Raw genomic sequence first — 141279 nt, forward strand, 5'->3', positions numbered from 1 at the left:
TGTCTAGTTCAGAAGAATAGTCAGCCTTAAATGACAGTCGGGCAGCAGTTTCAGCTATATATGCAATCACAAATGTGATTAATAGACCTCAGTTTTATGCTAATCGTCTTAAGGTGTGAGGAAGAAAAGCAGATGAAAGCCAGCTTTAAGCAAATGTTTTACTCCAGTAAGACTGAAGGTGACCAGGCCCAGCAGAGAAGTCTAAGCCCTTGTTGTCCTCTAAACACAGACATTAAAAATGATAAGATGCGGGCTGGATAATGACACAGTTTGCCTAGTTTTCTTCCATACCAAGCCACTGTATTCACTATCAATATTATGGGTGAGACCGGAACACATTGCTCTGCTGGATTTGCACTTCGAGAGAATTAGAGTGCACGTGTCCATGTGTGTGTGCATGCATGTATTAGTCCCACCCATTATCGAGAAGCATGCACACACACATCGGCACCGAAGAAGCTTTAAATAGGTGGTGCGTATAAAGTCACAATTTTTTTGCCATTCTGGGGTCAGTCACTTGCCACTGCTGTCAGTTTAAGCAGTGACTGCAGGAGGTAAGTTTCAGCTTTTCTGCTACAGCTATGAATGGTATTTGTCCAAAAATTGAGTTAAGCTGTTACTTTGAAGCATGAAAATATGGAAATGGAACACTTCATTGAAGTTGCACACTTAATGTTGTTGTGATGTGTGTTAGAGTCACTGCTGCAGTGGAATAATCTTTATTGGTTAATTGAAGAAATTTAACAGTCATTGCAATACAGAATGTGGCAATATCAGTCATGTTGTGTAAAACAACAAGTCACTTTTTATTGAATACATGCCCAGATGATTAAGTATGCACAAACAATAAGATAAGAATGCTTTTCTCATCTGCAATTTTAATGATCTTTGAGACACTTGCAAAGATGCAGATTTTATTTTGCAAAACAAATGGTGCAGCAATTTATATAAAAGTGTCAAAATAAATGGAGATACTATATATAAAGCCAAAGTAGAAATATATGATTCCAGAGTTTGAGAGTGTATAATTGGTATGACCATATTTATTCGTCAGCACAGCCTGAACACTCTTAGAGAAGCGTTCTTGTCATTTCTTTGAGTAGTCTCCAGGAATAGTTCTCCAGGTTTATAATGGACATTTAAGGCTCTTCTTTAGATGTCTTTATCAAGATGATCCCACACTGCTTCATCTTTAGCTTCAGACTCTTGGGAGGCCAATCCATGACTGGTAGTGTACCACTATGTGTGTTTTCTATCCAGGTATGCTTTTAATGCATTGGCAGGCAGTGTGTTTGTGTCATTGTCATGCTAAAAACATGAAGCTGCTGCCAATCAAAATGGAACAAAAGTTGACATTTCTGCTTTTATAATTTCATCAATTTTGACAAGAGCTCAACACCACTGGCTGAAATGTAGCAGCAAACCATGACACAGGCTCCACTGTGTTTTGCAGATGCTGTGGACACTCACTGCTTTATCTAGCTCCTGAACTTCTCTGTGCATCCTTAAAATGATTTGAACAAAAGAATATTGTATGTGGATTCATCATTGCATAGATAGGGCATGACTTTTCAATACTGTTCATCTGCTGTAGGTTTTTTTTTGTCTTCCGTGTGTCCAGTTTCTTTAAGGGGACACTGTACACCATGCCAAGATATGGGAATAACCGTTTTGGTCCCAAAATACAATTTTAGTTCTGTCAGATTGCATTATCTTAGGATTTTTTTTATTTTTTTTTATTTATTTTTTTGTAGATTTAGGAAATTGGAGGAAATTTCATGTTTTTGCGACAGGCCACTGGTAACAAAACGCCTAAAGACACAATTTCATATTGGTTCTTTGCTAAGTTTTCCGTTATGTGTAGACACAACACGGGTTCATTCCATGAGTCAGTTGCCTTTTCATATTGGATGATTCATCGGTCAGTGTTAATGGCTTTACAAAGAAAGAAATTGTCAGGTTCAAGGACTTTACTGCAAATAGGTGACAAAGTAGCCAATGTCCAAAGAAAAACTTTAAAAGACCTTCAGAAATCCTGATGAGCTATCGCTCAAGACCAATTTCAAAAATTTATAAGGAAGTCTGGCAACTAGGAAGCAAAACTAAAAAAAAAAAAATGAGGAGTGACTCATGACTTTCACAGAATACTGTATATTTGCAGAAAAATGCACCTGTTATGCACCCTGCGCCTACAGCTACCCATATAACATTTGCTCCTTGTACATATAAAGAATCTGCACATAAACACTTAATGATTCACATATATGCACGCACATACACACAAGGTTGAACAGGTGCCGCTACACTTTGATTCAGCCTCATACTTATCTTAACTACTACCTCTGCCTCTGTAACCCTACTGTTACAACCAGACCTTAAACTTGACTGTCTTCACTGTTAAATGCATTGATTTACATTCTTGTGACTAGCATTTTGTCCTCAAAAGAAAGGAGAGGATGCACAATGTTGCTTATTTAGCACAACACATATTTTGTTTTATAAGTACACACCCATGCACTTTAGACACTGTCTAGTCAGGCTTGGCTGAATTCTGCCCTTTTGCTCAGTTCTGTTTGGTAAATAATGTATTTTCCGTCTGTTCCAGCTGCCTAGAACCGAAACATCGACAGTAACCTCATTACAAAGTGTCAGGTAAGGGTCACCCCCCCCCCCACACACACACACACACACACACACACACACACACGCACACACACACTGTATACCCACTCTAGATGCTCAACATGTATTGACACTCGAAACATGGGTGTCTAGTCGTGTACACACCGGAAACTCATTTTGACTCAGAGGTCTGGAGCCTGGCGGTTGTTGAGGCGAGAAAACCGTGTTTACCTTTTAGACATGAAAGTGTCAGCTGGACATCACCTTCCCACATTTTCATGATCCGTGTCCACTTTGGTGATTATAGAAGTCAGAGCAGCTTCCCTCGCAATATTAAAATAAAAAATAAAAATCGGGCAAAAAGCCGTAAAGCCTTTATGTCTTAACTCAGCTGAGTAACAGTGTGATTTATCAAGACAAAACAAGGTGTTGTTCTATTTAGGATTATCATTCAGTAGAACTTCTGTGTTTGATTAAAGAATACTGCAGTATACTTCAATACCACAGAGCGCAGGTGGTTGCAGGACTTGACTGAAGTTATTACAGTAAATCTCATCAGCCAAAAGACACACAGTCAGAGCTGCACCATCCAAAAGCATGCTGTAGCTTTATTTTATGAGCATATGTGTCCAAAATACATACCACATATTTTTTTATTTTATGCATTTAATACCAATACAAAGTCCAGAGCACAACACAGAAAAACACTGCATCACCAACATCACCAACATCATTGACTCTATTTGATATAATACAAGCCTGTTGATCTTTGCTTTTGTAACCTTAAGGTAAATCAAAATCTGGTTGCTTGGTTATGGTCAACATTCAAAGCTTGAGTACAGATCTGGGCCGTTGGGTCTTTTTCTAGTAAACGTGTAAGAATTCTAGACTATGTTTGCAAGAATAAACTTGCTCTGGGAAAATGTTAGGGTTGTTCTGCTTAAAATAATCTAGTTCTGCATCATTTTAAGACACTGATATGTTTACAGTGGATTGTTTCTTTGTTTAGCCAAGGCGTTGTTTTTTTTAAATAAATATTTCAAACTATTTACAGAACTATCAGGTGTTCTGCATCAAATTTGATGCCACACAAATTATTTGTGCCACTCCAAAAAATAATTTCTGTCCACTATGACATAAAGGAGAACAACAGCCTGATTCCTGCAGGCCTGACAGCAGGAGATGTATCACTCCTGTAACACCTGTAACAGTCAGCAGTCACCTCATTGTTCTGACACACACAACAAAACTATTGACTACACTACACACTAACTACACAAGATTTGCGCTAAACTTTGCAAATCTCTCATATCTCAAAACACTGCTGTCACTCCTAAAACTTCCCCCTTTCCTAAACAACTAAATGCCATGTTGCCATATCATTTTTTTGATTGGTCGACATGGTACTTTTTTTGACCAATAGGAAAGGGTGGGGTTTTTTTGGTTTTGTTTTTGCTCACAGGCGGAGAGTGCGTTCAAGGTTTTCCTTATAAAATGCCGTTTTTACCGTTTCTTCCTGCAGTAAATATAAACAATGATAGTATTCAGGAAGAAAACCAAACATTGCATATATTTTTATCATAACTCTGGTTTTACGTGGCCTATCAACACAATTTAAAAACTGGTATAAAGTCCACACTTTTTCCATCAATTGTTCCGTCTGTCCTGCTCACATCTCCAATGGTTGTACACGTCATTAACATGGCTTCACTCCACAGCAGCCACGCCACTTTGCTAGCTAAAACACCGGTGTCGGCACATAAGGACGCTGTCATAGCCTGTCAACGACGCTGATTGTGAATCGCATCATTGGCTGGACTATGGGATAAGGTGGCATCGTTCTAATCCCATACGGGAGCAGCCAGTCACTTACTGACTAACACTGCAAAACAAAATTGTTAAAGTTTTAATTTTAATTTCAATTCAGGTTAGATTTTTTTTTGTGCGCAACGCAGATTTTCTGTGCGCAGACACCGTGCCAGCAGTGCACAATTGCGCACGCGCGCAGCCTAGAGGGAACATTGCTCCTAAGCCTTCTGAACCTACGCCCATGTATGTGCAATGACCTTAGTTAGACCTTTGCTTGCTGCTATATTGCTCTTTTAACTACACTATTCATTGATGCAGTAACAGTAAGTAAAACATTAACTCAACCAAATTAAAATAAATAATGATGATGATGTTGAAATTAGCCTTCTTACAGTGGCAGTCACTGGAAAACAACACTCATAATGTCTTTAATGTTTTTGTTTTGTGATGAAGCATGACCAGGATTTATCTGATTCTGCCTGAAGAGAGTAAAGCACACTTGGGAATCATATGGCATGAAAAATATTGTTTTCTTAACCTTGAAGTAAAATTTTCAGATAAAGGTTTTTTTATTATTTATTCATTTTGGTTTGTTTAAAATCATTTTTGGAACTGTATGTGAAGTCAAAAAATGAATGAGGTAAGATTTTAAAACCTGGAATTAAAAAAGGCAATTAGTAACAAGTCATAGTAGCTGGAAACAATCACCTCAGATAAACCATCTTTTATTTACTTTTTTTACTATTACTATTTGCTACAAAAAGACATGTCCTAAATTTGTAGACGACTTTAAATGTAAGAGATTACTGAAACCACAGTTGTGCAGTTGTAGGCCTACACCTCATGCTCACATGTTGCACTGCAAGGAGGGGGGTGGGGGTGAGGGAGTGGGGGTGGTGAGCAGCTCTATATCATCCACCTGCCCTGTCTAAAATTCACTTGTTGCCTCACAAACACAAATTATCCTTGCACCTTTGTCCTGTGCTTATGTTCCTCTCTGTCTACAAGAAGCTGAAGGAACAAATGAAGGACCAGGAGCAGCAGGGCTACTGGCAGGAGAAGGGCCGATGGGTGGGTTACGAGGAGAGCTTTGACCCTCAAGCGCAGGTGTGGGTGCCCAGTCTCATCTCTTGCCTCACCTTCAGGAGCCTTATCCAGCTCAGACGCACCATGAGCCCAGGTCAGTGAGCAAAACATGAGCATTTACAGTTTTTTTTTACACTATTTATAATTATTTTCAATTTTCTGAAGTGCTTTACTTGAAGGCACTGATATTTTATGTAAATCCATGCTGTGTCACACTCCTCCCTGTTACAGTGTGTTCAAAGGAAAACTGTGCTGCAGTCTATACTTATATTCCAGTTTACTAAATGCTTTGCTGATTTAGATTGTTGTTGCAAAATATCATTATCAAAAAAGCTATTTTAGATTAGCATCTGTAAAATGTCTTAGCCAACCTGACACATGTCCCTTCTTAAACCACAGCAGCAGTTCTTTCCCTTTTATTGAACATGACCACATATTTTTCTAAATTGTGTTTGCCAAGGTGTGACCATTTTAGACTGTGAGGAGAAGACCCTGGATACCATCACAGAGAAGATGGTCAGTGAGATGGTTAACAAGAAGGAAATCAGGTCAGGAGATCAGGAAGGAGTGCTGAACTCTCTGCTGCAAAACCGCAGGTATCGTCTGAGACACCATCCACAAATACAAACACAAATACAAATGAAATACACTCAGGCATTCAGCCGGTTATTATCCAAGACTCCAAAAGGAAAAGACTGCATTAGCTTGCTCAGAGTGGTTGACGCTATTGTAGCTATTGTGGAATCCAAACTATAATTATGCATCATCGTCCCTGACCATCAAACCCTTTTGTCTGCCTGTTGAATCCTTTATTATACACAGACAATGGACACCGTCATAACTGTTTTGTTCTGTGCAGTCTGAGAGTTAAATCACAAAGATAACAAAATAAGCATAACAAACCCTCTGATTGTGAGAACACCCACTGGGTAACAAGTCAGAAAGCTTGTGGTCCCAACCTCAAAATAGGTCTGGACCATAGCTTTATTCATTTAGAGCTATGGATTGTTGTTTTTATACTTTGATATTTTTTGTGCCGAATAAACAAAATACAATGTGAAAAAAACATTCTTGATATCCATAAGTCAACACAGTTAGGTTATTATGTCAAAATTTCAACTTAAGGACTCATTTATTACATTTCTAACAATTTCTCCTAAACTTTTTAAAATATTGAAGAGGTAATTTTGTGCATTTGAAAACTCCTGTTTTTTCTAAATAAACTTAACAATATTACAAAAAAAAAGTTTCAATCAAATATGACTTTTTTACCACTTTTCAGTCTTGTTTTCTTTTCTTTCTTTTTTTTGTAAACTATTCACTGAACAGAGAACTACCAATGAATAGTTTACTGTTTGTAGTTTGCCGCTGTAGTTTCAGTTATGGGTCACAGAAACAATGACAGTGACGTGCTGCTCTCATTTCAGCCAAACAACTGACCCAGAAAGCCAAATGTTGACTGGGACTGACCTGCAAAAGTTTTCTGTCAAGGAGAGAGTAAGTTGTCCCGCTGGTATTATCATTTATTTAAGCATAACTGACAATAGCAGCATGTTTAAAAGTTGGTTCTGATGCACAAAGTCTTGAATAGAAAAGTCTTTTTTCCTTTCTGCCTTACCTTAGACTGATGAATCTGAGCGTGTTGAGGCCTCCATGGTGCTAGTGGGTAAGCTGCTTTTTTCATGTTCGATTTGGAGTACAGTGTTGGTGTTTACATTCTGATTGCTGCACACGTGTACCTAATGCAAATTACAACAACAGCAACCTGAAGGCGCTTTATACTGTAAGGTAAAGATACAACAATATTAGAGAGAAATCCACAAAAATCAGACAAACACCTATGAGCAAGCACCTGGCAAGAGTGAGAAGGAAGAACTCTCTTTTAAGAGGGAGGAACCTCCGGCACAACCAAGCAGTTAATGCACACATGCATAGACTGTGACCTTTGGTCCGCCCCCATAGTTCAGTATCCCTGGCAGTGACATTGTGGATGGTAAACAAATGGATAAAGAAATGGTATTCTGAATGGCAGGTTCAGCTTTAAAGCTTTTCCAGATGGCTTCCTTGATAGGACCAAGGTTATTTGAGTTGATCTGAACTAAGTTACCACCATAGTACATTGAGTCTCAAGCACACAGCTGATGCAGAGAGCCTTCCTCCCCCACACCAAAGGAAAAGCATGCTGGATAGCTTTCAGCTGAGAATCTAAATTGAAAAAAAAAAAAAAACTTTCAACAGCGAATAAGTACATGAGTGGCTTTAGCTTGCAGGCAGTTAGATTGTGTGGGAGTATATGGTTAAGTACACTTTTGGTGTATTTTATGACCATGCAGCATCTCTGAGGTTCTTCTGAAGAATATTCTGGGCCTTAGTATAAACATAAATGTGAATAAAGAAAATGGATTTGTCCATAAGAATATAAGAAACATGAAAAGTGTCCTGTTAAGGTACATTTAGAACAGATGAAAAAAAACAATCTGTGATTAATATGCAGTTAAACGCAAGTTAACTAATGCAGGGTCCTCTTTTGACCAGGAACCCTGGATTTTCTGGAGAAGCCCACAGCTGTCTTTGTGCGTCTGAAGGAAGCAGTAGCACTGGACTCAGCGTTGGAGGCCCCAGAGCCTGTACGCTTTGTCTTTCTTCTGATTGGCCCCAGCAGCAGTGACATGGACTACTATGAGACTGGGCGTGCTATGGCAGCACTAATGGCTAATAAAGTGAGTTGACTGAGGCTTTTAAAAGACAAAAAATACCACTCATTGCAAAAACAGCATTCAAGTCTTCGCTCTCTGTTCAGGCTCTTTCAGCAAAAGAGAAATTAGCAAGGGTTAAGGTGGCTTAACGGTGACATTACTAAGAAGAAAGCAGAAAGCTTAAGAAATATTTTTCCTCTTTTGTGACTTTTTTTTTACTCACATTTGTGCTCTAAAGCAATTTAATTTCAATCTAGGTTTTTTTGTTGCAACTGTAACAGGCAATTACCAGTGGTATCATTTTTCAGGAAATGTATTACTCTGTCACATCAAAGGACATCGACAATTATCTTTTTTTCTGTAATTATACCGAGGCACACCCAGAGGCAATTGCCTATGGATGGCTTTATCTTGTTTTAGATTGTGTCCACTGCCCCCAAGTGGCAAAAGGAGTTATTGCAGGTGGCAAGTCCAAGTTCAAAATGCAATTTAAATGAGCCGAAACTAAATAAAGTTAATTGAACAAAGGTTTTAATATTTTTTTCTATTTATTGATCATCACATAAAAATAATATTAGATTAACAGTTTCTATTGAAAAATTCATTTTTAAGAAAGAATCTTGCAATCTTCAGATTTCATATCTGTCTCTGCTCAATCTGTGCTAGGTGTTTAATCAGACAGCGCTTCAGGCAAAGAGTGCTCGAGAGCTGATCAATGCTGTGTCCAAGTTTATGGACTGCAGCATCGTGATCCCACCCACCGAGATCAAGAGTGAGGCGATGCTCAGCTCGGTCATCAACTTTCAGAAGAAACTGCTACAGGACAAACTGCAAAGCTATGACCTCGTCAACAACGCCAAAGTTTGCAGTGGTGAGTCATACGCATTTACCATGTTGGCTGACATTTTAAATAATAAGATGAACAGATTATTTGTTTGCCAGCTTTTAGTTTCTTATTTGGATAACTATTTGGGATCTGATAGTGGATTAAGCTCAGATTTCACATTTTCCCCAGATTCGATCGTTTCCAGACTTCCTATTGAAGATCCCCTTTCTCGTACTGGTCGACCGTTTGGGGGGATGATTCGAGACATAAAAAGGCGCTACCAGTACTACAAGAGTGACATCACCGATGCTCTAAACGCACAGGTCCTTGCTGCCATCATTTTCATCTACTTTGCTGCCCTGTCTCCTGCCATCACATTTGGAGGCCTCCTGGGTGTGTATGACTGTGGTACCACTTTTTTTTCTTCCGTCTTTTGTATTTTTGGAGATCCTATAAAGTGTTTTTTATCTTTGCCTGTAGCTTATAAGGTGGACAACATGATGGGTGTGCCAGAGCTCCTCATTTCCACCAGCATTCAGGGAATTATATTCTGCTTTGTTGCCGCGCAGCCCGTCCTGGTTATTGGGTTTTCTGGTCCACTGTTGGTATTTGAGGAGGCCTTCTATGCAGTGAGTTAAAAAGCCTTTTTATTAACCCTAACAAGCATTACAACTCCATTATTGTCTTTTTTTAATTCAATTAATATTTTTCATTCATAAATGCTAAATTCAAATCATCATTCATTTCCATCATTCAGTTCTGCAAGTCCCAGGGCATTGAGTATATTGTTGGGAGAGTTTGGGTGGGAGCGTGGCTGGTCGTCATTGTGGTGATCATTGTGGCCCTTGAGGGCAGCTTCCTGGTTCGCTTCATTTCACGATTCACCCAGGAAATCTTCTCCATCCTCATCTCCCTCATTTTCATCTATGAAACTTTTGCCAAACTCGGGAGGGTAAACAATCTTTATTCATTACACACACACACACACACACACACACACACACACACACACACCAATCAGCCACAATTTTAAAACTTCAAGCCAAATATTGCGCAAGTTACTCTCATTCCACAAAATAACTCTGACTTACCGGGGCAAAGAAACAAGACCTCTGGGGACCCTATGGTGTCTGGCACTGGGTGTTTGGCATCAGGTCCTTTTGGTCTTATTGGTTGTAGGCCTAGAGTATTGGATTTAACACATGACTTTTTACATCATTGGTGTAGTGCTGTTCAACTGATCTTTCAGTGGTTTTATTTATTGTGGCTAATAAGTGTGTGTCACATGTCGTAATAAAATCTGAAACATTTCTCATCTGTGATTTATTTCTTGAACATAAGCCGTCATTTTCACCTATGCTCTTTAACTTTTCTTTAGATCTTCAAGGCGCATCCACTAATTCTAAATTACGAACACGTGAATGCAAGTGCCGAGTATCCCTGGCACCCAAAGGTCGAAGAGATTCTCACATATGACAATGCTACCGGCAACAAAACTCTAATTGTCAACACCATCAAGCCATCTTACCCCAACACAGCCCTGCTCTCTATGTGCCTCATGATGGGCTGTTTCTTTATTGCTTACTTTCTGCGTCAGTTCAAGAACGGGACATTCCTTCCTGGAAAGGTGAGCTCATGCCCAGAAGGTTTCAATTCATTTATGAGGTCACCTTTACTTTAAAATAATAGGATTAAAAGAAACCAAATTAAATGAAATGAAATTCAAATAGTAGATTTGATGTCGGTGATGTGTGTTTAACAGATCAGGCGTTTGATCGGTGACTTCGGTGTTCCTATTGCCATTGTCCTCATGACTCTCGTGGACTACAATGTTCAGGATACGTACACTCAGGTTAGTGTGTGACTCCAAACTACAAAGGCACACTCATAAACATGAAGCAATAATTTAAAGTAAAATGCAACGAAATATATGAAAATCAAAGGTTTATTTGTTCAAATGATTCATCTTTAAGGAAAATAAGCTTGGTATAATCTCAATGTTTACCAATTAACTAAATTTAATTTGACCAGATTCCATTAAATTTAATGTTTACATTGTAACAAAATTACATGGAAAATTTAAAGTGGATTTAGGAAGCAGCTAGAACCATTCACTTTTTTATACATGTTGCAGTGTAACATATTTAATTTTAACTGCATACAAATTGCCATTTCTACACTAAATGCAGCATCCTAAAAAAACATCATCGTGTCTCTCATCACTTCCAAAGAGATCAATGGCCAGTGTAAAAAAGAAGAATTGCATGAAGACATACTTCTTAGAGTTTGGGTATCTGAATGTTGCTTGAAGACACATTTCTATCCCTTAACACTTTGGATTAAAAATATTGTTGTTTTTTTTTCTTTATAGAAACTTATCGTTCCCAGAGGTCTGACGGTGTCCAATCCTGAAAAAAGAGGTTGGCTCATCAATCCTTTCGGAGAGCACAAACCTTTCCCTGTGTGGCTGATGTTTGCTTCCTGCATCCCAGCCGTGCTTGTGTTTATTCTCATCTTTCTGGAGTCTCAGATCACAACGTGAGTCATCATAGCTCTTATTAGCTGACACGAACCATAGAAAAAGTGACAATTCATGACTTTAATGAGCGTCTCCCTTCTTTATGGCTCTAAACAGTCTGATAGTGAGTAAACCTGAGAGGAAGATGGTCAAAGGCTCCGGGTTTCACTTTGACTTGCTGGTTTTAGTTGGCATGGGAGGCCTCAGCGCGATATTCGGTGTGCCGTGGCTCAGCGCTGCCACAGTGCGGTCTGTCACACATGCCAACGCTCTCACTGTCATGAGCAAAGGACCAAAACCGGTGATAGAGAAAGTGATGGAGCAGAGAATAAGCGGCATTGTGGTGGCCTTGCTTGTTGGTAGGTGCTGACTAATCACCCAGTCCTGACTACAAAAGCATTGCTAGACTTATACTTTGCATTCAAACTGATGTGTGTGTACGATCCTTTATCATTTATCTGAATGTATGCTTGTATCAAGGTCTGTCAGTTCTCATGGAGCCCATCCTAAAGATGATTCCCATGGCAGCCTTGTTTGGGATCTTCCTCTACATGGGAATCACGTCATTAAATGGCATTCAGCTGTGGGATCGTGTGCAGCTTCTTCTCATCCCAAAGAAATACCATCCTAATGAACCCTATGCTACCAGAGTAAGCATCTCATCACTGCATGATACATGAGGTCCATGGCGCTAGCATAAGCGGGGCAAACAGAAGGTTTCTCATGGGGAAAATAATGAAGTTGTGGTTTTGCAAGACTAAACACAATGAGATGTTACTGTGTTACCTATTATATTTATTAATTTTTACCCAGCTTGAGACTGTAGTGATAAAATCATGTTCTGTGTAAAACTGCTGGGAGGTATTTGCCAGATGCACATTTATATACCTAAGGCTATTTCCATGATTTCAGTTTTATTATGCTTTTAATTTGTCCTTGAACTAGGCATGTGTTGGCAGGTTTCCAAAGCTACTTAAAATCGTCAGTTACTTGTGTTTGGCTAAAGTCTGTCTGTCTTGGTTACAGGTGAGCACAGGACGAATGCACCTGTACACGGCCATCCAGATTGTGTGTCTAGGAGTTTTGTGGCTTGTGAAGTCCAGTCAGATGTCTCTGGCGCTTCCCTTCGTTCTCATCCTCACCATTCCTCTGCGCATGCTTATGACCGGGCATCTCTTCACCAAACTAGAAATGAAATGCGTAAGCTGAACGCTGTGGAAAGTTCAGACCTTTTTAGATGGTATGTGTGTTGCAATGTGTTTAAAACGGTTCTTTCTGTGATTGTGTTTCAGTTGGATGCTGATGATGCCAAAGTGACATTTGAGGAGGAGCCTGGGAAGGACGTGTACTGTGAATCTCAGATGCCATTGTAGATGTTTTTCATGACAGACTTTTTTAATGAATGGATATTTATTTTATAAGTGGCTTAAGTTTTTTGTCTTAGCGCAAAAATACTTAAAATGTTGGGGGGTTTTCCACATACCTGTAAAACTGTTAAAGCCAACTGCTAAACTGTAAATTTAGCTGTTGTAAACTGCCACTCAGGTAAATCATTTGCATAACTGAACCTGGAAATATTGTCATTTACATGTTTTTACAAAAAAGAGGGAAAAAAAGGATGTGCAAGATGTCAGAGAAGCAATTCTACATGTGCCTTTTGTCCAGAAGCAGAGAGCTCGAAAGCTGAGTGTAAAATTGTAGGTATAAAAGCCATAAAAGTTTTTTTTTCCAAGCAACTGCACACTGAATGTAATAAATGGACGCTTAAGTTATTATCTAAGAGCTAAAATCTGTATAAATATTGTGTAATATATGATGATAAATGATGTGTATACACTGCTGCTGGAATGATGGAAAGAAAAAAGGACAACACAAGTGTGTGGCAATACGAGGAGAGATATAATATTGTGTATAAAGTAATTATATTGTGTGTTCGGCTTTCTTCTTTTCATATCTCTGTAATTAAAAAAAACTATCTTCTGTAAAAAAATAAAATAAAATAAACTCTCCGCTTTCATTTTTACTAAGTGTTATTAGAGAGACAGTTCTCTTTAGATTCTCTGAATTCCGGATAAACACTTTGTCCGAGACACCAGAAAAGGAGGTGTCGCCAATTCTCCAAGTACTGCTGTGTATTAATATTTATTTATATTAGTGTTAGCGGCTCAGGTTTCGGAAATGGGATGTTTGTGTTTTAGCTGTACCGGAAGGAGACACAACCCCAATTCAAGAAAATCTGAAAATTGTGTAAAATGTAACTGAAAAACAGAATGCAGTGATTTGCAAATCTTATTAGTTGTACTAAGAAGAAACAGCTGAAAGAACAATTTGTAGTTTATTTGATTTATAAGCTACAAAATGGTTTAGGATAACTATTTTTTTGTGATCGTATAAAATGACAAAAAAAGGAGTTCCCATTAATTTACCGTCTGATCAACAATCCACCAGTTCAAGGCAGTGTTGCGCCAATTTGTGCAATTATTCGTGAAGACGACGAAGAAGAAGGACGGGGAAACCCGTAGAAGAAGAAGAATGTCACTTTTCATTGGCTAGTTGACACGCGTTTACTTCCTGCCCAACAGAGCAGCGTGTGTTTTACGCGTTGTTTCGTACTGTTGGGTGAGCAGCAGGAGTAAAGTAAAAACTTTTTAACTTAAGCTAGCTCAGTCTGATAGCTTAGCGAACTAGCTAACTTTGGCACGCAGAATAACGTGGTTTAGTTTAAATGTCTGGGTATTTTGTGTGCAGCCGGTAGATCCAAGGACTTGCGTGAATGAAACAAGCTCTGTTTGAAACATGAGCCTCGCTGGAAAGAATGCAGAAGAGTCTGGTGGGTATATGCAGTTTTCTTCCCAACATGAGAGTGCCTTTGCAAGCTCACATCTCGTTAATGGCCGTTGGATCCTTTGTCGTGGTTGACTGTGCTTTCTGTACGTGTGCAGGATGGTGCAAGAAAAACCTCCAGAAACTTCTCGCTGCAATGAAAGCCAACATCCCGGATGAGAAGAAAGAGCTCAGTTATACCCATGGAGAGAGAACTCTAGACTGGGAGAAAGTGGCCTTCCCTCCTTTTTCTCCGGAGGAATGCAAACAAAAGTGGAAAGAGGTTATTCAGAAGGTGGGTCAAATTCTAACTTTAACTTAGTAACTTAGCTTGCATTTACTAGTTCAGTATCCCTAACTATTCTTTAGCAGATGTTCAAATCTTCAGTTTCACTTCAGCATTGCCTGTTTCACTGCTAAGAGCCAGACTTGAGCAAATATATTATTTACACTGTACATATCCTTGTTGTTTCTCAGATGCGGAAGGTTCGCAACCTCACAGAGCTCATTGTGGAAGCTGAAAGTGTCCTTTCTGATCCCCTCAATAACACAAAGGTCGGTATTAGAGATGGCACGATACCACTTTTTTAAGTCCGATACCAATATCATAAATTTGGATATCTGCCGATACCGATATGAATCCAATATAGTGTATTTTTTAATCAATAAAACTGTTTTTTTAATATCTTGCTGCATTTTGTACAAGTTCATACTCAAGTTTAAATAAACAACAGCAGTAATACTATTCTGTTACACCTGTATGTAAAAAAATACACTGCACCCAAAATATTTCATAGTTCAGCAATACTGATCAATCTAATAACCTTAAACCTACTCCATCCTCCCTATTCTGGTATTTTAAAGAGTACTTAGCAGAAATATTAAGCAACCTAACTAATAGGGTTGCAAACTCCCAACCGAAAAAAAAATAGGGAACCACCCTCCACGTCATGATGCTTAATTGACGTAATCAACTTTAATTTGATGCAGTGTGGAAAAAAAATTCACAGAAATAAATAATTTTTCAAGAATAATTAAATAGATTCAACATCTTTCTTCAACAGAACTGCAGACTGCACAGATGGTATCTTCCCAAAGGAAAAAGTACTATAGCTTACTAGGGTATATTAGACTTAACAGTTACTATATACAGTAATGGACTTCTATATATTTTACATCAGATTAAAACTCTGGGTGTAAGATTCAGATAATTATTTATTAAAAGCTAGACATTTTAAATGAGAATAAGAAAGAAAAGTATGTCTTTGTGCCTCCCTTTTCCCTGTTCATGCCCTATCGGCCCCCCTGGCTAAACTTTGCTAGATCCGCCCCTGCACAGTTACCAGCCGTCAGCTACATAGAAAAAGATCCTGGTGTAGAAAGTAATATTAAATAAATTCTAACAACAGCTTATCAAGCTTATACGTGCTGCTGTTGTTCAGCCACTGGTTTCCTCTTTCTGGTGCAAAGTAGGCGATAAACAAAGAAGAGAGACGGACTCGTGACAGAAAAGCCGATCAGCTGATCATTAAGCTGCAGTAGCAGCAGGAGAGGGGAGCGAGAGAGAAGAGGCAGTCGCTCCATATATTGGTTGTTAAGCTTAACGTGGGAATGCTTTACAAACATTCAGAGATGAACTTACACACTTGCTTTACTTCTCTCTGGGATAACTTTCTCGGAGATGAAATGCCTGTTTGGTAGAGGCTACAAATACACACAGCCGCTCTATCAGGTGAGCACACTGCTCCGACGTGCTACGGTTATGAGCCGAGTTACGCTGTGTCGCAAGTTTTGTGAGGTGCTTTTTTGATATTTAATGGATCGGATTACATTTTTTATTTCTCTCCGATATCCGATCCAGTAATTTACGTCAGTATCGGACCGATACGTAATATCGGATCGGTCCATCTCTAGTAGGTACAGAATCATAACAATTTCTATACCTCCAGTTTGTGAATAAAAATGGCCTGTGGAAAGTTACCTTTTAAATGTCATGTGAATCGCTTTATTTACAAAAAAATAAATAAATGCATCAAAAGAGCCTCCTCAGTCTTACGCAGGACCAAAATCCAAAAGTAATGGGTTGCTTTAACGCTCTCAGTGAATTCCAGTGTGGTTCTGTGATAGGATGCCACCCATCCAACAAGTGCAGTTGTGAAATTTTGTCGCTATTATTTTTTTTGCAGAGTCACTCTCTAGACATCTCCAAACCTCTTGTGGCATTCAGATTAGATCAAAAAAAGGGGGTAGAGAGCTTTGAGGAGTGCATTTCCATGGCTTAGCAGCTGCATCCAAGCCTCACACCACCAAGTGCAATCATTTTTCTCTGTGTGACAATCTGATGGATGAGTCTGGGTTAGGCGTTCAGTGTAGGGTTGTTCTCTGGCCCTTAATCTCAGTGACAGAAAAATTTAGTGCTTTAGCATACCAAAGCAATTTGCACAATTTCATGGTCCCAGCTTTTTAAGAACAGTTTGGGGATGTCACCTTCCTGTTCCAAAAAGACTGTTTCAGCCAAATAGACCGTTTGTACCATTTAATTTTTTACCTAGTAAAAGATTATGCTTGAAATGTTTACACAACAAGCCATGTATGTGTACTGCAGAACAACAGCTGACTGTTATAGCATCGGAACATGCCATGGCTCTGGGCAGTGTCTCCTTGGCCACATGGATTACACACTGCTGGTCAGGTGCATAGCGTTAAATGTGTATTCCTTTGTTGCTTGTACTTGCCCTCTACTGAGTATTCACATTTCTGAAAAAATTAGCTCCATCCAGAGTACCCGAAGAGACCCATGCCCGTAAATACCTGGTATTACAAGGAAGTCTTTTCCAAGATTAAGAAGAAGAATCCAGGGATAAGCTGTGCAGGTTTGATGAAAATCGCAAGCAAGGAATTCAGTCTGCTCCCCGACAAAAAGAAGGTAAAGTATATCAGGGGCTGTCACTACAACACTGCCTGTTCCCATCGTCAGAAAAGCTCACATTTTAAGTCATGACTTATTTACTTTTTCAGGCATTTTATCTGGAGAAATACAGGAACGCATATAAAGAATTCACTAATAAGAGGGTGGAGTTGAGGTAAAAGACAACATACGTTCCCAGCTGTGTATGTGTGGGATTGGCCCAGTAGGCTGCCTGTACAAAAAGAAGGGGGAAAAAGCCAAACAAATGTTTTTGTCTTTCAGGGAAAAATATGGCAAATCCTTTCAGAAGAGCAAAAGGAAGAAGGTGGTCCCTGAAAGCACCAGTGAGTCAGATGAGGATTTTGAGGGTCTGCCTGTCAAGCCACCTATGTAAGCCATACATACATACACTTGGCTTGGCAACTGTCATGTTCATTTTATTTATAGCCTATGACACATTTAATCAGTTCTCTCCATTACATAAGCTGTCTTTTATAGGTTAAAAGTTTTGATATGTGTATTTGTTTCTGCAACACTGGCCCTTTATTTACTTGGTATTGATACCAGAAATTGGTGTATTGCATAGCTCTGGTTTTCTATTCAAATTTTATGTTTGTGTTTAGTGCGTATGTTTAGCGTATTAAGAATAAAGATTATACATGGGCACAGTAATGGTGCATTAGTTTAAGACAATATTTTGTTGTTGGTGTTCTAAGTGTTGAGTTTTTTGAACAAACATGCTGGAAAACTGCATTTCTGACTGCCTGTGTGATTGTGCGGCCTGTGTTTAATGCTAACTTTGATTTAATGTAGTTTAAAATCACATCTAGTCTGTGAAGAAGCTACTGAGCATGTTTGTTTGTTTTCTGTGTGTATATCTGTAGAAGTGGCTACAATTTATTCTGCAAAGAGCTGATTGGTAGTATGGGTGTCCCAACAAGAGCCTACATAAAAGAGTGGTCCCAGAGGTGGCGAAATTTAAGTGAAAAGGAGAGAAAAGCCTACAACACACGCTCCAAAGAGGTATAGCAGCATAAATTACTTTTTTTATTTTGTGATGCAAAACAAAGTTTTGAAATCAAGATGATCTTGTTGGGTTATGTTAATAATGTCTTGAAGCAGAGTTGAACATGTAGTTTATTAATTTCAGCTGAAGATGCGGTATGAAAGTGAGATGTATACGTATCTAATGGTAAGTTCTAAGATCATAGTTGCAGCATTGCTAACAAATCTCACAGGCTTTGTGTGAATGCTGACTTTATGTTGTATTCTCATCTTCAGAGTTTAGATGAGGAGAAGCGGAACAAGGTCCTCCGCAAAACAAAGATCAGTTTGCCTACAAAGCGTAAGGTGAGAGGACTGTTCATTGCAAGTAAATGGAAAATTAGTTTAATCTGGAAGGGCGTTTGGACCTCATGCTTTGCTCTTTATTATAAATAATAACAAATGTACAGACATGTGCAAAAGTGTTGGTTCCTTTCCACTGGGAAGAAAAAGCAAAAGACCAAAGTTAACTCTCAAATAAAAATGCCTTTTAAAAAACTATAAAGATAGACAATACGAACCAGAGCGTTACACAAAGGCCTTACCTCTTTTAATTCAGGTGTTTCCAATTCGTGAAATTTCTTGCCTCAGATATTCCAAATCAAGTGTAAGTCTTCTTACTGCAAAGTTGAAGCATTTAGAAACCAGCTATAACTGTAGCCAATCAGTGAATCTTTTCACCCTGGATTACTTCATTTAGTTTTAATCGTTATTTAAGCATCTAAATTCTTTTAGTTTTTGTCAAGTAAATATTAGATGATTATCAGAGACTGAATCTGCAAAAGTTGATTCAGTTGACTGAAATATAAAGTGTAAAAGTTTCATGTTCTTTGCCAGTGAGAGGTCCTCCACATGGTTTAAAAAGCACCATAGTTTACCTGACATCCAATGCGACATGTGTCCATATTTCTACTCTTCTCTTCCTCTCAAATCTTGACAGTTTTCATGAGAAACGTGGGGGCAAGAGAGCTAGCTGAGTATGGCTTGGTCCTGTGTTCAGCACTGATACAAGAATATTCGTGGTTCAAATCCACTACCAGAGTGAAGGAATGACACATTGTCCTGTTAAGGTGCCAACACTTTGCCACTTCTGTACAATTCATTTAACAGAACAAACATTTTTCTTTGATACTTTCGGGGAATTTGTCACCTTTTCAGCTATCTGTTGGCAATTGCCTCTAAGAGCTTTCTGTTTTTTGAGCTCTCTTTTCATTCATGTAAGTATTAACTGCGTGGCATTGAAATCAACACGTTTGTTATAAATCTGCAGATTTTCAAAAGAAAAACCAAGGAGAACATACCCGGCGAGCCCAAGATGCCATCCACGTGAGTATAGTCGTCAAACTCACTCACCTTCAAGGATTAATTTTAACTCGACAAATGAAATCCTGAAAGACAAAGGTTTTTAATTTTATTTATTTTTATAGGTCTGTCAATGTGGCTTTCTGCCAAGATCAGATGAAAGTTCTAAAAGAAAAAATCCCAAATGCAAAAGACCGCTTTGCTGCGGCCAACAAAAAATGGCATGAACTCTCCATAAAGGACAAGTCCCGGTACCAATTAAAAGTAAATGAAAAGCTGAGGAAATACTCCATCGAGCTGCAGGAGTGGTTTAAGGTAGGAAAATATTTATTTATAATTTTCTTTTTTTTTTTTTTAAGTTTTAATTAGTATTTAAATTTTCCCACTTTTTTTAAAGACACTGACTCCAGATGAGCAGAATGAGTATCAGAAACAGAACCCTCGTGTGAGTACCTCAAAATTCAGTCTCCTGTTTTTGTCTTTTGATTTTCTAATATAATAACATTCCTATCCATTATTGCAGAAATTAAAATATCTTGAGGACACCTTACCAAAATATTCTGACAAGGACGAACTATTTTTGAAGCAGCCATCAGTAAGTCTGAATATTTATACAACAAGCGCTAAGTAATGCACCCACATGTTCGAGTTCATGCTCGTGATATGAATGCAGTCAAGTTATTCACAGGGTTTACTTATGACTCACATTTTTACATAATGCTTGAAGAGCTTCAGGTAAATGTCGGAGAAGTCAATGTAATATAGCAATGTATATTCAGGGGGAATGAGAATAAGTGATAATGGGAATAGTATAATTTGTATGATGAAGAAAATGTTCTTTAAGCTGCACTCTTCTAATTTTTTTGTATGTCACGCAGGACTCAGAAGACGAAATCATCGAGAGCAGCAGTGATGATGAAGACGACAACATACTGGACTTTGATGAGGTTTGTGAAATATTATACCTTTTTTTCCTTCATGTTCCTTATTATTAAAAATGATTCAGTCCATCTAAATATGAAATCTCCCCCATTAATCTGCAGGATGACGACGAGGAGGAAGAAGATGATATAATGTTTGACATGTATTAATTGTTGATGAGATGGACAGCTGAAAAACCAAATGCAGAAAATTCAGATGCTGTTCTGAATTTGAAGAGAGGGAGAAGCCCTCGAGTGGGTGACAAAAACCTCACAACCTCACATTCTTCACCATCTAAGGGTTTGTTCTGACTCCCACACTGAAGCAAGATGGTTTATATTCACATGGACGCTGCAGCGATGCTTGAAATTTTAATCTGTCTGTTGTGTTGTGGATCATTTTTTGCAAGTTAATGCATTCAAATGATGAAACACACAAAACACACTGGGGTCTTTTTAGATTCCTTACAGAAGGAAGTTTTGCGAGTTTGCAGCCTTTTTGGCAACGCCTCCTGGCACTTACGTGTCCAATTATTTAACTTTACTCTCAGTGAACACTGGGGAGTAAAAACACCATGCATATCGTCGATCCATAAATTTCATTTGTTTTATATTATTTTTTTTACTGGTTATTCAGTGTTGTGTAGGCGCTGGAGCCTGTCCCAGATGGCATAGGGTAAAAGTTGGAGTAAACTTTGGGAATGTTGCCTGTCTATGATGGGGCTAATACAGATTTATTCACACCGACTGCCAGTTTAAAATCACTAGTTCGCCTACCATGTGTGTCTTTGTACTGGGGCAGAAATCTGGAGGTGATTCTTGCTGACCACGGAGGAGTCGAGCCTAAACATTCTTGTTGTGATGTACTGTGCCAACCACTGGGCCACTGAGCTTCCTTGTGTCTCTAAATGTATAGTCTGATTAAAAACAGCTTAAATCGTTTCATTAGCTTTTTTTTTTTTTTCTTCACCCGTGGAAGTTCTGGTACTACTTCCACCTTTTTTGCAGTTACATACTGATTTTTCCTGCAGGTTTGAATTCAGGATTCACAATTAATTTCTGGTCTGTTTTATAGTCCATTTGAATGCTGTTTATGCTGCACGCACAGGTGGTGCTGAAACAAAGATAAATATACTGACACCACCTATATTTTGCTATTTTTGTAATGTGATGATACGTGTGTGTGTATATGTGTGTGTGTGTGTGTGTGTGTGTGTGTGTGTGTGTGTGTGTGTATGTCATGTGGTTTCATAGAGAAGCCATTGTGAATTAGGGTGGCTAGATCCCTACATAAGAAATGTGGGACCAAAACAGACAATTATATTTGCAAAGTTAATAAAATAAGAATAAATGGAAGCTGAAGTTTATTATTATTATTATTATTAGTAGTAGTAGTAGTAGTAGTAGTATGTTCTTGATAGTCTGTATTTGGCTGTATCCTGTTAATCCAGCAATTATACTGTCTGGTAACAATCTTTGGATTTCAGTCGGGATGGATCCATAGGTTGGCATGAAATGGGGAAAAATAACTAGCAAAAAAAGGACAAAAGGTATTTCTTAGTAAAATGAAAACAGGCTTATCTTCATTTGACTATTAAAGAAAAAAGGGGGGGGACGTCTTCCCTTCAAATGTTTTGGGTTAAAAAAAGGCGCCAGTCTTTAGAAAAGTGGGACAGGAGGACAAGGAATAAAAATAAAAGTCCCAGTTAAGAAGGTTCATCTTGTTATCAAACACGACTGGGAGGTTTATTATCAGTAGACACCTATTTGAGATAAAATGGTGTGATTTACTGGATTTTTGATGGCCTTTTTTATTACGTCCCATGTGTTTTTGCGATAAATGCTGTAAGTCTGCCTAAAGATTTGTTTAATCTTGGTTGTAAAATTCAAATAACCGGGCACAAACTAGGAGGGGTGGTGGGAAAAAAGTGAAATAAAGGCACAGTGTACTGCCCTGGGAGGTAAACACTCGGTTGTGGTGATGTGTCGCGAACGAAATGGCTCTTAGAGCCGAATCTTTGACGTGAACGACGCGAGCCGTGGGTTGTTTTTTTTTCTTTCTCTCACCCTCTGTCTTGCACTTTTTCCCGCTTCAGGTAAACAAACATTTTTTTTTTAATTATTTGAATATATATGAGTGTTTGTGTATAAATACACAAACATTACAAATATGCTTTCAATTGTGTAATTTAAGTGATCTAGGTAGCTCTGTCTTGGAAGTTCATTTAACGCTAGAAATTTGTTTTGGAGTTTATAGGTGCTTTGTCTCTAGAAGCCACCGCATATATTTTTATATAAACATATATAAATAAAACCACTTTTTTACATTAGTAATTCCTTTTGTGCATAATTTTATATTATCGTTAATAATAAATTAATTAAAGCAACAAAACAACCTAAAGAGCCGGTTCGGAGCTGAAAGAGCCGGCTCTTTTTAGTGAGTTTAGCCGAAAGATCCGGTTCTCTAAAAAGAGTCGGAATTCCCATCACTACTCGGTTGGAGTTGGTTTAGAAGAGCAGAGGAAGCAATCGCTGGTGGGAACTCGTGTAGCGATCGATTGCTCCTGCCTGATCTCTGATGTAAAGATGGGTGCCTGCCGAAACAGGTAAATAAACACAATTAATAGGGGATTTGGGTTGAGGCTGCTTCATTATCCGTCGGTGAGCTTTATGTGAGGGATTGGGCGTCGCTTTGTCCCTTCACTCCCACCCTTGCTGGGTGTTTGTACGGGGAGTTGAAAGGCGCACAGCCGCAGTGCAGCAGCGGTGTCGGGGTTCGGGGAAGAGCCTCGTTGTTACTCTGTTTCTCCAGCGTCGAAGAAAAAAACAGCAACATAATAACATAACACAGGAAGTCACAACTAAATGTGTTGCATAGCTTCTAATTAATGTGACAGGATTAGCATGTTTGGCTAGTAGCTGTGCGTGTTGTGTAGTTGTGCTGTTGAGGGGGGTCGTGAGTACGATACCGCCTCTCCTTTAACCTCTTGGCATTTTCAATTCATCTCGCAAGCAGCCCATTCACAGCCAAGCTCTTTGTTTTCTTCTCCAAGGTTAGGGCTAAGCTACTTTCATTACACGGTAATGCTCGGAGCACCACCGTAGCGTCACGTTTTCCTTCTTTCATCTGTTGTTGTTGTTTTTTGGGTTTTTTTTTAGTTGTTGCAGTGCTTGAAAGGGAAAAAACACCCACCAACGCCAAGTTATTGTCATTTTTTTTCCAGGTTTTAAAACGTTGGGAAGTGACTCCCTGGTAGTGGTCAACGTGCAGTTGTAAGTCCACGCATCTCACCCACAGACTGATTTGCATTCATTGTTTGCCACCGTGTTGCTTACTTGTGTATCCCTCCCGCTGCAGCCCTGTTTTGGCCAATGCTTGCTGAGCTACAGCATGACCACAGCAGTGTCTGCTCATCTGGTAGTTCTGGCAAATGAAAATGGAGGAGGTTTCAGTGTCCAGCCTGGACAACAGCAAGCTGGAGGTACAATGGCGTGGAAGCCTTCTGGTAGACTTGGAAATGCACATTGTATCTGCAGACACGTGTGGCTGAATTGCTTCAGAACAAAAACACAATAAAGCAATCAGGCAACACTGTGTGTCTTTCTCTTCCCTGCCAGGCCCTAGCTCAGGACATCCTGTCTGACCTGGTGGAGGATGCGTGCCTGGGACTTTGCTTTGAGGTCCACCGGGCAGTAAAGCAGGGCTATTTTTTCCTGGATGACACGGACCAAGAAAGTATGAGGGACTTTGGTGAGCACAGACTTTTTTCTTTCTTTTCTTCTTCAGCCAAGTAAAACTGAGTTGTTTCTTCAATACCAGCCAGCGTACACCAGAGAATAATTAACGTATAAATCAAATGACTTTATTTCGACTTTCAGAAATTGTGGACCAGCCAGGACTGGATGTGTTTGGCCAAGTGTACAACCAGTGGAAAAACAAGGAGTGTGTATGTCCCAACTGTAGCCGGAGTATTGCTGCCTCACGCTTTGCTCCACACCTGGAGAAATGTCTGGGGATGGGACGTAACAGCAGCCGTATAGCCAACCGCAGGTATGGGCATTAAAAAAGCAGCCAATGATTTGAGACTCTGTTTGAGTAGAGGCTGTAGTAATCTCAAATGTTTTCACCGTGTTGTCTTATGAATCTGAAAACCAAGGTGTTTGACTATGGCTTCCAAGGAGCCACGCGTTCTTGGCATTTTTTTTTAAAGTGGTTTTGAGAGATGGTTCATATATTTGAAACTCCAGGCTTTCTGAAGGTCTTTCAAAGGTTTTCTTTGTACATTGGCTGCTTTAACTAGACCATTTTCAAAGGAATGTTAGTTTTGTTTGCTAAGTTACTTAACACTGACCTGTGAATCATTCAAGCATATAAAAGGTGCCGAACTCAAGGACGGAACCAGTGTTGTGTCTACACATAAAAGACAACTTGGCAATGAACTAATTTTAATTTCTTACTTTTTGCAACCGGCAACCTGTAACAGAAATTTGCAGTTTGTTTCAGCTTTACTTTTTGAATCTACAAAAACACCAAAGAAAACACAGTTTGACAAACCAAAACAATTATTTTTTTTTTGCACAAACACAGTGATTCCCACAGCGCTATTATCCAAAAACTTGGGATATCTTGGCGTGATGTGCATTGTGTCAAAGAAACTGGACAAATGGAGGACAAAAGAAGTAGTGGCAAACCTTAAAAAAAAAAAAAAAAAAAAACTATATACACCAAAGAGATGAAACAGGACCTGTTCATCCAAGCCTCTGCAGAAATGAACTCAGTGGAAGGCTGTCTGTCAAGAAGACATTCTTAATGAAGGGAAACAGAGAGGAAAGGCTGAGACATGCAAAATTACACAAGAACTGGACTTAGAATCCACTGAAACACTTCTGATGGAGTAATATATACATAAGTGAAATTGTGAGTATGCGCTGTGGAGGTCAGGAAAGAGGCACAGCAGTGAGTTTCTACAGCCATCTGTGAAACACATTGGAGGCCCTGTCACCACTGTGAAAAAAACAAACAAAACAGATATTGATTCATCATTCAATAATATCTGGAGAATAATTGGCAACAGCAAGCCAATGATCCCAATCACACTGCTAGTGCAGGTCAAGCATACCCGGATATAAAAGCACACAACGGAACACCATAAGTCATGGATTGGCCTTCCCAGAGCCCGGACCTCAATGTCGAGGCAATGTGCAATCATCTTGAGAGAGAACAGAACAAAAAGGCATATCATAAACTTTGAAACTCATTAGAATTGCCCATACTCTCTATATATACCTTATATACTCTGTTTCCATGTTTCATTAAATCACCGCACCTATCCCTCATCTTCCTAGCAAAATAAACATAAATGGAAAGGGGGGGCTCAAGACTTTTGCACAGTATTCTTTATAAGCTAAATATGCTGCAGGCATTATGCTGCCTGCAGCATAGTGAATGATGATAATCTTATGAACTCCAGAAACAAGAAAACAAAACAAAAAAAATCAGTTTCAGCCTGAAGTTAGTTTGTTTCATAATCAAACTGTTATTTGCAGTGAATAATGCTGACTCACTCCGTGTGTGTGCGCGTGTGTGTGTGTGTGTGTGTGTGTGCGCGCGTGTGTGTGCGCGCGCGTGTGTGTGTGTGTGTGTGTGTGTGCGCGCGTGTGTGTGTGTGTGTGTGTGCGCGTTATACCTTGCTTGTTCCTCTTTTACAGAATAGTCACTGGTAACAACACCAACAACAAGTCAGAGAGTGACCAAGAGGATAATGATGACGTCAATGATAACGACTGGTCTTATGGGGCAGAAAAGAAAGGTGACGCTCTCGTAGTCTTGGGCTGCGCATACGTGAAATTTAAATGTGACTAATATTTGTTAACTCTGAGTTAAATCTCTAAAACAAATCTTTCTTTTACAGCCAAGAAAAGGAAATCTGATAAGGTACTTTTCTTTTAATCAAACCTTATACTTTAACTAAACAAACATGTTGGGCATCGCTGCTTTAATACCCCCGGCATTTGTCTGCATGTAAAAACTGAAAAATAAAATATTTTGTCTTTCCACCTCAGAATCCAAACTCACCAAGAAGATCCAAATCATTCAAGCATAAGAACAGTAAGTGAAAACAAGATTTTAACTTCCTGCTGGAGCTTGTCATAGTTAAATTACCCACAGATCACTTTATAACAGTGGATACCAGAGTGAAGCATAGCAGAGTCAGCATATAGAATCATTTTCACATTACAGTATATGAAACATGTTTTGTTCTGTCGCTATATTGGTCTGGCTGGAGGTATTATGTTTCCAGGTTACGCCTATCTGTCAGTACAGTCCATACTGTAGGGGTTTACACATTCGCCTAACAAATGAAAACTCCTCAGCCCGATCGCAGGAGGAGACACAAATCCCTTTGAGGTTGCATCAAAAAGAAAAAAGAAATCTGCCAAGCCAAGCATGCAGATCTGCCCGCTGTGGCGACCCTTTAAAAATAAGGGAGCAGCCAAAAGTAGCTGCTGCTTCTACCAGTCTATCCTCACGTAAGTGATTTCAAGGGCAAAATTACACAAGAATTCCTTAATAATCTATGTCTAATAGAATGAAGTGAAGTGGTGAATTTTATTGTCCCAAATGTCAACTACGTGGTAACGTCAGCTGATTTTATTAGCCACTATTAATGAGTGTAATTCAACGGGAAACTATGACCATATATTTAGTCACATAATGAAGTGTTAAAGGTGTTTGGCTTCAGACTGTGGTGGCTATAAAGATATCCTGTTTTGCGTTCTCTATATCTGTTACATCCCTGACTTCATAAGATTTCTACCACACCAAAGTATGATGCGGTAGAACGTTTTGTTCTGTAGAATAAAGAAACTTCACCGTGTAGCAACATGAGGTTCTTATATAGCGCTTTTCTACTCTGAGCATTCAAAGCTCTTTAAACAACTTGTACATTCACCCAATCACACCCAAGCACTTTCTAAGCTGTTAATTGCTCCCTATCTAACATTCATACACATTACACTCTGATGGACGTGTGATGCCATGTTTTATTAATGTTGGGTTAGTATCTTGCCCAAGGATATTTGGCATGCAGACTGGGATCTAACCTTCCACTAACCTTCCAGTTAGTAGCTGACCTGCTCTACCACCTGAGCTACAGCTACCCCAAGGCACCTACTGGTATAAACCAAGTGTACAACTAAAAAGAATTTTTTTTTTTTTTTTAAAAAGTAACAATTTCTGCTAGCTAGCATATTATAAAAATAATCCAAAATACACTCACTGGCCACTTTATTAAATACATCTTTCTTGTGCTGGGTTGGAACCCCATTTGTGCACAGACCTGCCCTCATGTTTCATGGCACAGCGTCAACGCAGTGCTGGAAACATTCCTCAGAGATTCTGGTACACATTGATATTGGCCAAAGTGTGCCAAGAAGATATTTCCCCACACTCTTACACTGTCACCAGAAGTCTGAACAGTTGAGACAAGGTAGAATGGATCAATGGTTTCTTGTTTTGTTTTTTTTACGCATGTTGCAGCAAAAACTAAGCCTCACCATACCAGGCAATGTTTTCCAACCTTCTATTGTCCAAATTTGGTCAGGAAGTTGTGTATCAATGTGTCTTAGGTTCCTGTTCTTAGCTGACAGGAAGGGCATCCGCTGTGGTCTTCTGCTTTGAGGCTAAACATGTGCGTTCAGAGATGCTCTTCTGCGTACCTTAACTGTATTGTGGTTATTACCATACTCCAGATGTCTGGCATCAATGAGGGCATCAATCACTTTCACCCATAGGACTGCTGCTCATTGGATATTTTCTGCTTTCTTTAAACCGCACTTAAATCATCTTTTTTCCCTATTCTGAGGCTCAATTTTAATTTCAGCAGGCTGTCTTGAGCATCTCTACATATCTAAATGCACTGAGTTGCTGCCATGTGATTGGCTGGTTAGATACCTGCCTTAATGAGCAGTTGAACAGCTGTGCCTAATAAATTGTCTGGTGCACATATAATTTAGAACCAGTAATAGTGTAGTGATTGAGACACTAAACACCAGTTGAAATCAATGATGTGTCTGGATTGAAGCATGAATAAATAAATGGCACGTGTGTTCCTCTAGGCATGATGGGTCCCAGACGTCGCATGGACAACCAGGAGAGCCCGCGCATGCTGATGAAAGACGAGGCATTCTCTCAATAACACAAACACACATTCTCTCACCATCGTGTGTGCGGAGATGCACACAGAGACACGCTCACGGGACGACCAACAGCACTTCACCTTTGGTTCTTTATGTTGTGAAATGAATGGACGTTGATGGTTAAAGGCAACGTTTGTGGTGTTTGCTGCTCTGCAGAAGCAGTTCAGAACTCCCAACCTTATACTTGACAAATTTATTTTTATTCAGAAAATCATTGTACCAACACTTGTTTTGTTTTTTTAAATAATTTTCTGTAGTTATCATTTTCGACTGATACTTGTCACCAAATATGATTTCACTGCACAGATGTAAACTGCAGTGTAATTCATTCAGAGACGGTGTACGCTTACAGTATTTTCTTTTCATAAAATACAGAAATGATTACACAGTGGATGTCCTTATATTACCTCACATTTTACAATCTTATTCTTTGAAAAAAAAAAACAATAATGTCAAAGACAATCCTTGCTAATGGTTTGTCTTATTTTCACCTTTCACTGTCTGAATTTCTCAAACAGAATTAAAAGACAAGCATCTCTGTCGTTCACCTGTGGAAACTTGTTTCACAATGTTCAGGACACGAACTCCTTAAGTGTAGAAGCAGGTATTTGGTGCAGAAAGCAGGTTTCTTCTTTTTTCTTTTTTTCTTTTTTGGTGGGATAGAGTTGCTTGTTTTCTAGCATTGAAATATGTCTTTGTATCATGTGTTTACATTGTAAAGGGTTACATATGTCCTTGGTGTGATGTGATAGTGTAAATATTCTAATAGTTGAATTGCTGCTATCATGGCTCAGTTTGTTTCATCTGTCTAGCAAAATAAATGATTTGTTATCTGTCCTGTGTTTTCACATTCATTTTAACAAAAGTATGAATGTATAAAACAGCAACCAAGTACATGGAATTAATGTCTAACTGATCAACAGGGGGTGCTGTTGATCAGATGATGTGCACATGCTTCTGTTGCTGGATGTGGGGCTAAATATTATCTTGGTTAGTGTGGTTGTAGGTCATATTCTTAGAAAACTGTCATGTTGTAAACACAGCCATGTTCATACAGTTCAAGCTTCTTATTCAGAGTTCATTGTGCCAAGGGGGAGCTGATAATGTTGTTTTTGTGTAGCCTTCCTAAACTCTGCAGTACAGGCATTATTGTAGCTCATAGGTTAAAAGATTTTGATGAGCAATAGTTCTCAAGGCTTTCTGAAAGTCTTTCAAAGTTTTTCTTTGGATGTGGGCTGCTTTGTCACTCATATTCGTATTCAGTCCTTGTACCTGACCATCTTTGGGAGAATGTTTTTCTTTTTTCTTTAAATTCAAGCATAAAAGGGGGCATTTAACTCAAGGGAGGAACCAGTTTTATGTCTGCATATACCAGATAACTTAGCACAGGACCAGTTTTAAAGTGGCACTTTTTCAGACACAAATAATTCCAAAGATAACACAGTTTGAGTATGTTACAGCAACAAGCTGGTTTCTAAAGAGCTACTAGCTGAAGACTTGGCATAAGTTGGTATTGTGTGCAAGAACTTGGAGAAACTGGACAAATAGAGGAAAAAAAAAACATGCCAAGCCTAAAACAAATATCTACAACAGATGAACAGTAAATGGAAAAAATCCAGAAAAACTGACAGAGGATCTATGTACTGTTTACTGAAGGCTCATCAGAAGTAACCTCAGTGGAAGGTTGGCCATCAACAAGCCATTCTTAAGGAAGGGAAATGGAGAGAAATGGCCGAGGTATGCAAAACTTCACAAGAATTGGACTGTACAGAGGAGGTCAGGGGAGTGGTAGAACAGTGGGTGTCTACAGTCATCTGTATAACATGGTGGAGGCTCTCTCGAGGTTTGGGGCTGTGTTTCAGCAAATGGTGTTGGGGATCTCTTTAAAATTAATGGAAAAGTACCATCATATTTAGATCCACCATGCAATGCAATCTAAGAAGTGTCTGACTGGCAGTGACATCATTTTTTAGCAGGAAGGTAATCCCAAACAAAGAAGAGCTTTGAATGTCCCTCGAGAAGACTGGAGGGAGATATAGCTTAGAGAACTATTCCTGAAGAGCATTTCCCTATATGTTTCAATAAGTTGCCTACCCCCAGTATGAACCTTCCAGATCCCTCAGGTCAACTGGATCCGGCTTTTTATCAGTTCCCAGAGTCAGAACCAGACATGGAGAAGCTGCAATCAGCTTTTATGCTCCATATATCTAGAACAAACTCCCAGAAAGCCTCAGATCAGCTGAAACACTCAGTTTATTTAAATCCAGGTTGAAGACTCACCTGTTCTCAGCTGCATTTGAATAAAGCACCAAATCCGCAATGTTTTACTTTTAAGCGTAAACTTCAAAACATACATTTTAACTACTGATTTTATCTACTGTTCCTTTCTCTTTTTTTTCCATTTTAAATCATGCTTTTTATTTGTTTTTGTTTTTTAATGTCTCTGTAAAGCACTTTGAATCACCTTGCTGTTGAATTGTGCTATATAAATAAACTTGCCTTGCCTTGCCTTACTCTGTCATTTCCCCCAGGAAAATATAAGGATGGGTGGCATAAGACTTCTAGATTCAGCACATTACTGTTTACCAAAAATTAGTGTTCAGGAGGCAGAGTATTACTCCAGGTTATAGTTTGGCACTACTGAGAAAAGTCTCGAGCTTCTGATCAAGAAACAAAATTACACTATTACAAAACCAAGCGCAAGTTTCTGTAAGTCACATTTGAAATCAAGCATTGAAAATAAAACATAATTGAAAATATATACTTTTACAAAATACAAAAGAAATAAAGACTTCGGACTAGCATGTGTTTAAAGGTGTTCGAAAAGAAAAAAACCGAGATTATTGCGCGCTGAAATTTGGAACTTCCTAATTTCCGATGTTTGTGAACGCAGCATTTAGTTGAGAGTACTTGGTTTTGCTTTAGATTGCAGACAAGCTATCTGCTCAAGATACTCAGTTTGTCTTTAGTAAGACGTTATCATGTTTTTCATTCGCCTCACAGTGTAATAGCTGTTAGTTATCGTTTACGTGGCGTCGTTCAGTCGTAAAGGCGCGAGTGGGAGATGACAACAGCTCCCACTTGGCGTGTTCACAAAACGAGCAGTCACTAGGTAGAAGCAAATCCCGGAACTTGAAACGGTAGGAAGTGAGCTAACGTTAGCTAGCTTTTTGTTGACAGTGTGCTTGCTGTCAAACCAGAAACCGACCTAAGCAGAAGTACCCGGAGTTAGTTAGCTACCTACTTGGAGACTTCCGTCTGCCGCACTTTTATTTGGGCCGAATTTGGTTTGAAGTTCCCGTCACTTTTAACCACTTGTGGCTCTAGAAGATGGCATCGAGGGGAAGCTTCACGGGTCCTCCGATGAATCCGAGTATGAGCCCCATGAATGTTGGGCATGCCGCGGGCATGAGGATGCAAGGAATGCCCCAGCCTCCGGGGGGATATCCCAGAAGCATGAGCAGCGTTCCCCAATACCCCCAGGTTGGTTCTGCTTGATTTCTCCGTGTCGAATAAACTGAGTGAAAGGTGAGGGTGACGGTATTTGTCCGATCACCCCCGTGTCTGTTTAAGCTTTTCGTTACTTTAGAGCCTTAAATTCGTGTTTAAATAAAAGTAGCTAATTGAAATAGTCGCCCGAGAGACATGGAAATAAAAATATACAAACATAAAGCTCATTATATATCACCGTGTGGACACTACTTCCGCCTTCGAAATGGGTGTAATTATTTATTAATTACCGCAATAATTAAGTGTAACCTTTTTTTTTTTTTCTTTTATGGCATTTAAAGTGGTTCATAAACGTAGTGGGACGTTTAATTCAAATTGATATCGTTTAGCGTTTTGTGCGCGTGTGAAAAAGAAAATCACGTGGTTGCCCGCTTCGCCTCCTGTCAGTTAGCGTGAAAGCAAAAGTTTATCAGCACCATCTGCCCAGAGGCAAGCCTGCATATATCATGCCAGTATTGTCACCATCTGCAGCTTCTCCTGTAGTTAACAGACACCATCGCAGTTACCCCCGTTTTGACAGTTGGAGCCATTTGGGTTTAGACTTTGTTTTTATGTTTACAAACTGGACAAAGTGTGAGAATTCTCACAATTTGTTGATACATTATTTACAGTACTGATGTGTTACATATAAAGACCTAATTAAAAAGAAAAAAAATCTAGTCAGTAACAGGTCTTAAAATAAGTACACCCTCCGATGTGTAACAAAATACGACATATTACACTGTTGTTATTTATATAACAAAAACTGAGCCGAAATGCAGAAGCAGTGTGTGAACAACTAAGCATGCCTCAAGATTCAGGAGCTTGTTCAACCGCTTTTAGCAGCAACAGTGTGAAGTAATCCTTTTCTGTATGACTTTATCAGCCCTTCACATCAGGAGGAATTTTGGTGCACTCTTCTTTACAACATTGCTTCAGTTCATCGGCATTTGCAGGCATTTGTTTATGCTCAGCTCTCTTAAGATCCTGCCAAAGCATTTTACGCGTTGAGGACTTTGTGTGATTACACTGCGTTGATTCTTGTCTTCTTCAGCTATTTTGTTGTAGATTTGTTTGTGTGCTTGTGATCATTGCACTCAAGCTTTAGCTGTCAAGTATATGGCCTTGCATTTGACTTCATCACCGTGCTTGACAGCTGGTATGAGGTGTTTGTGCTGTTATGCTGTGTTTAGTTTTCACAAAATGTAGTGCTGAGCATTATGGCCAAATACCCCCAGTTTGGTCTCACTTGTCCAAAGAACATTACGCCAGAGGTTTTGTGGTTTGTTCAAATGTGAGAGCCTTTCTTCTGGAAGCCGTTCCAAACAAGCAGTACTTGTTTATTTTTTTCCTAATTGTGCTGCCATGAACTTTAACATTTAGCATGCTAACTGAGGCCTGAGAAGTAGCTCTTGCAAGGCTTGAACGTGGAGTGAATATGCTGGGACGTTCACTCCTGGGAAGATTGGCAACTGTCTTGAATGCTTTCCATTTGTAGATAATAGTTCTCACTGTAGACAGATGGATTCATATTGTTTGGAAATGACCTTATAAGGTTTTCCAGCTTGATGGGCAGCAGTTGCTTCTCAAGGATTATCATTGATTTCTTTGTGTTAACACACCTGAATCCTCCAAACCAGCAAACTGTCAAAACCTCTGCTGTTACAGAAGTGTTCACACTTCCTGAAACTAATAAATTGATGAAATGCATTTGATTAGCAGCATCTGGCTGTTACTTTACTGCTTCTGCATTTCATTATTTTTGTTTAACAATAAATAAAACCACAGTGTAATATGTCATGTGTTGTATTTCATCTGAGGTTATTTAGCAAATTATAAAGCATACTAAGCACCAGAATTCTTTTCATTATATCCTGATATGTGAAACCTTAAAGTTGAAAGAGGTTGTGCTTTGTGTAGATGGAGATAAAAACTGCAGTACCATAACAGTCTTTATATGCACAACTTCATAATTAAACTTCTGAGCTTAAAAACATAAATGCACTGTTTCTGCAGGTGGGGTTATGTTTTTGGCATGTTTTTAACGGGGATATTATGACTCATAATATTCGTGGTACAACCAAAAGCAAACAGTGTAAGTGACAGTACTGTATGTCACTGAGCATTCTTTTTACCCACCCAATCCAAAAAGCTAGAATTTGATATAAGTTGATCATACAATATGAAATTTATTTGCAAACAGCTTCACACATCATTGGTTTTCATTATTATTATTTTAAAATAGGTACTTTTTTGTATTTCTTTAATAAATCAGATCCTTGATTTCCTTTAGTCCTAGATGAAATATTAAATTTTTTGTGTAGATATGGAGAAATTGTTCCGTGAAATCAGTTTCCCTCCTTTTTTCTAGCGCCCTGGGATGCCATCCAGCAGAGTGGGGGGCCCCATGGGGTCAATGGGGGGTCAGCTGCCTGGTCCCTCTTATGGTAGCAGCAGCATTCCCATGCGGGCAGGCATGGGACCCCCAAGCATGGACGCCTCTAGGAAACGGTTTCTTCATCACCAGCACCACCAACAGCAACAAGAGGCGCTGGGAGGCCTGAGACGAGGGTAAGAGAGGAGACGGGACAAAATGTAGGGGATGGTACTGCCAGTGTTTGGACCTCACTGCCATCTAAAATAACTAGATAATTACTCCTTCGTGACTTTTAAACAATTAAATCTATTATTGATTATTCATTAAGTAAATGAAATCCAAAAATGTTTTCTTTTTTTCCTCTTATCATTAACTCTTTACCACTTGAAAGCTGCTAGTAGTGACCTGCTGAAACTCTTTTCAGAACTGCTGCTTATAGATGAAAATCACTGGGTTTGCTACACAAGTGATGGAGTGTTAGTGAGGGTGGTCTCTGCCTATGTAGCGACTCTTAGAAAAACCCAGAAACTGTTCTAATGGTTGTCAAAGCACATCTTTATTGATAAATACTGAGGTTTGTGATTAAGGGTGCTGGGATGTTGCCTTTATAGGGGAAAGATTTAAATCACTTGTTCAGAGAATTAAAACTGTAACCAGGTATTTTTTTCCCCAGTAACTTAGAAATGCTATGAAATAGGTTCAGCTCTAAAGTTTTTGCCAAGCCTAATTTTAATATCAAGCAACTGCAACCATTTTTATTTTTAGCACTTGACTGCTTGTCACATGTCCCCCTTTTTTATTGAGAAACTTTCGTGCTTATTTCCAGCTCCATATTGTTGGTCTTGTACTTTTCTAGAGTAGCTCTGGATGATTTACAGTTTAATCTTACTCATCTTATACTGTGCATACTGGCTCCATGGGTGTAGTGGTTTACACATTCCCCTTACAAGATTCCTGCTTGTAGATGGGGAGGAGATGCACAAATGCACCCTCAGGGGGTCACAAACTTGTGCATTCCTAGTTCCTGGCCCAACACTGGATAGATGTGAGGGCTGTGTCAGGAACGGCATCTGTGCCAAAGCAAACACGCAGATCCATCCACCCCTTAAAGAGCATCCAAAAAGTACCTCATCTTATACTTTGCTTTAGTCCTTCAGCTGGAAACTGAAAGGTCTATATAAACACTAGTCTGTTTCTAACACTTCCCTCAAAGCCAACTTTCTGATAATTGGCTGCCCCTCGTAACAGAAGTGGCTCATAGCCAGAGCTGTGTGGCTGGGATGACTATAATAAAGGTATCTGCTCTTGCTGACATCATAGGGAGGAAAAAAAGGTAAATACAGGTTTTCAAAAGCCAAGTTCAACCGCACTGTCAAGTCCAACATTAACATTCGTTTTAGGATTATTTCGACTTAATGACTCCAGGAAAGAGTTCACTAGAATAAAGTAATTTTTGTGTGAAAATAAGAGTATTGATATGAATCTGAGTGTACAGGAAAACACGGTCACTCTAGGGAGTTTTCCATTAATATTTTCTCTGACAAAATGGGTGGAGTCATCCAGCTATAAAACTGCGGTAAATCTTTTTTACTTTTTCCCCTTTTGTGGTTTATTTACATTGTCTCAACAGAACGTTTCATTCATGATTTGTTCTCCCGTCTGTTTGTAAAGTGGCTGTACTGTTAAAAGTACGGCTCAGATCACACAGACACGAGGATACCAGTGTCTCATGACTGGCCTTTGCTTTCAAAGCAGCAGACACAAGTGGGTATTTTTGACTTCAGACTGCTCCGTGACGCCACACTCATAAATGCGGCCATCCGTAATGCTTCGTCCACAATGATTCTGTTGTGTTTTTAAGGTTAATTTCATTGAAAAAAAGTCAGTATCTTAGCATAATCTCAGTCTAGGAACATTAGTGAGTCATGATGCCACCATCCTAAATTCTCATTTAATCACATGGAAATTAAATTCAGTCATTGCCAAAGTGAAGTGTATAATTAAGGAAACGAAATCAATTTAATGAAGTCGGCAAGTAAAAACCTGAAGCACTCTTTCAGGGGACTTAATTAACATATCGCATTGGCCAAGATTATATTATCGCACTGTGAAGTCTTCCAATTATCGGTAATCGGGTTAAATGAAAGGGATCTTTTATTTGATCCTATATCATGTGTTGGTGTGTGGCCAGTTTCTGTGAAATTGGTTGACTGAAGTCATACTTATGAGGCCGAAAGCAAAATGATGACACACACACTGGAAAACAACAGCTCAGTTTGAGATATTCTTAGAAATCCGCTCCTTCACATCGTAGAGACTGTTAAAGCGGTCATTTAATGTCTTCTTTCCAAACTGAATAATTTTCCTTGTTTTTTCTCTATGATTCAGAGCAAAAAGGCGCAAGATGGCTGACAAGGTTCTGCCACAGAGGGTAGGAAAACCTCGACAGTTTGAATCAAACTGTTGTCAAAGTCTGCTGTATTTCCTCAATCTTCACCTGCTACTGTCTTCTAGATCCGAGATCTGGTCCCGGAGTCCCAGGCCTACATGGACCTCCTGGCCTTTGAGAGGAAGCTGGACCAGACCATCGCTCGAAAGCGTATGGAGATTCAGGAAGCCATCAAAAAGCCCATTATGGTATGTGTCCTTGAGCCATTGTCATGCAGTTAAAAGTATACCTTGAGAAGATTATTTTTAGGCTTTGTCCACTGAAACAAATGAGAAGTCAGTAAAACATGATCTCAGCTGTAATCCGAGTTCCTGCGGAGCACAGTGTAAGCAGTTTCCACAGAACAGCAGGACACAGTAAAGTTGGTTCCCACACTGAAATCTGACCTTTGTGTTTTCTTGCTACAATTTTAACTGTTAGTGTTAACCTTAGTGGCAGAAACACTCAGCCTGCTGAGATGTGTCGAAACAAAAACAACTCTAGCAGCAGGAAAATCTGCATTAGCAGTAAATTAATCCAACTGTGACACGGCCACAGAGAAGAGCAAACGGTGTGACTGGTGTGAAGTTAAAACGGTCACAACTTTTTCCTCTGAATCCCTCGTTAGATAGCAGTGTTTTCCGGTCTTAATAATGTGAACTTATACATAAGGATGAAGTTATTGTAAACACCCTTAATAGCCTGAAATGAAGCATTTGTCTTTGTTGGAGAGTGAATTTGGCAAGTGAGCTTGAGAGGCTCAATTGTTGCCAGAATTCCTGATACATCTGCTTGTCCCTCTGAAATTACACAGCAAAAGCGCAAGCTCAGGATCTACATTTCCAACACGTACACTCCTAGCAAACCCGAGGGTGAGGAGGCGGAGAAGGTGTCCTCCTGGGAGCTGAGAGTCGAGGGCAAACTCCTGGAGGAAGTAAGTTTAAAAAAAACCAAAATGCATTCGAGTGTTCTCGCTATTGTCCCGGTGTGGTCGGACTGCAAGTATTTCAGTCTCTCTCATTGTGTTTCTTCAAACTTGAGTTGGCCAGTGTTCTTGGCTCAGACTACGCAGCCAGATGTGTGTTTACAGCCTTTCTCATTCCACCCCACAACTGCTGACACACACACACACACACACACACACACACTCAGGATCTCATTTGAAATACGGAATTGAAACCACTGGCCGTTGCATACCATGAGCTGACTAGCCTCCCCTCCCGACATCAATTCTAGCTCGACTCATTGTGTCATCTGGGGCCACATGAAGGAGAAGGAGGTCTTTTTTCTTTTTTCTTTGTCTGTTAAAATTTCTCCTCAGTCTCATGGGTTTAGGCATGTGGAGGAGTATTGCATGGAGCAACAGAAAAAGGGATGTGAGGGAAAGGAGTGAAGGGGTCGTGTTGAGCAAACAGGCTCTGACAGGGCTGGGGAGCGGGCAGACGGGGGGTGGGGGTGGGGGTGGGGGGGGTGGGGGGGTGAAGACAGCTTTTTCTAGTCTACAGTTTTGCGCTTCACCACCACCCCCAATGCGGTCAGAGCTAAACAATGCAGCTGCACACTGACACAGCACAATAAGAATACACTGCTTTGTTGCTGCTCCGTCCTTCTGACACTTTTGTTTCGTGCTTTCTGTCTTCCCAGGCTGGCAAGCAGAAGAGGAAGTTTTCATCTTTCTTCAAAAGCCTGGTGATTGAGCTTGATAAGGAGCTCTACGGGCCTGACAACCACTTAGTAGAGGTATGACATAAACCTTGGTTGCAGTTCCATTCAGAACATCGTAGGCACATTAATACCAAAGGTTCAGAGAGTGATAATAGTTCGCCAGCACCAACCTTGTTTAGCTGTGGTCGAGAAGCTGAGATCAGATTAAAACGCTATAAGTTTGGAGCCAATCCTTCTTTCTGTTTTTTTGACTGTAGGCGGGATTATTGTGTGTGAACTCATCCCACATATAAACCAGATTCTCTCTTCTTTTTTTTTTAAACTGAAAAATTGTGGTTAACAGTGGTGAAAGTGAGAATTTCCAGTCTTAGGGATCTGCCGATGGAACAGTTTATTTAACCTGGCACTGAGTAAAGTAGTTTTGTAAATTTCATGTTAACAAAATCTGCTTATCTGCTTTAAAAAAAATCACGTCTTCATCTTCCAGTGGCACAGAATGCCCACCACTCAGGAGACGGATGGTTTCCAGGTCAAAAGGCCAGGAGACGTGAATGTTAAATGCACCCTTCTGCTCATGCTCGACCACCAGGTGCCTCTTACTTTCTCAACCGTCACTAAATTTTTTCCCGATGATATTTCTTTTTTTCCACCAACATTTGCTTTGTCCCGATGCTTTTCTTTGATCAGCCCCCTCAGTACAAACTGGATCCACGGTTGGCTCGCCTTCTGGGTGTACACACACAGACACGAGCCAGCATCATGCAAGCTCTCTGGCTTTACATCAAGAACAACAAGCTGCAGGACAGTCATGAGAAAGAGTACATCAACTGCAACCGCTATTTCAGACAGGTAATGGCAAATTGCTAGAAATGCCTCGTGGCGCTTTGATATTTTGGCACTGAAACATCATTTTGCATGTATTTAATTTCTCAGCTAAATGATTTGCATTCAGGCAATTATGATTTTTGTGAGGTGTTGTTTTGTAGCCCTTTGTAAGACCTCAAATAGGAAAAAAAGTTTTTCCCCTTATGTTGTCTAATTTGCTCTGTTCTTTAACTAAATCCTGTCCAGATCTTCGGCTGTCCACGCATGAGGTTCTCTGAGATTCCCATGAAACTGGCGGGCCTGCTGCAGCACCCCGACCCCATTATTATCAATCACGTCATTAGGTAGGGGAGCCTGGATCATGTTACCTCTTTCTGTCTGAAAAAAGAGCTACATCAGCCTCTCAGTGAATATTAGAAAGCCCTGTGTGTGAGGCTCATACTGAACGATAGTTTCCTTAGCTTTATGTTTTGGCCTGTTATTTCTTAGTGTGCTTATACAAGTGTGCTGTCAGCATCACTCCTTCTCTCCAAACTGTCATTGTGTCTCCCCTGAGCAGCGTGGATCCCACCGATCAGAAGAAGACCGCATGCTATGACATTGACGTGGAAGTGGACGACCCACTTAAGGGTCAAATGAACAGCTTCCTGTCTTCTACAACCAACCAGCAAGAAATCGCTGCCCTCGAGATGAAGGTAAGGCTTCATCTGCACTTCACCAGAGTCGTGGAGGGGGAAAAAAATTGCATACTCCATTTAATTCTGAAAATGTGCTGCTGGTGTTTGTATTCGCTACAGATTCATGAAACCATTGAGTACATTAACCAGCTGAAAACCGAAAGAGATTTCATGCTGAGCTTCAGCAATAATCCACAGGAGTTCATCAAGGATTGGCTGAAGTCTCAGTCCAGGGATCTGAAGGTAGACGCTATGCTCCAGCTTCTAAAATGCTCATACGTGCTTGTCTACACAACAGCAAAACATGTTATAGTTTAGTAACGCGATATTTGTATCATCTTCACTCACGTTGAGCTTTTCTCATATTTGTACAGTTGCCTGCAAAGCTTTCCCTGTATTTAATGAAAAAAAGCTGCAGTTATTTTGTGAGCAGTGGTAGTATGTTTCCAGCTTTCATAGACAATTAACTGCTGGGCACACAAAGGCACCATTGGTTCACAGGACTGTGTCCAAACATAGCATTGGTATTCAGTTGAAAGCAAAACACCAGTTAGCTGTTTGTGCTGCATTCCTCATCTGGAGAGATGTTAGCACCTGGATTAAGATGTAGGCCTTTAGGAACCAGGCTCAGTGAATCATTGATCCATCAGACTCTCAGTACTACTACAGTCACTTGGCAGTGCATGAATCAGTCTTAACAGTACTGTTTTAGCATGTGGGAATAGAAACCCCTTTTCTGTAATCATTCAATTTTGGTTCCCTGTGTTCAGTGATGCATTTCTGTTCTTTCAGTTGATGACAGATGTGACTGGAAACCCAGAAGAGGAGAGGAAGACCGAGTTCTACCATGAGCCCTGGGTGCCAGAGGCAGTGGGCAGATATGTTTACTCCAAAGTAAGTAGACAGTGAATAATACACTTTTTAGTGCTAACTAGTGTTAGCTTATACATGTCAAGATGTGGTAAGTCAAAAAATTAGACCAAAATAAAATTAGAAAGATCACATTTCAAAACCAATGTGTGATGTCACAGCGTCCATTTTTTCTATACAGTTTGTGGTTTTGCCATTGAGTCTAACCTCTTCTTTGCTATAGGTGCAGCAGAGAAGGCAAGAGCTGGAGCAGGTGTTGGGTATCCGACTCACCTAAGTACAATTCTAAAGGAGGCACAGCCACCTTAGGTTTACTCATGAGTTGTTAATGTTCCACTCAGCTGAAACTGGAAAGAATTCTTTCACCTTTAAATGTTCAGAAAGCCATCGTCACTGACGCAATGTTCGGGGACCAAAGTGATGCTTATATGACCTTTAATAATATCTTTGCCTTGTAGTGTCTGATATATTGAGCCTGTTTAAATAACCTTTATCCTTTTTTTTATTTTTGCAATATGTTTTGTCTCTGGTACAAAATGCTGTTTAAGCACTGGTGCTGTTTGGGTGTTTTCACCGTCACTTTGAGTGCTGTTTTGAAAGAGGTATGTGTTTACCCTTACATTGAAAAGCCATAATTTTTAGATAAGAGTAATGCCTGATCTTCCTGGAGGCATGGTAGAATTAAGCATTTCATTCCAGTGTGTATAATACGTTTAATGCTTTTGCAGCATTTTTGAAAGTTGAAATGAAACATTCTGATTTTGTGAATGTTTACATGCCGTTTTTATTTGTTAGTGCGGTGATTCGAGGGGAAGAGGAGCTGAGGCTCTTTAGATTGAACGGATCCATACCTTCAAAGAAAGTTAACTGCTATTAATAATTTGATAGGAATGTAACTGCAGTATGTCAGCTAAAAAAGGAAAGAAAAAAAAAGCGCCAAAATATTGTGTACAGTTTATAGTTTCATGAGTTAAAGCTTTGCTGTTTTGTTGACTTTTTGTACATCAGTCTTAAAGTTCTTGAAACATTCCTTTTTGACAGATATCATTGTGCCAAAATGTCTTTAGTGAAGAAGGCACATAGAATTTAAGATGAGGTAAAAACGTTGTGTACAAATGTTATTTTTGTACAGCTTCTCTTTGTTAAATGTTTGCATGTTGTGTATCAATCAAAAGCCTTTATCTTTTATACATTTGGAGTATTTTTTACAATAAATATACTTACAAATGTTCACGTACTGTGTGTTCTTTAACAACATTCAGCCTGTTACAGAGGGGTAAGAATTTATATAGAATATTGTCCGTTGTATGCTTGTAATAATGTCGTCTACCGCACACCCTCGATTGCATGCTTAGAGAGCTGCAGATATGCCGTGAGGTGCATGTTGGGGCTGGTTGCAAAGCTTAGGTGCCTCTGAGAGCAGCCGTTTCAACAGGTATGTCTGGTCTTACTCAAACAGCTTCTGTTTACCACTCCTCAAATAACAGCCAACCCTAAAACACCCTTCACTAACAGAGCTCTGTCTCTGCTTGTAATGTGACACTGGTTCAAAGAAAAGGCCAGCCTAACGTTTAAAACTGAATTAGATTCTTTGATCATTTTTGCATGTGTTTACTGACTTAATTATGCTTTGAATATGGTCTCTTATTTTCAATTTATTACATTTTATTTATCTAGCACCAAATCACAACAAGGGTCAGCTGAAGGTGCTTTATATCGTAAGGTAGACCCAATATTAACAGACACAATTCCTTAGTATTCCAAGAATTCATATTGGTTACATAGAAATTATTTTTAAAGTTAAAGAGAATATTGGATTTTTTTTTTTTCCCACCCACTACTGCCTGCACCGTCTCTTTCACCTCTCCTATGCACTGTTTGCTTTGGATGTTTGATCCCAGGCATTTAAATGCCTCTACCTTCACTACCTCACATCCTTGCATCTTTACTGTCACACCAGCCCGCCCTTTATTCACAGACGTATTCTTCGCCTCGCTTCTACCATCTTTCATTCCTTTCCTCCCCAGTCTTCTACCTCCTCCCTGCTCTCACTATAGATTACACCGTCATCTGTGAACATGATAGTCCATGGATTCGCCCGCGTGAACTCATCTGTTAATCTTTCCATCACCACTGCAAACATTAAGGGTCTCAGAGCAGATTCCTGATGTAATCCCACCCCCACCTTGAACCCATCCGCCACTCCTACTGCGCACCTCACCACCGTCTCGCTGTCCTCACACGTCCTGGAATTATTTTTTTAAAGGTGTAGTTTTTTAAAATAGACTGTAGGTGGCGGTGTCTGCATTTGTATATATTATACATCAAAGAAATACCACGAAGACGCGCCACTTACCGGAAATAGCGCCTGGTCTGCAGTGGCTTTAACCGGATGTAGAAATTTCAAGATGGAGGTGGACGGAATTGATCATGTAGGTGTATTTTTTTCCCTGCCGCTTTGTTGCTTTTATGACTGCCATGCGAAGGAAACATTTCTGTTTTGCTGTGGGCCTAATAGTTTATTCAAAATCGGTTGTTTGAGGGAAGGATGCGGGACTTCAGTGTAAAAACGGAAACGTCACTTCATTGAAAGCAGCGATTGTGCCGGTTTGCTGTCTCATTGTAGCTAACCCAGCTAGCTTCTCACGATGACTGGCAGTAAGGTGCGGACAGTTTATTCTATTCTTAGCTTTTTTGACCACACAGAGGTGCTTATTTCAGCATATTATGAGAGATATATATCTGAGTTTATTATACGGGAAACACCAAGCGTTACTTTATTAATATACGTGCACGTCTGTACGTAAGCTAACTGATGTTAGTTTGCTAATGAACTGTAATTGTTGGGAGAAAGTAAGCGTCACACGCTTTAACGCTTATTGTTACATAGGTTGTTTAGGGTTTTTTTTGTATTCCTTGCCTAAAAGACATTTCCTGTGTTGGTGCTACTGGTTAGGCCTAATGGCTAATGTAAACAGTGGTCAATTTCAACCAGTTCAGTCCACCAATTTAATCAATGAAAATTGGACAAATGTGCATTTCTATTCTTCTTCTAAAATATTAGATAATGTCAAGCTCGGCATACACTGTTTACTGATAAATGTTGTGTACTTTGCATTGTCCAACATAAGATACTCTCATCGGGCATGTACGTTGGACTTTTCGGGACCACAAAAAGCTAATGTAGATGATTTATATGCTGCTGGGTAATCTAAAATAATGTTCGCGGGAAAAATGTTACAGTTCCTCAGTATTTTTACAGCATAAGTCTGTAGGCTGCTATATAATTGGTATCTTAATCTTCAACTTTAAATGTAGTGGCGTAAATGCTATAGTAGGAAAAAGAGACGTGGTTTGCATCCTTCAGGAGATATCTGCCTAACTAAAACTGTATGCATAGAGGCTGCTTCATATTGAGGGTATACAGAGTACACAGTGACGTCTCTGCTCCAATTTAGCATTGCGTTTTGGCTGGAGCCTATTCCAGCTGTCATAGGGCCAGTGGCAGGGTACATCATGGACAGGTCGCCAGTCTTTTGCAGGGCTAATTCATATATACAACTATTCGTGCTCACATTCACACCGTCACCAATTAATCTTACACCACCTTGGACTGGATTCAAACCCAGAACCTTCCTGCTGTGATACAGCAGTGTTAACCACCATACCACACTTGATGGACAACTTTTAAGTTGCAAATGGGGACTAAAGGAAAGGCACTTGAGAATTCATTTGACCCAGTTTGCTGTCGGTTCTGTCAAAATCATCATCACTCACACAAATTGGCAGGCAGCATAGCAATCAACTGGCCAACATACTTTCTTAGCTTAAAACAAGAATGAAACAAAATTGATGGCTTATAAACGCAGTCATTGATTGATGCATATTTAACCTCCTAAGACCCGAACTCTTCCACGGCATGCATTTTTAATTTCTCTTTGATATTTGGGCTGATTGGGACCCAATGAATGTAAAAATAAAGAATTACCAGATTTTTTTTTTTTAACCTAATTTTTGTTTCTAAGAAAAATGAGAGCCACATATGAAGATATTCCTTTAAAATTTCAATAGAACAGTAGCAGTATAATGTCCTCGTAAGTGGATATCAGGCCCTTGTGGAGCAAAATTGAGTATTTTGGTCTAAATAACCCAAAATGTGATGTCCACATATGTGGATGCCAGGTCCTAGGAGGTTAAATATGCCATATTTAAATGTTCAAGAGCTCGCTGTGAAGAAGTTGCACCATGTTGCAATGTGTTTCTTTAGCAGATGGAGATGGGGGAGAGTAAAGGTGGATCAGGTCTGCGGCAGTACTACTTATCTAAGATAGAAGAGTTGCAGGTGAGGAAATGAAAAATCATTTTTGTTTTTGTTGCTTTTTAACGCACGCTTGCCCGTCAGGCCTGACCTGCTTTTTTTCTTCATAGTTGACTGTGAACGAGAAGAGTCAGAATCTCAGACGTCTGCAGGCACAGAGAAATGAGCTCAATGCCAAAGGTATGGTGCTTTATCTTCCTGCCACATTACTGGGAATTGTGTCATTCTGATGTACACAGTCAGACATTTCCTTTGTTACTTTGGTCTCAGTGCGTCTCCTTCGTGAGGAGCTGCAGCTACTACAGGAACAGGGATCCTACGTGGGAGAGGTGGTGAGGGTCATGGACAAAAAGAAAGTGCTAGTTAAGGTATGCTGTGTACATTCACCATGCAGCATTCTTCTTTTTGAATCAGTCGTGGACAGTTTTAATTTATGTCTGTTCATCATTTTCAGGTGCATCCAGAGGGAAAGTTTGTGGTGGATGTGGACAAAAACATTGACATCAATGATGTGAGTATTATAAAACCTGAGTCCATTTGTAATATTTATTGTAAAGTATGATGGAGCTAAACAAGAAAGAAAATGTATTTTACTCATAAAATAAGTACCAGGAATCAGGAAACCTAAACTGTTCTGTTATTATTTCTGTCAAATTGCCACTAGGTGACTCCAAACTGTCGTGTAGCTCTGCGTAACGACAGCTACACCTTGCACAAGATCCTTCCTAACAAGGTGGACCCTCTGGTGTCCCTCATGATGGTGGAGAAGGTGCCGGACTCCACCTATGAAATGATCGGCGGCCTGGATAAGCAGATCAAGGAGATCAAAGAAGTGATTGAGCTGCCCGTCAAACACCCCGAGCTGTTCGAGGCTTTAGGCATTGCCCAGCCCAAGGTGGGTATTTGACAAGAGAGCCGATGGTACGAATTTCAGAAGTTTCTCTTAGGGTTTTATAATCATATCTTTGACACATTTTCTCGTCTTGTTGCCTGCCCATCATTCACTTCAGTCCTAAAACATGAAAAGCAAAGAGAGGGGGAAAACAGATAATTTCATTAAATCGGTTAACTAAAGCTACACTTGTCGCATCTGTGTAGGTGGTTCAGATTTTCCTTTGTGCTTGCAGGGAGTGCTGCTCTATGGCCCCCCAGGTACAGGGAAGACCCTCCTTGCCAGAGCTGTGGCCCATCACACTGACTGCACCTTCATCAGGGTGTCTGGATCAGAGCTGGTCCAGAAATTCATCGGAGAGGGTGTGTGCCTTTTCTTTCCTGTACACTGGGATCGAATTGATCCCCATGTTTTTAATAACTGGTTTTGGTTAATTTCTCCCTGGCTGTTCGCAGGTGCCCGTATGGTGCGAGAACTCTTTGTCATGGCGAGAGAGCATGCTCCGTCCATCATCTTCATGGATGAGATAGACTCCATCGGCTCATCTCGGCTGGAGGGAGGCTCAGGCGGGGACAGTGAGGTGCAGAGGACGATGCTGGAGCTGCTCAATCAGCTGGATGGCTTCGAAGCAACCAAGAACATCAAGGTACTGCAGAAGATCACTGTGTAGTCTCATATCCTTACTATGAACACTGAGGTGTAGTGTTATGTGCACAGGACAGCCTCTTAAAACATGCGTCACTGATGACATTTCGGCTTGCTGTATAGGTTCTTTATGCATAAATGACATTTTGTGGTACAACTGGTATTTATTTATATGCCAGCATCACCTAAAGTTGCTGATGACTACAGAAGACCTTTATAATATTTCGAAACAACTAATGCTGCATTTGTTAAATGTTCATGAGTGCCAAACATGGGCGTTAAAGTATTAAATAACCCCAATTATTCAAATATACTTAATAGTATGTCGTCCATCTCTGCAGGTCATCATGGCCACTAACCGTATTGACATCTTGGATTCAGCTCTGCTCCGGCCAGGCAGGATTGACAGGAAGATCGAGTTTCCGCCTCCCAACGAAGAGGTAGTGAATCGTTATACCCTTTAGCGTGTTTACTCAAACATGCTGAGTTTTTTGTATCTAAGCACACTTAATTATGCGCCCACAGGCCCGTCTGGATATTCTGAAGATCCACTCCAGGAAGATGAATCTGACTCGCGGCATTAACCTGAGGAAGATTGCAGAGTTGATGCCTGGAGCTTCTGGTGCTGAGGTTAAGGTAAGAATTAACCTGCTAAATGGAAGCTGTGTTAAATGAGGAACTACATCATTAAATTTCCCCTACTGCATTTGTGTATTATAGGGCGTCTGCACAGAGGCAGGGATGTATGCTCTGAGAGAACGGAGAGTGCACGTCACTCAGGAGGACTTTGAGATGGCGGTGGCAAAGGTCAGTATAACCTAAAGCTAATTTTTGAATGCAGTGTTCACGTCTTGCACTATACTAACGCAGTTTAACTTTATCAGGTCATGCAGAAAGACAGTGAGAAGAACATGTCCATCAAGAAGCTTTGGAAGTAAAAGGCCTTGTGTATTCTTGCACACAATGCAACCACATATGTATATTTCCCTTTTGTTTATGGTTTATAATTGTTTCATGAGTGTGATCCGTCAGTAAAATAGTTTCCCCAATAAACAGAGTTGGTCTTGTTTTATTTCTTAAGCAAATGTAGACAAATTCAACCCACTTCACTAAACTCAAACTATTGTCAAAGCAAAATCAGTCATATGGTCTTCAGATTTCTTCTGCTTTACAGTTAACATATTCAATATGGCACTTCACATTATAGCTGCTGTTATAATAGGGGGCTTACATAGCTGACCACACTGAGTGCAGATGTTTTTGACAACAAGTTGCTGTAGGAACTTTGTCCTGCATGCTTGTACTACATACCTTTCTCATATAAAGCCACTGCACTATCAGGATATACGGTATGTACACCAGCACTATCTGACTACTGTGGTCATTCTATGCTGACCACTTTGCAACAGGCCTGTTGAATGTTCTTTTACAGTGACTCACATACTCATTTGTGGAATGGTTACACGGCAGTAAAACACTGGATCAGTCCAAATGCTCAGCACCTTCAGAGGCACGCCATAGTTCTGTCCTCTTCTTCTATTTGGAAGGTCAGCTGGCTAGCGCCTCACCCAGGACGCAGGCACCCACTGTGGCTCCATCTGTACTTTTTCCAATACAACCTGGAGCTCTGCTAAGGCACTAGCTGGCTCTTCCTTTACCAACACGTAGTCGACCCAGTGGCCGTAGCATTCGTCCATTTGCTCTGCCGACTGCTTCATTTCCTGCAAGTCATCGTCCTGGAGAGGAAGAGAGACAAGTGTTTAGCTGCTAATACACTCTGCTCAAGAACAGTTAAACTAATGACCATATGGAATTTCTCTATTCTTACTCAGTACCCTTCAGAGCTGACATGTAAGATATTAAGACATTGTCAAAATGTGACTTTTTGAACGTGGCACGATTTTTGGTCCCAGACAGGCTGGGAAACTGCTGATCTACTGAAACCATCTCTCAGAATTTGGCATAAACAACATGAAAGCATGGATCCATCCCATCTTCAGGCTGTTGTTGGTGTGGGGGGATATTATCTTGGCATCATTTAAATGCCACAGCCCACCTGAGTATTGTTGCTGACCACGTCCATCTGTTAAAGACCACAGTGTCATCATCTTTTGTTGGCTGCTTCCAACAGGATAGCATACCATACTATGACACAGCTCATTCACTTCACTGTATTCAAATGACCTTCACAGACACCAACATATTTGGCTGTGTGTTTGTACAACTAAGTAACTTTAACTTTTTTAAGCAGTTTATATTAAACATAAAATGCTCACACACTGAGTTTAAATGCATGCCATGTGAAGAAAAGCTTTATTTACTGAGCTTCAATCAGCCTTTTGATATGATGCCTTTCTCAACAAAACAAACAACGCAAGATTACCTTAGTCTGAACTAAGCCTTTGTAAGCTTCATTTATATTCCACCATCAATAAGTTTAGAAAGTGTACTGCACGTCTGGCAGGTTTGATGTGGGATCACTCACCGTGACCCCTACGCTGAGTGAGGAAGAGGAGCCAAACTGCTTTCTCTGACCATCACCGATGCGAAGCCTTACAAAGATGACATATGGTTTGAACTCAGCGGTGCGGAGAGTCTTCAATGCCTGAATGTGATAAGACCAATCAGCCATTTACAAACTCCCATATAAAAATCCCACAGAGCTTTTTCTATGCTGAGAAGATATACTGCACAAACAGACGACCATATAAAGTCAAATCAATGTTTAAGTATAAAAGACTGCACAATTATCAGAGAGGATATTCTTTTTGAAGCAAACAGAAACAGCCTGTGAGCCACTAAAAATGTTAAAACAAACATTTTTGATGATTTATTACTGGTTTCATGTTGGCAGACAGTTGCACAAAATAAAGTGAAAAATCAATTTGCCTGATATCATGCATTTCTATCACTTGTCTCCAGGCTCCGGAAAGCTTCACAGGTCTGGACGCAGGCAACAGATCAATCCAATTTCATTTGAAAATACCATAATATGAAATGTATTCCAATATTGCACATACTACACATGTATATGGCACGATGTGGCCAATATGCAACCTGCTGTCTTTACTTCTTTTAAAGAAGAAGGCACTTTTACATTGACACAGAGGAAATTCGATTTAAATGAGAAGTGTATTTGGTTGGCAGTGCCGCCTACCATATTTTTAAAAACACTTACCTCTGGCTGCACATCCACCAGACAGACCTTGTTCTGATCCAAAACTCTGTGAATGGAGTCCAAACTGGTGCCATAGAGATTCTCTTTATACTCGCCGTACTCAATAAACCTGCAGAAACACATCACCACTAACGAGTTAATTAAATTAACTAAAATGCTGAAACGCTTCAATTAACCCTTTTGTGTTCTATAATTTTTTTTGCACTTCATCAGAAAACATTGTTCCCAGCACTCACTTGCCATTCTGGATGTCTGCCTCAAAAGCAGCTTTACTGATGAAGTGGTACTCCACTCCTTCTCTCTCATGACTCTTCCTGGCTCGAGTGGTGTCTTCAGGGCGCAGTTGGTCAGCAGAAAGAGCAAGTTGGAAAATAAGACACAAGATACTGGATGCTTGTATGTTTCTGGATATCTCATTAAGCTCGATACTGATTGCATTAAAAAGCAGTGCGTTTACTGTAAAATCAACTTGCAAAGAGATACTTGTCTCAGTCAGTACCAGTTCTCTTTTTTATGTTTCGCCAATGAGTTATTAAAAGCTGAACATCTTTCCAACTACACCAAAGTCTGCAACTCCCTGTCACAGACATCCACAAGCTCCATGTATGACTCGTTGTTTATTTTGGCGTGTTTTAAAGTCTCTCGTACTGAATCGTCACAGTTGTTAAACTGGGGAAAACAGCAGCTATGATGGTGACGTTAAATGATTCACCGTCTCACAGTCTGCCTGTGCAGAGATTAGATGCACACACCTCCCTTGAATTAGGCAGTGGGTTGCCAGGTTGGTGCGACAGATGGGTTTGGAAGCATTGAAGGAACGGCTGTTGTGAAATGGTGTCATAACTAACAAAACTGAATTGGAATGGTATGTGGTGTGTGGATTGTTTGTTTAATAATCTGGAAACTTGTGTAATATTTTGAGGGTCACGCAAATTATGGGAGTTTCCTGAGAGAAATGTAAAGGTTGAGTGTGTTTGCAGGTATCAAGTGCCAAAGAACAAAGTGCCTTATACTCACTCGAAAGCTCTTTTACTTCACTCTTATGAATCCAGTGCAAACACTTACAGTCAATTAGAAAAGATAAACAACACTTACGAGGCACAGCCAAACCGTACCGCCGCAGATTCTCAGCAATCACCTTCTGTTTGAGCTCAGCGATCCGTGTTCCAAGTGAACCTATGACCATACAAACAGCATAGCTAGTTTATATAAGATGAACTTGGAACATGTGTGTATAGAACTGGGCAAAAGTTCACTCATTGTGGGCATGAATAACATGGTAGTTTGGAGTTTTTAATGATTTCTTTGAACTGTTCCTTTTCCAGGATGAAATGATTGTACAGCATACATCTGTAATCTCTTAAAGAAAATCCCAGGAAGTTTGTGCACAAGTCTGAATCTTTTTGGATTTTCTCACAGGGCCAAAGTTATGCATTAATATACACACTAATATTTGGATTTTTAAATTTGAAAGGCTAAAGTTGATTTAAATTGGCTGGTTTTGAGCGTACTTTCAATGTGGTTAAGGTCGTGTTTTTTTCGAAGGCCGGTTCACAATCATATTAGCCTGCTTTATCCATTCCAAAACATCCAGTTTTGCCCAAGTTTCAGTTGTCTAGCTGTTTATCTGACTCTAATTCGAAGGTAGTCTTCCTCCACGATTCCATACACTTTGTGTAACGTACCAACATTACAAACAAACAGCCCCAGAGCATGATGCTACCTCCACCAGTGTTCTCAGGTTTGAAAACCTCAGCATTACTTGTCCAAACATACCAACGGTCATTACCACCATAAAGCTCAATATTGGTCTCATCTGACCATGAAACTCTTGTCCATAAGGCATTTGCTTTATCCATAAAGTCCATAAAGACTTTGATGAAGTCGATTTTGGAACAGAGACTTCGTCCTTGGTCGGCGCTCTCAGTTCATAGTGATGTAAAACTCACTTCACTGTGACGCTGCTATTCCAGCAGTTTCCACTTCATGACAGGTTTGACTCCTGGTGGTTCCTGAACATCCTAAAGAATTTTGAGGTTGACTTCACCGTGTCAAGTTAAAATACTATTTTAACATTGTAAACACAGATTTGAGTTTATGCACATAAAGAACAGTTAAATTAAAATCCTGAAACTACCATGACATTCATAACCCGTGATGCCTGTATCTGAATTTCTCATCACAACAACTGTAGTTTCTTCGCTGTAAAAATTCACTCCAATTGACGAACCTATGAGTGTTATAAGGCGAGGTCTCTCTCCAGGACGTGGAAAATATTGTGCGACTTCCTCGTAAATCAGGAACTCTGTGTGATTGGCGTCAGGAGTGTGCGCTTCACCAGGAGAACCCTGGCGATCTTTCCTGTGGCGGAAGCTTCTGCGTAGGCTAGCTGTTAAAGACATGAAGGTAGCCTTAGGGTACACATATGCTACTGCACTGATCCACACTTATACAAATCCAATAAATACACCAAAATCCAGCCCATGTATTGCAGATCACTCTGCCACTTTGATATTAAGAAACAGGTTTGAGGTAGCTGAAAATCGCATGTCAAAACAGTATCACACAAGACACACACAGTGGACAACACCATTAGATATCAGTAAGAGTACCTGAGTAAAAATCCCATGAGAAAGCATGGCCACAGAAGGCAGGGGCTGCCTTACTCTTGGGAGAAACTACAACTTATATTAGACCATTGAGTAAAGCATTTTATTTTATTTTATTATTTCTTTTGAAACAGAATAAAAAGCCATGCATGCTGTGTCTAACTTCTTAAAGGACAGAGTAATTACTATCAGCATGACGCATGATGACGGGCCATTTGCAGCACATTGAGATGGCATGAGGCGCCACATGAACACTGAGAAGCTCGATGGCTGTAGCACACAAGGCAAAAAGCCTGCCAGCCTAATCATACCCTAACAGGCTATATTTATATTAAAATTTGTTTGATTTTACAGAGGAAAAAAAAAATCTAAGCTCATATTGGCACTAAAGAAAGTTGGGTTCCTAAAGTTGTTACATCCTATCCTAAGAAGAACATGGGGATGTGCAGTAAACCCGATGGCAATCCATCCGGAAGTTGCTGAGGTGTTTCATTTAAAAACCACAAAAAAATGGTTATATTACTAGGGTGACCAGGTTTCCTCATTCATTTGTTACTGCTCATCAATCATTTTCTTCTCTGGCTCCAATTTCCAAAAGTCAACACTGCCCAAGTGCAGTTTCACATGTCACTGTATTACCATCAATGCCACGCTCAATGAGAAACTCACTTTAGTTATTGCTGCAATATGATGGAAAAGACTACAAAAAACAAAAAACACATAAAAACTGCGTAACTACAACTACAATTACGCTACAGTGATATGAGAGACTGAAACACTGAGCTTTTATGCAGTTTCTGGTTACTGTTCAGTTAGCATAGACAAGAATATGATGTTAAGTACCACAGTACATGTGAGAATCAGTAGAAATGTTTGGCTCAAAAAAAAAAATGCTGATCTATGGATGCATCCCTGCTGATAATCAAAGAAAAGTTTGGTAGTTTTAGTTCATTAGGTGAACTAAAAAGGATCAGTTAGAAAAGTGGAATAAACAACTTTAAGACTCCACTATTGAACCATAAAAACGATATTCTTTATGGTGAAACAAAGTTTTTAATAGGACTCAATGCAATCTGTGAAAAAACTAAATACACCCCATAACTCAGTACACCGACTCTTCTTTTTCAGCCATTCTGCTGTAGTTTTGCTGATGGACTTCATTGTCCTGTTGTGTGACCAAATTTGTGCCAAGCTTTCACTGCTGGACAGACAGCCTCACATTTGACTCTGGAATACACACGGAGGAGTTTATGGTCGACTCAATGACTGCAATGAGTTTGATACATGAAAATTTTACACTACCTCTCAGCATTAGTATCCCATATCATCTCATACAAACATACCATTTGTCCCATGTTTAGCTTGTTGGAAACTGGTCACCCTAGTTGCCACTACAGGAACGTCTAAATGAAATTACACTACATTAAGGCAGCTGTAGAGATATTTCAGCTCTAGGGGACAGATGGGTGTGGACATGGTTTAGGGGAGAAAAAAAAAAAGAAGGTCAAAATGGTGTGAACAAACACCCACTGAAGCAGTCACATCCTGGAAGCCCAGCCAACCTACTGGTGAGAATTTCTTGTGTAGTGGTCACACACGTGGACTGTTTTCTGTTTGACGGTTATCTGGCCTAACCCTCAATAATCAATGAAGCAACACAAAGCAATCCAGTCTCACACAATCTGAGGAATAATATGCACACTCGAAAAGAAAAAGCTTAGCACACAGACTGAGCGAAAGATGTGATGTTGCAGTGATTAACATAAACTCACTGATTGTGCTTGCTCACCTATGTCCTTTCCATTCACAGCACTCTTATTGTCACAGTCTTCTGTTGGATGGCAATCGGGAAGAGAAGACAGGGTAAGAGGAGGGAGGAGGTGTTGGGGGTACTTTAACGTGAGAACACAGCAGGTTAGGAGAGGATTTGTGGCAATTAAAGAAACTGTAAAGGCAAAACATGGCACAGTGTGGATGGGGAGGAGGAAAGTGACCAAAATTTGTGTTTCAGATGGGTCGATGAGAATTTCATACAGAAATTCAGGCAAGAAAAACATGGAGCCAGTCCAAACTGGGGATGAGAGATGGTTGCTAAAATGAAGGGTTTTCTACGTACCTCTATCGGCCCGTTCATCTGAAGTTAGCAAAGCAAGGAATAATACACAGTATCACTGTAGAGTGTGACATAGAGTATTCGGCGACCCCTAGTGTACATTCAGCTCTCTCAAATTCACAATGCTGGTCTCATAACTGTCACTGTATCCATGCTTGGAGATCCTCAACCATCTTCTTTCTCTACTGGAAAGACTTTAATTTTTTTAAAAATTAAGAATAACTGGATAATCAGATTTTTAAAGGAGAGAAACCATTTTACTACTGCATCTTTTTGTAGATGCAAGAAAAGGACTTGCATCATTTCATCTTTTAAATTGGATTTAAGAAATTAAAGTGATGGATTATGCATTTCCCCCCCTCAGAGATTAATCTTTGATCCCCTCCTTCTCTTTATAATCTCTCTTTTAGGACCTCCTTGGATAGATTAGATTTGACCCACAACAGAAGATGTGTGTTGAGATCTAAGAGTCTAAAACATTTGCGCTTGTATATAGTAAGTAATGCTTACATGTGGGAGCTTTTGGGGAAATGGGAGCAGACACGGAACCCATTTTCATCCTGTATCTCAGTCGCCTGGGAAGAAAAACAAAAACATTTTCAAAAATGTATTACTGATAAAAAAAAGGCAGCTTTTTAACATCTGATACACAGACTGTTGATGCAAGCTACCTCTCCTGAAACTGCACCGAAGGGATGAGGGCAGCGCGCAGGTTACAGTCGCCCACCCTCTTGGCCTGCCACCAGGTGGGGTCCTCCTGGCTAACAACCTGAAGAACGTCACCCCGTTTAAAGGGAAGTCCTGCCTCCTGGCACGGGGTTGCTTTGTCCTCAAAAGGTGTGTAATCAAATAAAGCCCGGATGTAGACCTTTAAAAAGAAGGAGGAATATTCTGTTAAAAACTTTATCATCTCTGTATTTATTTAACTCTATTCATTATATACAGAAAAGTGTAAGATACTTTGGTGAATACACATATAGTGCTGTGCAAAAGTCTCGAGCCACTCGTCAGTATGTCTACACATAACAGACGACTAAGCCAATAACAATTTTAAACTGTATCTTTAGACACTTTGTTACTATCAGCCTGACACAGATCCAAGATCCAGCAGAGATCTGACACAGGCTGAAGCAACAACTGGTCGCTGAAGCCTCATCAGGCTTTCATTCCAAGGAAAGAAAGCTGAAAATGGACTGGAGAAAAAAAAAAATCTGTGGCAACAGGTCTTATGGAGTAATGAACCCTAATTAGACATTTTTGATTCCAGTCGTTATCAGTTTGCACAGAAGAGATCAGGAGAGATACAACAGTGAGTGGAGGTTCTGTCATGGTTTGGGGTATTTATTTTATTTTTTAAATGAGGGGTGGATCATGACATTTTTTTCCCCCACAGTTCTGTAATTCAGCAAGTTGCACAATCAAACATTTGCTCATACGCAACACTAAAGGGCAAGGTAAAGAGGATACATGTGAATAAACCTTGATAAAGGGCGGAGTGGTTGTTGCCTTCCATAAGAAAAGCCTGCGTACTCACGCAGCAAGCATTCCTAACCTTGCTTTCTTTCATTTTATCGTCATCTGCAACAGCTGGGATGATTTTCAGTGTGATGGAGCCTTGTGATTGGGACTAAAAAAACAACAACAACAGAGCACCACCATGATCGGCTGCCAGCTACAAGAATCATTGTATCTGAACTAGTCCGATTCCACATTTATTACCAGTATCTGACTAATTTCATCTGGCCTTTTGTGGGTTATCAGGTTTCCGTTGACCTCTCGAAGCTCATCCCCTACATGCACCAGACCTGGAAACACAAGCACAGCACGCAGGGGGAATACAGCTAAAGAAATGCCCAATACACAGATTCTTAGAATATAAACCTGAAATGTGAACAAAAGACGATTTTGTGTTGCCAGTATGTCAATAACATTACTATGGCAACATCCAGACGCAAACCTAGTTTGTATTCTCAAAATATGCAATCTCGTGGCACTAATCTCACGGATTTGATTTCTGTTACAGTTCACAGGGTTATGCAATGTAATCTACTCACATCTCTCTCAGTATATCAGTAGTGCTAAGAAAGTCCCACTGGGTAGCGTTAGCATCCACAGTAATAGAGACTGTTTCTATCGGCAGATTATACTATAGTGCTGTTCCATTACGCATTTGATTTTCCACATAAAAAATATCTGGCATTTAAAGTTCAGTAGAAATGTTTTGCAAACTCAGTCTCACCACTCCGGTCAGCTGCGCCTCCCCTCATGATTCGGGCCACAATTACAGCTCCTGTTGCTTCATCTCTCCGAATAGTCGCTCCCTGTTTATACAAGCACGCACATTAATAAATAAGATGTATTCATAGCAAATCTCATCCCAAAGTCACTAAGCTGGCCTAATCCTCCGACTGGAGGAAGAGGCTCCCAATTTGCAGCTAGTTGTAATTGGAAAGATCAATAACTGACTGAAGCTAAATGTCAAAATGGTACGTGAATGAAGAGTCTGATACCCCATCATCAATATTGCCTACTTCTTTGTGCTTCTACTAAAAGTTCATGCAATTTAATGACATTTAAATGCTGTAATTACAGGTTTAGCTTCAATCACTGTTTGCTACTCTGGGTTACAGCTACATTTTTAGCTTTAAGTAAATCATGTGTTAGTTTGACATTTTAGAAGATGTAATGTACTTATTTCCTTTCCTACTGAGAGCTGGATGAAGAGATAAACACTAATTTCATGTCTGTGTACTCACAGCATGAAGGTGCAGTCAGCAGACAGTTAGCTTAGCTTAACAGTCTTAAATCTGGAAACAGGGGGGAACTGTTAGCTTGGCTATGGACCAAGTGGTCTGTGAGGCTTTGACAAAACTTCTGAATCTTATATTTTGTGTCAACAATGAAACTCAGCCAAAGTCTAATCTACAGCTAGCTGCTTGTTGATATAAAAGTAGGATCGCATTAGCCGTATATATTTTTTCTGTGGATTTTGTAGACACTCATTCATACTTCAGATTTATCCAAGACTGTTCATTGAAGTTCATTAAAGTAAAGTTCTTGAGGACAGGATGAGGATTTCCAGTTGTACAGTGTAACATTCTTGCATTTACGTAGCACTTTGTTCTTCTTACCGACAAATCAAAGTATTAGTAAGTTATACAACTTATATAAGAGACAGCCGTTGGTTTAATACCCGAACAACCAATTCCTTAAAAATAGTCTGCTTTGATGATTTTTTTCTGCTATCCTGCAGAGCGTCATTTGTAGCACATCACCCTCTTTTACCGATGTTTGAAAATCTCTGGATGGGGAAGGAGGCAACTTGTCCCACTTACTGGGACCAGTTTAAGAGTCAATAAATATCTGAAAATGACCCGGCTCTGTAATGTCTTCTACAGCCTCCTGTACACAGGTTCTAACTTGTGAATGAAGCAGTGAGTGCCGGCAGGTTGGGGTTGATCTTTTCCACATATGAGTATGACTGCTCCTCTTTATCGATGCCCTTCATAAAGTTGTTTCAAACTCCAATTTAACAGGTTCAAATAAAGCTGTTGATTTCACCTTCATAGGAAAATCTAATATCAATCATCAGCACATATTTGATACTCAGTAGGAATATTTATTTGCTTTTTTGTGCGCGTTTCTTATAATCTGATTTACTGAATCAGTTTCATTTCTCTTATATTTCATTAGCAGTAGTTTTCAAAAAGCAGGTACTAGTTTAATGAAAAGCCAAACTGCACCCTTAGACACTTACCAGTGGCTCCTTGTTCTTCACCAGCCGAACGATCTTCACAGACTCTTCCTCCAGGTCATCGTCCAGATCGTCTGGGAGCGGTGGCAGCACAGGGTCAAATTTCTTTTGAGCCACTGTGTCATGAGCCGATAGCACTGCCTGAATCACAAGCCAAGATTTAGGAGCTCGATCAACAGAGATAAAAGGATCCAGAAAAGAAGGTTACAGCACGTAGGAAACATACACGATTTCTGGGGAAAAGAAAACTGAGGGAATAAAATGAACGTTCTGATTCCACAGCTATCATCAATTCCCAGAATGCTTCCCAGACAGCCAACAACCTGAGCATAATCACTTGATCAGAGTAATTAGGCAGTCTTGTGTGTGTCTAGGGGATGGGGAAGGGGTACAGACAGCTCTGACGGTGGTGTTATGTAATAAATGTGGAAAAATCAGAGGTGTGCAGGGCAAAAATACTCTGAAGCAGCATTATTAAAGAGATCAAACCTCAGAAGGAAAGAGAGGATGTCTAGATGTAGCAAGGGAGAGGTATGGACTAGCATTTATCAGCTTCTTTATGCAGGCTGAAAAAAGCTGTGTGTGCGTGCATGCGTGCGTGTGTGTGCGCGCGTGCGTGCGTGTACACCTTGAGATGAGGAGTGCTCAAGAGGAGCAGCAGTTCTTGCTCATCATCCTCCAGTGGCCCATTCTGAAGCTCTTCTGCTAGCTGGTGATTGAAATCAGAAAATTACTGCTTTAAGTATTTCAAAGTATTCTTCTAGTCACCAGAGAAAATATATATTCACTTCTAGTTGCACTTACATCCTCTGCCAAACAGGAGGCACTGTGCAGGACTGGAGTGGGGCTGTGTTTCTCATACTGCTTCAGTTTTTCATGGATCTGGATGTAAAGCAAGAAGCAACAAAACCACAAATGCAGATCATTAATTTTTAATGAAAAAACAAACAAACAAACAAACAAACATCATATATGATGTGTACCGTTTTATAACCAGCCACTATGTTAGGTAAAGTTGTTCAACAGTTTGTTAACACAAATATCCAATCACATAGCAGCAGCTCAATGCAGACATGTAGACAAGGTCAAGACAACCTGCTCAGGTCCAAACTGAGCATCACATCGAGAAGGAAATGCAATTTAAGTGACTTTGAACAGGGCATGATTGTTTGTGTCAGACAGGCTGGTCTGAGTATTTCTACTGATCTACCGGGATTTTCCCACACAACCATCTGTAGGGTTTACAGGGAATAGTCAGAAAAAGAGAAAATATCCACTGAGAGGCAGTTCACTGGGTGAAAATGACTTGTTGATGTCAGAGGAGAAGAATCAAACTGCTTCAAGCTGACAGGAAGGAAAAAGTAAGTCACACAACCACTCATTTAATGGTTCGGTTTTTATATAGCTCTCTTTTGACTATACTTGAGCACTCAAAGTGCTTTACACAACATGTCTGATTCACCTATTCACACACCCTCACAGTTTTTTTCTGTGCTTTGTGTCCAACATCCAATTGTAAATGGACGGTTTTGGAACAACTCGTGGTTCAGCAGTGACCCATGAGTAGATGTCATCTACACCGTAGCAATTAAACTTAATGTGCATGTACAGTAATCCAGCATGTGTGAAAAAAACTAAAAAAACTAAATAAAATATCTGAATCACAATTACAGTAGTCACTTCTACTCTGATGTATCCACTATACCTTCATGAGGTATCCAATGCTTTTCTCGCTGAAGACATCTTTGAGGAAGACCAGGTCTTCTTTGTGGTTGGCATCAGGGTGAAGCTGAGACGTGAGCAGAGCCAGGATCTCATGCAGCCCTTGAGTATTTAAAAAAAGAAAAAGAAATCATGCTGTGTATTTATGACTGAGTCAAAGAACAATTTCTATCTAGAAATGCATCGTACATAATAACCACCTTCATCAACAAAGAGACTGTATGGATTCTCTCTTTAGCTCACCGATGTTTATAATAATATGCTTTCCCATATCATCCCCCCTTTCAAATTCCAACAGTTTATCCATATTAATGTAATAATGCTTTATTCCAGCACATAATTTATTCAGAACTACATAAAAAGCTTCAGACCATGAACGAGCCTGAGCATGTGTACCTGTGCTTGCAGATACGATGGGCATGGCTTCAATCATTCAGAGGCGGCAGGAGGCTGCGGAGAGGTTGGAGGGGGAGAGAGGAAACAGTTCTCTCAAATAATTCCCTCTTCTGTTTTGTTTTGTTCCTCACATGAGGCCGAGACAGAATCACAGAGAACAACCTGGGATGAAAACAAAGAACACAACATACGACCATATCAGTGAGGACGCCTCAGAGCGCCATTAAGAGACCCAGGACTCATTGTGAGATTCGTCTCTGTGCATTGCAACTTCATGTACTATTTCTGCATCCAGCACCTGATATTTGGCAGTCATGTGCATGTGACTAAATGCACTGGTTTTGGATCTTTTGCTGTGTTATTATCGGAATGTCATTATTTTTAATTCACTGTAAGATTAAACAAGAGAAAAAAAACAGATATGCTTCTTTTAAAAAAAACATCCCTGGCAAAAAACGTCTGTTTGATTGTGATGCTTACAGAGAGGACAGCGAACTCCATGCAGCACATAATTGGTCATTTAAAACCAATACCCAAATGCGAATACATTTTTCAAAGGGCAGCCCTGCTTTGACAGTGATGAATGGACCCATTACTGCACTCAAGTTCCAGTATAATTAATATTTGCTCTCATTACCGAGGCATAAAGCATTAATTTCATTTCAAACTGTGCGACTGCTCATTTGAAGAGAAGCAAGGTCAGATAATGATACCAGGCACTTTTGTCCAATAGGATTCTTTACCTTGTCACCATGACAACACTATAGTATATGTGACTGATAAGCTTTTTGCAGTTAAACAGAGCCGTTTCACATTGAGTAATGAAAGTCTTTAATAATGTTGCATTCAGGTCTTTTGTATATTAGAATACTTTTACTCACAATCATTCATGTGCAATCATCATACATGGCTTCCCTTCTCACTTCCAGATACATTTTTAACCACACTCCTCATTAACTGCCAATGAACACATGTGGCTGAAGTGGTGCAAGCTTCACCTGCAAAACCAGCTATTTTTGGATAATCCTGATCAAGGTTGCAGACTAAACAGAATACGTGTTTAGATGGAGAGCTTCTACTTTATTTGCAGGGCATTCAGAAAATTGTCCTTGGGCTGAATATCCCGGCTGTCACAGGCCGAGAAACAGAACACACTCTGGAGAGGTTGCCAATCTATCAACCAACTCACATTCACATCTACAGCCAGTGTGGAATAATCTAACATGCATGTCTTTGGAATGTGGGATGAAGCTAAAGCACCTCAAGAGAACTCACTCAAACGCTGGCAGAACATGGATGGATTCGAACCCAGGACCCTCTAGTTGTGAGGTGACGGCACCTGCTGTCCTGGATAAAGTGGAAGAAAATGGATGAAGCCTTATGTTTAAATGTTTAGATTGGTCCTCATTGACTGATTTTGAAGTGTAAGTAAAGAGTTAAGACGAGTTAAGACAAGTTAAGATGTCATTAATGAATCTTGTTTTAGAGAGCCCAGGAGCTTAGATTTGGCCCAATGTTCATCCTCCAACAGGACAGTTACCAACACAGCTGAGAAACTGCAAGCTATGGGCATTCAATTTGAAATAGCATTGCAGATGTGACATTCAAGTGCCAGATCTCAGTTGTAATGCATCCCTCTTTTCTCACATTTATCCAGTTCAGGATTGTGAGGTGCTAGAACCTATCCAGGGTGTCATAGTGTGAGAGGCAGGGTGCACCCTGGACAGACCAATTTATCACAGGACTCTGTAGGAAAGGATGAACTTTTAAGATATAGGCCCAGATTTTTTATTTTTTTTATTCCAAGAAAAAACTCTAACCAAGTCTGATCAAACTGGCTGTTTGTTTCCAACAAAACGCCCAAGTTAAGTTTGACAGTTACTTCACAGGCCAGGTAAATCATAATGTTCACTAGTTAATAAAAACAGATTTTTAAGATCAAAATTAATACGCAGACATATTGGCAGATGTGTTTTTTCCCTCTTTCTGACACACAAAACACAGATTTCTCTAAAATTTGTTGTGTTTCATCATTTACTCTGCCCAAGCCTGCTCAGATCAGCTGGTTGTTGCCAATAAGGAGGTTGCATAGTGCCCTCTGGTGGACAAACTATGCAATGGCACTGATGACATGACTGAAGGGTGTTTCTCTTTGCTTTTAAATTACTGGCTGTTATAAATACTGATAATGAATGACCAGAGAGTGGCCATGCCATCCCCAGTGCAGCTTGCTGTGAGCACATTCTGCTTTTAGCTCGACCGTCATGGGGATGAATCCTGCTGAGTCAGATGAGGTTACAGACTTCACAGGTAATCCTTTTGAGAGACTTAAAAAAAAAAAAGTTCTGCAAAACAACCATTCCTTTTTTGTTTTTCCACTTTATTCATTTTTCAACCCGCATCCTGACCTTTTTGTTTTTGATGTTTTCCAGGAGTTTGCGGCAGAGAGTCCTGGGGAAGTTCAGTCATTAATTCTGAGAATGAAAGCAGTTTTCATTACCACTGTCATGTTCTAGTTTTCCTTAAAAGGAAAAATAAAAAAATCGATTATTTTAGAAAACCAGCCTTTGATACCCAGAAAACTCTCCCTTAATCTAAAAATCAATCTCGCCTGACTCACATCCAATCACGAACCCTCACATTCTTGCACTTAAAAGGACAAAAACCATCGATATAAACCTAATGATGGTCAACCACGACTATGCTGGTAAAACCTTTAATACAAGAAGAAAACTGTATGTCTCTTAATACTGGACTATGCCTTTTCCTCTAGAGCTGTTGGTATCTGTTATTTATTTTAATTAACAGTCCCTATATTAGTGCAGCAGGTGGAGCAGCTATTCCAGACCAGCTGCTACATACCCTCATAACTGCTCCTGGAATTGCTGGCTATGTAGGTGGGAGGCTAAATCTCCCCTCTGAGCTTAGCTCACAGCTGTGGGAGAGCCTCATAAAATACCAGGTGAGCAGAGCGCACAGTGTGTATGCAGTCTTCACAGTCTCATCCTACACACATTCCTTCATTACCGACAGTGCTGAGAGGCCATGCAGCCGATTGTGTTACAAACGTATACGAGTAAACAGCATCTCTATGGAGATAAATAAGGATGTTAGTTAAACAAAGGGCTGTCTTTTTTAAAATCTCTGCACATTTTCTTCACAGCTTGAAAGAATCTCAGCCAGCTCTCCACATGTATAAAAGACATTTCTTTGTTGTAAAATGCATATTTTCCCATCTACACTGGACTAAAATTTATTCCAGTCATCCAAAGCAGTGTTTAGAAAAATGTCAACCAAGCACGTCACAAACTTTCACCTCTCCGCATCACTTTACACCACAGACTGTACAAGAGTCAGAGCCTGTACTTCAAAGTCAACCTTTGGATAAGTCTAAATCTAACTCTGGGTTTTCTGTACTATAAAGGTGGTTTACTTCTTATCACAGTAAATCACCATGGTAACTCATGCACTGAACTCAACCTGCCCTGCAGCAGGTTATGTTTCAGATCAGAGGTGTGAAATCACTGCCTACTGACCAATCAATTCTCCAGAAACAGCGTGACCATCTTGAGAAGATTCCTGAGAGGGCGAGTAGGAGGATAGGATCCTGCTCCTGATGAGCAGGATAGGACAGATTCTTGGATGCAACTTTATTCCTTAAACCCTCACCCTCCTGTCACCAGTCAAACAAACAAACAAACAAAAACTGTATTATTATATAAACATTAATATATGATCCTGCACCTACTTTATCTATAACATTTAATATAACAATAAATGTCTAAATAGATCCAGTTTAGTTTCAGAGCTCTGATGTGCAGCCGTCATGTTAGAAATCAACAGCAGAACTGCTAAAAACAATTTCACAACAGGATTAATACAGGATCTGAAAAACAGTGCACCTGTTTCTACTTGCTGATCTTCAATTAAATTCACATGTAGACCAAGCCTGTATTTAAATTCTGCTTTAAAAAAATACTCATTGCTTGCTCTCAGACTGTTAAACACCAATTAACTTAATAAAATACTCTATTATAAGCCATCAGATTCCCCTTAATGATTCAGCTGTGATTCTGATACGCCTGTTATTTTCACAGTTAGACTCTTATCTGGCTTTGCTTGCAGGCTTCAAATAGACTAAAATTCTGTAATACAGTAGGTCTTTTCCAGTCTTACTGACCAAAGCACTTAAAGATTGAGCATTCATACAGAGATTTGATTCTAAACTAATGTTCAGTACCTTTTCCTTTCACACACACTGTTTGTCTGGAGCATCTGTGTTGCTTTCAATCTGCGTTATGCATTTCTTACTGTGTAAAATCAGCCACTGTGATTGGTTAACTGCTGCCAATGTCTTCCCTTTCACATGAACCTGCTCATAGCTAGAATGAGAAACCCTGCATTAATTTAGCATGTGGATAAGCAGCTTTGTGTGACCGTTTATACTTACGTTGGTAAGTGAATCCAGATAATGGAAAGATACCCTGGCTATGTTGAATGTGCTTTGTGGCATGCGGCCCAGGTCTGAAAAGTAAGCCAATTCAAAGCTCAACTTGCTTTCTTTATGACAGCCAGCAGAAAAAACTGCCTTTTCTGCTAATATAAAGAAGCCTAACGCCACACTTATCTTAATATAAGAAAAAGCAGCATAGTTTCTGTTATTTAATTGCTTTCCTGTTACTTTGATGCAGTATGAATGGAGGAAAAGCTGTTCAACTTAAGAAAATACAGTTAAGTCTATAATTTATGCTGTACTTCACTTCTATTCCACTACTTATTCCAGAAGCTGAAAAACAAGTAGATGACTTTGTGCAACATTAGAAAAACATCATCAGAAGTCTATTGGGCCACATTTAAAACAAAAACAATCATTTTTTTAAAGGTAGAAGAACACTTCTCCGACTTCAATCCCCAACGTATGTGGCAAGGACTCCAGACCATTACAGACTACAGGACCATCAAACCCTTCCCCACATCCTCTGATGTCTCCTTCCTCAACGAACTCAACTTTTATGCTCGTTTTGCGCAAGGGAATCCAACAACTGCAACTAAAGCAGAGGGGACTCTGGACCACCAACCACTGACTCTCTCCCCCACCGATGTAGGAGCGGTGCTGAGCAGGATTGATGTCCACAATGCTGCAGGTCCTGATGGGATCCCCGGGCGTGTTCTCAGAGCGTGTTCTGGGGAGCTTGCAGGAGCGCTGACAGACATATTCAACCTGTCCTTGGTCCACGCTGTAGTACTGGTCTGTTTCAAATCTACCTCCACCTCCGTCCCGATACCCAAAAACTCCAAACCATCAAGCCTCGATGACTACCACCCAGTAGCCCTCACCCCCATCACTACAAAGTGCTTAGAGCAGCTGGTCCTAGCACACTTCAAATCCTGTCTCCCCCCCACCCTGGACCCCCACCAATTCGCATACCGTCAGAACAGGAGCACAGGGGATGCAGTCTCCATCGCACTTCACTCTGTCCTCTCACACCTGGACAACAACAACACATACGCCAGGATACTGTTTATAGACTTCAGTTCAGCGTTCAATACAATCCTCCCCTCACAACTCATCAGGAACCTGACAGACCTGGGCATCAGTGGGAACTGATGTGTAAATGGTTACTGGACTTCCTGACCAGCCAGCCCCAACATGTCCGGCTGGATAACCGCTGCTCATCTACCATCACAATGAACACCTTTGTACCACAAGGCTGTGTGATGAGCCCTTTCCTCTACTCACTCTTCACCCATGACTGCAGACCTGCCGATGGTTCCAACACAATCATTAAGTTTGCAGATGACACCATGGTGATTGGCCTCATGAGGCCGATGAGGCCGCCTACAGGGAGGAAGTGGATTGTCTGGCTGAGTGGTGCGACACCAACAACCTGCTGCTCAACACCGAGAAGAGCTCATCGTGGACTACAGGAGGAATGCTGACCCATATTCACCCATCTACATTAAAGGGACGGCTGTGGAGCGTGTGAGCAGCTTCAAGTTCCTGGGAGTCCACATTTCTGAGGATCTCATCTGGATGACCAGCTCAAAGCTGGTAAAGAAGGCTCACCAGCGCGTCTTCTTCCTGAGGACTCTGAGGAAGAACCACCTGTCCTCAGACATCCTGGTGAACTTCTACCGCTGCACCATCGAGAGCATCCTGACTAACTGTATAAGAGTCTGGTACGGGAACTGCTCTGCCTTGGACCGGAAGGCATTGCAGAGGGTCGTGAAAACCGCCCAGCGCATTGCCAGAGCACCACATCCTGCCATAAATGACATCTACAGGAAGCGGTGCCTGAAAAGGGCTCGGAAAATCATCAAAGACCCCAGTCACCCATCACATGGACTCTTCAACCTCCTGCCCTCTGGGAGGCGCTACAGGAGCCTCCGGACTAAGACCACCAGGTACCAGAACAGCTTCTTCCCCACAGCTGTCAGACTCCTGAACTCTGCCTCCTGACATCTGACCCACATTAAACTCATGGACTGAACATACACACACCCACAACTGAACACACACACACACACACACAGGACAAAAAACAAACAAATGGCCAACTGTACCATCATACAGACAATAATAAGATAGACTGAACCACCACTCACAACCGCTAGCACTTTATATAAGCTATGTAGAAATTAGTCATATATCTCACTGATCTAAACTGCACTACTGTAAATTAGGGCGAGAGGCGGGGTACACCCTGGACAGGTCGCCAGTCTGTCGCAGGGCCAACACACAGGGACAGACAACCATTCGCACTCACATTCACTCGCACATTCACACCTAGTGGCAATTTGGATTATCCAATTAACCTATCCCCACAAGCTGCATGTCTTTGGACGGTGGGAGGAAGCTGGAGTACCCGGAGGGAACCCACGCAAACACGGGGAGAACATGCAAACTCCACACAGAAAGACCCCGGCCTGATGGTGGAATTGAACTCAGGACCTTCTTGCTGTGTGGCAACAGTGCTAACCACCGTGCCACCGTGCTGCCCCACTACAGCCTGTACATACTTATAATTATAGCATATTCATAACATAACTTCATACCGTGTACATTGTAACATACCCATAATAGACCCATATTTTGTACCCCCATACCTATAATAGACCCATTCTTGTAATATGTCTATATTATTGCTAATATACATTTGTAATATATCTATATTATTGCTAAAGCACTTTCTGGATGGATGCAAACTGCATTCCGTTGCCTTGTACTTGTGACATGTGCAATGACACTAAAGTTGAATTCTATTCTATTCTATTTTTCCTTTTAGCAGCAACATTTCCTTCGTGATGGAAATGACAAAGTAATCCTGCAGCAGTTTCTTGTGGTTTTGAAGGCTGGCAAATCAACCCGCCTCACATCGACAAACACACCCCTGACGTTCGACAACAAAAGACAGAACCGCCTGATCAGCACAATGACAGTGAAGCAAGCCATCAAGCTCTCTTCCAATTTCATTACGGTTAAGATGCATAACTGAGATCTATCACGCTCATGAATTTGCCTCGTTACTGCCGATTATAATTACACAAATCACTTACAGCTATTGGGGGATCATTTCTACTTCTGGTAGAGTTTTTAAAAACAATAACCAATTGTTTTTTGTCATCTTGTGTCTCATATTCTGACAAATTAACAATAGTCTTGGGTTCATTATTTGTCACGTTCTGTCAATTCTTTGTCACATTTCCCCCTGATAGGCTGATGAAAACATACTCGCTGCCAAGGAAATGTCTTTTTTGGAAAATGCTGATTGAAGACAGGATGGCGCTACGCCAGAATGGCAATTAGAATGAACCGCCACGGCACAAACAATCCTTCATTTGGCTGGTGACAAGTGCCCATGGCAGCCAGGCTGGGGCTATATTTGAAGTGTTTAAGATGTAAGATTTAATTGGACTGCTGAGTGTTGTTGAAAACAATCTGCTTTGAAAAGCGTTAGTAAATATTGTAAAGTGAGCCTCTTATTTTGCCGTGATCAGCTGAAAATGAACGCCATTACTAATGGTAACCACGGTGCATTTTCTACCACAGTAACACACTCAGTCACATGATGGTCACCTGTGTTTGGGAGCAACTTTAAGTTTAATGTCTCAAAACAAATAAACAAACAAAAAAAGGATATTTTAATCTGCCACATAGGCCACAGCCAGTCGTTATTGCTCATATGAGAGAGGTGGTCTAGCTCTGGCTAAAAATAAACGCACTGGAGACTTTGTTTGTTACACCTGAAACCCCTTCACTTTCAGAAATCCTCATAGGTGCTGGAAACATTCCTCTGAGATTCTGATCCAAATTGACAAGATAACATCACACAGCTGCTGCAAATTTGTTGGACACACGTCTATGACGTGAATCGCCCCTTCTACTACATCTGTTGGTTCAGATTTGGTGACTGTGGAGGCCATTTGAGTGCAGTGAACTCAATTTCATGATCCAGGAGACATCAGAAGACGCGTACACTGTGGTCCCAAATAGATGGCATGGTCAGCAATGTTTAAATGATGTACCGGTGCTTAACTGTTGCTTCAAGGCAGGCTGGATCCATGCTTTCATGTTTATGCCAAATTCTGACCCCGACCATTTCAGTGTTGCAGCAGAAATCATTGTCAGACCAGGCAGTGTTGTCCAATCACCATTGCCTAATTTTGACGAGCCTGAGCAAACTGTAGCCTCAGCTGACTTTGATGACCCTGGTGTGGTCTTCTGCTGCTGTAATTTGTCTGCTTCAAGGTTTGACGTGTTTAGAGATGCTCTTCTGCATACCATGGTTTTAACAAGTGAGTATTTGAATTACTGTTGCCATCAGCTCAAAGCAGTCTGCCCATTCTTCCCCGTCCTCTAGCATCAACGATACATTTTCACCCAGAGAACTGCTGATAACTGGATTTGGGTTTTTTTTTTTTTAAATCCTAGTAACAGTAGAAAGTGATCCAAGTTCTCAAATAGAAAGATATTAAAGTACCAGCCCATTTACAAGAGATGTAATATCGCTCCCTATCTGAGTAAATCTCCAAGTATCTAGAAGAGTGCAAATACACAGCACCTAAGCTGAAGCATTGCTCCAGCCTGACATGCCCCTAGATCGCTCCTATGATTGTCCCTCATTCAGGGTTGAGCCATAGCAGGTTGGCAGCAGACTGGAGCAGTTGGGCAGATACCCTAATCTGCCGTCACCGTTTGTTTTCCCCGTAATGAAACTTGACATGGGAATTTCCAAGTCAATTAGACAGGATTTAGAAAAAAAAGAAAGAAAAACAATGAACAATGAAAACATTATCTGCACAAAATGTAGACCGTGTTTAAGAGGCATTTGAAACTTTCTTCAAAAACAAGAATTGCATTTTAAATGGCTCTCACCGTGCATCAAACTGCACAGACACAACGTCGGATTAGTTTGCCGGACTGAGCAGTGCCACCAGCAGCTTTCTTCCCTCCCAGGTTAACATCCATATGCCTGTACTGTGGTTAAGTACTTTTGTACCACTGTACTCTGACGCAGCTCATGTACAACTGTTCGTTTTGTGGATCAATAAACTGCAGAACACTCACATGCCTGCACAGCCCAACTCTGTCCTATGCTTCTGTCGTTTGATGGTTCAAAACACAGTGTCCTGCTCAATTTGATGACCAACTTAATAATTAACCTTAATACATCACCTCACTTCCTCTGGGATTTCCTGCTTTTCTTCAGGCCTACGCTCCACTGAACTCTCTCTCTCTCTCTTCAGTTATGAAAGGCTGGCGAGAGCTTAAAGCCGACATCTTTCTGTGCCTTTCATTCACTGACTGTCTTCTAAATACGAAGGGTTCCCACTGGCCATATGGTGTTATATTCTAGCCTCTTTGATTGAAGTTGGCAGTGCTGACAGCTGCGTGCATCACAGAGGATTTTGGTGAATACAATGAAGCACTGAAATGGAAAACTCAACAGCAGCAGGGATGTTTCAGGGGAAAAAAACCCCAAAACAAACAGCTATATCTGAGGTGTACTGATAGAAGGTAGAAGTAAAACGTTCATTGTTCCAAATCTACTTCTTAATTATTGTTATTAACCTAAATTAATTAACAGTATTTTGATGGGTTCTAGTTTCTAAAGCTGCTTTACTCTATTTTAGGTCTCTCCATACAGAGCTTTGGCTTCTTTATTCAAAATAGTCCCTTGGAAGCAACATGCTGTGTATTTGCACTTATTTTCTGACACTTCAAACAAAAACCTGCTGAAACAAATTCTGTGATTTAAATTAAATTAGGTTTAAAAGAAAAATGCCTTTGAGCAGGTGACTATATGCCACATGGTTGAAATACAGAGGCTTGGGTTCTCTGGCACGGTTTCTCCTCCTTCCTGTCTAATCTTCACAGCTACAGTGTCCAATAAAAGAAAAATGCCCCAAAAATTATCTTTAAAAAAGTGAAACCCAGAGGAGCCAATTCAAATAGCCTTCAGGCCGAGGAGCAGAGCTGAGGATGGTGCGTTTCTGTTTTTTAGGCCACCCCCTCGCCATAAGCCAATTTTAGCTAAATTTATAATAAAATTTTGAAACTGTCAAGTTATAAACGGGAAAAAGCCTCAAAAAGCCCTTTTTTATGTTAGATTTTTGATATCTACATTTATTTAGTGGGGTTTAAGATGATCAGCAACAATATAAACCAACACCTGGCAGCCTGGAAACTTAACATAAACAGCCATCTTTGCTGAACACAAACTTAAAACCAATAAACTACCAAGACATGATACAATTCAATTGCATTATATTTATACAGCACCACATCACAACAACAGTCACTTCAAGGCTCTATACATGCACTGTTGGTAATCAGCACCTTTAGACTAAGCCAGGTGAGCAGTTTTCCTGTCTTCCAATCATCCTGCTCAGTAACAGTTGGGTAAAGACAGGTGACTGCACTGAATTCTTTCAGAGACAGAATTGTAAATAGTTGCAGCAAACAACAGGCTGTCCAGAAACTGAGCATGCAAACCTTCAACTCAACCCCCTGACTTTCGACTGCACAGCTGCTCACTAGGCAGCAACCAGTCTCCAAACAATCACAGTCCAACTCACACTGACTGCAGTCACTCTCATACGGATTTCTGAAAGTTTGCAAATAATTTCAGACTAAACGGGGCTTCCAAACACTCTGAATTCAATCTTAGTTAAATTGAAATCCTGTTTTTGCAGCAGATGACTTAACTAGTTGCAAACTGCTTGAACCCTGGTTTTACTTTCATATAAAAACTTAAAGGTTGCCGAGCACCTGTGTCATTTTGCAGTTTAGTCACCATTCTGCAGCAACTATGTCACTATTTATGTTGGAATTTCTGCTTCAAATCTAACAAAATCTGGTTGGGATGAGCGTACACAGATAATATGAAGTTCTATGTATGTAGATGGCAACACATTTGCAGCAGATGGCAACAGATTTATCACAAACAAATTGCATGTAATTTCCAAGTTGACACATTCAATCACAGATTGATGTAATAGTAACTACATCTTATTGCCATTTTATCTCCCTAAAGTTGTTTTGAAAACGCCTCCTGACTGGGAGCGGTCGCAGACCTGATTTCCATTTTCTAACCCACCATTTGAAAGAGAGTGAGATTGGAAGTTCATTGCATAGAGTCAGAACAAATCATTGTTTACCCCGACTGTAGCAGATACTAAACTATCAAACATTGAATACAAATGTTTTCCAAAATGTCAATGTTTAGCTTGTGAGTTTTGTCCAACCGCACCAGTTGAGTCCTTGCTCATCTGATTTGCATTTACATGAATGGTTCACGCTGCTACTGAACTAAAACACCAGAACAACCTCCAGTTGAGTAGTGGAGTTACTTCATTATGCTGGCATTGTGCTGGGAGAGCTTAACCTCATGTCTCCGTCCTCTCCACTCACACACAAACATGTATGCATGCCACCTGCTTGCCAGAATCATTTGCCGTTGGATGGGTCTCGAGAGAGCTGGTGGAGGGGGTGAGGTCACCAGTACACTGCTGATGCCATCTGCCCACCCACACCAAACACACACACACGGCTGACCTGACATGTCTGGATTTGACAGATTTCATTCCAATATCCATTTGAGGAAAACAAGTTCCCCGCTGTACATTTTGAAAAAAAAAAATCTCATAACACCCAACAGCAACAACTAAACCATCTCTAAGGGTTGCTTTAAAGTGGATAAACAGTATTATAGTTCTGCATTCCTAAAAAGGCTAATTCACACTATAAAATTGCTTTTCCCCCCCCTATTGATTTGTAGAATGTAAATGCAGTCTGGGATTCCTTATTCCCTTCCTAACTACACAACTAACTGCAAAATCTAGTTTAGATTTTACTTGTGCTGGTACAGAAAAAAAAGAGAAGATGCTGGAAACAAAATAAAACGTAGTGCAGGGAAGGTCAGCGGCCAGACGGCTCTTAAGAGGCTTATGAGAAGAACATCACCTCAAAACACCTTCAACACGCCCACTCTGAGACGCAGCAGGATCAAGGATCAGGCTGTCATGCCCTTGCAGCAACAGGAGAGCAAATCTGGCTCCTCGCCCGGGCAGGGAAGCCCAACACTTGACACTTTAGCAGTTTCAACAGCCGAGTGGGTGCCCGATGATGTGGTTGTTTGGTGGGGAGCCAAAAAGTCAGAGAGTTGCGACTGATGACTGAAGCATAATGATTTGTGTAAATGCAGTGGAATAGAAGGCTGTGAAAGGGGACACGCATGGGCGGATTATAAGACAATAGGCCTCTGGGCACAAACATGCAAAAAGCCCTTCATAACAGCCACCACCACCTACACACCACCTGAAAAGGCACCAACGTTGCCCGTTTGTGATCCCTTTGGGTCTCCTTTTTGTATTGTGGTAATTTTACAGCCTGTCACTGTTTTCCCCCTCTCTGTGGTCGTTGCATATGCGGAAAAAGTTTGGGCACGTCACACCTCTTTGGCCTCGATTTGTGTAAGTTTCGCTAGTTTTTGTTCATTTTGTGGCCTTTTTGCATAACATTGTGTCACTTTGTAGTCTTGTGCAGTCATTCACTTCAAACAGCTCAGGCTTAAGGGACCCAAGGGATCATCCTGTTCAGTAATCCTTCCATGGGGACACCAAGTGGAGCATGTATGCCTACAACATTTTTACTTTTTTTTTTTTTATTTTTTTTAAAAAGGTAGCCTTACCAATAAATTCAGGTCTTTCATATTAAAAAATGTTTTATTTTTTTACCTGAAGGAATGGCAACATCGCTGTAAACAGAAAAAGAAATCTTTTAAGCCCCTACATGGATTTCAATAAACTGATGCGCAGTTTTCCCCCCCTTCAGTCCTTGTTTACCAAAACCACCATCTATGACTCCGACCTTCATTAAGTCTCCTGGTGCTTCGGCTTGTCCCGAAAGCCAATAAAGCCACGCAATAGATTCTGTCCTGCCCTGCAGCAAAGCGTGACCAGACCACACATAAAGGCTGAGGTCACCTATCACACCGAGCCGTCGCTTCCCGTTTTTAATTAAATCAAATTTGAGAAAATAAACTAATAAATAAATAAATCTGGGAGGTGATTTAGTCTGAAGAGAGACTGGAAGCACTTCAGGCCACTTTCCTCTAAAAGCGGAGCTGTCAATCAATGACAGGTGATACACACTCCTCATTAACATGCGGCACAGCCAGGCAATCCACATGGTGTTACTCAGACATGTGCTTGCAAACCTAAATCTGTTTTTTTTTTAACAAAAAAAAGAAAGAAAGAAAGAAACCCAAACAAACACGAGTTTCACTGAGCTTTTGGCACTAAACGCGCTAAGGTTTTATTGATGGCTAACGCAGAGAGTTGTGTAAACCATCCCTGGAGCTACAGATGTCTGTGTCGCTCCACACGCGCGCAGAGGTAAGTCAGTCCACATTAGAAAGCATTCTTACCTGCTTGAGGCTCCTCACAGCCTCAGCGTGCACAGCTCCCCTCCTTCTATCTCGACAGCGCTTATAATACCAGCCTGCCCCGTTTTCCTGTTTCCCTCTTCCTCCCTCTCTCTGTATTTCTCTCTGCTCACTCCGTCTCCAGCTGACTGGCACACATTTGCTTTTATTTCTCTGCTACACCCAATATATCGCTCAGTGAGCCTCCCCTTCCCCCTCTGTCAGTCAGTTTGCTCTCATCAGCCCTCTCTTCTTCTTCTCTCTCTCTCTGCTGCCTTCAGGTGATCCTGGTAAACGCAAAACACCACCGCTATTCGCATAGACTCAAACGCTGAGCTACTAATTTGACGTGTCTATGACGGGATTCACACACCTGTACGCGTCCTAAGCCACTCTGATCAATAAATCTGAGGTCTGTGATCATTACTGTAGCCAGACTTTATTGTGTGTGTGTGTGTGTGTGTGTGTGTTTAAAGTGGTCTTTTTCAATTTTCAATTTTCAATATTTTTTCAAAGGTTTTCTTTTCACATTTATTGCTTTTTTCATTAATTTTCAGTCCAGTTCTTGTACCCGACCATTCTCAGAGGGATGTTTTTGTTATTTGTTAAGACACTTAACACAGAACTATGAATCGTGCCAGTGTAAAAAAGCCACCTAACTCAGTGAACCATGCTGTTTCTATGCCTAATAGACAACTTGGCAAAAAAAAAAAAAAAACAGTTTTAAACTTCATCTTGAAGCACTTTGTTACTTGTGAATTATCGCAAAACTGCATCATTTGTTTCTATTTCTTTTGTTGAATCAATGAGAAATGCCAAATACTGCCAAAACGCTATCAGGTATAAACTGGACATATTTTTGGCTTGATGTGCAGTGTGTCCTTAAAAACACTGAGGAATCTGGACAGGTGGGGGATAAAACAAGATATGACAGGCCTATCTACAAACTATCTACAGCACATGAAGAGTATTTGAAAGTTACATCCACATTATGCAAGAACTGGACTGAAGAACAGTGGCAACAGTTTTCCCAGGTCTTATGGAGTAATGAATCCAAATATGAACATTTTCATTCATCATCAATATGTATGGAGGAGGTCAGGAGAGAGCTTCAACAAGAAAGTCTCTACAGTCATTTGTAAAACAAGGTGGAGGCTCTTTCATGGTTTGGAGCTACATTTCAGCCAGTGGTGTTGGCGATCCTGCCAAATTTGAAAGAATTATGAATGTAGAAAAGTACCAGGTTCTGCTCCACCATGCAATACCATCTGGAAAGTGTCTCATTGGCAGTGGCTTCATTTTTCAGCATTACAATGATCCCAAACACACTACGAGTGTAGTAAAACCCTACCTGGACAGTAAAAAGAATCACACAGTGGAGCACTATCAGTCATGGATTGGCCTCCCCAGAGGCTGGACCTCAGCATTATTGAAGCAGTGTGGGATCATGTTGATAGTGAACAGAATAAAGGGCAGCCGACATCCAAAGAAAAGCTTCAAATGTCCTTCAAGAAGCCTGGAAAGCTATTCCTGAATACTACTTAAAGAAATACCAAAAAAGCATGACTAAGAGAGTTCAGCCTGTGTTGAAGAATAAAGGTGTTCACACCAAATATTGACCTTCAGGCTCGTAGCTTAAATTATTAAAATAATCATTAAAAAAAGCAAAAGTTGGTGTTTCCATGTCACCTGTAGACTCATATTAACACAACCATTGAATCATGAAGTGAATTGATGTTGTTCTGGAATGTCTGTCATCAGTTTAGGTATTGACTGTAGTAGAAAATAGTGAGAACACCTATGTTATATATATATAATGTAATTAACTTAACATTTCCATTTTCACACCAGTCCAACAGAAAAAACAAACAAAATCAACAAACTCCCTTTTAAATGGTTTTTGTTTCAATTTTACACACCAACTTCTTTCTCGCTATTTACCACAAGTGGGTTTATTATTTCTGACAGCCCATGAAGGCAGCACTGTTTGCACACATGCTTTTTAGCTGCATGCCCCTTTGGTTTGACCCTCCATCCATAGCTATTCATCCCCTCCCTCTGTGCCTCCGTCTCTCACTGAGCAGTACAGACTACACACTTTGGCTGACTCTGGCAGATGCCTTGTGGGGAATCAGTATTATGAAAACAGGGATTGTGAATCATCACAAACACACTGGTCACAGCTCTCTGTTCGTACCGCCCCATTGTGCTTTCTCTGTTCTCCACTCTTTCTGCCCACTTGTTTTCCCCTCTCTTTCACTTTTCTTTTTGTCCCAGTGCTCATGTGGCCGGCCTAGTTGTTGCAAGCTCATAGACCTTGATGTGTTCAGACACTCATGACAGTGGGGCAGAAGACGAGCAGAGTTATCGCAGTTGCTCTGTGATCGCTCTCAAAACTGTCTCTTTGATTAAAGAGATGACAAAGCGTTTCATCCTGGTTCACTGGGCCAGATACAGTAGCTGGGAAACGGAGTTCTGTTGGAGATGAGGGAGCGGATAACACCAGCAGGATCCTCCTGTGATATAATTGCCAGAGAAAAGCATACTGTGCATCCAGAATGGAGCGAGTACCAAAAACACACACTGATGATAATGGCAGTTTTATTACATAACTTTCTCACAATTTACAAAAAAAAAAAATACAAACTTTTAATTATTAATATAATATAAGTTTACAAGTTTTTACTGAGTTTCTTAAAAATCATTGAACAAGTTTCTTATCAGTTATATTAAATCATGTTTATAATAGTGCTTTTTTATTTATTTATTTTTTTTACACAAATAGCTACCATGAATTTAAAGCCGGTTAGTTTTTGACTTTCTCTGATTTGTTGAGTGAGGGTTTTAGTCCTGAAACAAGGTCCAGTCTAGCCTCAGAATCGGTAATGTGTTACGGGTCCTCCTGGAAGATCAAAATGATTATTTTAAATGGAGAAATTACATTTCAAGTACCCAAAATGTCACAATTTTTAATAACAGAAACAACAGCAACAAAAAAAAACGTAATGTCTGTCATTTAGACTGCAATTTTTTCTTGAAGCATAAACATACAGCTCACTAAAGCCCGTTTACCATTAGTACCTACTCGGATCAAGTTGACTTGGATCGACTGGTTTTCCATTACAGTATTATAGCTCCCACTAAGTACTAAAGGTGATGCAGTGTCCTGGGTTTGTGTGCTATCCTGTCTAATCTGTCTCAACTGTCCCATCAAATAAAAGCTAAAATGCCCACATTCACCCTTTGTGCATCCTGTGCTCACCGTGTATGCAGGGTTTTGGAAAGATGCAGAACTCTCATCTCCATTTGGCTGAAACATATGCAAAGGAATTTTTTTTAAAGCAGGCCCATGTGTATGCAGATGATTGCAGATTCAGATCCTGTCATTATTTGCTTTCAGCTTCTAATGCTTAAATACTATTCTGACATTTGTCTTTGTGGATACCTGCGTGCTCGAAACAGCTGGTCGTGCAGATGTGATGTTAACGTCTTCTACGCCAGAGCCATATGCTGGGATCCCAAGATCCTCCTAAAAAAATGCAAAAAGTAGAAGAAGTTTATAGGATTAAATAAACAAATAAATGATCACCACACAATAAAACAAATAAGACTATCAGAGTGAGATTTGAAAGCAATTTTTTTAAGTGTTCAATGTGTTACGACTCGCTCAAATGAAACTAATCTGCAAAGATTTGTGATGAATGTGATGGCAACCTCGATGGAAACTTCAGGCTTGGAATCACTTCCTATGCGTTCAATCACAGCTTGAGCCTCTTTCCCATATAAGGGATTCTCAACAAACTCCTGATGGAGGAAAAAAAATGGGGTCATGAGACCGAGCTCATCAAAATATAAAACCCACCAGATCACAGAGCAGCGTTTTAATACAAGAATATGATGCTGAGGAAAGGTACTTTACTTTTTTCATTCAGTTACGTAACACAATAAACAGCACATACAAGATTTGCACTACGTTTATATTAAAGCCTTGAAATGTAATTTATACACAACGCACGAGAGCATAATCCATAGGGGAATTGTTAGACGCAGACATGAAATAAAAAGAAATAGAAAGGAATCAATAAAGTCCACAGGAGAGCAGTGGTTGTTGTTTACTCACCTCATTTGTTGCCATAAGAGCGGAGGTGGCTTTAGGCAAGTTGTTGGAGGATAGTGGTTCTCCACCTTCATACGCTGGGTTCTCAAAATTCTTCCCTGATGTCTCCACCGTGAATACGGACGTACAGGGGACCTGACACCACACAGCACATATTAGCGTTATGGATCACCATAGACAGGATAAGAAAGTATAATCTGTATTAAATCTCACAAAGCATTTTTAAACAGTTAATGAATATATTTTGTTTTGCTACTGACCGCCTCGCCATTCTGCAGGCCTTCATTGTCTTCTCTTTTCATGCCATTTTGGGTTGAACCATTCCTGCAAAGTATTATTATTTGGATGTAAATATCATACTAGCATGTTCTGATAATGCTCTGTCAACAACCTTTACATGCAATGAATGGATCTGCTTTTATATTCATTTTTATTCGGAGGCCTTACATTTTTTGCCTTACTGTCAAAAAATGCTATTGAATATTGAATAAAAATGTTAAAATATATCAAAATGAAATATGAATTCATATTCTTATTATTTTAATATTTGTAATAAAATTTTTTTAAAAAGTGTGTATTTATCATTGTTGTGATTTTACTGCTTATTTACTTTCCCATTTGATTTTCAGTTTACTTATGAATTTCTTTATTATTAAATGTCATCGTTAGACCACCACGCAACACGTGTAAGGTTTGTGGAACTGGTGCTCAAAATTAACAGTACCGGTAATTACCAAATTTTTTTAAAAATGTTTATGTAACAGTTAATCCACCAGTATGCACAAGTTCTGATTAAAGTGATACTAAAATAGGTTTTGTTTTTATCTGTGAATTTTCAATTGTATTGTCCCCCCCCCCCCCCCCCCCCCAAAAAAAAAAGCAGAAAAAAATATTAAACCACATTATTATTTTTGATTAAGATGTCAGATTAGAGTTTTTTTTAACTTTCATTCCTGAACAGAAAATCAGTTTTAGTGGTTGAATGTTACACTTCATTAATTTCTGACTTTTCCGATCTTACCTGAAGTTTGGAAAATCAGGCATTGATGGCATACTGGGCATTTTGGGCATGCTTGGCAAGTTTTTCCACAAACTCTCGGCCAGATTTGACTTCTTCTTGGCAGCATAGACCAGAGCAGCCAGCAGAGCCACAACCGCCACCGTTACCCCGATGGCTATTCCAACTGCCAGGGAGGGACAGAGGCAGGCAAGCAGGCAAGAAGTGACGTATGAAGAAGCTCGTTAGAATTAGGACATTTTTATTTTGTTATTATCGTATTTTTGTTTAATTAAAATCAAACATACCTGACGATGCAATCACATGGAACACGCTTATCTCGCAGAAATCTCCTTTCCATTCTGAAGGACATCTGTACAAAAAGCAAACCACAAACATAACAGTTCCAACACTGCCAATGGTTTAATTTTATCTCACTGACATTACATTAACATCAGCATTAACACAGCAATTTACTCCAATGTTTTATTTTGACAGCTGGCAGGAAAAAAAAGGAAAGACAATCTTACATGCAGAGAGCCTTGTTGTCATCAAAGTAGCAGGTGCCTCCGTTTTGACACTGGCAGGGAGGCGGCATGGTAGGTGGTGGATCAAACCCTGAACAATCATAACATTGAGAGGTTTTTACTGTGCTATGGCAGGAAAACAATCATTACTGAGACATCGGTACTGATGATACGGTGTAGCTTAATTTAGTCACTTTATTTAGTTATTTATGCAAAAAACTGGCCCTTCAAGGTACTTTATATTGTAAGGTAAAGACTACAATATTAGAAAGAAGCCCCAAGCCACAATCCCTTCTGAGCAAACACTTGGTGACAGTGGGAAGAAACTACAAGCAGAACCAGGCAAAACAGTGGCCTTTATCCTTTCTCCCATTTAATTTCAGTTCATGTAACACGAATATAAAAATTCAATTCAAATCAAATTTATTTATACAGCGCTGAATCACAACAACACTCACCTCAAGGCTCTTTATTTTGTAAGGTGGACTCTACAATAATACATACAAAGAAAACCCAACAATCATGTGACCCCCTGTGAGCAAGCACTTTGGCGACAGTGGGAAGGACAAACTCCCTTTTAACAGGAAAAGAGAAGGAAGACAGGACAAAAAACATGCTGTGGAAGGACGTGTTACATAATGTCACAAAATAAAAGTCTGAATACATTTACAGTAAAAATGTCACATTAATATGGTGAAATAATATTATCCTCACTATTAGCTACCAGCTGCTGCGAATGAGGTTGAGCTCAACTTCACAGCCTGCCTGAGTTAACACTACCCTTGATTTTATGACACTACACACTACACTAAATCTATTTAATCTATTCTATTTAGTCCCACCAGCTTCACTGGACTCTGTGTTAATTTGATGCTGTGTAGATAACAGGGAAAGTGATAAAAAGTTGTCAATATTGCTGCAGGAAAGATCACAGAATAAAAAAAAATTAACTGATGATGAATTGATGCATTAATACTTCTAATCCTTTTCTACTTAATTTGAGCAGTCTAAGAACTCAGTCATCCAATCACACAAGTTCTTTTTCCTATGCCTAAGAACTTTTAACTCGGGACTCAGTGCCTTGCCCTACGATACTTCGACAAAAAAAGGCAGGAATCAAACCGCCAACCTTCCGACTGACAGATGATCTGTCTCTTGAGCTGCTGGCACTCCCAGCTAAGACATGATGCCTACTATTTTATTAAAAAGGACAGAGGAAATTAAAAAAAAACTCCTCTTCTCACCTGCATCACATTCAGTTTTACTGCCTGGGATGAAGCTGGTGCCCTCGGGGCAGGCACAGCTGTACCCTCCCGGTCGGAGCAAACACAGGTGGCTGCAGGTTCCCTTGCATGGATTCTTCACTGCACAAACAAATAAGTAACATATATTTCATGTTTCATCATCATCACCATCATTGTCCAGACAATCTCCTCTCTTTACAGTTGTGGCTAATAGAATAATAATGTGTTCCTCTGTTATTCATGGTTGACTTCTTCCACTTTCCTGCACATTACTGCTAATGCTGAACACACAAAAAAACATAGCTCTTGTGGGTCAAAGCACTCAATGTTCACGACGTTTAATGGACTATTAACGTAATATCACACAGAAATAAAATGGATACAAATGAAGAGGCTTTGCACACTGGAAACAAACAAACCCTGCATGCACACTTTGTGGACATGTGAGAGAGTGTGCAGCTTACTGGCTATGGTGTTGTATCTCTGCTGCTGGTACACAGTGACCTGGGTGAGCCAGGGCCCAGCAGTCAGCAGCCTGATCTTGTCACCCTGGCCAAACTTGTCCTGTCGAAACACCTCGCCTTTCTCCTGAGTGCTCCAGTAAACATGGTCTTCAAATACACTCACACTGAAGGGGTTCCTTACATCTGGGAGAGATGCAGAAATGTTTGAATAGTTTTACTCAGCTCCAGTAACAGCAACCGTTTGGAATATGAACGATGGATTAGGAAATTAGGATCACCTATGTACACGGCCGTTTTACGCTGCTCTCCTGATGGCAGAATAGACTCTATGCGGCTCTCCTTGGAGTCTGACCAGTAGATTCTGTCATTGTTGGTGAAGTCGACTGACAAGCCAGTGGGCCACCCAAGACCATCAGACACGAGAACTTTTCTCTCCTGACCATCAAGCCAGGAACACTCAATTTTGGCTGTGGTCCCACGATCCGCCCAGTACAGCATCCTGCAGCAACATGACGGACATGAAATAACAGCTCATTAAGACGGTTTCATTGAGATTTCCCAAGACAGCTACAAAATCTGAAACTACAAGTATTTTGAAAATCTTGGCCGACACTGATACTGATGCAGGGTTTCTAACCAGTCCGCCTATGCTAAGTTGACCCTCCACCTCGGCATGTTCAGCTGATATCTCCACTTATGTCCACAAATACAAGATGACAGTCATCTTGGCAAACACAGAAGTCCTGTGATGTTTCATATTTGTACAGTCTTCATATGTTGCTCTTGAAGGTATATCATTGAATCGCTAATAACATCTAATATGGGCCAGTGCAAACTGGGTTCTGGCATAAAAGATACTGTCATTATTTAGCGTGTAAGAGGTGAGAACTCTGTGATTTTATGTGACCCTGTTGTATATGCACTGACTCATGTGTGTTTCTGGGAGCTCCTCTCTTATGTTTTTGTGCTTGATATATAAATTAACAGACTGTGCCTGTGTTCAGAAAATCTAAACAAAATCTAAACACAGGTGCAATCATACCCCAGTCGTGGGTTCACAGCCACAGCAGATGGGTGACCCAGGTCAGTCTTGACAAGGTGCTTCCTGTAGCGTCCATCCAAGAAGGCCACTTCTAACCTCTGCAGCGTGGAGTCTGCCCAGTAAAGGTTTCTTAAAAAAAGGAACAAAATTATCAGAGAGCTGAAAAACATTCTAGTGCTTTATAGGCAAACCCTCTAAAACTTTAATGTAAATAAAATATATTTGAATAAATTTGGATTAGGATTAAGGCATTAGAGCACTGAACTACTGTAATCAGGTAAACTCACCTGGCGACCCAATCCACGGCGATGCCGTCTGGGCTGGTGATGTATTTGACGCCGAGATCAACAGCAGCACCAATGTTATTACTGCCATCGTCCACTGATGGTATGTATGCTCTCTTTATGGCGCCTGGTATAGCGTCTTTACCAGCAACAGTGAAATACACCATACCTGACAAAACACATTTGTTGTTGGTGTAATTTGTGTGCACCCAGGTGTACTATGTGGTTTTTATAGTAGGTAGTCTTAATCATTGGGGAGGGGGGGTCAAACTATCGATACCAATGCCAATACTGACCTGAATACTAGGGGTGCAACGATACACAAAATTCACGGTTCGGTTCGGTTCGATACTTTGGTGTCACGGTTCGATATTTTTTCGATACAAAAAAAATGTTCATGCCTTTTTATTAATTTGTCATTTATTAAATTTTCACGGCACATTCTGCACCACATCTCTGTGCGTTCATCATTTGTTTGAAGCCAGCTCACCTCCTGCAACCACTTTTCCGAGAATACGCGCTTCTTTTGTGGTTCGGACTCCTTCTGACATTTCTTTGGAGGTGGAGGAACATCACAGTAATTGCTTAAAGGAGCTTCTTCGACATCTTTAAGAGTTCTAAACAAATGTCTGTCCTCCTCCTGAAAATCTTATGTACGCAAACAGGCGTTGCAACTTCTTATCTTGTGCGGGTTTTTATTTTGACAGCGAATGCGCACCTGCGGACCACTTATGTGCAGCCCTGGTTATTTAGCTCGTCATATTGCAGCCACAGAAATTCTTTTGTCCATGAAACCATAAAGCTGCACTTTTTTTTTGCCTTATAGTCTGATTTGTCATAACCTTTCCGTTTTGTCACTTCTTCACCCTGACCTGTCTTATTTGGCTCAGCAGAACTAAAATATATATCCTGCTGCTTTTACACACGCACTCACATAACGCTCAGCGATTCTCTGCGCGATCAACCTCTCACATGTTTAAGCTGCAGGAGATTTCACTTGTCATGTTTGCATAGTAAGCTAACGATTGATAAGACGATGTCAGAGGAATTGGTGCGCAAATTATCATCACTCACCAATCAGTACTGTCGCTCTCTATACACAGTTCACGGGATTGCAAAGTGAAAGCAAAAAACAAGCGCAAATTCAAACGCGATTTCAGTATGTCACATATTGACAGTGGCCGATGCCAATGACATAATTACCCAGCTACATTTCCGAAAGAATGCAAAAGCATTGACATATAGTTTTCCTTCCTACGATAGGCCGACGGGCAGGGCAGAGATAGATTTTGGTAGCCCGACTAGAAAAAAGCCCCAGGACGTCGGGCTAGCGATTTTGCGAGCCCTGTATCTGATTGAGGAATCACTCATCTTTGGAAAAGAGAGTTTATTATGGAGAAATGTCTCTTTCCAAAATAAAAGCTATACTATACGCTTCTTCTGGGCTATATTCTCAGCAGCATATTAAACATATCAGGTCCCCATAAGGAGAATCATGTGCTAACGGCTGTCTAAATGACTCGGGTAAAGTTTGTAGCATGCCTGCTTGTTTTTGTCTGCTTCCACTTGTCTTTGCACTAGGATGATGTCGGAGTAAATGTGCAGTCATATTGGTTGTGTTCCCACTAGTGCTGTCAGCGTTAATCTGAAATGACATTAACGTCACAACACGGCAAATCTCCGTTAACGAGCTACCGCGGATCGCCTCATGAGTGGGGCTGGAAGACGTCAACACATTAACGAGCTAACTGCGCTAACACACTAGTTCCCACCAATTGAGCATTGCTGGCACATCCAACATACTGTTTTACTTTTGTCCATGACACGCTTACCTTCAGGGTCATACATCACATGAAAACCAAAATAGTTCCAAACGCCAGATCTGAATGAGGGTGGGGGAGGTTCAATTTGCCATGTTGCAACTAGCCTAGCTTCTGTCTCGCTAGCTTGCCCTGCGCTCAGTGAATCTGTGTTCCACTACTCCGCCTAGGCTGCACCGTCGAGCGCAGATCCACTGAGCGCTCAACACAGACAGCATCGTCAGAAGGAAAGTTGATAAAATAAATTAAAAATGTTGTATCGTTCGATACATATGCATACCGAACCGAAAGCACTGTATCGAACGGTTCGATATCGATACGAGTATCGTTGCACCCCTACTGAATACCTACACAAGTTGTCTTTATAGATCAAAAGTATTGATATCATCAATACTGGCACTTTATTTACTTGGTATCAGATCGATAGTATCACACAGCACTGATGCTAATCAATGGATATCTTACTGAATCCTGTGTTGTTGTGGTCCCAGTCGTAGTCCAGAGCCATGATGTGCTCCTGTTCTTCGATGAAGTCATGGTAGCCCTCTGTCTGCAGGTTGAACCTCCGGATACGAATGTTCTCCGGTAGAAGCAGCATGGGAGCTGCTCCTGTTGGACACACACATACATGTTTACATGTATTTGTCACTGAAAAATATAAAAATCAATCAAAAGTGCATTCTTATTGTTTAAAGACATTTCGTTAAGGTGCACAGGCTGGTCTCTGAGGTCTTTAATCTAAGAGTTTCTAAGAGTCTCTCCACCAATAAAATGATCAGTATGGCCTGCATCTACTTGTCTTTTTATAAAATATACATTGTAAAATATATGAAATGTATAAATGATGTAGGTAGTTTTTAACAGCAATAGAAACAACAGTTATTACTTACAACAGCATTCTTGCTGTTTCAAATCTAGCAAGAGAAAAGGCATGCCTGCTAACTAGACCCACCATTAAATCATTGATGAATCTGTTTTTCACACTTAGATGAGAAAGAAGACTGTAATGAGGCCAAAAATATATTTCAGGAGCTGTGAAGTCTTCTCAGCTCCAAAGAAAACCCAGCGGTTCTTACCCGCAGCCTCGCACATTTTGCCATTGCCCACTTTCCTGTAGCCGGGGGCACACTCACAGTCGTAGCTGCCTTTGGTGTTCTTACAGACCTGAGGACAGGTGCTGTACACCTCGCACTCATTGATGTCTGAAAAAAATCACCAGCCAGGATCAGAAGGAGTGTGGGTTTTACCCAACAGATATTTAACTAGACATGTATATTTATCATAAACATGTATGTATGAGTGTGTGTACCCAAGCAGGTGTAGGTGCTGTCTGGGTCCACTGTGTATCCGGGCCTACAGGAGCAGATGAAGCCTGTGCCATTAAGGTTCGTGCACTCATGCTGGCACAGATTCTCGTCACAGTTGCGATCGAGGCCAAAATCTGGAGGACAGACAACGTGCAAAAAACAGCTTTTGAGCCACACGCAAGAGCTACTTATAGGCTTAGTTTACACAGGCAGATTAATTCAGATATAACCCAGTAATCTGGTTAAATGTATTCACCATCACTGAACATATGTGTAAGCACCTCGATAGAAGCAAATGTTTTTACAGTTTACTGGCTGGGAGCACTGCTAGGAAGAAAGACATCAGCAATGAGCTCAGAGTAGGAACTGCTGCTGCCCGTCAATCTAAAAAAAGCACTAAAAGAGCCCACTCCAAATAATCTGAAGTCATCATCCTACAGTAAGTAAGATTCAAAACAGTTGCCAGAGTTTTAAGAGGGTGACATCCCAGGAAATTCACCCCAAGGTCAGACTTTGCAGTGCTCAGAGAAACTACAAAAGAACCCAAGAGGTTCCTCTCAGACTTTCCAGGCCTCAGTTAACAAGTTAAATGTTAAAGTTCATGACAGCACAATTAGAAACAGACTGAACAAGTATGTCTTCTATGGAAGTGCCCGAAAAACAAAAACAAAAAGAGCATTGCAAGTTTGCAAAGTTACAACTGAATAAACTACAAGATTTCAGGAACAATGTCCTTTTGACATACGAGACGTTTGGCCATGGACAGTGTCACATTTGGTGCAAAAACAAACACAACATATCAGCTGTTAAACACGGAGGGGTCATGATCTGGGCTCATTTTGCAGCCACACAACCTAGGCATGTTGCAGTCATTGAGCCACAAACTCCTCTGTCTGATAGATAAAGCTTGGCTGAAATTGGGTTGTGTAACAGGACAATGAAATGAAGCAAATCTACAACAGAATGGCTGAAAAAGAAAAGACTCCAAAGTCCAGACAGTTTGAAATCCTGTGGTGGGACCTTAAGATAGCTGTGCATCAACAAATGCCCACAAACCTCAATGAAGTGAAGCAATGTTGTAACGAAGAGTGGGACAAAATTCCACAGTGGCGTGAAAGACTAATAAACTCATACAGAAAATGATTACTTATTGCTGATAAAAGTGGGTCTAAAAGCTGTTAAATGATGGCCTTTAGTTAGGTTTTTCACTCACTGCTTCTTTGGCTTAACCTTTGTTAAATAAATAATTACACCATGTCATGTTGATGTTCATGTCTGGTTATGTTTAAGTTATTTTAGGACCCAGTAAAGACCAGAGGATTTTTATTATGTCCTGGGTGGCAAACTTCATTAGAATATCGAAGTAATTATCTATATTTGTGCTGTGCAAAAATCTCATTAATTTGACAACAGTTATAATACTGTTATCCTATAATTCTCTCTGATTATGAGAATATATCTCCTCTTTCTGTAGAAGAGCACATAATCTCAATTATGTAATGTCATACATAGATCCATGCCATATTTCCTACTGATTGCACAATACATTTGTTTTTGTTTCGGTCAATATAATGCTTGTATTCGTTTTTCTGCCTGAACCAAAACACCGTAAATCTTTTATTAAAGCTCCGTGAAAACAGCATCATCACTCGTCCTAAAGGATTCATGCTGTTTTTCCCAGAAACATTTAAATGCAGCCATTGAGTTAAAGTGAAAAGACGATGCTGTCCTCCTGCCAGGAAGCTGAATAAGTCTTTTGTTGTGGCACTTACTGCAGCCCATTTCGTCTGTGCGGTCTCCACAGTTGTCATTGTGGTCACACACGTATTGCAGGGGCACGCAGTGTCCGTTGGTGCATTTAAACTCCTCCAGTGTGCAGGGGGCCAGTGTGGGCTCGCGGCCTGTGAAGGACACAGTCGAGATGAATCATCAGCACAAGTATTCAGAAATGGTTGAGTGGGTATACAGCCCACCTCTGAAAGCGTCACCTCCACTTATCTAAGATTAAATTCAGAGCTTTTTCTAGAAGCTCTTTACTTCTAAATTTTCAAACACAACTCCTCCCACTAGATTAAAACGTAAACATGCTTTCGTGATGCACATATACGCCTTTCACTCGTGCTTGTGTATCACAGCGTTGCACATCTTTACTGTCTCCTGCCAACAAACAAGTGGATTTAGATGAGCAAGCCAATGTCCACCTCTGCTCTGAACCAAACTATTTAATCTCCTCTCAAAATAATTTGCTCTGATTGATGTTTAAGCGGATTGTGTAACAATTCCATACAACAGACTTTTTCTTTATCCTTGTTATGTTTCAGCTTTGTGTCCTGTGCAGGCACTGATGTCATTTTGGGATTTCCCATTTGACTGGCTTTAAAGAGGAAAGTTCAGGATTAGCATTGTTGTTTGGACTAATGCCTGACAATCCCAGTAACTGATGATAAGAGGTGCATTTGCTGAAACTAATATGCAATCTGATTATGTTCACATACAATATATATATATATATATATATATATATATATATATATATATATATATATATATATATATCTGTTTTTCAAGTTGCTTCTTTAGATTTAAGTCTGGACTTTGACTGGGTCACTCCAAAACGTTCTTCTTTTATTGTTGTTTGTTCTTTATGCTGGAGTGTTTACATAACCCCAGTACTCTTGAGTTTCAGTTCAATTCAGTTTTATTTATATAGTGCCAAATCACAATAATTGTCTGAAGATGCTTCATATTGCAAGGTAAAGATCCTAAAATAACACAAAGGAAACAGAGAAAACCCCAACAATCATGTGACCCTATGAGCAAGCACTGTGGCTACAGTGGGACAGAAAAACTCCCTTTTAACAAGAACAAACCTCCAGCTGAACCAGGTTCAGGAAGAGGCGACCATCTGCCATAATCAGTTGGGGTTGGGGAGCAAGACAGGACAAAGGACAGGGTAGTATAAACTGCATTGTGTATTTCCTCTGGCTGGTTTAATGTTAAAATGAATTTGATTGTCTGTAAGATGTAAATGTGAAAAATATGCAAAAACACAAAACTGAGAAGGGGACATATACTTTTTCACGGCACCATATATTTACACAGTACACTAAACATAGTTTATGCAGAGGGCAACTACAAAACATCAATGTTTATCCCTCCATATTGCCAAATGTTCAGCTGTCCTATTCCATTACTTTACGTCCAATTGCGTCCAATAACTGATCAGATTTGTGCATTTAAATGTATATTTTTAGTCATGGTAAAATATGCAGATTGCAGGAATGTGTGAGTGGGAGTCATACAGAGGTCTTCTTTCTCATCACTGCCGTCTCCACAGTCGTCCTTCTTATTACACAGCACTCCAGCATAGACACAGTAGCCGTTGTCACAGCGGAACCGGGATGGCATCTCACAGGTGATGTTCACTGGTTAAACACAAGCAAATGCGACTTGAGCCCAATGTCTTGTATTAAGTATACACAGGCATATATTAACTAAACACACTGCTACTATTTAATTCCAGACCTTTAATATATATATACACACACACACACACACACACACACACATATATATATATATATATATATATATATATATATATATAAACATAAATATACATAAATTAATAACAAGCTTCTCACAGCATAAGTTGAGTTGCTCATCAGATCTGTCCCCACAGTCATCAATGCCATCACACACCCAGCCTTGGTTCACACAGATGTGGTTCGCACACTGGAACTGGTGCTCAGGGCAGTAACGGCCTCCAGGGTATCGAGTAGCTGGAAAGATCGGGAAAATAAGGGAGATAGTTTGCACATTATTACTAAAATCAGTTGATTTTTTTTCCTTTCTTTACCAAGGTCATGTTTTAAACTGTCTTTCTTAAAGAGATATATCAATGGAGAAATAAAACCAACCAGCACTGCACACCATTCTGGTCACTGTTTCTCTTAAAGCTGTCCCTTTTCAAAGTTGGTCCACTTCTTTTAACTTTCTTTTTAATGCCACAGTTATTTGAATTATCGCTGGTAACTTTTCTCTGATTTGTGCCGTCTTTGGACATGCTGGTTGGTAGATTTTTCTATTTTCTACAAATATGTTATTACCACTTTCCTTCCACAGCCCTGCTGCTGCTGCTGCAGCTGCTGCATGGCAACCAGAAGAACAAAAACTGACATGTTCCCAGAAATCAAAGGACGACATGCAGAGAAAGCATAGGGGAACCAAGTGATGAGGCAAAAACAGATGGGTCCAAGCAGCAGAAAGTTTTCTTCAATCATCACAGACAATCTGAGATTGCTGGATGCGAGAAGAGCTGAGGGGACTTTTTTTTCTTTCAGTGTATGGTTACATATTTTACAGAGACAAGGATACAGCAATTACTCTGAATTCCCACTGTTACCATTTCAGAGGCGCTTTGGGCAAACAGGAATAAATCCAAGTGTGGAAAGTGAAGACACGGATGGCTTGCAGCTTTCATCAACAGCAAATGAAGCCACCCTGGTTACATTACCTTGGAGGAACATATCAGCAGACATATCTCTGACTTTAAACTGTTAGCTGAAAGAATACCTTAACGGATTAATGGATGGAGTGCTTGTATAATTGTCCAACTTTCATATATTCAAATAACAGTTACAATTTATCAAAGGTATTCCGGATTTAATCTTAATATCTGGGAAATTTGGCATTTACAGGATGCACATAACAAAGACTGGTTTTCAGTCTACAATCAATTTGGAAGCATGTTATGGCTTTATTGGATAATAGTTAACAAAATGACTGGAGAGAAAAGGAAAGAATGCAGGGAAATGACTGCAGTTGATGGTTTGATCTCACTTCCTGGATGACCAGAGCCCTACAGGTGCAAAGTTCAACCACACCAAATTATTCAGTGTGTGTTCAAATGTGAAAAAAGGATAAATCTTGTATAGCTACTCTGTGGTTTAATTACTGGGGTAAACTAATATGCAGTCTTAAACCATCTTATTGTGTTTCTCACCTCATTTAAGCTTTAAGCAAAAACTGTATATCCCTGTCTGCTGTTAGACTGTTGTGCCACATTTTCATTCTTTTGAAGCCTTAAAGCCTGAATAATTACCTCGCACACATATAAACAGAAAAAAAAAATAAATAAATAAAACTGCGGGGGCCCAGAGTGCCATTAATTGTCACGCTGTAAACTTACGACAGCTGGTCTCATCTGACAGATCCAGACAGTCGGGTCGGTTGTCGCACTGCAGAATAGCGGGGATACAGTGACCCGAGTCACATTGGAAAAAACCTGGACGACATGTCTGCAACTCTGGAAGAGAGCCAAGATGTTATGTTGATGCGTGTGTTTGCGCCCGTGTGTGTTTTGTTTACGGCTGGATGTAATTTTAAGGGGGCCGAGGAGTTAGCATGAGGAGGAGGCGTCTGCTCACCGCAGTCTCGCTCGTCCGAGTTGTCCCCACAGTCGTTGACATGGTTACACGTCCAGCTTCCGGGAATGCACTGCTCGTTGTCACATCGAAACTCACTTTCAGAGCACGGCCTTGGCTCTAGAGACACACACACACACACGTGTTCAATATGAGATGTGTGGCCGCTGTGATATGAGGCTTCAAACTACATGAGTAAAAAGCAGTCAGAAGAAACATTTTTAATAAGAAGACATTTTTGAAACAGATTGCACTGAAAAACTTACGGCAGTTTCTCTCGTCTGAACTGTCGCCACAGTCATTAGAGCCATCGCACTGCCAGCGGATGGGAATGCAGCGGTGATTGTCACAACGGAAATCTCCCAGAGGGTCACAGGTCACTTCCTCTGTTATAAAGCAGCAGCACAAAAGGTGTTTGAACATGTGGTCATGAGAACATTTTGGAAAATAAGATTTTTAACCTGCTGAAACCAAAGACTTAAAGGTAAAGCGTGTCAATTTTTAGGTTACTTAATAGAATAAAATAAGGTTGTACTCATAAATATAAATTGATCAGTGTGTTATTATAGCTTCCAAACGATTGATGCATTTTCATAAACTTAGAATTAATCCATTAAAAATACATAGAAGTCGGCGCCAGTTTGTGGAAGCCCCACAATCTTGCAGTGCACAATCTAGTGGCCAAGATGTCATCGCTGTCAGGGCTCTAAGACATGGAAATATAAATAAAAGGACACTTATTTTTTCCTGACATTGTCAGTAGACTGCAATCTGCATTCTACTGACATCTGGTGGTGATATCTTATACACTGTAGCTTTAACTTCACGAGTTTTTAGCCTTTTTAACACAGCTTGATACATTTTCACTAATAAATACTAATTGTGTGTGACCGCCTTCTTACAGTGTAATTTCTGTCTATATAGGATGATGCATCTTTGCTATTTGTTTTTACTGTTCTGCATTACACCCATTATTATTTATTCTTTCGAACCGGAGCTTTAAAGTCGTCTACAGCCAAGGCTGAAACGAATAAATATGTTATTTAATGATTGAGCGGTGCAAATGATCTGTAAAGGTATTCAGATTTCTTTTTCTGGATTAGAAACTACAAGCATTGCAGAGCTTGAACTTTTAAAGTACACCACAATATCATCAGATCTTTAGGAACTAATTTAAGATTTTGACACATGTGCAGTATGCAGCTGGTCTGACAGCCCCGACACGTCTGCTGACACATGAGCACTGACCGCAGCCTTCCTCGTCGCTGTTGTCGATGCAGTCGTTTGAGCCGTCGCAGCGGGCCCACTGAGGAATACAGCGGTAGTTTGTCTTGCAGGAGAACTCTGTATCCTCATCGCACTTGTAGTCTGGACCCACTGTGGAGACAAGGCGACAGAGACATCAGGCAAAGGATGGAAGGAAAGTGGTGAGATTAGTAGTAAGATCGAAAATAAAGTCTGCAAGGTGACAAGAGGGTGAGAAATAATGAGGGAGGATGAGTTGAGACAGAGCCAGACAGACAGTAATTAGAAGCAGAAGGAAGAGGGGGAGGAGGGGGAGGAGGGATTGGCTGTGCAACTTAAATTTAGAAAAATCAACACTATGTGCAGCTTCATTAATTCACCCAGGTTACACCTGCGCTGTGTCTGAATCGATTGTATATCTCTGGAACAGATAAGTCGATGCTTGATTAAACAGTCATGCGGTTCTGCAAAGTGCACGGCTATTATCAATTAAGCTGCTCCTTTTGTGCTCATCACAGACAGACATGGGGAAAAGAAAAGGAAATCGTGGTTGGCACATATTTAATTCGCGTGACAGTAGCACTCACTGCAGACTTCATACGGCTCATCAGATCCATCACCACAGTCGTCCTGGGCATCGCACACATACATTGACGGCACGCAGCGGCCGTTTGCACACGTGAAATCTCCCGGTTTGCAGGTCTTCTGGGAGCAAGTCTCCGCATCCTCATCGCTGCCATCTGTACAGTCAACTATTCCATCGCAGTGCCAGGACACAGGAATGCACCTTTTGTTTTTACACTGGAACTGGTTTTCAGCACAGCGGTGATCGCCTGTGAGGACAGGAAACAGGTTTAACATTGAACCCTCTTCCTGAAAACAGGCTTTCATTTTCAGCAGAAAGAAAGAAAGAAAAAAAAGAAAAAAAGGAAAAAATAAAGGCCTAAAAGAATCAGTTAAAAACTTGAATCTGGTAAACGTAATGTAATTTTTTCTGTTCAATTTTTATTTGATTGAGTTATTTAGAGTTCGTATTGAGGATTTAATGAAACTGTCATACTGCAGAGAGCAGCATCCTCATCTGAGCCATCAGGGCAGTTTTGGTGGCCGTCGCAGAGGAAGCCGGGGTAGGTGCAGTTGCCATCTTGACACTGGAACAGGCCAGCTGAACAGTAGCGAGGTGGGCAGGTCTGAGGTTCATCCGAGCCATCACCACAGTCCGACTGACCATCACACTTCCACCATATCGGAACGCACCTGAGAACAAGAAAGCGTACAAACAGCTTTACCCCTGACGATGGTTAATAAGCAGTACAGTGAAGTATCATGACTTTCTGTCACACTAACTTCTCATTGTCCCCACAGCGGAACTGGGTGCTGGAGCAGTCAGCAACACACTGGATCTTAAATCCAAGAGCCACACCAATGAAGTGATCGGGACACTCGCAGGTAGCTCGCTGTCCTCCAGGCGCGATCAGACACAAATGACTGCAGGTCAGGTAATGGGACGAGCAAGGGTTCTCACCTGGGGAATAAGACGATTAAATACAAATTATCTTCTGCCGTCTATTGTGATGCCGGGAATATAATAGCACACAGTTGTCATATACTTACTTCGAGGCTGCCTGTATGGATGGTAGACGTGAATGTCATAGAGGCGATGGGTGTTGTTGCCCATGACTGTACGCTCCTCGCCAGTATACTTATGAGCTTTTTCCACAGTATGCGTGTTCCAGTCTGTCCAGTAGACCCAGTCCTCAAATAGAGAAACAGCAAATACATGGGGAAGCGAGCCAGCGATGGCCCGGTGCCGATTCTGGCCGTCCATGTCTGCAAAGCTAAGATGCACAGAGTAGGGAGGTTTATACACAATGTGATTAATTCACATGTAGAAACATAAAGAGAAATCAATGTTTAGATAATTCAGTGCAACACAGAATAAACGTTCTGTGGGATACTTCATGAACTCACTCCAAAAAGTTAAGGTGGGAATCAGCAAAGAAGATCTTGTTGTTGGTGTAGTCTATAGTTAGAGCATTAGGCCACTCCAGCTTGGTTGTGATAATTGCACTGACATTTGTTCCATCCATGCCAGCTCTGCCGATATATGCTGCGTCACCCCAGTCGGTCCAGTACAGCCATCTGGGCAAAAGAGGAATGAAGGAATGAGGGATGAGGAAAAGTCGAAGCAAAGGAATGGGAACAACTAAAAACCGGGAGGCAGAAACAACTGCACACGTTTGGTTTTAGAGTCAATCATAGATTTTCTGTGTGTGTGTGTGTGTGTGTGTGTGAATACCCATATTTAGGGTTGACAGCCACAGCACGAGGTCTGGTGATAACGTAGGTGTGATTTCTATCTGTAAAGTGTCCCGACAGCAGTTTCTTCTGGTAGCGCCCATCCAGCTCCATCACATGAACTGAGCCGTAATACCTGTCCACCCAGTACAACTTCCTGCAGGGGACAGGAAGGAGAAAAATTGAATAAATGTATAAATTAAAAAGATGTTGTTGTTTGTGAAACACATAGATGCAAAGTTAATAAAAATTCCCCCACTCATATTCTCTATTTCTTTATTTTGTATATGGAAGTGTGCGTGTGTGTGTTTACTCAGGATGTATTTTGTGCTCTCAGAGCGATTTGCTAGTTATAAAAAATTAAATAGGAGTACACGTGTAAACAATTGTTTTCCAGTTGTGCGAATCACTTCTTGTTACTTAATAACCTAAATACTTATATTAACAGATTATTATCTATTAGGTTTCTCCTGTTTTACAAACCTGCCAACCCAGTCCAGCGCCAGGCCTTCAGCTCCTCCTATATCGTTGCTCACCAGCGTCTCCCTGTCGCTCCCATCGAAGCGCATCCTCTCAATCTTTCCTGCCCCTACATCCAGCCAGTACAGCCTCTTCTCATAGTGATCAAATTCTAATGCCACCACATTTGTCAGGCCCTGCAGGACTATGCTCAACTGTAACCCGTCAATGGTCAAATTGCGGATGTAGTAGCGATTGGTATACAAGAGGTATGGGTTGATGCCGCTGTTCTGACGGCAGGTGCGTCCATCCGGTTCGCGGATGTACCCTGGGGCGCATTTGCAGTGGTATGAGCCAAAACTGTTCTCGCAGATCTGGCTGCAGACGGCGGGTGTGCTGACACACTCGTCGAGGTCCTCGCAGGCTTTGCCATCTGGCATGAGCTGGTAGCCTGGGTTGCAGGAACAGTAATAACCGGTGAGAGTGTCAGTGCAGATTTGGGCGCACTTGTGGACTGCTGGGTTGAGACACTCATTAATTCCTAAAGAGAATAAAGAAAAAGTGAGAAGCTGAGCAAAGTCAGAATATGGATGAGGTTTTAAGACCTGCAGCAAAAATACAGGTAACAAGAGCACTCAAAGAGCACAACTCTCCATGAAGGGCAAGAGCTATACTAAAACTCTGATGGATTATAGTGAAGTTGTATAATTTTGTATTGAAACAAGAATGTTTTAAAAGAGCTCAAACAATGACAGTGCTTATGTTTTCCACTGACTAATATATTGCTTTAAAATGTGGAGATTATCCAATGGAATCTCAAATGAGCCTTTTTCCTCATTTGTGTCACCCTGACCTTTGACTCGTGACTTTAAAGTATTGCGTACTAAAATTGTGTATTTTATTATCTTTGCCCACATGATTGGAGGTGATTGACTGAAACCTTTGGTTTCTATAAACTGTAAAAAAAAAAAAAATTGATTAAATTTAAATTGACTTTTGGTGCAAACATTGAAGGTCAAGATTGGCCTGCTTAGCCAACCCAGGTACTCATGTCCCCCAAGGCCTTCTATATTGTTGTCAAGTTTAAGGACAATCCATAAAACATTTTCACAGATATTCATATTTGACGTGACCTCTGATTTTCACCAAAATTAAATCATCCTGAGCTGTTTTTTGTGTCTACTGTCACAAAATCTGAAAATGTGTATCTTGAAAACTGTGGATGTTGGCCTGCTAACAAACAAACAGACAAACAGACAAATACGTCTCATTACATACTCCATCTTTTCAGAATAAATCATAAGTATTTATAATATGTAGTACAAATAAACCTGTATAAATATACATATATTTATAAAAGCAAACATTTTTATAAAATATGAAAGCACATAGGCTTGGTCTGATTGACGAATATACTTTTTGTGACACCTTATCTTTCTTCATTCTATATACTTTAACCATATGCATGTGAAGATTTGTGCAATCAAAGTTTATTTTAGATGCTGTGTGAAAAGAAATACAGTTCATAAATTCTATCAAAAATGTCCCACAGTTTCCCATATTTGTTTGCCTCTTACCGCAGCCTTTTTCATCACTGTCGTCCTGACAGTCCTTCTGTCCGTTGCACACCTTATTGGAATCGATGCACTCTCCCGACTTGCACATGTACTGTTGAGGAGAGCAGGTGGGCTGAGGCGTGAGGCATAAGCTGTCCGCCTCGTCCGAACCATCCAAACAGTCGTTCTGCCCGTCGCAGATGTAGAAAGAGTAGATGCAGGCTCCGTTACTGCAGGTGAACTGGTTGCTGCTGCAGGTATCATACGTACAGCGCAACTCATCGCTGCCGTCTCCGCAGTCATTCACGCGATCACAGCTACAGAAGAGTAGTGATTCATTACTTGCCTGACAAGAGAATTTGTCTCGAGACCAGTAAACACATCTCTACTTTTATTCAATCACACATGTGCCACACTTACTGGAAGGGGATGAGGATGCAAAGCCCGTTGGCGCAGGCAAACTCATTCATGTGGCAGGTCCGGTTGGGACAGTTCTGGAGCTCATCAGCTGCACTGGCACAGTCTTTCTCCCCATCACACACAAAGCTTAAAGGCACACAGCGTGGATGGCCCGGGTACCAGGTTGGACAGGTGAACTGGTCAGAACTACAGGTTCGTTGGCCTCCAGGTGACAATATGATATTAAAAAGCAAAATTGATGAAAGTGTATGAGAATGCTAACCTGAGATTATATAAACGAATCAAAATATTGAGCAGCCTAACGCTGCACAAATAATGATGACATATCTAACTGGTGTCTCACCACACTCCAGCTCAGGAGCCTCGTCACTGTTGTCCCAGCAGTCATTGTTGCCATCGCACACCAGTGACTCAGGGACGCAGTTTCCATTGGTACAAGTGAAATGGTTTGGACTGCATGTTCTGATTATATCTTCTGCACAGTAGAAAACACAGAATCACATTTTAATGACGATGGAAAGTGTGAACTGAAAGAGAAAAAAAGGGCTGGCTTGCTTCATATAAGTGTGTCTTCCTTAAGCAAAACACGAGTCACTATGGAAACTCACATCAAACCTAAAGTATAAAAGTCTTTGAATTTAAGTTACCGATTAGCTGCACTAATGTTGAGCACTCACCACAAGAGGGAGGTTCATCTGTCCCATCAGTGCAGTCTTTGATGGAGTCACATACCCAAGTCTGAGGGATACACTTTCCTACATCACAACGGAACTGATCAGGAGCACATGTACGCCCCGCTGTAACACACATAAGCGCAAGTTTGCATAGATTTACATCTTTATTGATGTGCAGTTCAAATTAGCTGAAGCTTATACATTCTTTGACTCAGCTCACCACAGAAGAGAGGATTCTCATCACTGTTGTCTCCACAGTTGTTAAAGCCGTCACATAGGTTTCCAGGGTAGATGCAGATGTTGGTGTTGTCACACTTGATCTGGCCATTGGGACATTGACGATCAGCTGGAGAGATGTTGGAAAGACACCAGATCGGATCATTCACCCAAGGCCACTGGCAGCCCTTTGACACTACATACGTAACATTATTTATAACATTATTATTTAGCAATATAGAATCATTTTAGGTGTGAGTACGGGCACAGTATTTGACTTGAAATTGTCCAACTTTAGTTTCTGGGGAGGAACGGATGGAGAAAACAGTGACTTCAATCTCATCTTTTTTTTAATTTTTTTTCTGTGTTTGCAGTAACCATCTCATTGTCTAACATAATCAAATATTAAGCCCAACAATTAGTCTCGTCATTACTCACGGCAGTTGATTTCGTCGGAGGTAGCGTTGTCCCGACAGTCGTTGTAGCCATCACAGACAAAGCTGGCGCTGATGCAGCGTCCGTTAGCGCAGGTGAACTCGGTAGCAGGGTTACATGTGGGGAAGGGGCAGCCCTGTTCATCACTGTTGTCACCACAGTCGTTTGTGTAGTCACAGGTGTAGCTGAGTGGGACGCAGCGCCCATTGTCGCAGGTGAAGTCTGTGGCTGAGCAGGTGTGGAAGGCTGGGGAAGGGTTAAAAGAAACATGAAGGCTTTTGCAGATGTTGGTATAGCTGTTTGCTTCTTGGCTGGCTAAGTTTGTCTGTTTAAATAAGACATTTTGAAAAAAATGTCCGGATTTCTCACCACAAACTCTCTCGAGCTCATCACTTTTATCGTGGCAGTCATTGTAGCCATCACACTTCCAGCGTGCTAAGATACAGTTACCATTGAGACAAGTAAACTGATCAGCCTGACAGCGTTTCCCCGTGTCTTGTATACAGTCTTTGCCATTGTTTGCCAGATACCAGTTCCCCTCATGAGGACACTGGCACTCAGGGCCGACAGGACCTGAAAAACCACAGGTAACACAGATATCTGAGGTAAGATTCCTTGTATATTTGCTGTCTTTTTCCTGTTGTCTATTACACAACTTAAGGTGGGATTTGGTGCCTTTTTGTGCATCAAAAAGCCTGCTCTTACCAGAAACACAGACATGACTGCAGCCACCGTTGAACTGCTGACAGAAGCTGGAGCAAATCTCCTGCTTTGATTCAGCATGAACGTGAATGTCATTTGGTAGGTACTCCAGATTCTGGGCTAGCACTGTAAAGCCAGAGCCATCATTCTTACTAGCCCTAAAGACACCTCTTTCAGTCCAGTCGGTCCAGAAGATATCCTGCTTGTAGACAGTCATACCAAATGGATAGCTGAGCCCTTGCATGATCACTTCTCGATTCTCACCAGTCAGGGTGGACCGCTCAATCTTGTCTCTGTAGAAAGAAATTAAAAAAAGAAAAGAAAATCTGCTACATAATCTGTCTCTCTCCTAATTTTTAATTTATATCAGAATAACTGGACATACCGTGAAACATCGACCCAGTAGAGCATCCTCTCCTCATAGTCTATAGACAGTCCGTTGGGTGATGTCAGACCGGTGCTGATGATGACAGTCCGGAAGCTTCCACCCAGTGTTGCCCTCTCAATCTTAGCTGGAGATCCCCAGTCAGTCCAATATAAGTAACTGGAAAGTGAGAAGCATCAGACAGAGTAATAAGAGGGAGCTCAAAGCTATACTTGATAGCATGTTTAATATCTGAAAGTCATCTTCAATCTTTGGACATTTGAGAATATTAGTTTGCTTTTACCCATAGCATGGATCAACAACGATGCCTTTGGGCCGGTTTGCAGGGGCTATGATTGACCGGTTACCTCCATCTACTCCGATCGACTGGACATTACGTTTAAAGTTGTCGGTAAAGTAAAGACGCTTGTTTATCCAGTCAAATGCCAAACCCTCTGGATTGTCCAAATCTAAGCAGCATTTAGAGGATTTAAAATTAAATAAAGTCACAAATGAGAAAAATGAAATGATGAATGTGAAGAGTGATAATGCTTAACTCACTTGAGATGATAGTGACAGGGGGGCTGGTGACAGATGTTGTGGTGATGTAGCCAATCCTGCTCCGACCTATCCCGACATACTGCGTGAAGAAAATTCGTTTCTCTCGGAAGTCATAATCCAGGCCCTTTACGCTATTGCCCAAGGTCACAGTTGGATAGGGTAGACTATGATCCGTTGGGTCTAACCTCTGGCTATTTAGCGTGTAGCTTGTGGTGAAAACTAAGAACTCATCCGGTTCATAACCACATGATACTCCATTACCAAGAAGTGTCCCGTGGGCACAAGCGCATTTAGGTCCTTGCTTGTCTGGAATGGCAAAGCAGAGCTGCTGGCAGCGTCCGTTGTCTTCGTGGCATGGGTTAAATCCTACCAGGTTGGCAGATGTAGGCTGGACATGTGCGTCAAAGATGGTGACGTCCATCAGCTCATTGAGATTGTCTCGGATTACCTGGTAACACCAAAAGTTGTTATTTCTTTGTCAGATAGCATAGGCATAGCACAAGTGAAGAATGATTGTTAAATGCCTACAACTAATTCCAACTGCTATCACAAAAAGTATGCCAATTTTTTGCTCGTTGTTAGCTCAAACTCTCTCTTACAATACTACAGACAGAAAAACGGTTCTCATGTACCCAAGCTAAATTTGACGAGCACTATTATATTATATTATATTATATTATATTATATTATAGCTTAACTATTAAGCTAGTAAACCAAAAACTGTCCATTTCAATAAGTAAGGAATCCTTTGATTTCTTTTTTTATCTAGAAAAAAAAGTCATCAGATGTATATAATTTCCAGATTCTTAAAAGAGGATTTTCTGTTTACCTGTACTTTATATTATTGTAAGCTATCACTGGAGAGGATGACAGCTAAAACTACAACTGTGTGCTAAATTAGGCAAATTCAATGTTCACCTCTGGCTGGTCGGTATTGGCTGGGTCCTTACTGGCTTGCAAGAGCTTTCCAAGCCTTTTATCCACCCACAGCATGTAGTTTCCTAATATAGCTAGTCCCATTGGAGATGGATACCGGCTCCCATACCGGATAATCTGCCTCTCTGTGCCGTCTATGGCCATGCGTGAGATCATATCAAGAACATCATCTGTCCAGTAGAGGAAGTTATTACTGTAATCAACTGTTAGGCCACGAGGTGACGCTAAGCTCTCTGATGCCAACACTGTGCGGTTTGTGCCATCCAGCAAGGCCCGCTCAATCTTCGGTGTCTGACCAGCATCAGTCCAAAAAAGGTAGCGAAGTTTAGGGCTGACAGCCACATCCCGGGGCTGATCCTCAGAGGACTTAATGAGAATCATTCGGAAGGTCGTGTTGATGGCCATCACCTCCAGGTAGGTTTCGGTTTTATGAGCATTGGTGAAATACAAGTTATCTGAAAAAGTAAATAGAGAAATTCTACATTATTTTTTTTTGATGCTAGTGGAGGTGGATGGATAAAATTGTTGGTGGATGTTGCCACCTACTTGCAATCCAGTCAACAGCCAAACCCCGAATGCCTCTTACGCCAACTCCTGAAGGGAGAACTCTGGTGTAATGCCCTCCATCAGTTCTGGCTTTGAAAATACCCTTGTATGTGGAGTAGGTGCTGTTCTCAGTCCAGTACACATAGCCAGATTTAATGTGGGCATCCACCTTATCATGAATGACATATGATGCTGAGAAAAATATCAGAGAGGAACTTGGGTTAATGGAAAGTTGATGATTATAATCTATGCTATAAAATATGAAAACAGGTTTGAACTTCATATTTCAAGACAATAAGAAGCCAACATACATCCGCCAACAGGCACCATAGCTTCAGAGTGGTCAGAGCTGTTTACGTGGAAGCCACGGATATATGAGCGGGTGGAGACAACGGCGAAAGATTCATACTCTTGGCAGCTGGAGCCATCTGGAGATGGGTGAAACCCTGTAGTGCAGGCACAGGTCTTCTTATTGTCGGGTTTGGGCAAACAGAGGTGCGGACAGCCGCCATTGTTGGAGCTGCAGGCATTAGTGGTTCCTGCTGAGTCTGAGGTGGAAAAGACAGGGTGGTGAAGGCCAGCGTTACTGGATGCCCATATTTGACTGGAGAATAAGAATTTATACCAGATCTCCTGACATGAAAAGGGTTTGACTGATATTATACGAGTAATTTTTGTGTTGTGCCGAATCTGTGACTTTCAGCAGGAGAAAATCTTTGATCGTATAAACTAAGTTTGGGCTTTTTTTTCTTTTAAATAAACCTGCTTCCCAATATCCTCAAATACTTGTCTTCTTCGTATTCTGCAATCTATCTCAAACACAGAGGTGACGCACCCTTTTTTGTCAGGAGTCCTAGACTTAAACACATCTTAACATAGACAAAGACATAGATGTAGACTTGATTTACACAGTGGGGAAATTCACTCATTCCAGCAGCACAAAGAACAGGAACAAAAAGTGAATTAGACATATATTAGAAAAAGTGAAAAGTGAAAAAAAAAATGAGTAAGAGAATAGAAAAAAGGCCAAAATACAGTACTACGTACAGATATGTTCAATAAAAAAAACCACAAACATAGACAGTATTGTATATTCTACTATGCACACACAAGTGAAATCTCCAAAAATGAAAGATCATTTACTTTTTGTGAAAAACAAGAAAATGTTATGAGCAAAACACAAAAAACTAGATTCAGAAAACAAAATAAAATTAGCCCTAAATATCATTCCCTCATTCACTGGCTGGTATTAATTGTTATATAATCTAACCAGTCTGCATGAGAACACCAAAAACCCAAAGAACGGACACTTCTGTAGTTATTTGAAAGACACTTGATTCACATACTGTCTCTTGCATGCACTTTGAGACCATGGAGGCCAGACATGCCGCTCCTCATCACCACCATATTGGCGCCAGTGTCCTTGTCCACCCTCTCAATGACCTCATAGTCCAGGTCAGTGTAGTAGAGGTAATTTTGGTAAATAGTCAGCCCCCATGGATGGGACAGACCGCTGACCACTGTCACACGGCTTGCCCCGTCCATAGTGCCACACTCAATCTGGGAAAACAAGAACGAACAGAAAATATTAAAGTGAGTGATCACATTTCTAGTTAAAGTCTACATATTAAACAGGTAACTTGTACTCACCACCCCTGTGCCAGCCACGCCCCAGTACAGTTTCATGGTGGAGATGTCGGCAGTGATGAACCCTATGTTAGCCATGCTGCCTGTGTAGAGGTTCACAAGGTTGCTGCCATCCATGTCAGCGCTGGCGACCTTTGGAGGAACTCCACTGTCTGACCCCTTGTCTGACCAAAATAACTTTCTGTGGATGGAAAGGTTAAACATGACAAGTGATGTGATCTCAGCGAGTCATACCGCCAATTTCTCCTCCCATTCAGTCAAACGTCACACCTATACGCAAGATTTGCTGCTGGTGCCACACTAATGCTGATAGGTAACAGGATGTTAAAGTCCAAAAAACTGAGATTTCTTAGATTTTACGCTAAAAAAGTTACATTAGGTTAGTTTCACTAAAATGGAAAAATATTCTAATATCATGAAATAAAAAAATCATGTAGACATTCAGTTAAATGGACCAAGTTACTGTTTTAATTGGGTTATATATGTCACAGGAACCAAAAGTGAGGGGAATATGTTGCCAACATCTTCTTAATGGTAATGAGGGTGCTGTGTACTGTGTCCCTGGTATATTATGTACATATAATATATACAAACTAAATAGCGCTGAACAAGGTAATTATATGTATTTATTAATTTTCATGAACATGTGATTTACCCTTGGGCTGGATCCAGCACAATTCCAATGGGCTCTCCTACTCCCTCTGGTTTTCTGTTAGAGGTGATAAGGATCTTCCTGTAATGCTCACTTCCATCAACACGGATAACCTAAGTGCGACATTGTATTTTATTTATGTCTACTAAAAAAATATATATATATAATAATAAATGCAAAAAAACAAAAGGCAAATCATAACCTGCTGGTTAAAACAATAAAGGTTAATTTTAGCACTGAGCAAATGTTCAGCAGTCACTTTATAAAAAATTGAATTTGCAATCAAAAAGATATAAAACCTCTGAGTTAACCATGCATAGCATTTTTAATTGTAGGTTGTTGTAATAATTTACTAAACTAAACTTCTTCAAGTAACAAAAATTTGAAAATATATCAATTTAATAAATAATAATAATAAAAATAAAATAGTAATATACCACAATAATATCCAACAAAAAAGGGAAAAAAAGGAAATGAGTATATTTGATTTGGGGTATTTTTGGTAATTAATACATCTGTATTTAATCTTTTTTGCCACGGTGTTTTCTGATCTCTTCTAATTCAAGTGTTGTTTACTTGTTTGCAGGTACAAGTGAGCCTAGGCATGACAGCATCTTATCAGTAATTGATAATCAAATGATTCTGTGTTTCACTATAATGCTTACTTCAATGGTTTTGGCAGTGGGATTGGTGTAATACATTATTCGGCCTATCCAGTCAAAAGCCAGACCGGCTGGTGAGCCCATGAAAGCAGCTGGAGCAAACTGAGTTTTGTTTGTTCCGTCAGTTTTCACTCTCCAAATCGAATCCTAGCATCAGAACAAAAAAGTCAATTATTTTAAAATAATTATTCAGAATCTGCAGGTGCTATTGATGTGTACTGATCTCATTTTTCTTCTGTTTTAAACATATTAAAATTTAAAATGAAATACAATTTCCTTCCTAATATAATGAATTGACTGTAATAAGACATCTTAGAATCTATGCATGTTTCACACTCAAATCTATTGCATGTTATAAAACTCTTTTCGCCTCGTCAGTTTAAGACCTCCACTCACAGTGCTCTGCACCCAATAGACGAACTGCTCCTGATCATCAAAGTCAATGTCCTGCCCCTGCCTGATGCCAGACACTGGGGTCATTGCATTATTGGAAGGGTCTGTGGGATCCAGGGGAATGCCAAAAATCACAGTATCCCTAACCACCATTAAGAAGGGAGTCTCATCTAGAAATGAATGGAGAAGAACAAAGAGATGCACAGTTGTAGGAGAGATTTTTTTTTAGCAAAACATTTACAAAATGAATATTAACCACGAGCAGAAAACTCATTACTGACACTGATTTGTAATCAGCACTGTTAAATTATGTGAATAGTGAGACAGAGAAATGTGTAAAACCAAAATTACCTTTAACACAGGTGCGCTTGTCAGCATCCAGCTTCCAACCTGATTGGCAGTGGCAGGTGTAGTACCTGGGTCTCAGTGTTGACAGCAGGCACAGCTGAGTGCACAGGTGTTCGCTGCATGGGTTGATGGCTAAACACAAAAGCACAGAGTCACTTTCAGCCTTGAAATCGGATTCATCAAACTATCACACTGGTAACATTAAAAGAAGAATTTAGTGCGCAAACAGATGACAAATGAAAGGAACAAGCTGAGCCTTCCACGCTCACAGTGAAGGGATCTGGTGCCTCTGGGAGCATTTTGCTGGCATGATTTGGTCCACCTATTTTCTTTAGGGTATCAAAATTGTATCAGAATTGGCCCACTAAAAACTCCAATCTGGACCTACTGGACTGCTTTGGAAAATGTGATGGGAGGACATAAATTTTGGACTGTATTTTCATATGTTTTAGGTTGTTTTTTTTCCTGATAAGGACCTCCTCCATGTCCATTCATACTACCCCAAAGTAACCAAGTAATACATAAACATTTACATGACAGAAAGTTCTTGTTTATTCACTATTTACAATATAAATTTCTACTTTTATAGTGGGTTCACAATAGAAAGGAAAAAATAACATTTTCACACACACACTACAGCATCACTGTAGTGTGTGTGTGAAACTCATGTACTCAGTTTTTATAGACATCAACACATTTTAATACACTTCTTAAAGCTACAAGTATCCAAGTAAGATTTGTTTTTTATTTGAAAACTACCTGTGGGTTGTTTGATGGGATGAGCCATCACAATGCCCATGGGCTGGTAGACATTGTTCATGTGAGTAGTGATGTTGCCACCATGGAACTTGTTGGTACTCATCACTTTGCTGGTATAATGTTCTGACCAGTATATGGTGTCTTCAAAGATGGTCATACTATATGGGTGCTGGAGAACCTGGTGTTAGACACACAAAGGATAAAAACTTTTTGTGAACAATGATTATATTTTAAACGTAACACTCATTGTATTTGAATGGTTTATGCCAGTAACCTCCAATAACAGACATGATAACACCCCTGGCTTTAATGCATGTGGTAAGGAGTGACACCAAATTGTCTCAGTTCTCTAAACCGTGTTGAAAAATGATTAAAAGGGTATAAACTTTAAACAAGTAGTAAATATTTCCTCCTTATAATGAAAAACAGGAAAAACTAAACTTACCACATCACTTGCCATAACCTGATATCGGTTGTTTCCATTATAGTCACAGTAGTCAATATATCTGAGATAGGCGTCTGCAAAGTAGACTCTTCGTGTGGTGTAGTCCAGGGCCAAGCCATTGGGCCAATAGATCTTAGTGCTGACGATGACTCTTCTCGTGGTTCCATCCATGCTGGCCTGCTCAATCCTGGGGTTCTGGCCCCAGTCTGACCAGAACATCAGGTTGGTACTGGCATGAATGAGAAAGACAGAGAGGTCAATGATTTATTACTTCTTGAGTAAAAAAGGGTGAAAATGTATTTATAAAGGGCCTTTTGCTTAACTATTAAATTAAATAATGTAATACTAGCATAACATCCATGTAACTTGAGTTTACTTACTGGTTACGGGGGTCCAAAGCCAATCCACGGGGGTTGGTAATATTTTTACTCATGAGGACCTTGCGATAACGACCATCCAGAGTGGAAACCTCAATGTTCTCCATGACAGAGTCTGTCCAATACAGATTCCGACCAACCCAGTCGACAGCAATACTCTCTGTTACCATCAGACCAGACGAGAACACCTAAAACAACAGGGACATATTGAGCACTCACAAAATTAAACCATTCATTTAAATGTTCAGATTATAAAGCAAGAAACTCTGTTGTTACATGTGACCATTAACCTTACCGCTTGTTTGCCAGTGCCATTCTGGTAGGCACTCCATATCTTTTTCTCTCTGGTATCAGCCCAGTAGATTTTGGAAGTGACACTGTCAAAGTCTACAGTCACAATGCTTAAACCGGTGATCACTGGACTCATCAAGGGTGGTCTTATGTTGACTCGGTTGGCAATGATCTGGCTACGTTTGGCAAGCAAAAGTACAGCTGCACTTGGGTCTAAAGATGGAAAAAGAGCTTGTTGGTCACTGAAAGACCTGTAGTATCTTTATACAAGTTACACAGTTCCTGTATTGTGTTGCTTGTTGCTTACCCGTAGCTTTGCAGGTCCGTCCATCTGGCTCTAGGAGGTAACCATCAGAACAGTGGCACCTGAAGCTTCCTCTTTCATTGTAGCACTGCTGGCTGCAGAAACCAGGAACCAGACACTCGTTGATGTCATCGCAGGTCTTTGAGTCATTGAGGAGCTGATATCCTGGTGGACAGGTGCACTCAGCCCCAAATGGGCCTTGAATACAACCGTCGCTGCAGCCCCCGTTGCTGAGTGAACAGTCATCTTCATCTACAGGAGTTAGTAATATAATGTATTAGTAATATAATGCATTTGTGTCTTAAATTCTAGCACATTTGTCTTTTTGTCTTACTTATACCAGTTTTTAAGTAATATAAAGCATTTTAGCTATCCTTAATTTCTTTTCTTTTTATGTCAATTTAGAGATTTAAATGTTATACACAATGCATTTAACTCACTGCAGACAGGTGACTCATCTGCTCCATTGGGACAGTCCCTTTGGCCGTCACACACCTTGTCCTGGTCGATGCACACCTCACTGATCGGACACAGCCACTGTCCGGAGGGGCAAGTAAACGGAGGGGTGGGGCAGTTCAGTTCATCACTCATGTCCCGGCAGTCATTTTCGCCGTCACACAACCAACTCATTGGAATGCATATCTTGTTGGCGCATTGGAAGTAGTTGGATCTACAGGTGACAGGTGGGCAGGAATTGTGTTCATCAGACCCATCCTCGCAATCTGAGTGACCATCACACTCCCACTCATCTGGTACGCAGAAACCGTCACTCTGGCACTGAAACTCATCATCGTGGCAGAGGCCTGGACCTCGGGTGGCTGGAGTTGTCAAAGAAAATAAATAAATAAATAACTAAAACTTCAGTGACTTTCTCTGATAAATTTGAGCAGAGAGTGGAATTCCCAATCTGTAATTATACAAAACATTATTCTGTGCAGGTGACATACGGCAGCCTTGTTCATCAGAATGATCCCTGCAGTCAAACACTCCATCACACCGATAACTTGAATAGACACACTGGTCCCCACTGGCACAGGCAAACTCAAAGGAGGAACAGGAAAACTCTTAAAGCACAAAGGAAACAGAAAACAAAGAAAAGACGAGAACTTTTATGGCACAACAGCAAACATATGTTCAATATGCCAACTACAATCAGTGGCTTGCAGCTTTTTGCTGCCATCAAACAAACTGCATTAAATATACGATGTTGCTCCAAATATCTAAAAAAATTGCTAAAACGTGGATGATTTTCCAGATACGGACCACAATCTTTCTCATCAGAGCCATCCAAGCAGTCTTGGTCTCCATCACAAACATAGGAGTTACTGATGCAGCGATGATCAGGACACAAGAAGTAGTTTGGAGGGCATGTGGTGATGGTTGAATCTGATAATCACAAACAGAGCTCATTTATTTATTTATTTTTAAACATGTATGTTAATATGTAATAACATAATAGCTGTAGGTGCAGCAATTCAAGAAGACTTGTGGAATCTGTGCTTACTGCAGTTGTGCTCATCAGAGCCATCCCCACAGTCATTTTCACCGTCGCACACCCATTTTGCAGAGATGCATCTGTTGTTGTTGCAGGTGAAGTAGCCGGATGAACAGCTGGTAGGGACACGAGTGGGACAGTTAATCTCATCTGAGCCGTCTCCGCAGTCGTCCATGCCATCACAGCGCCAACTGGCATAGATGCAATGCTTGTTGTGGCAGGTGAAGGCGTACGGAGAGCAGGTCGCTCCTGATAAAGATAAATGAGGCGATCAGTTGGATTACTTAAAAATATCTTCTTACACTAACTCCTAAGCATGTGCGCTTTTCTTTTTCATTCACCTGAATCTGTGCAGTTGGCCTCATCAGTCTGATCTACGCAGTCAACAATCCCATCACAGCGGAAAGCATTAGGTCTGCAACGACCTTCGTCACACTCGAAAGAGTAGTCCCCGCAGATGTCAGGTGGAGGAACGGAATCGTCCTTGATGCAGTCCCTCTGATTTGACTGAAGTTTCATACCATACGGACAGCCACACACTCGACCAAAGTTGGGAGTTGGAAAACAGAAGTGGCTGCAGTGTCCATTTGGCAGCATGTTACATCGGCTGTTGAAGGCTGTCAGAAAGATCACAGAGAAGAAGTCAGTAGGGTCCTCGATTGCTTTATCACTGCTCATGTGTTGTCTTGACCCAGAATTCCTTCATTGTTCTGCAATACGGAGATCATTTACTTCCTACCGCCACTCAAAACTCCAAAGTCCTGGTCCTACAGCACTAAACTGCACCTCTAAGCATTTTCCCGAATCAAGTGTCTTTCTTTGGATAAACTTACTGCTGTGGAGGTCAGCTGTATAGGCCTTGATATTCATGATGCCGGTGATTCCTTGTCTGACCATAATGTTCCCACCACCGTCCCTCTTCCTCATCTCGAATATAGCACTGGTCCTTGTATCAGACACATACAAGTAGTCTAGAAGATAGATATTGCTGCGTTACAAGCAGTTGTATATGTAACTAAAAGACATTAAATGTTATAAATGTGATTTAGTGGTTGTTACAAGCTGGTAGAGTGGGTCAGCTACCAATCACAAGGTCGGTGGATCAATCAGTCCCTGTATCCTCCAGCTATGTGTCAAAGTATTCTTGAGCAAGAAACTGAAACCTGATTTGTCCCGATGCATCCATTGGAGTGTAAATGCATGTGCACTTGGGCATAGATAAAAGAACTGCTTGATTGTGCATTTGTTTGGGTAAGTCAGACTTGCAGTAGAAAGTACTTTGAATACTAAATTGAGTAGAAAAGTATATATATATATTTTTTTCCATATTTTTGGAATTGAGGAATATCAAATAGATGCATACTGTAGAAGCCAGAAGGTAATCAATTAACAATAATAAGGCTAACCCTGGTTTCCTTAAGAGCTTGCTTACGGTGAGTATGGTGTGTTTGTGTTTTGTGCAGTATTCTGAATGAGTGTACAGTTGAATTAACCTGTATAAACTGTCAAAGAGTAGGGCTGAGTGATCTGGCCGATGTTGGTAAATGTCTGTCTGTCACTTCCTTCAATATCAATGTGGCCAATCTGATCAAGAAGGGTATCGACCCAGTACAGCCTGTCATTCCTGTCAAAGAGAAATCCACAAAGAAGAAGTGTAGCCGAGTCATACACTATATACTGTATATTATTCCCTTAAATGGAGCCAAGCAGGTATTCTCATAGCTGACATAGTTGACCACTCTACTTACATATAGTCAACAGAAAGCCCAAATGGCCATCCCAGTGTTGTGTTGACAAGAGGGACAGCATTGCTGCCATCAGTGAAGCCTCTCATTATTACTGCTGGACGATACCAGTCAGACCAGAACAAGTAGCTGTGGAGAAATGTTTGGTGAAGTAATGCAGTAGACTACAGTGAATAATGACAATTGTTATCCTGAATATAAAGGGTGGAGGCCCATGTGATGGCTGTGGTTTAGGAAGTAGTAGTGTAGAGTAGTGAGTATAGTAAAAGTGGTTTGAATAGACAGCATTTTTCTGTGATCAGAAAAATCAGAATAAAAAATATTAATTACCATTTATTGTGTTTAATTTCCTTCCTGTCTCTACAAACTAAAACCTGCTCAGGCAAAGTATCTTTCAGGAGTTATTTGTGATAAATCTGATAACTCACCCAGCACTAGGATGCACTGCAATTCCCTTTGGGTTCCCTAATCCCGTCACAATGTCTCGTCTGGACTTGTCTGTGACTCTGAAGGCTACCACTGAGCTGTAGGTGCTTGTGGTCCAAAACAAAACATTTGAGGTCCAGTCATATGCCATGGCATCAACTATCCCCACTCTGTAGCCTGTCAAAATCTGCTGAACTGAGATTGCATGAATATAATAGGTGAGATCGCTTTGATTAAGCACTGTAACTATATCAAGTGTTAGGTTATAAAACTCAGCACCCTTAGTGCCACTTCTTTTTTTCTTTTTTTTTTACCCAAGTCAAAAACTCACCACTGCCATTGAGGTTCGACTTATAGATGAGGCCTTTGGACCTGTCGTTGTAGAAAACAGCCCCCTCATTGCCGTCAAACTCCATTGCAGAGCCAGAGAAAGACGCCCCGAGGCCTGTGAGGGGCAGAGTGATGTCCTCCTGCGTAGACAGATTCAGTGGGATTCCCCGCACCGCCAGTGAGGAGGCCACCAGCAAGTAGTCCTTCACCTCTGCACAAAAAAGTAGTGCCAGGGCTTATTACCATATAAACTTGCTGTTTAAATGATATATATATAAAAAACCCTTAAAATCCCCAAATTTAGCTTACCAGAAAGGATTGCAATTTTTTAAATTGTCTGCACATTATTATACATTTCATTAATTATTATTTTTTTTAACCCAGAACAGAAACGTATATAAACACGTGTATAAGAGAAGGGTAAGGTCATTTTACAAATTAGATAAACTTACTGAAGCAGGACCGAAGGTCCGAATGGAGGTCATAACCATGGCGACACTTACAGCGGAAGCCCAAACCATCATTGTCATTGCGGTGACTTAAGACACAAATTTGCTCACAACCACCATTGTTTCTCCCACAAGGGTTCTTCACTGCATTACAAGACAGATGTCATCATTTTATGACATCACTCAGTGTAGTATGTAGCTCTTATAGATAACAAAGAATTTTCTTTTTGTGATAAGATAAAAATTTGTTCACAACATGGTAGATTTTTTTAGTTGAGTAAGCAGTTCACGATATCTGGAGAAATACATTTTTAATATTGTATTTTTTATAAGTACCATAAATTAAGAGGCATCTTGTTACATTATATTCAAGGGAAAGCAGATATTTTAAAGTTGTTTTCCTCAGACTGAATGTGACTGAATCTCCTTACCCAGAGGCTGCATGAGAGGGTGGGAGACGACAACATGGCCTGGCCGGTTCGCGGCACGATAGAGGAGGGTTGGGTTGCTGCCATTGAAGCGATTTGATCTGATCACACCCATCTTGCTCCAGTCAGTGAAGAATACGTGGTTTTCAAATAAAGCTATTCCAAAAGGATGTGGCGACTGAGTTCCACCATTGAGGACTAATTTTCTATGTGAAACAAGTACGCCTTAGAAAGAACATCAAGGAGGATACAACTGAAGGATGTCAACAATTTATTTCTAATGTAACCTTTACCTGTCCAAACCGCTGTATGTGACAGTCTCCACTGTGTCAAAGTGGCTGTCAGACCAGTAGACCCTCTGGGTGACGATATCAAGGGTAATTCCTGTTGGCGTGCCGAGCCTGCTCTTTACCAGCTCGAAACGATTGCTGCCATCCATGAAGGCACGTTCGAGCTTAGACTGCACATTGTTACCACCCATGTCTGTGAAGAACATGTAGCTACAAACCAAAAAAAAAAATGTAAAAGGATGTTATATGAGTTATATGAGCAAAACTCAGGTGAACTCAAAGACTCTTGGACATCCAATCTTTTACACTCAAATTATCTTTAACTCACAAAATTATGATGTTTATCAAACTTTTTTCCTGACACTGAATTTGTAGATGAAAAAACTGCCAGTAATTCAAAAACTAATGCCCAAACCTAAACCCATATTTCAATCTTTTTGTGATTATAAAACCACGTCATTTATTTAAACTCACCCTACTGTTGGGTCCAGGGCGAGGCCATGAGGAGTCCGCAGGTTTTCAGCCACCAGCGTCACTCGATTTCCTCCATCAAAGTCACACACATCAATGCGCTCCACCATGGCCTCCAGTACATAAAGTTTGAGGTTGATCCAATCAACTGCAATATTCTGGACGCTGTGAACCGAATTATTTAGAATTGCCTTAATGTCGCCTCCGTAAAAGTTGGCGGAATAAACCTGGCAAAAGAATTTCAAAGTTTTGGATTAATGTTTGTTGTATACAAAAATAACAATAAAACATAATCAAGAACTTCATCAGACATTAAATTCAAACTGACTTTTTTGGTATAAGTATCACTCCAGAAGACTTTGTCATTGTGCCAGCTGTAGGCGACTGCCACTGCTAAACCTTTTCCCTGGGATGGCACCAGAATCCTGACAATGCGCCCATGCAGATCAGCTATCATCACATCACCCCCATTGGTGAAAATTAGCTGTGGCAGCCCAGCTGAAAAACACAAATAACAGACACTAGAAAATGTAATATTTGATAGAATTGCAAACAAAATATGACGAAAAGAATGATATTTGAAGATTGTTGTCACTCAGCTGGACTGTAAACAATAATGTCTTTTTAATTTAATGATTTCAGTCTCATCTTTTAAACAGCAAAATTAAACACAGGTACCATGACATGTGCGCACTCTCTGTACCTGACACATTGGCTCTGCAAACATGACCTTGCTCCAAGACGTATCCATCAGCACAGCTGCAGTGGTGTGTGCCAGGGCGATCCTCACACAGCTGGTCACAGATGCCCCAGATCTGACAGTCATTATAGTCTGGGCAATAGAATATAATTGGATGTATAATGTAAGGGACATTATAGTAAGAGTCTATACAAATGATTTGCAGCTAGAACACACTGAAATTACACAGTTTATGCTTCCTCAAAGCTCTGTGCTTTTTCCAGGACGCAAAACACAAGTTGCTAAAACTGTGTGCTGTCGATGTCTGATTCAATTTTTAACACTGCCACACATAGAGACGATGTTTTTAGGGAAAATGCATATAAAAGCACTCACCTACACACGACCGACTGTCATTGGCTACAATGAAGCCATCAGGGCAGTAGCATGCACCACCCTGAGGAGATGGGTGGCAGTAGAACTCACAGCTCAAGGCTGAGCACCTTTCCAGGCCTGTGAGTCAACGTCACACAAATGAACATCATGGACAAATGTAGACAACGGTAAAAGTGTAAAATTAATCCTATTCTAAGAAGCTTGGATGCCAGGACGTTATTGGTATCGTAATAAGCTTTATAGGCCTGAAAATGACCTGCAAAAAGTTAATATTAAACCAAGTGTGTGTTAAGGCAGTGATAAGGAATGCAAAAGTTATGATTATAGTATCTGAGCAGCTGACATCTGGTAAACATTTGTGATTACTCGACACTATAGCCAAAGCCCTTACACCCAAATTTATCAAATCACGGTTCTGAAAACGTGAGACATTCTACACTCGACAAGATCTCGATCACTTCAATTCCTTCAGATTCATCTCATTTGTTGTTTTTTTTAGATTATAAAGGCAGGTATGACATGATATTATCATAAATGGTAGAATTCTTAGTGCGGGACTTGTACACGTCAGGCTTACCGCAGGTTTGCTGTGCAGTGGTGTTGGTCTCATCTGTGCCTCCAGGACAGTCAGGCTTGTCATCACACACGTTTCCCACTGGTATGCACATGGTCGAGCCTGGGCATCCCCACTCACCGGGGTAACAGTCTCGGGAGTTACTATCTGAAAAACATTGAAAGACGTATAATTATGTTGCAAACATTCTTTCATGTTGTTGTGAGGAAAAAATCTTTTTTGATTTGTTATGATGGTATAATTTGAGCTTTAACTCTTGAAGAGTGATTTCAAAACTCAGTGAACCTTCTAATACATCTAATAGTTAAACTAATCTTGACATTTTCATGAACTTTTTAAAAATTCTTTTATTGAAAGTCATAAACAATGTCACATATTAGTAAATCAGTCAAGTTTTCTCACCACATCCTCTCTCATCACTGTAGTCCCCACAGTCGTTGAACTTGTCACACACCCACTGCTGAGGAATGCAACGGCCACTGGCGCAAGTGAACTGGTTGCCACTGCAGCTCTGGTAATCTAGACAACGAGTAAGTTAAATGGCAGCCTGTGCTTATTGAACACAATTTAAAATGTAAAAGAGGCTCATAATTAGCTAGCATGTGTGTTCGGTCTCATTCACCCTTACCACAGTTTTGCTCATCACTGTCATCCCCACAGTCATCCCAGTGGTCACACACAAATGACATCGGGATACAGAAGCCATTTGCACATTGGAACTGGTGGATGGGGCAATGCTGAGTTGCTGAAAATAAAACAGAGACTGGATTTACAAGACGTCCAGCAATATGTTAATTATTAAAATGAGTTATGACTCACAAAAACTAAAGTAACAAGTGAACAGATCTCAATTTAGGTTCATCAAAATCACGAGGAGTCCAGACTGATAAAGATCCAGAGGTACAAAGGTTGAGACTTTACTGCTCTCTGGCACCATAGACTGCTAAACTATAATAATGCATAGCTGGGCTATCATTGCCTGTAAACCAAATAAAATTAAAATACTTCATAGCCATTATGCAGAATAAAACTGGCTAATTAGGAGTTAAGCATAACTATCAAAATATGAAATAATAAAAATGAACTTTAAAAACTTTTTGTTGCTTTAAATCACAGCAACCATTTTGTGAATATGTTCTTTAAGCAACTGGGATGAAAACATTCTGCAATGTTGCTGCACAACATCATTTCATGCATCATCTTAACACCCCATCCATTAGAGGCCAAACAAATATGGCATCTGGAAATGGCTTTTTGCTATGTTTATACAACAGGAGAACACTAATAAAATTTAGGTAATAGCATATTTTAAAAATATAACTAATAGAAAAAATATAAATATACATAAATTTATTAGAATTTTAGTTAAATTAGACGCAGAAGAGACTACAGAAGCCTATTTCTGCTACTGAAGAATTTTTTTGCCATCCATGAGGCCCAACATCAGGTTGGTATCTCAAGTATCTTGAAATTCTGAGTTAAGTATGTCAAAAGTTTGACTTGCTCACAATTAACCTGAAGTTTTGAGATATTTAATGAGTCAAACTTTTGAGAAATGTAACTCAAAATTTTGACTTAGCTGTGCTCGGCACTTTAAGGCATGTAAAGGTAAGATAGGTAAGAAAAGTGTTGAATTTTGAAGTTGCAGACAAGACAATGGAAGCTAGTTTCCACAACTGAAAAATGTTTTTCTCCTGTTGGTGAGTTCAAATTTCAGATTGGTATCTTAAAATTCTGACTCACTAACTCAGAATTTTAAGTTGTCAATCTCAAAAGTTCAAGTTACATATCGCAACGTTTGGATTGACATAGTAAGTGGAAATCTTGAGTTCGGTAATGTTGAAAGTCTGACTTGCTCAGACATAACTTGAAATTTTGAGATAAATAACAATTTCTTTTCCTACTTTGGTGGAAAACAAGCTTTCGTACAAAAGAAACAACATTGACATTTCTGTTAACAAAGTGTAGATCTCTACAACGGCTTTTTTAAAGGGCTACAGTTTATTTTCATGTACCAAAATAAGAGTATGATATTGTAAAGGTCTTGATTCAAGCTCAATCATCCAGGTAAGGAAATCCCAGAAAGTGGATTCTCTTCGTCTCGATGTAGCGTTTTCACTTTAAGATTTTGTGTACAGTTTATATTTTGGTCTGATATCTTGCAGTAGCTCCAAATGCGAGTTGAAAACAAGAAGAGTAGAAGCGTTATCTACTCACTACAGTTGAATTCATCAGAGCCGTCTCTGCAGTCTTCTCGCCCATTGCAGTGCTGTGAGTTGTTGTAACAGGCCCCGTTGGCACACGTTTTCTCAGGGCATTGTGGATAGTCTGCAAACAACAATTAGTTCCTCCATTACAATTAGAATACTATCGTCTAGTAAAGTAACCATGGCCGGTTACATCTAGATCTAAAACTCTTACTGCAGTTATTCTCATCAGAGTTGTCCACGCAGTCCTTTACGTGGTCACATCTGTACTTGCTGGGGATACACTGGCCCTCCCGACAGGTGAACTGGTTTGGGCTGCAGGTCCGTCCGCCTGAACCAAAAATATGAAGCTAGGCTTGTTTCAAAAATCCACTTTGTGGGAGAATTAGACTTCTAACAAGGAGCGTAATGTGAATATAGAATTACTTCTTGGTTCGATAAGTCTTTGCCACACTGAAAGCCAAACACAGACTTTACAAAAGAAATAGTTCATAATGTAGATTGTCTGTTATAACGGGTTTGTGTAATGAATAAAGCACAGTGTTAACTTTAAATTCATGAATATTGGAAGACCTAAGTTTTAACATTAGATACTTGAAATGCTTAGTGAGGTCAGATAGCTTCTTTTACAGATCATTTAAAGAATCAACTTTTTTTTTATTTTGTATAGTTTCTGCTCCTTTTGAAATTATGAACAATACCTTTAGAGGCCACCTAGTTTAAGTCTTCATTACTTCATTATAAGTACACATTTTTTTTGTCTTGTGATTATGACAGTTTTCAGGACAAACAAAAGTGTTTGTTCATTTCTCTGTTCTTTGACGCCACGTTCAAGCATTCATTCTGCATACCGCAGGTTCTTTGCTCATCTGAGCCGTCGATGCAGTCCTCCTCCCCATCGCAGACAAATCCTGATGGGATGCATTCGCCGCTTGTCACACATTTAAATTCCTGTGAGGTGCACGATGGAGGTGCTGCAACAAAAGGAGCAAAACAGTTGTTTAGGATACCAAAGAAATGTAAGTCATACAGTTTATGCTTGGCTTCACATTTCTTCTCTTTGTTTTATTTCTGTTACATTAGCGAGAGCACATGTACCAACATATGTCTGACTTCTTAAAGGGATTTTTTTTCTGTGATTGTTTGCGATGCTTACGACAGTTCAGCTCATCTGAATCATCGGTGCAGTCTTTCGTTCCGTCACACCTCCAGCCTATGTCGATGCATTGTCCATTGTTGCACTGAAACTGATCACTTCCACAACTTCCTGTAGAGAGATAAAATATCTTTCTTTCTTTTTTAAATGGCCAGCATGTGTGCTTCACGTGCACAGATTTGGTTAGAAATCGTTTACAAAACATACATATAAAAATTTATATATTATATTTAATTGCTTGAAGTCCACGTTTCTTAAGTAGGATGAACGTGTTTTATAGTTTTCTTCACAAATGAGTTACTATGTTTATGAGAGCTACTTCCTCCGTGTGCAGCTTCTGAACTTTAAACATGTGAGTCGGCGTTTTAAACATGACTAATTAACACCTCAGCAGTCCAACTTATGACCCAGGAGATTATGAGACCATCATTTTAAACTCATTATCAAACTTTAATTTAGCACAACGTTAACTGAATTCGTGTACTTAGCAGAAAAGCTGGCTATTTTAATTCTGCTTCATTTTTTTTAAAATGAAATTTGTGTTTAATCATTTAGTTTTGATTGCAGTTTGGTTTTAGTTAAGAATGGGTTTGCTCTATTGTTGTTTAAAAATGTTAACATTTATTAGATCACCCTGGATCACTTCGCTCTTAGACTGAAGGCTTACTTGTTGTTTCCAGAGTATTTAAAAGCAGAATGGGAAGCAGAGCTTTCAGTGTTCAGGCCCCTCTTCTGTGGAACCAGCTTCCTGCTTGGATTTGACAGACAGACACCCTCTCTACTTTCAAGACTACGGTTAAAACTTTCCTGTTTGATAAAGCATATAGTTAAAGCTGGATAAGGTGATTCTCCCTTAGTTGTGCTGCAATAGGTGTAGGCTGCTCGGGGCTTCCCATGATTCATTGTGTGTTTCTTCCTCAGTCACCTTTCTCACTCACTGTGTGTTTACACACCTCTCTGCATTTAACTATTAGTTATTATTAATCTGTGGCTCTCTTTCTCCCCTCACACCAACAGGTTGCAGTAGATGGCCATCCTTCCCTGAGCCTGGTTCTCCCAGAGGTTTCTTCCTGTTAAAAGAGAGTTTTTCTTTTCCACCAACACCAAACCTCTTGCTCATGAGAGGGTGATATGATTTTGCCACATCTCTTCTTTTTTTTTTTCTCTTTGTATTAATATGTGGTCTTAAGCTCATGATATAAAGCACCTTGAGGCAACTGTTGTTGTGATTTGGTGATTTATAAATAAATAGGAACTGAAGTTATTAGACTGGATTAAACCGAACTGCTAAAAATTAAAACCAAAAACATACAGTAGTTTCTTGTTTTTTAAAAAATATTATTTTTGTTTTGTAAGTACACAACATGTTTTCAGATTTTTAAAAATTTACTTTTTGTTCAAGTTCAGTTAACTGAGATTTTTACATTAAATTATAGCATTTATTTTAGGTAGTGGTTAAAAGTATTAACTTTTTTCAGATTTTAGAACTCAAATCACTTACAGAAATTACACATTTTGGTGAAAAAAAATCACTGGTATCACACAGTTTTTCCCCTTTTTATTGTACTACTAGTGAATTACTTACCTAAAAGTGTGCTTTCTTGAAATGAAGAGTGTACACCTACCTTGAACAAGTTTAAATCCCTGGAACAGCAGCAAAAGAATTAGAAGATGAAGACCTTTAAGGTCCATAATTTAAAGCTCTATTTTCTTTTGGAGTGATCTTGTCTTCCTCAGGTCTGGCGTTAGTTTGACAAAGTATGTATGCTCATGTTAAATCTGTGCCCTCACTCTCCCAAACCCAAAAGAGAATGACTTCAAATTGGAGATGTATGGCTCAGACCAATCAAGGAAGGAGTGATCTGAGATGAAGTTATACAGCTTTTTATGGCCAGCTATTTTACATAAACTTCATCTAAGATTAACTTTTAATTGTTGGAATGTTGTCTACGTCAGCAAGAAAAAGTAACTTGTCATATTTGTGTAAGATTATTTAAAAAAAAAGGTTAACTAAGTTGAAGCATGGATTATTGGTTCCTTTTAAGTAGCTGGAAGTAGTTATTTTTAGTTCTACATAAAACATCAGGAATTTGTACATTTTACATTTTGTTGGAAATGTAATGACTATGATTGAGGCATGGTTGATGCTGCCAGGCAGGTTGAAATTAGTATTTCAGAAACTGCTGATCTACTGGGATTTTTTTTTTTTTTTTACAAAGCCCTAAAAAAGAGAAAATATCCAGTCAGCAGCAGTTCTCTGGGTCAGAATGTCTTACTGATGTCAGAGGAGAATGACCAGACTGCTTTGAGCTGATAGGAAGGTAACAGTAACTTCAACTGTACCTTAAAGCAAATTGGCTTTTGGAGCAGAACAACACACCAGGTGCCACTCCAGTCAGCTTAGAGCAGGGAAATAAATATTGTCTGATCAATCTTGACTTCTGCTGTGACATTTAGATGGTAGGGTCAGAATTTGGCATAAATAACATGAAAACATGGATCCATCCTACCTTTATGACCTCAGTGTACACATCTACAAGCATCCTGTTGAATCTACACTACTGGTCAAAGGTTTAGGACCACCCTAATATTATGCTGAAATGAAAGCATAATACAAATAAGCAGTTGGAGTTAAAAAAGAAATCATGTAATCAATTTATAGACCAAAGCATATTCTAAACTTTTGACTTGTCAAAGTAGCCACATTTGGCACATATAATAGCTGAACACACCCGTGACATTCTTTCAACAATAGAAATCAAAGTTCTTCCCATATCTATTGGAGATGTTCCCATAAATGTGTGGCACTCATAGGTTTCTGTTCCCTCAAAAAGGCCTTTTTGGAAGGAGTTGACCCAGGGTTTGAGTTTATTATATTATTTATCATTTCTAGTCTTTGGTTTCTTTGTTAGAGTTCAGTCTTATGGTTTATGTCTCTGTGTTCTCTAGTTGCTCTGTCTCCCTTGTCAGCTGTAGCCCCTTGTCAAGTTTGCGTCTGTGTGTTATGTTTCCTGTTTTACTTTGAAAGTCCGTGTCTCATGTAAATGCGTCTGGTTTTGCTTCCTTTGTCTCGTTAGGCCCCAGCTGTGTTTCCCTCCTGTTACCCATTCCCTGATTGCTCCCTCTTTGTATTTAAGCCCTGTGTTTCTTAGTGTCCGTGTCGCGATCTACCCTTATCTAGCTGTGTGGTCTGCCTGCATTAGTTTATCTTGGAGTCTCAGTTTTGTTGCTTTTTGGAGTTCAGCATTAAAGCTGTATTTAAGTTCACCTTTTGTCTCCGACTGTCTGCACGCAGCCTTCACATAACAAATTCTGAATTGTACATGTTTTTTCAGTTTCGGGAAACCTTACCTTACCTCTGGCAGTTCACCACTTACCTTTGTACCATTTCCAGCTATTCACTGGACTTGAACAACTTGAATTGGAAAGAATAACTGGAAAAGTTGGGGTGTTCTAAAACTTTTGACCAGTAGTGTATGCCACAAAGAATGAAGGAAAAGGGGGGTTCAGCTTAGTACTACCAAGATCTAATTAGTAAAGTGTCTATAAGTGTATATAAAAAAATTGTGACTTGCATGAGATTTAATCATACAAGATACAACATCACACAGCATACAACAGTATTAATCGTAGTTAATGCTGTTGCATTTTGACAGTTACTTGTAGTACTTTTTGCACTATTAAATATTGTCAGCAATTTTTGCACAATCAAAACAAGCTAACAATTTTTCACAAAGGTCTTTCATGTCCCTAAATCCCCCTCCCTTCCAGCACACACAAACAACAATAACTCAAAGATGCTGCCTTGGTGTCAAATGGTGCCACATCACTGAAACATCATCACATTTTCTGCCAGTTTCTGCCAACTTCTTTATTGCACTTTATTACTACAGTGTATGACCTTGTCAAAGCAATTCTGCTCAATTGCTTTATAGCACAAATGGATATCTCCTTGCAGGAGAAAAACATAATGATCAATGTTCTTCCAGAATAAATTAAACTAAGCCTAGTGAAAAATACTGCATGAGTGAGAGGTCTGTGAGAAAAGCTTCTCTCTGAAATTGTTAAAATTAAGTCAATCCCACATTTAAGATTGAAGCCTACCCCAAAAAAGACAAAATAACAGAAATTGACATAATTTAGTATTTTGGAATTATAATTAACTCTTTCTCTGTAAACACACACACACACACACACACACACACACACACACACACACACACACACACACACACACACACACACACACACACACACACACTTCTATAACGGTTCCTCTTCTTGTTCCTGTTTTTTCTCGGGTCTGCTGACGGAGGTATTCACTAAGCACATCATCAGTTGTGGGGATCTTCATGATATACTCATAGATCACAGTTCTGACACTGTAGTCCTCAACCTGCTTCACTTCTGCTTGATGTACACTCTTAGGGTAAAACCCTCCATGCATGGTAAGGAGCTTCCTTGTTTTGATATCAGTGGCTTCTATCTCCTTCTTTGACCAGCTGATTATCCCAGCAGGGTATCTGAACACCGGCAGGGCATGGGTGCTGATAGCCCAGATTTTGTTCTTCACATTCAGCAGACTTCTCAGGACTTGCTTTACCTTGTTTGGTTTTATAATGTTACACAAATATACACAAATGTTTATAATGTTACACAAATAGGAGCAAGAACCCAGTGGTTCTTGGGCATATCCTTGACTAATGCCCTTCTACCCCGAATGTTCAGATTGCCCGGGCAGCCAGCTCTAGGAAAAGTCCTGGGGGTTCCAAACTTCCATTTACACATGATGGAGGCAACTCTGCTCATTGGGACCTTCAGTGCTGCAATTTTTTTTTCTATACCCTTCCCCAAATCTGTGCCTCAATACAATTCTGTCTCAGATGTCTGCAGACATTTCTTTGAACGTAATTGCTTGTTTGGGCTCTGATCTGCATTGTCAACTATGTGACCTTATATATGTACCTTTCCAAATCATGTCCAATCAACTGAATTTACCAGCGCTAGAAATATCAGGTTCTGAATTATTGCAAGACAAATGAGGAAATCATGTGGTTTTCCAATTGGTACATCTGCTGTGCATAAAGTTACTGTTTTTCTGTTGTTGTACGTTGCTGTTATAAATTATATTACAGTGTTTTTTGTTAACTTTTAGTAGAGCTGCAGAAATACTCTAATTCTGATTCTACAGTGGTTGAATGTATTAGTGATGGGCAGGAGGAGGAGTCCACATCACTAGTGGATGATTTTGTGTAGTGGTCTGGGAGGCATCTAACGCCTCTGAGTGTGAAAAACATCATCTTCAGAAGGAAGAGAGTGGCGACATGACCCATGTACATGCTGGATAAAGATGTTGATGTGGTAGAGGAATATAAGTATCTGAGCTTCTACACCAACAACAGACTGAACTCAAATACCAAGACAGGGAACAGGCTCAATTTCCACAGGAAGCAGAGATTCCTTAGTACAGTGGCTTGCAAAAGTATTCGGCCCCCTTGAACTTTCTCACATTTTGTCACATTGCAGCCACAAACATGAATCAGTTTTGTTGGAATTCCACATGAAAGACCAATACAAAGTGGTGTTCACGTGAGAAGTGGAACGAAAATCATACATGATTCCAAACATTTTCTACAAATAAATAACTACAAAGTGGGGTGTGCGTAATTATTCAGCCCCCTTTGGTCTGAGTGCAGTCAGTTGCCCATAGACATTGCCTGATGAGTGCTAATGACTAAATAGAGTGCACCTGTGTGTAATCTAATGTCAAAATACAGCTGCTCTGTGATGGCCTCAGAGGTTGTCTAAGAGAATATTGGGAGCAACAACACCATGAAGTCCAAAGAACACACCAGACAGGTCAGAGATAAAGTTACTGAGAAATTTAAAGCAGGCTTAGGCTACAAAAAGATTTCCCAAGCCTTGAACATCCCACAGAGCACTGTTCAAGCAATCATTCAGAAATGGAAGGAGTATGGCACAACTGTAAACCTACCAAGACAAGGCCGTCCACCTAAACTCACAGGCTGAACAAGGAGAGCGCTGATCAGAAATGCAGCCAAGAGGCCCATGGTGACTCTGGACGAGCTGCAGAGATCTACAGCTCAGGTGGGGGAATCTGTCCATAGGACAACTATTAGTTGTGCACTGCACAAAGTTGGCCTTTATGGAAGAGTGGCAAGAAGAAAGCCATTGTTAACAGGAAACCATAAGAAGTCCCGTTTGCAGTTTGCCAAAAGCCATGTGGGGGACACAGCAACATGTGGAAGAAGGTGCTCTGGTCAGATGAGACCAAAATGGAACCTTTTGGCCAAAATGCAAAACTCTATGTGTGGCGGAAAACTAACACTGCACATCACTCTGAACACACCATCCCCACTGTCAAATATGGTGGTGGCAGCATCATGCTCTGGGGGTGCTTCTCTTCAGCAGGGACAGGGAAGCTGGTCAGAGTTGATGGGAAGATGGAGCCAAATACAGGGCAATCTTGGAAGAAAACCTCTGGAGACTGGGGCGGAGGTTCACCTTCCAGCAGGACAACGACCCAAAACATAAAGCCAGGGCAACAATGGAATGGTTTAAAACGAAACATATCCATGTGATAGAATGACCCAGTCAAAGTCCAGATCTAAATCCAATTGAGAATCTGTGGCAAGATCTGAAAACTGCTGTTCACAGACACTGTCCATCTAATCTGACTGAGCTGGAGCTGTTTTGCAAAGAAGAATGGGCAAGGACTTCAGTCTCTAGATGTGCAAAGCTGGTAGAGACATAGCCTAAAAGACTGGCAGCTGTAATTGCAGCAAAAGGTGGTATTGACTCAGGGGGCTGAATAATTATGCACACCCCACTTTTCAGTTATTTATTTGTAAAAAAATGTTTGGAATCATGTATGATTTTCGTTCCACTTCTCACGTGTACTCCACTTTGTATTGGTCTTTCACGTGGAATTCCAATAAAATTGATTTATGTTTGTGGCTGTAATGTGACAAAAGGTGGAAAAGTTCAAGGGGGCTGAATACTTTTGCAAACCACTGCATGTGCAGCAAAAATTATGGAGAATTTTTATCAGTCAGGTAAGGTTAGTGGTGTGTACTTTGCTTTGGTCTGCTTGGAGCTGGTTGAGAGAATTAACATGGATAATCCTAACCACCCCAGTGTTTACAGGATATAAGAAACAAGTGCTTCTTCTTGTTATTATTATCATCTACAGACGACATGCCTGGAAAGGAAAGCTGACATCCCGTGGATGCATAACACTTCTTTACTTCATGAGTAGCACGGATGCTTCAAAAATGTTTGTCAGTAAAACTCTGGTGCCCTCCAGTGGTTAAAACAAACACAAATTACAAATAGAATGGTCACAGATTGATGATGAATTGTACGGGAATATTGTGTGTGCCCTTATGCTTTATCTGTATGTAAATTAAATAATTATGAATTAAAATGATTAAACTCTTCCTAAAGCATCCAAAAGGATTCAGATGTGTCTTTTCAGCCAAATTACTGAAAAAAAAAACCCCACCTTTATATTTATACCAGTGATCCCCCACCTTTTTTTGCGCCACGAAACGGTTTATGTCCGACAATATATTAAGGTGTTGCGTATAAATACAACAAAATAAAAAATGTACATGTACCAAAATAAAAGAAGATTTATTCATAACATGCGGGAAAATGTATCATAATGTCTGCTGTTTTGGTGTTTGTTTGTTTGTTTTTATTTTTGTTTTATTTTGCGAGTTGGTTATTAGATGCTGTCCCAGCCAGCGAATCCCCTGCCACCCCGCCCTCTCCTCCCTGTGCCGCAAGCAGCAGGCGCACCTCGCAAATGGAGGGCGCCCTTACTCCCAGCAAATGGGCGGCAGAAAACCAACCGGTGCCTATGCCATCTCCAAAACGCTCGCTGATGTCGGGGCAGCATGAGTACCAGCAGCTTCTTTTTTGGAGATGCCTGTGATGCCACTCCCACCACGATGTCGCCCTGGGCAACCGCCCATGTGGCCCTATCAAAAACCGCTAGTGAGTAATAGTAGTTCCTCTCATGTGTTCAAGTGCCCTGTTCCTTGGAGTCTTTTTATGCTGTTTGAATGTTGTTAGGAAGCCAATTGACTGCACGGGTGTGGTGTCAAAGCTAAATGGTTAACTACTCTATATGCTGTTCTCACTAAAGTTTGTTGCAGGCAACGTAATTTCAGCTATATAGCTAGCTTAACATTCTTTATTCACAGCACCTCATCCTCCAAGAAACAGGCTGGTTGTTGTGTTTGGCAGGATTTAATGATGAAAATAAAGTCTCTCTCTCTTTCTTTTTTGTAAAACTGTACAAAGTAAAGGAATACAAAATGTTCCATTACACCGAGAGAATAACATTGCTCTAGTAAAAGATACATAACCACTAGAGGTGCAACGATACACAAAATTCACGGTTCGGTTCAATACTTTTGGTGTCACGGTTCGATATTTTTTCGATACAAAAAAAATGTTCATGGCTTTTTAATTTGTCATTTATTAAAATTATAAATATATATTTTAACTCAAAAGTACAGTTTTTAAATTTAATGTTGCTGAAACAACAAAATAATAATAAAAAAAATCTATCTGATCGAGAAATCACTCATCTTTGGAAAAGAGAGTTTATTACAGAGAAATGGCTCTTTCCAAAATAAAAGATATACTATACGCTTCTTCTGGGCTATATTCTCAGCAGCATATTAAACATATCAGGTCTCCATAAGGAGAATCATGTGCTAACGGCTGTCTAAATGACACGGGTAAAGTTTGTAGCATGCATGCTTGTTGTTTTTGTCTGCTTCCACCTGTCTTTGCACTAGGATGATGTCGGGATGTGCAGTCATATTCGTTGTGTTCCCACTAGTGCTGTCAGCGTTAATCTCGTTAAAATGACATTAACGCCATAACGCGGCAAATCTCCGTTAACGAGTTATCGCGGATTGCCCCCTGCGTGGGGCTGGACGGCGTCAACACGTTAACAAGCTAACTGTGCTAACGCACTAGTTCCCACCAATTGAGCATTGCGTGGCACATCTGACATACTGTTTTACTTTTGTCCATGACGTGCTTACCATCAGGGTCATGCTTCACATGAAAACCAAGATAGTTCCAAACGCCAGATCTGAATGAGACACTATTGTGTAAATGAAATTCAGTCCATGGTCCTGAGTAAAAGACAAAACATGCACATTCCATAAGAAATGCAAATGAATTGTACAGATTACACAATATCAATGTTCTGAAAAAGTTTGAAATTTATTTGTCTAATTTTAGTGGGCTGTACATTCCCAAACCATGGTTGCACTGACAATTTATATATAACATTAACATTTTGGCCTGATGGATCTCCTCGTATGCCTCACAGAAAATTATACAAGTGTTCTTTACATGCTCATACATGTATGAGAAGACTCACTTCTTTGCAAAAAAGGTAGAGACCACAATAGTGACACCAAAACAATGTGTCATTGCTGTGTTATGTAAATAATTTGATTTCAAGACTAAATTTCCTGTTTAATCTTATCTTAATGTTAAACACTGGAATTGTCTCTCAACTGACAATATCCTTTTAATTCAAATGGACCCACAAACTGCCATATCCTCAGAAAATAGCATGCAATTTTGGCATCTCTACAGTATGTAAAGATAGGCGTTTATGGTTGCCTGAATTGATCCATCTTACCTGTGCAATCTGGGGTGCTTCCTCCTGTATTGACTGCATATGGGGTGTGGACAAGCCATTAGCTGAAGACAATGGGAGCAGGAAACCATCCATAGGTAATCTATTTGTGTCGGCATTCTGAGAAGGACTGGACAGCTACTCTGTCCAGTCCTTCACCCCCACGTTCTCGGTGTAAACTTCAAATATCTGCTCGGTTTATCAAGATATTGCATATTTGCAAGTGCTTCGACGTTTTCGTTGAGGTCTGTACCCACCAGCTCGATAGCTAGCCGAGAGCTCGAGGGTCACTGAAGCCGCCGAAAACGGCACAACTCCCGGTACATCATTTTCAGATCACCGCGGACTTTTGCTACTCAGGTTAAACGTAATATATAAAACACTTAGACAACCTAAAATGCTATTGTTTGGCGTTTTTCAGTGTTTTATTTGTTTGTGAGTAAACCGGTTTGGCTGAGATTAAAGTTATTAGATTAAATTAGATAAAATAAAACTTTATTAATCCCCCGGGTGGGTTCCTCCTTGGTTTTTACACCGCTGAATAAACGTCAAACAGAAAACTGATTAAGCAGAAGTGTGAGATGGTCGAGAATTTACTCCAGTGTCCTGTTATATTTTAGATAGCAATGGAGCAGACGGCCGAGTTTATTAAACTCCACTGAGACAGTGGTGACGCTAATCAGAAGGCTAGACTGTCCAATTTCCCCAGCTGTTTACTTCCGGCCTACCCAACCTTCTGAGGACCTGGCCCACGTAGACCACGAAGCCCAAGTCCTCGGGAGTATGCAGCCCATGAATTTGGACACGATTTGAAATTTCAAAACATATGTGCACTTAATGAGTTATGTTTAATGAACCTGAACATATTTACAAGAGTTAACATTAAAGGCCTGCATATACGACCTCGGTTTTTCAACAAGTTACTTGCCTTTTGAACTGCGGTGTTTAATGCTTTGTTGTTTAAACGTACTTTGTCTTGTTGCATGTGCATGATGTCCTCTCTTGACCGCAAGAAATGTTCTAAATCCTCCTCCATGTCCGCACCCTTCAACTGAACCGCTATCAAAAAGGAGCAGGATCTTTTGCAAGATCTCGCACACGTCCATCTTAATTTTTGTTCTCCCATGTCCCCTGCGGGGCTCCGTAAAATTCTCCTTTCACACTGTGGACAGTCTATTCTTTAGGCTCAGAGCTTGAGGGCACTGCGCAGTATCTTTGCTCTTCCTAGGATTGACCCTTACTGGATACAGATATCCTGGTTGTAAATGGAAGTGACCAGATTTGACAAGAAGGATACATCTTTGACACACACGCACACACATGTGCAACAGGTTCTTATAATTATATTAGAAGAAACTCGTCTCATTCACAAAAAATTAAACATCAAATTTCAGTTCATTACAAAAAATTTTACATGCAAAAAAGAAATTGTGAATTCATGCATGAAGGAAGCATTAATCGGATAACACAACAATATTAAGCAGCTCCTCATTATTGCATTATATTTGGACATGAATGTCCAGGTTTCTCATTCAGTTTGAATAGACAACTCTTCAGTAATTCATACTTCAATTAACCAAAACAGATTAAAAAAATGAGACTAATCCTCAAAATCATGTCTCCAACTTGATATAAAGTAGCCACGATCAGACATGACTGGTTTATGACTGTTTGTACTGTAGTCTGATACATAAGATTCATTACATACAGTAATTATAAAATACATTTAAAAACATAAACCTGTCATTGTATAGTGAGCCTTTCTGATGTTGTACTAATAGTAGCGTCTTCCATCATCGTGTGTGTAGTACGGGTTGCTGTGGCCTTGGTTCTGAGTATACGGGTTCATCCTGGGTTGATTCTGGGCATAAGAGTTGTTCTGAGGTTGAGCCTGATCGTATGATTCATCATATAGCCGCTACAGAGGAAAAAAAGAGAGAGTGAATTTAATGCCAAACACTAAGAAACCAAAAAGCCTGATGAGGGTATTTCTTCTCTATACAAACAGAGACATACTCACCGAGCCACTGTTCATATGTCCAAAGTTTTGTCGGCCGTTGCTTGGTTTCATCTCCAGGTTGGTCCTGTTGTCCCAGCTGTTGGTGGTGGTGGCAGCTCGTGGGAACACAGGCACCCCACCATTCTGAAAACCTGAATTGCCATTGCCTGACCTGTTAAATGATACTCCCTGGCTGTGGCCAAACTTGTTGCTAGCCACTGGTTGTGTGGCAGAACTCGGGTTAGTGTAGGGTTTTTCCATTTCTGCACTTTTGCTCTTCTTCGAGATTTTGTTTGATTTTCTGAAATCACAGCAGTAAAATAATATTAGAATTCACTATTGTGTCTGTCAGGCATAAACAAATTCTCTTGATTTTAAATGCATTTGCATCTACAATAAAGCCTAAATCAAAATGAGGAAAAACACTTTCTCACATTTATGGGGGCGAATGACAGATGTTATTGTTATTGGTAAGAAACTTACTGGGTAGCTACTACTGGTAGAAGGATGAGGGCTATGAGCAGCAGTCCTCCAAGCACAGAGCCCACAATTACCAGAATGAGCTGCCAGTCTAATAAAACACAATGAAGAGGACATAAACTTTTATATTTTATCTTTTTTCTTTAAATAGCTGTCATTAAGTAACCATGCTTCTGCTTTCACTTTAAAAACATGCAGTATACTCACTTTCTGAGCAGTTAAAACCAGAATAACCAAACGAGCATCTGCAAGACAAGAAGGTTGATTTTAAGATTTCTATTTAAAAGCAACCTTACATCAATAGAGGACATACAGGAGGGGGAGGAGTACTTACTTCACGCACTTATTATCCTTCAATTCTTCCCCAAGGGGGCAAGCTGTAAAAAAGAAAAATTGAGACAGTTTGTTGTTAGCTTACATAAAACACACAGACACACACACCACTTACAGGTAATCATCTTACCAATGCACATTCTAGTACTGTAGTCTGTTTTCTTGTAGCCTTCTTTACAGGTACAGCTGAAAATTCCATTGCCTGCTTCGCAGCTTGTGGAGTGTTCATCACAGGGAGTGTCATCACACAGGTTTGTAACTTTAAATGACGGAGAGAAAAAAAGCCTCAGTACTCAAGGACATGTTTCGCAACATGTACAACAGTAAAATAAATGAATCACTAATATGCCATGAAATGAACCCTGGACTGAAATTAACAGCATGACTTCATCTTCGAAATATCATGATCATCAGAACATCATAAATCACTGAATTATAAATAAAGATTATAATACATGCAATGGCAGCAGTTGCCCTGATTGTGACATCCATTATATTTTTATTACAACTAAATTATCTTTGACAGATGGTGGAAATAGTTTCATTTAGACAGAAGTGTAGATTTAGTACAAAGGATCCTGAAACACATCTTGTCAATTATATTCTTTCTGAAAACAAATCTATTCCTACTGTGAGTTTTATTCTAGCTACATGTCGACATAAAACAATGTGCTTGTCATGGCTGTGCTGTGTGGCAAGCAGGCAGGAAAAAGGACCCAAAATGCAGGACTCTCAAAACGGGACTGGAACTCAAAACGCAGCTTTATTGCTGGCAAAACATTCTCATAAAGTAAAACTCAAAAAAGCAAAACAAAAGCAAGACTCACAACAGAGGCGCTAGAGGACTGACCATGACAAACACACAGCATGTTGAGGGTACAATACACGAGAGAGCAAAGGCAAACACAGGGCTTGTATACACAGGGGAGTAATTAGGGAATGGGAAACAGGAGGGAGACACAGCTGGGATAAATTAGGCTAACGAGACAGGGGAGAAGTAAAACTGAACACACTGACATCAGACATGGACATGACCCTTGAAAGTAAAACAGGAAACAAGAAATAATTTACTAAGACAAGGACTTGACAGAAAATATAACCCATAATACACAATCAGACCAGCACAACTCAAGAATCAGAACATAAATATAATGAACATAATCTAGAAAAACACCAAAATATAAGAAACAGAAAAAGCTGGGTCAAAATTACCCAGAACCGTGACAGTGCTAGAATACAAGTAACAAACTTACTCTGAAAGGTCTTCTCAATCACGTTACAGCCCGTACACTCTTTTAATGTTTGTTCAACTTGATCATCTGTGATTTCAGAACTGGCCTCGAAGATGATCTGTACTGATGCACTGACCTCTAAGCTTTGCCTTGACACACGAGTGGTGCGCTGACTGTAAAGACAGAAATCACATTTAGTGATGATTGCATCATTTATTTGTGCAGTATAATAACATGTTAATGTACATTGATGTGAAACAGGCTGAAAGATTTTATAGTAAAAGCTGTTGTCAGTCTGAGACTTACAGGAGTTTCAGCACTATAGATCTGGAGTAACCGTTCTTGTTGTTGTTATAAGCTTTATTCAGCTGTGTTTTCAAAAGAAAATATGTTTTGCTCAGTATGAGTATTAAGATTGATTGAAATTGTTTTTAGTATAACTTGTAATGTCAAGTGCATTTTCAAAAAATGTCCATAAAGACACATTTATTGATAGAGAATACTACCTAATTACTTACCTCAGCAATGATTTCATTAGCAGTTTCTATAAATTCCTTTGATTTGGTGTCTGTCATTTCATTTTTAAATGGTTTTTTCACTTGAAGAATTCCAGGGAAGACTTTGGCTGAAAACAAGAAAATATCAGAAGAAAGTGAAAATCTAATAAAATGATATTTTATATCTCTCATTTTCTTGCTGAAAGGAGGGAGATTGAGGCCAGTCTCATACAGTGTCTGTCTGTTAAATATCAAGCTACAACTAGCAGGTCCTTAACTAAAATTAAGACAGGAGGCTAGCTGGGTTAGTCCCAGACATAAACCCCAGAAAAACAAAAAAAACAAAATCCAATTAGTCATTCTTACACTTTATTTTTGCATGGATAAAGTAAACCAAATCTAAAATGTTAACATTAAAATGTATTTCACAGATTGCATTAAGTTGGCTAAGCCAGGCTAACAGTCAACATTACTCACTTGCTGTTTATGTCTGACTAAACTGATTGGGAGATAGCTAGTTCAAGAGGTACATATTGTTTTGAATGACCTGTCCTTCAGTGCTCTACTAATCTTCCTCCAGCCCACATAGTGTTATATACTGCTATATAATCTTCATTCATGTCACTGTTAAAAAAAGTAAAATCTTCATAGCGGCACACAAACAAATACTTACAACGTTCACAACTGTTTGAAACATTGTTGTAGGAATCACCAGCGAGGCACAAGCATACATATGTGTCGTCATAACGGACCTCACAGGTGCTTCCAGTGCCACAGGGATTTGAGTTGCAGGGATCTTTAAAGTGAGAAACAAAACAGGTGCGAGTACACACACACACACACACACACACACACACTTGTATCACTGTATGAGCAATATAACATGTGAACATTTGATCCAGAGGTATCAAATTACCTTTAAATAAAGTCGTTGGTGTTGCAGTAGTTGCATCGTCTCCTGAACCTGAAATTTCAGGATCTTCTGCTCTTGTTGAAGAGTCTAAGAGTTGTGTTAAAATGCAGTAGTTAGTATATGATAACCTTTGTTCACAACTTTGAAATTTGATACCCAGGAAACAAGCCTGAGAAAAAAAATTATATCGAAGTTATTAAAGCAGGATCATATAGTCTATGTTTAATGATGCAAGACATCATTAAAGAGCTAAGTAGGGTCATTTCTCAGTCTCAGTAAGAGAGCACCAGCAGTGACACAGACTCTACATGGAAAACATAAAGTTCACTCAACCATCATTTAGGATTCAGACATGTAAAGCATTAAACAGTTTGCAGGATCTGAAGTGAACAAAGAGACTTCCTTGACCGTGGCCTTGCCAGAAGGATGTGGTATAACAACAGGGTCATAAAATAATAAAATGGTAATTAATGTCAGACTGTTGACATGAACACACTGGTCAAATTTACTTATGTATGTGCTAAACCAGCCCAGATACACAATGGTTGCAAAGGAAGATGTGCAAGTTAGACCATTATTAAAAACATATGAGTACTGGACAAGTGTATAAAATTTGTATGGAAGCAAAACAAAAGGGGAAAGGAACTAGTAACTGTTAATCATGAAAATGATATTCTCATATTCAAACTAATATGAGATATTTCGATTGGAGGACATTTATCCAGGCAGTCTTACGTCATGGGTAGCTCTCCATTTTGCTGTTACAGCCGTAATCTTGGATCAGGAATGACTGCAAAGTCTTAAATAAAATAATCCATTTATCTACTATTTACGTAAAGCCTATTAAAGCTCCACCTGTGTGCATAACAGTTTAGACTGAATTAAACTGAAAGCTTAATTAAATAAATTTAAAAAACAACTATATTAAAAAGAATATTTCACCTCTAAAGTTGATCTGATGTTTTAATTTGTTAACATGTGCTCTACCCTTTCACTCTATTATACACTATCAAACTGACAAAAATAAGGATTTTAAAGTTGTTTCAATAAAATCAGGCTACTTACCAAAAACGGCTACAACAAGCCAAAGGACAGACAGGAAGATAAATTTTTGAGCCATTGGAAGAATCAAAAACAACTTTACCACAGGGAGAAAATAAGTTAGTGAAGGCCAGAAGTGGCCGAGTCTGTAGTTCTCTAAATCTTTGAGCTTAAAACTGCCAATTGTTCTCCACTGGCGGTTTTAATCAGCAGCCACGCCTCCTTTAGTGTGCTAAGTGCAGGTCACACCCAGAGACGATGACCAGGAAGCCCACTTTTCAAGCCTTTTATCTACTAATCAATTTTCCATGACTTTATGCCAGCTGGGTTATCTAATTGATATTTTAAAGGCCAGTCCAGACCAACATGGTGCTGATCACAAACATAAGCGCTCTATGAAGTGCAGAGAAAAATGATTCTTTTAGAATTAAAATTACTGTGGACCATTTGGATTTATTGGCAGTTAAAACCAAAGAAAGTGAAGAGAAGGAAGAAATTCACAAAACATTGCCCCAAACCTTTTATTTTCAGAATTTTTATTTGTATTTTTCTATGCCTTATTTACAGCATATATCATAATTAAACCCATACAGAATGAAGATAAATCACAGTTATGGTTAAATTAGGTGCTACAATACTAAAGATTAATGAAATTCAAATATATATATTTTTTGTTTGTACTTATAACCGGGGGGATCTCTTTTCAAGTAAAGTTTGATCCTAGCATACCAAATTATGGAAGCTTCTTTCCAACACTGACCACCAACCCTTGACCTATGAATACCAAAACTTGAGATTAATTTTGTTTTTATTAAGTTGTGAGCTTAGCACAAGAAAACATGTGAGCTTGTTTCTACCACTGAAAAAAAATTACCAGGCAAAGGTTTTGAGTTACTATTTCAAAATTTTGACCTCTGGATGGCATCTTATTGGATCATCAAAAACAATATTAAAATTACCCTTTGCTCTTCCTTATTGTTTGTTAGTTAAAACCAAAGAAAGTGAAGCAGAGGAAGAAAAGTTCCCAAAAAAAGCTGCCCCAAAATTCAGCCTTTGTAGAAAATGTTCTATTTTTCTATGGTTATACCTTATTTGGAGCAGATTTCATAGTTAAAGTTAAACTAAGGGCTATATAACTAAATAGTAAAGCTTATTTATAAGATTATTCGTTTCTTAAATTCTGGAAGGATCACTTATCCTTTATGGATGGTTTTATTTTGGTGTTATTTTTTGTAAAAACATTTAACTTAGGTGGATCATTATTATGGTTATATTACATTATGCAGGAAAAGACTGAAGAGATTTAAAAAGGAAAGGAAAATAGGGAAGATGTACACGTACACATGAAATCTTATCAAAGATCAAATGCCAACTTGAGCTTGTGTCCTTTGTACCTGCTAATAGAGTTTGATTTACAGTGGAACAGCTACCCATGGAGGTTATTATCATTGTGCAATATAAAACATGTCACAGTTGCTCTGAGCGACGCCAGACATGCAGATTTTTTTCTTGCTGAACTTATCTCCATATGGCTGATGCTTTCAAATATGTGCATCTCAACATAAACCAAAAGACAAAAATATTGCTTTAATATTTATGTGGCACTGCAACGTTCAGTGTCATGATTCAGCTGTGTGGCAGGCAGGAAGTGGACCCAAACGCAAGCTCACAGAGGCAGGAATGAACTCAAAACACAGCTTTATTGCTGGAGGGAAATGGCGAAACAAACTGATAAGAAACTACACTGGGAAGCAATACACTAGCACACAGAGAAACACACGGCCATGAATGAGGGAGAATGCGACACTGAACAGAGGGAGACGCAGACATAAATACACGCACGATCTGATATCCTCGTGTTGGTGTTGTTCCCAGATCATCATACTAAAGGTTGTTCCAGGATCAACATTGCAAGTGACCAATCAGAATGTTGTGATGTCATACTTTTGCGACTTCGGGAAAAACCGGCGTAAAACAAAAAACTGTACTTAAGCTGCGAGAAACCGCCTTTGTCCGCCGATCAACGGACCCTAACCCTGACCCTAACCCTTTAATAAACGCTAAGCAGAATTGATATTGTCCTTGCAACATTGGAATTTCATAAATGCACGAATGCGTTGGTGCGCAAAAGAATAACATCACAATAATGTGATTGGTCACGCGCAATGTTGAACCTGGAACAACATTTTCATGATGATCTGGGAACAACACCAACACGACGATATCAGATCATCCTAAATACACAGAGGTTTAACGAGGGAGGTGGGAGCACACGGGGAACACAGCTGACACAGATAATCGTAACGAGACAGGGCAGGAGCAACACAACATGACGCATACTGACGGGAGACTGTCAAAGTAAAACAGGAAGTACACAGAGGCGCAGACAGGAGGAGAGAGGGAGCACGGGGAGAGCACAGACATAATGGGCTGGGGAAAACATGGAATAAAACACGAGGGGAAACGAGGGCTCACAGATACACAGAGGGGCACACAGCGGGTAAAAGTCACAAGGGGAAGTCAAATAAGGAACAAAATACAAAAACACATGAAACTAAGAATGCTGGGCCAACATGGCCCAGTATTATGACAGTTCAGCTCATTTTCTAGTAAATCTCAACTTCAGACTTTATCTGTTATTTATAGGGGCAATAACGAACTTGAGGAACAAAGATAACATCCCTGCCCAGTCATTTTATAAATTTATGACACTTTGGTCAGTCTTTATTTAACCCTCTTTAAGCGTCTTCACAATCCCCAATAAAACATACGTTCACACAACACCACAAAAGAAACTATGCCCATGAAATCCAATGCGATTACTAAAAAACATTTGAAATCGTTGCTTGATTAGATGGTTCACCCCGCTTACAAGGTGTGTGGGAAACTAGGCAGGTTGTAAAACAGTGAAGGCTAAAGTGACCTTTGATTTTTAGATGTCATGTGATGCGAGATAACACAGTCGGGGCTAAACAACAAAGATTACAAGAGGTTAAAAAGACTTGAACAGAAGATTCTAAAGTTTTAAAATTTATTAAGAGCCATCATTATTATAGCGTTACATCACATCACTTTCACCATGGGTACCAATGTAAAACAAAAATAGTTTTAACCAAAGTCAGTACTACTACTACTAATTATAATAGTAACATATCAACCAACTATTCATTTCTTGAATTGAATTAAAAGTCCTAAACAGGGGTGGATCTAGAGAAATTTTCTTAGGGTGGCATGGAAATCAGACAGGGTGGCAAAATCTCGCATATGAATCTATGGAAGCTTGTCTCCACCACTGAAATACATAAATAAATAAATAAATTTCCACTCCCATGTTTTGACCTATGGATGCAAAAACCTGAGATGCAGTGCAGAGAAATGCTCTTCTTGTAATTTGTTTTTGTTTTAAAGTCTTCTTACTTTTAATTTTTTACTTTATACTCTGACTTCTTCATGTCCTTGTCCATTCCTTTATGAACACACTGTGCCCATCTACTGATGGCTGCTTCCAGCAGGATGATGCATCATCTCATGAAGCTCAAATCACCTCAAACTTGTTTCTTGAAAATGACTCAAATGGGCTCCACAGTCACCAAATCTCAGTTCAATAGAGCATCTTTGCTAAATCCCCCTCCCCTCCAGCACACACAAACAACAATAACTCAAAGATACAGCCTTGATGTCTGCAATTCTGCTCAAATGCTTTATTGCACAAATGAGGATTATATTGCGGGAGAAACATAAAATGATCAATGTTCTTCCAGAATAAACTAGAGCTTAAAAACCTCATGACAAATGCTGCACAATTGAAAGCTCTGTATGAAAAACTTTTCCGTCAGATGTATTCTTCAAATTAAGTTTATTCCACGTATAAGATTCAAGCCTCGCTCACATGTTGCAAAAAAGGCAAAATAACAGATATTGACATAATATAGTTGTCTTTACCCCAGTAAAGACCCAGATTAGTTAGCGTACTTGTTATGGTTTCTTTTTTATTCACAACAACAGAGTTTTACAGTCCATATTGGATTGGCTGGAGCCACTGTCGAGTCCCCATTGTGACCATTGTTGCCACTGTTCCCTTCACCTCCTCACATCTTCTCATGCTCCTATCTAAGCCCTTGGTACTTCTCCAGCTTCTTGTGTTTCTTCTTCCTGACGTTGATATCACTCAGTATCGCCACATCTATTACTACAGTCGTCTTCTTCTGCTTGTCCACCATGACTAAGTCCTGTTGATTAGCCATCACCAGTTTGTTCGTCTGTATTTGAAAGTCCCACAGCAACTTAGCTCGATCATTCACAACCACCCTATTAGGCATATTCCACTGATACTGAATTGTCTCTGGGGCATTTCTGCACAGTCTGCATATCGGGTCTCGCCTGGTGTAGTAGACAAGAGCTTCTACCAATCCTCTGCTTAGAAATAGTTCCTGTTCTGCCAGGATAAGCACCTTTGTGCTGTCTTTCGCTCCAGCTTTGTCAAGCCACTGGTAGGATTTCTTGATATCAGCTACTTCTTCTATCTGTCAGTGGTATATGCCGGGCAGGAGCCTGTCTTCAATGACGGTTCCTCTTTTTGCTCCCCTTTTTTCTTGGGTCTGCTGCCTGAGGCATTCAGTAAGCACATCATAAATTCTGTCTTTTTTATGATGTGACTAAGACAATTCTACCACACTTGTTCAGATTGGCAGGGAAGCCAGCTTTAGTAAGAGTCCTGATGGTTCCATTTATACATGTTGGAAGCAACTGTGCTCCCTGGGACCTTCAATGCTACAATTGTTTTCTGTACCCTTCCCCAAATCTGTGCCCCAACACAATTCTGTCTCAGATGTCTGCAGACATTTCCTTGGACCTAATGGCTTGGTTTGTGCTTTGATCTGCACTGTCAACTACGTGACCTTATATATGTATCTTTACAAATCATGTCCAATCAACTGAATTTACCAGCTGTAAAGACATCAGGTTCTGAATCATTGCAAGATAAATGATGTGTTTCTTAGTTTCCAGTCTCTGAAGTTTCATGAGGCACGCATGTGGATTTCTCATTGGTACATGTGCTGTGCATAGAGTTACTGTTTTTCTGTTGTTGTACGTTGCTGTTTTAAATTATATTATAAATTATATTACAGTGTTCTTTCATTATACGGTTAATCTTGAACACCTCAGACTTTCAGAGCAGCCACAGAAATACTCTAGTTTTGTTTCTACAGTGGTTGGATGTATTAGTGATGGGCAGGAGGAGGAATCCAGATCACTAGTGAATGATTTTGTGGAGTGGTCTGGGAGGAATTATCTTCTTCTAAGTGTGAATAAGATCATCTTCAGAAGGAAGAGAGTGGCAACATGACCCATGTACATGCTGAATGAAGATGTTGATGTGGTAGAGGAATACAAGTATCTGGGCTTCTATATCAACAACAGGCTGAACTCGAATACCAAGACAGGGAACAGGCTCAATTTCTACAGAAAGCAGAGATTATTTAGTATGTGCAGCAAAAATTATGGAGATTTTCTATCAGTCAGGTAAGGCTGGTGGTGTGTACTTTGTGGTGGTCTGCTAGGAGCTGGTGACACCAACACACTGTGATTGGCTGCAAACTGCACACTTTTGAAACTGTGGTTGAGAGAATTAACATGGATAATCCTAACCACCCCAGAGTTTACAGGATGTTGGATAAATAAGTTTCTTCTTCTTCTTCTTATCATCTACAGATAACATGCCTGGAAAGGAAAGCTGACATACTGTTGCTGCACAAAGCATGACACTTCTTTACTCCTGAGTAGCACGGATACTCCAAAAATGTTTGTCAGTAAAACTCTTGTAACGTTGGGTTGTGTTCAGTAGTTGAGAGGAGGCGGTAGAAACCTAGTAGGAAGAAAACACGATCACACTGGTACTGAGAATTCCACAGCGTATCCTTTAATGCGCCTTCTCTTCATCAACCAGGCCTGGTTGAATGGCTGCTGCTTATCAAACATGACAGACAGGGTTAATTCAACCCGTAGTGTTGCAAAGGGATTCTGGAGGGGTAAAACATACAAAGTCCGTCTCTCTCCATGTATTCCCATAATGTCCCACTAATGACATAAATGACCATAAACCCTCGACTTATGTTACATTAAAAAGACACCACACCATTGTGACTGTTACACTCTGGTGCCCTCCAGTGGTTAAAAAAACAAACACAAACTACAAATAGCTTCTCAGAGATTGATGCTGAATTCTGCGGGAGGATTGTGTGCTATTATGCTTTATCTGTGTGTAAATTAAATAAACATGGATTAAA

At 40.1% G+C, this 141279-nt stretch overlaps 8 protein-coding genes across 17 annotated transcripts; 5 read left to right on the top strand and 3 right to left on the bottom strand.

Annotated features, from left to right (window-relative positions):
* Positions 1-490: 490 nt before the first annotated feature.
* slc4a1b (solute carrier family 4 member 1b (Diego blood group)) lies at positions 491-13574 on the top strand. 3 transcript variants are annotated; one of them, XM_087845094.1, is made up of 18 exons: positions 491-554; positions 2606-2652; positions 5443-5611; positions 5978-6113; positions 6945-7014; positions 7141-7183; positions 8053-8237; positions 8880-9084; positions 9229-9432; positions 9520-9668; positions 9797-9991; positions 10418-10666; positions 10802-10891; positions 11411-11577; positions 11675-11916; positions 12038-12207; positions 12584-12757; positions 12850-13574. In XM_087845094.1, the coding sequence occupies exons 3-18, from the start codon at positions 5455-5457 to the stop codon at positions 12928-12930; spliced, it is 2517 nt and encodes an 838-aa protein (XP_087701220.1). In that variant the 5' UTR covers positions 491-554; positions 2606-2652; positions 5443-5454; the 3' UTR covers positions 12931-13574. The 3 variants fall into 3 exon arrangements, with proteins under 3 accessions (XP_087701220.1, XP_087701221.1, XP_006807583.3); XM_087845095.1 differs by having other exon boundaries at positions 507-554; positions 5440-5611; XM_006807520.3 differs by lacking the exons at positions 491-554; positions 2606-2652 and having other exon boundaries at positions 5419-5611.
* A 558-nt stretch (positions 13575-14132) lies between these two features.
* Positions 14133-21762, top strand: LOC102776075 (nucleolar transcription factor 1-like). The gene is made up of 15 exons (XM_006807521.3): positions 14133-14387; positions 14500-14675; positions 14858-14935; positions 17151-17306; positions 17399-17463; positions 17571-17678; positions 18173-18311; positions 18439-18480; positions 18570-18638; positions 19603-19658; positions 19760-19949; positions 20032-20079; positions 20158-20229; positions 20513-20581; positions 20678-21762. Exons 1-15 carry the CDS (start codon positions 14354-14356, stop codon positions 20723-20725), a joined length of 1350 nt encoding a protein of 449 aa, XP_006807584.2. The 5' UTR covers positions 14133-14353; the 3' UTR covers positions 20726-21762.
* A 1282-nt stretch (positions 21763-23044) lies between these two features.
* On the top strand, positions 23045-29698 carry atxn7l3b (ataxin 7 like 3b). Of its 2 annotated transcripts, XM_087844638.1 has the most exons (10): positions 23045-23160; positions 23779-23827; positions 23913-24036; positions 24173-24305; positions 24434-24605; positions 26264-26364; positions 26467-26489; positions 26618-26663; positions 26930-27085; positions 28673-29698. In XM_087844638.1, exons 3-10 carry the CDS (start codon positions 23986-23988, stop codon positions 28750-28752), a joined length of 762 nt encoding a protein of 253 aa, XP_087700764.1. In that variant the 5' UTR covers positions 23045-23160; positions 23779-23827; positions 23913-23985; the 3' UTR covers positions 28753-29698. The 2 variants fall into 2 exon arrangements, with proteins under 2 accessions (XP_087700764.1, XP_006807585.1); XM_006807522.3 differs by lacking the exon at positions 26930-27085 and having other exon boundaries at positions 28673-29688.
* A 1955-nt stretch (positions 29699-31653) lies between these two features.
* Positions 31654-42277, top strand: smarcd2 (SWI/SNF related BAF chromatin remodeling complex subunit D2). Of its 2 annotated transcripts, XM_006807523.3 has the most exons (13): positions 31654-32236; positions 34614-34813; positions 37008-37050; positions 37134-37256; positions 37862-37981; positions 38692-38787; positions 39200-39301; positions 39400-39561; positions 39784-39881; positions 40097-40232; positions 40335-40457; positions 41007-41108; positions 41308-42277. In XM_006807523.3, the coding sequence occupies exons 1-13, from the start codon at positions 32084-32086 to the stop codon at positions 41359-41361; spliced, it is 1512 nt and encodes a 503-aa protein (XP_006807586.1). In that variant the 5' UTR covers positions 31654-32083; the 3' UTR covers positions 41362-42277. The 2 variants fall into 2 exon arrangements, with proteins under 2 accessions (XP_006807586.1, XP_035771093.1); XM_035915200.2 differs by having other exon boundaries at positions 40097-40457.
* A 1138-nt stretch (positions 42278-43415) lies between these two features.
* Positions 43416-47992, top strand: psmc5 (proteasome 26S subunit, ATPase 5). 4 transcript variants are annotated; one of them, XM_006807526.3, is made up of 12 exons: positions 43416-43516; positions 45352-45426; positions 45513-45582; positions 45673-45770; positions 45857-45913; positions 46067-46297; positions 46530-46656; positions 46750-46940; positions 47281-47379; positions 47465-47575; positions 47660-47746; positions 47824-47992. In XM_006807526.3, exons 1-12 carry the CDS (start codon positions 43493-43495, stop codon positions 47875-47877), a joined length of 1224 nt encoding a protein of 407 aa, XP_006807589.1. In that variant the 5' UTR covers positions 43416-43492; the 3' UTR covers positions 47878-47992. The 4 variants fall into 4 exon arrangements, with proteins under 4 accessions (XP_006807589.1, XP_006807590.1, XP_035771089.1 ...); XM_006807527.3 differs by having other exon boundaries at positions 43445-43516; positions 45355-45426; XM_035915196.2 differs by lacking the exon at positions 43416-43516 and adding an exon at positions 43528-43747.
* Positions 47665-74892, bottom strand: LOC102776940 (MAGUK p55 subfamily member 3-like). 3 transcript variants are annotated; one of them, XM_035915195.2, is made up of 20 exons: positions 74643-74892; positions 60712-60765; positions 60299-60417; positions 59398-59475; positions 59222-59302; positions 58597-58734; positions 57079-57160; positions 56559-56644; positions 56392-56466; positions 55511-55707; positions 55350-55414; positions 54843-54860; positions 54516-54557; positions 52730-52795; positions 52348-52506; positions 51213-51293; positions 50354-50447; positions 50118-50226; positions 49425-49544; positions 47665-48675 (listed from the first exon to the last, which is right to left on the bottom strand). In XM_035915195.2, exons 2-20 carry the CDS (start codon positions 60746-60748, stop codon positions 48496-48498), a joined length of 1827 nt encoding a protein of 608 aa, XP_035771088.2. In that variant the 5' UTR covers positions 60749-60765; positions 74643-74892; the 3' UTR covers positions 47665-48495. The 3 variants fall into 3 exon arrangements, with proteins under 3 accessions (XP_035771088.2, XP_035771087.2, XP_006807587.2); XM_035915194.2 differs by having other exon boundaries at positions 60712-60873; XM_006807524.3 differs by lacking the exon at positions 52730-52795 and having other exon boundaries at positions 60712-60873.
* Positions 74893-77331: 2439 nt separating this feature from the next.
* On the bottom strand, positions 77332-120495 carry lrp2b (low density lipoprotein receptor-related protein 2b). The gene is made up of 81 exons (XM_035915197.2): positions 120429-120495; positions 118804-118914; positions 118499-118621; positions 117862-117978; positions 117658-117768; positions 116069-116185; positions 115843-115959; positions 115444-115587; positions 114867-114983; positions 114495-114623; positions 114120-114289; positions 113795-114018; positions 113324-113530; positions 113034-113236; positions 112606-112746; positions 112155-112364; positions 111826-112018; positions 111401-111526; positions 111146-111276; positions 110486-110623; positions 109994-110269; positions 109662-109901; positions 109421-109543; positions 109105-109221; positions 108598-108975; positions 108161-108409; positions 107858-108066; positions 107566-107750; positions 107186-107414; positions 106741-106918; positions 105985-106113; positions 105637-105803; positions 105244-105387; positions 104582-104691; positions 103930-104107; positions 103626-103839; positions 102591-102827; positions 102280-102471; positions 101716-102188; positions 100798-101245; positions 100541-100706; positions 100258-100416; positions 99876-100165; positions 99540-99743; positions 99174-99416; positions 98740-98865; positions 98523-98642; positions 98189-98320; positions 97846-98047; positions 97447-97742; positions 95894-96410; positions 95412-95567; positions 95084-95254; positions 94727-94950; positions 94460-94637; positions 94173-94369; positions 93700-93945; positions 93116-93244; positions 92134-92253; positions 91871-91987; positions 91633-91749; positions 90086-90223; positions 89744-89866; positions 88214-88342; positions 86444-86575; positions 86211-86336; positions 85600-85743; positions 83318-83483; positions 83031-83159; positions 82267-82487; positions 81989-82171; positions 81525-81644; positions 80284-80371; positions 80062-80126; positions 79778-79940; positions 79017-79080; positions 78760-78891; positions 78354-78443; positions 78085-78168; positions 77902-77949; positions 77332-77541 (listed from the first exon to the last, which is right to left on the bottom strand). The coding sequence occupies exons 1-81, from the start codon at positions 120493-120495 to the stop codon at positions 77530-77532; spliced, it is 13839 nt and encodes a 4612-aa protein (XP_035771090.2). The 3' UTR covers positions 77332-77529.
* A 9683-nt stretch (positions 120496-130178) lies between these two features.
* On the bottom strand, positions 130179-135145 carry muc13b (mucin 13b, cell surface associated). The gene is made up of 12 exons (XM_087845096.1): positions 135017-135145; positions 133955-134038; positions 133712-133834; positions 133060-133166; positions 132848-132909; positions 132563-132714; positions 131440-131568; positions 131311-131353; positions 131184-131221; positions 130980-131067; positions 130518-130797; positions 130179-130415 (listed from the first exon to the last, which is right to left on the bottom strand). The coding sequence occupies exons 1-12, from the start codon at positions 135069-135071 to the stop codon at positions 130272-130274; spliced, it is 1305 nt and encodes a 434-aa protein (XP_087701222.1). The 5' UTR covers positions 135072-135145; the 3' UTR covers positions 130179-130271.
* Between the last annotated feature and the right edge of the window lie 6134 nt (positions 135146-141279).

This window comes from Neolamprologus brichardi, chromosome 8, assembly GCF_056152115.1.
Source record: "Neolamprologus brichardi isolate AB-2024 chromosome 8, ASM5615211v1, whole genome shotgun sequence".
Taxonomy (NCBI): Eukaryota; Metazoa; Chordata; class Actinopteri; order Cichliformes; family Cichlidae; genus Neolamprologus; species Neolamprologus brichardi.

Bases quoted from the DNA above. Each gene is read 5' to 3' on its own strand.
- smarcd2 (XM_035915200.2), top strand. From the start codon at position 32,084: ATGGCATCGAGGGGAAGCTTCACGGGTCCTCCGATGAATCCGAGTATG. The intron at 34,814-37,007 runs GTAAGAGAGGAG...TCTATGATTCAG, and splicing joins CTGGGAGGCCTGAGACGAGG to AGCAAAAAGGCGCAAGATGG. The intron at 37,051-37,133 runs GTAGGAAAACCT...ACTGTCTTCTAG, and splicing joins ACAAGGTTCTGCCACAGAGG to ATCCGAGATCTGGTCCCGGA.
- LOC102776075 (XM_006807521.3), top strand. From the start codon at position 14,354: ATGAGCCTCGCTGGAAAGAATGCAGAAGAGTCTG. The intron at 17,307-17,398 runs GTAAAGTATATC...TTACTTTTTCAG, and splicing joins TGCTCCCCGACAAAAAGAAG to GCATTTTATCTGGAGAAATA. The intron at 20,080-20,157 runs GTGAGTACCTCA...CCATTATTGCAG, and splicing joins ATCAGAAACAGAACCCTCGT to AAATTAAAATATCTTGAGGA.
- psmc5 (XM_006807526.3), top strand. From the start codon at position 43,493: ATGGAGGTGGACGGAATTGATCAT. The intron at 45,583-45,672 runs GTATGGTGCTTT...CTTTGGTCTCAG, and splicing joins AAATGAGCTCAATGCCAAAG to TGCGTCTCCTTCGTGAGGAG. The intron at 47,380-47,464 runs GTAGTGAATCGT...ATGCGCCCACAG, and splicing joins TTCCGCCTCCCAACGAAGAG to GCCCGTCTGGATATTCTGAA.
- atxn7l3b (XM_087844638.1), top strand. From the start codon at position 23,986: ATGAAAATGGAGGAGGTTTCAGTGTCCAGCCTGGACAACAGCAAGCTG. The intron at 24,606-26,263 runs GTATGGGCATTA...CCTCTTTTACAG, and splicing joins AGCCGTATAGCCAACCGCAG to AATAGTCACTGGTAACAACA. The intron at 26,365-26,466 runs GTGACGCTCTCG...TTTCTTTTACAG, and splicing joins TTATGGGGCAGAAAAGAAAG to CCAAGAAAAGGAAATCTGAT.
- muc13b (XM_087845096.1), bottom strand. From the start codon at position 135,071: ATGGCTCAAAAATTTATCTTCCTGTCTGTCCTTTGGCTTGTTGTAGCC. The intron at 133,835-133,954 runs GTAATTTGATAC...CTCACTTTAAAG, and splicing joins ACCAACGACTTTATTTAAAG to ATCCCTGCAACTCAAATCCC. The intron at 132,910-133,059 runs GTAAGTAATTAG...TTGAAAACACAG, and splicing joins CTAATGAAATCATTGCTGAG to CTGAATAAAGCTTATAACAA.
- slc4a1b (XM_006807520.3), top strand. From the start codon at position 5,419: ATGTTCCTCTCTGTCTACAAGAAGCTGAAGGAACAAATGAAGGACCAG. The intron at 5,612-5,977 runs GTCAGTGAGCAA...GTGTTTGCCAAG, and splicing joins CAGACGCACCATGAGCCCAG to GTGTGACCATTTTAGACTGT. The intron at 11,917-12,037 runs GTAGGTGCTGAC...GCTTGTATCAAG, and splicing joins TGTGGTGGCCTTGCTTGTTG to GTCTGTCAGTTCTCATGGAG.
- LOC102776940 (XM_035915195.2), bottom strand. From the start codon at position 60,748: ATGATTGAAGCCATGCCCATCGTATCTGCAAGCACAG. The intron at 50,448-51,212 runs GTAAGTGTTGTT...TGCGCCCTGAAG, and splicing joins GTACGGTTTGGCTGTGCCTC to ACACCACTCGAGCCAGGAAG. The intron at 49,545-50,117 runs GTAAGTGTTTTT...TATCACATTCAG, and splicing joins TGGTGGATGTGCAGCCAGAG to GCATTGAAGACTCTCCGCAC.
- lrp2b (XM_035915197.2), bottom strand. From the start codon at position 120,495: ATGGACCTTAAAGGTCTTCATCTTCTAATTCTTTTGCTGCTGTTCCAG. The intron at 112,747-113,033 runs GTAAGGAGATTC...CTTGTAATGCAG, and splicing joins CCCTCTCATGCAGCCTCTGG to TGAAGAACCCTTGTGGGAGA. The intron at 104,692-105,243 runs GTAAGCATTATA...TGTCGCACTTAG, and splicing joins CCACTGCCAAAACCATTGAA to GTTATCCGTGTTGATGGAAG.